This window comes from Grus americana, chromosome 28 (assembly GCF_028858705.1).
Source record: "Grus americana isolate bGruAme1 chromosome 28, bGruAme1.mat, whole genome shotgun sequence".
Taxonomy (NCBI): domain Eukaryota; kingdom Metazoa; phylum Chordata; class Aves; order Gruiformes; family Gruidae; genus Grus; species Grus americana.
Window position 1 is genome coordinate 4,326,934 of NC_072879.1, and position 137,881 is coordinate 4,464,814.

Sequence of the window (137,881 nt, forward strand, 5' to 3'; positions counted from 1 at the left end):
TTGACCATACCTAGATATTTCAAAAATTTTAAGCTTGTATTCTGTATGATACAGCACGGGCATTTGTCGCAGGCAGAAACAGGAGGTTCCTACCTTTGGGTGGGGACCCCATGCTTGCTTCTTGGTTTGGGAGGACCCAAGAAATATCCTTCTCAAAGTTTCTTTTAATCAATAGAATAGCTATTTACTGTCACACTCTCTTTAAATCAAAAGCAATGCTGGCTACTAATTATTTTCAATATTATACATGGAAGGGATTTAAAAACAATCATCTTGTTTAAAATGTCCACACCTCATATATAAAGTAGTTTTGGGGAATGGCTACTTGAATGTTTTGGCTACATTGACATGACAAGACTAGTGTCCTTCATTCAAAGCTCCATTCTCTCCCACCCCACTGGAAGACTGCGGCAAACTGGAATTTCATATTTTACACTGCTCGGACCTCTATACTCACAATATACGAGATTTTGCATGTGGGTGCAAAACCTGCACTCAGGCATCATCATTATTTTTCAATAGGAGAAGCAAATCTGCTGCCCACATCCAAATTCTGCTATGTAGATATTAGCTATACAGAGCGGAAGAAATGGTTTTGCTGGGAATGTAAAAAATATACGAAATTGTGTTGTTGTCTCTGAAGCTGCAGTTTTGATCTCATTAGACTGTCTGCATGACTCTTGTACCTCTATTTATTTCTACACCTGAATTCCCTCTTCAGGTGCAGAGTGCAGCTGATGTTGGAATGCCCTACAACAGTTCTTTCCATGGCTGAATTGAACAGCTGCAAAACTGTTTCTCTGGGATAAAGAGAAAGCATTTTGGTTTTATTTCAAATTAAACGTTTCAAGGATAGTTCACCGTTTTCTCTCATAAGGAATCAATCAATTTCAGCATGAAAATGACTTTTTGAAATGACATTTGCATGGTAAATTTTAAGTAGAAGATTCTTAGAAGCATTTTGAGTCTCCCTTAAAACAGCTTCTCTTTTTTTTTTTTTTTTTTAGTCAAAATTATTTGCCAGTGGACCTCTTAGAAAAACAGTTTTAGGGTCACTAATATGTTGTTGTTTCTTGAATGTAATCTCTTGCAAAAAAATTCACTCGGTTGTAATCTGTGAGGTCTAAAAATACCCAAGGACCAATTTTCTTTCCTGTCTTTGTAGTTCTTAATACACTGTCAAACAATATGGATGCACATTATCGTATACGTTATGTTCATTTAAATTTGCTTAAATAAAGAGTGCAACTTATGAACTGGTTACTTCCACTAGACCAATCTGCTGCCTAAAATCTGTAATGACAAAAAATACAACTTGCAAAAGCAATTGAAAAAAAATCTTACTCCCATTCTCAAAAATAACTGGTGAAATTTAGGAGCAAAATCTACAAAGACTGTAAATGGGATGTGGCATTGCAGCGGTAACAACTTCAGGTATCTACAACCTATTTTCTAAAACTATTTAGAGATGTGCGTATCTAAACCGCACTGAAAATTAATGAGCACTCTAAATTTGGTGAGATGAAAATGTGAACTGTCTTATGATGCAAGAAATTCCAGAGCCAAATGGGCATGAAGGTGAGCTGGAGTATCAGGTACAAGGGTTGGGCGGCTGGGAAGAGGAATAGACATCAAAAGGTTTGGAGGCAATAGCATGAACTAGTAAAGAAAATTAGAAAAAGTCAGAGCTGGTGCTTTTAAATCCTTTTCTAAACCTCATCGAAGTTCCCTGCTAAATGCTTAAATCCAAGGAGATTTTTCAAATTTGACTTTTAAGGAAAAAAAATGCACCTTTTCATTTCTCAACCTAGTAAGCACTGAGAAATGCTTTCTCATTGAAAGTCAGAGAATGTGAGAGTTCCTCCCACAGTCTTAACTTATTTATCTAATGATATAACTTTTCAGACAATTTCATTAAAAATCTTCAGAAAGAGTTTTTTAGCATGCATTTGATATTAGTTTACTGTAAGTACATGTCTGCTAGCAATAACAACATTCTGTAGCTGGAACTGCATTTTACGTTGCTTATCTAAATAGCCAAGTGATTATGAACAGCAGATTGAGGTTTGACAGATTTGCAACATCGAGATAGATAGGCATCTCTCTCATATGAGACTCTCTAGCTTTTTCAACCAATGTACACTGTTTCATTAACTTGCATTTTATATCTACAATCTTGACACTTATGTAGAAGAGGAAATTTGGTTAATTCCACAGAATTTATGATGGCCATTTCATTTTCTTTTGCATATCAGTTTTTCTCTCTAGAGTTTCCTCTACTGCATATTACTTGCAATGAGTATAAAGTATACAATTTAACATTAGACAAAAAGCAAAGAAAAGGCCATTGCTACCACAGCAACCTGAAAGAGTTTGAAAGTACCATGATTTTTGCACGGTAAGGGATGCACAGTGTGCCTGGGGGAGTCCATTACTCCAAGGCAGCAGGATCTCTTTCCAGGAGTAATTCTCAAGGCTTATTGACAGCACATTCCCAATTCTCCTGTATTTTAATTAATGGTAACCACATTAAAGAGAAACTCGGGGGATATTTTTGCCTGCAGAGGAGGAAATGCTGTGATTTGGAGTTCACTGAAAGCCAGTAGGAAAAGTGACTTCAAGACACAGCCTTCGGTTTTGTGCTTACAGACCATGCAGTAGTGCTCAGCCCTGGCTGCAGATTTCTGTGCCACTTTAAAGTGCTTCTAACACCAAAGACTGCCTCTGAAGTGGAGGTTAGCGAATCCTCTAAGTTCATGACAGCTGTCAGCTTTGAAATTCGAAGCAAGAACTATTTCACCACAAGCTTCAGAAATAACACAGGATAATTTTACACCTTCCTTCAGGTATAATAAATATGTATCACCTGTCTTTATGTAAATCCTGCATGCCTTCGGAACAGTTTTCTCTCTTTCTCTCTCAAACATGCTACAGAAGGGGAAGTCTGAGAGGGACAGGGGGAAATGACAACAACCCCTCCCTGTCTTTGAAATTAGATGCAAAAGTTTTTTCAAAGCAAGAGAGGAAAAGGCTTGTCCCCAGAAGCTCTGTGAACTGAAGAAACTACATTACAAGCTGAGCAATGATAGAAAGAAACAAATAGTCCTACACAGTGTTAATAATTTTTTAACAGTTTTCAATGCCTGGATTATTTGTATTTTCTATCCCGGTTCTCAGTGCTTCTGATATTGTAAGGGACATAGTGAAGGACATAAACGTCAATATCTTCCCGATACAGAGTAAGCAAAGGGAAAGTCAATTTTCAAATGTTATGTTTTTACACAGTCTTTGACATAAAGGATGTTTTCAGAAAAGGTTTGCATCTAGGGACTCCAACACTGTGCAAAACCAGCCAAAAGTGTCATAGGAGAAATTTAGACCAGGAAAAGAGAGGATGAGGAGACAGGGAGATGGAAGCAAAAGGTTTGAAGCACATACAGACCAGCTGGAACAAAAAAGGTTGTGCTTTCAGTGCAAGCTCACAAGCTTAGGAAATTCACAGCTGAGTGCCACGGTTAAAACATAAAGTTGAGCAAATGCCGATATCATACAGGGACCTTCATGACAGGAGTTGTTCTTGGCTGAGGCAATCATTCACTCCATACTAACTACTGGTATCACTAAGGCCATCTGCCTTCGCTGGCCTCATCATCTCTGCAAGCAAAGCTTTGTGCAAGACATGCAAAGGGCTCCATTGGCTGAGACATGGGTCCTTCTGCCAGGGTGGGAGCTGCCAGCAGAAAGTCCTTTCCAAGAAGCCACCTTGCTACCATGGCTCCTCCACGGAGATGGTGCTGACCCCTCTTTTCAGGGCTGCAAATCCAGCTCCTTACGTTCGCTGTTATTATCAAGCTCTACTGCCGTGCTGGCTGCCATAGAGACACCAGGTGATGCTCTAGAAACAGCAATGTACCCAATGCAGGGAGAAAATTCTTCCTTAATCACACAGCCAGGCATGTGCAAGTGCATGAATGTTGGTGTTTCTAATGTGAAGAAGAGATTGAACCAAGATTAGCACATAGCAACAAAAATGTCCAACTTTGACAACTAGGCAAACATAGTAGAATCATACAACAAAATCTACAAATATAACCACTCCATCACTCCCTCTGAGGATGGGAAGAGAAATTAGAGAGGAAGATATCAGGCATTGCAATATGGTGAGTGTGAGTGAATCCATGTGTGTGCACATACAGGTGTCAGTGTGTTGGCAGGTGTGGCAAGGAGCAGTGCTGAATGGCAGAAGTTTAAAGAAAGAGATAAATTCAGGGACAGACAGGGGGGAAGCATAGAGATAACATATAGGGGAGAGAGAGAAAGAAAGGAAGGAGAAAGAAGAAAAAAGGAAAGAGAAAAGTGAAAGAAGGGAGAAGAAAAAAGATGGGAAAAGGAAAAAGAACAAAGATAAAAAAGAAAAAAGATAAAAAAGAAAAATATTTAGAAATATTTAAAAAAAAAAAAGATGAATAAAGAAGAAAAAAAGATGAAAAAAAAGCCAACAATTTTCATGCCAAAAGTCATTCATTTTTCAGGAAAGCTAGCAGAGGTCTAGGGACAAGCATAGAAATGGTCTTCTGGTAGAGTATTGCTGCTGCCTTTGCCCACGAGACCTGGAAAAGCCCCAACGCCATGAACTCCCTCTCACCAACCTGGCAGGACTTACCTTGTGGATCGGACACGACACCTGGAGTCATCCGGCATCGGCTCCTCACCCAAGAGCCACCCAGGCAAGGCGAGAGGGGGACGATGAACTCCTCTTCTGCTGAACGCTGCCTCACTGCACACCCGCTCGTGGCAGCCCTGCACTGAGAAACATGTCAGTGGGTCAGTGAAGATTTTTTTTCACCTTTTTTTTTTTCTTTTTTTGCATAACCAGGTCCCAGGAAAGCTGGAGTCATGTAGTGATTACGTAAGAGGTGGTGAGATGTGGTGGCAGAGCAGGCAGCATCACTGGCGGGGGCGGGGGTGTGTGGGGGGGGGGTGTGTGTTAGGTGGCTCCCGCCAACAACACAGCTGCTTTCGAGCTTCCCGTTAGCATTTACACTGAAAAAGCATGTCAACCCCGGCAGTAGCAGTAAGGGGGGGTGGGCCTCCCTGCTGAGCTTGATGTTTTAAAAGCCTTTGCAGGTGTTGAGTCAATCAGAAAGCCAAGCAAGGAGCAACGTGCCCGGCCAAGCTGAGGGAGGTGGGAGCGACGGCCTGAGGCAGAGAGGGTGGTACAGGGACCCCCATGGGGCAGCAGGCACTGGTGAGATGGAGAGGAGGAGGGCTCGATGGATGCAGCCAGATAAATCTTGCTTTAAATAAGAGGCAGAGCAAGTCAGCACAGCACAAATAAACATGGAGATTCAGGGCTGTGTCCCCTCTGCCACAAGGGACCTCTGGCAGACCATCCTCCCCGCCAGGCCCCCGCACCCAGGACCTGCCCTCTCCCACCGCCTCACCCCTTCCTCCACCCTCTCCCACCTCCGAGGTTTGCCCACCCCACCTGTGGCAACAAGGAGCCCCAGAGAAGCAGCTGTCCTCACCTCAGGGACTGGGCTCCATGGAGGCCTCAGCGAGGCACCTTCCCTCAGAAGAGACATATCCTGACGCAGCCACGCTCACAGCACCAGCCGGCTCCTTGGGAACCAGGGGGACAATCACCACTGAACATGGCAACCCAGCTGCCTGGGCCCATCTTGCCAGGGCTGGGATTTGCCTTTAAATCCCCAGAGGCTGCTAACCCTGAGGGCTGCACTCAGCTGCCGCCTGCCCTGTCAGCTGGCCCAGGAGAAGAGTGGCTCCCTCGCTGAGGCAGCTGTGCCTTAACATATGTGAAAAGTTTTAATATACCATTTTTAGAGCATGTTGGAGTATTTATGGCACTCTTCCCTCTCATAAGAATGAGTTTGCACAACACCAAGGCAGGAGTGGAGGAGGCGCCAGGGTCATGGGGGGCCTGGTGGGAGGCAAAGGCGGCCCTGCTCCCTGCCTGGGCAGGCACAGCAAGGCTCAGCAGGGGACAGCTCAGGGGACAGGCTTCCATCATGAGGGGGAGCTGGAGCCGTTATTGTGACACTGATACTTCTTGTGCCTCATCTGCGATGTGGGAGAGGTTACATACTTATGTGCTGTGTAAAATCCTCCAAGTGTTGGTCTATAGGACCTAGAAGTTGTAACCCCTCCAAATGCTGGGACAACTTACAAAGTTTTGTGCAGGAACTTTAAAATCCTTGTGGAGAATACAAGGAAAAACAGTTATCTGGAGGCAGCAGTCAGTGTGACAGACCTGCGACTGCGGGCGATGCTGGAGACTTGCTCTTCCACACAGGATGGGCCTTGGTTCCTCGCCTCCCTCCATGGCTCTCCCTCACACCATTGCTTTCAGATACGCTTCATTATTAAGTGAAATATTAGCACACAGCAAAATACTGTGCTAAAGACAGTCACGGTTAATTAATTGATTCTAATCAATTAAATTCTCCCTCTGAATTCTTCAACATAGCAGATTACGGCATCCTTCATTGATGTTTCTGCTACTGTTTTAAGCAGGTGCTATATCCTGTGCTCCTCAGCTCATGGAAGGTTTGCTCATGGGTGGTAGTTTAGAATGAACCAGCTTCTTCCCTTGGAGAGGAAATCCAGCTACAAAGCAGGCAACAGTTTGCTTTGGACCAGGACTCACCCTGCAATGCGTATCACAAAGAAGATGTAGACAATGGGCGCAGGTCTGAGACTTCAGGCAAGTCAGTGGTACCTCTCTGTAGATTTAAATTCCAGATCAATAAAGTGAAGATGATCATTGTTTAGATGGCAGATTTCATGGTGCACGTATGGGACATGCTGCATCTGCCTTGGCAGCACTAGGATCTTACTTGTGCTTTTGTGTTCTGTTGTAATAGAATGATGAAACTCTGTTGATACAGGCGTGAAACTTGGCATGCGTAACCCCAAGGACAGAAAAACAAGGATCTAGCTCTGCTGAGGAGTCAGCGCAGTCCAGAAAAGCAGAAATCACCTTTGTGGTCTGCTGCCCCATTACGTGTTTGTAAACCTGCCAGGAGCCTGTGCCACCTGGTGGACACCAAAGAGGAAACACTGAGCTGCACTGGAGTGAAATAAATGTTTGGTGAAAGCACAAATACTGCCCTGGCTCCCAGGTGTCCAACCCAGCCCGCTCCCATCCTTTGAGACAGAGTGTAAGAGCAGTGAGGGCTGAACCTCCCAGCTGGAGGGATACGAATGGGATTGGAGACATGCTGGTATCAGCTTTTAAAAGCAGCAGTATGGAGAAGATGGCCCCTTATGCCATCAAGGTGAACTGTTTTGCAGTAAAAATGAACATGCCTCTTCCCAGGCAAACGTGTCTGGCCGTACGTGCAAGCCCGTGCACAGACACACGCTTGCAGTGTGCAGTGCCTTAGCTACCAAAGTCCTCCAAGTACAGGAAGGGACAGGAGTCTTACCAGAAGTCCTGTCTTGTATGATTGGGCTTGAACTATCCCAGCTGCAGTGAAAATTTTTATTCATTCCAATTTCATTCATAGCAGTGGGTGTTAGCTTTTATAGAATCTTGCTTTTCAATCAAATGAAGTTAAAATTGCCAGAGTATAGTTTGTTTGCCTTTTTAACTTATTTGAATTAAATTTTGCAAAAGCATCAAAGGAAGCAAGGAACCGAGGTCTTAGTCTTCTGGGTAACATATTTTAAAGTCTCTCTGGATGTTTAGCTTGATTTTATTTTTAAACTGACTTTCCTTTAGCCTTCAGCAGTAAAATTTCAGCCTGAGGGACACAGGCACTTGTATATCTGAAGTGTCTGTTAAGGGCCTTTCTCTCTAAGTTTGGCTTAAATCTTCTGGGATTTTTTTGGTTTTGTTTTGTTTTGTTTTTCCTGGTTGTGACAGGATTAGTGTGAGCAAAAGAGAGAGCGAATCCTTCCTCCCAGGACAGCAGGCCTGGGAAGGGGCTGAGCTGTAGAGGTCACTCTTCTCCCTCATTGCTCCTAAAAGTGGGAATTGGGATACTATTGATCTCATTTAGCTTTAGGTATCTCCAAAAGCAGTGTTTCTACATATGGACCTATCCTCTAAGATTCCTTTTATGTTGAATGGAGAGAAACAGACTTTTGTAGGGTGTGAGCGATCTGATCTATTTTAGATTATTAACTTGAGAAGAAAAAAAAAAAATCTTAGCATCTTTCTCTGCATTGGGCATAAAGGCAGTGTAAGGCGAGTAGTCTGGCTGAGAGCTACAGTGCTACCAGATGGATCTGTGCTCCTGCTGTAAGCCTAGAGCTAGGAGTGCCAGTCAGAAACAGCAAAATACCTTTTGTGAGCAGGCTGTTGTGGACGCGAAGCCCCCTCAGATTGCCCCAAATAGGAAAATAAACTCAGGACTCAGCATTTGCAAGTAAGTTGTAGGGTCTGAAGATGTATCCATTGCTATTCTGTTATCACTCACAAAACTCTTTTTTGCACAGACCCTCTAAATCGTGACCAACCTTCACAGATTTTTTTCAACACTAACATAGCACACTTCAGGAGTATGTATTCAGTGATCACCTCCAACTCATTTTTTTTAATTGCAACAACACACCAACATTGCCTCAAATCATTGGCAGTACGTATCAGCCGCACGCATTCAACCCAAGCATGAACCAGCATAGGTGCTGAACGCTCCCTTATGCACTGCTGGATATATAACATATATCATGTCACTTTTGCACATAACTATTGCAGATGAATTTTACTGTGCAGTTCCCAAGGCAACATCCCATTCACAAGCGGGTTTTCCTGAAATAGCCTGTCATGGGAATCTGGTGCCCTCATATCCCTGTTCTCTGGGGGCTGGCTTCCTCAGCAGGCTTCGTTCTTCATTGTGCAACGTGATGTAGTGTGGCTGCCAACCCGCCAGGGATCTCTGCCAAAAGGGGAACGAGGGTATGAGGCATCTGCACCAGGACTTATTAATGAGCAATGACCACTGCACATGGATGCAGTTCAAAGCAAAGTGGAACTGAAAATTAATACTTCAGTCGGGCTTGACAGATCAAACAATATTCATTTTAACCATGCTGAGAATAAAAGAGTTTGCTTCATTTTTTCCACTGGGAAATAATGCTGGGGGGGGGGGGGGGCGCTTGCCTGGCACGATAGAAATTTTCCCTCAGAAAATGCTGATTTTGCAAGAACTGTTTTTTATCTGTGAAGAAATGAGATTCTGACATAAAGATCCTTATTATCTCTAGAAGTTAGAGTCAAAATGCTACGTGTTTAAAGTGGATTGTTAGTTATGAAAAGACACAGGAATAAAAAGCATTTTTAAGGATATGCATAGCAAACAGGGATTAGCCCATCACATCAGGTTGTAAAATCAGGCAGCGTTTCTCTAGCTGATTGCCTACATTTCAGATTTTCAGAGATCAGGTAATTTTATCCCATGGCTCCCCTGTTGCAGTCTGTTGTGTGCTGTGAGCATGAAAAGAGATGTGTGAAATGTTTTGTTCAAACCATGTTTTCCACAGAAATGTGTGTTTTCATCAAGTAGAAGTTTTCCACAGCAAATATCATTTTTCAATTAAATTTGAATTTTCATAATAGAAGTTTGGAAACCTCTCTTATTTCTTCTCCCTCTCCCCAGTGGTTTTCAGCTTGGACAATCAAAACATTGCAGCCAAAAGATCCCCAAATAGTTTTTACTTTTCAGACATGTAGTTTTAAGAATGCCTCCAAAGGTTGCGAAGAAAAACATCTCAAAAAAGCCAAAACCTTTTTCTGTTTTCTGTTGTTAAAATCATTGCCAGGGAACAGAAAATTTATAAACAGCTCTAAATACATTGTTGTGGGGCCACTAGACTTTTCGCTGCAAGGACAACATCTGCCCAGCTTCCCTGGGGGCTCTTTTGTGCCTCCCAGACATGCAGTTCCCCTCTGTTTCTCTTACTAACTCAAGGTAGATCTGAGCACACTTACTGCTCTTACCAGAATAGCAGGAAACCTGCAAATGTCGAGTTAAGTCTCACCTTTCCTGGTGAGATGCTGTATCCAAACCTCATCTTCAAAACCTCACCTCACTCATGAGCAACCACAGAGTGTTCCTCCTTTGCACTCAAGACTGTGAACTTACCTCCCTTTCGGCTTCTTTGCGTTCTTCCCCTGAACCCCAGCAAATAAATCACTGCTCTGCCACCACTTTTATTCCAGCTGAGCTGTGCTTTACCTGTACAGACATTTTACTGACTTCAAGAGGAATTACTTGCACGCTGGCAGCAGAGAGGGAGAGGGAGTAGAAAGGGCCACAACAGCATTTTTAAGGGATAGATGCCTTCAGTGCTCATTCACCCCAGCTACCAAGAAGAATAGACCCTGTCTACAGCTCCTCATACCATTCTGCCAATTACTGCAGGGACTTAATAACGAGACACTACACATTTTAGCCTAAATGAAGTTAAAACCTTCATATAAGAGTAAGCTCTGGAACTCGCTGCCACATGAGATAGGAAAACTCAGCCAGAACTGGAGAAGGATGGATGGTGATTTGGATTTGGACTGCAAGGATGATAACACTTAGCTGGGTTCTCACCACTCTGGTCTTGGAGGTTTTTGGAATTGGGATGGGTTTTGCTTCTATCACTGCAGTCCTGCGCATTCAGTCAAAGATTTTGGCAGGATTCATCCCTGGGAAGTAGTTGGCCCAAGGGGCTGGAAAGCTCCTTGGTCCCTTCTGTCATGCCTGAGCCATTGTTCAAGAGTTGGCAGGAGCTTGTGGTATTAAAACACTCTGACATCTGTAGTGTCAGCGCTCTCACTCTGGGACCAGGGTGTGCCAGCATTTTACCATTTCGTTCCTAGGCTAAAGGATGATGCTATTCAAAAAATTCAAGATGAAATGGGGGCAGCACAAGAGGCATGTGGTTTTCTGACTGCAGCAGGCAGCTCTTGGAGTGAGGCAGAGCAGAAGGAAGATTTTTCACTGGATTATTCATACCCACAGGACACCCAAAGAGTCCCCTTTGCCATTTCCCAGCAGAGAGGACTTTGTGGGCTGGGTGAGACAAGAACGAAGGTGCTGCAGGAAGCTTGCAAACTACAGGGAGAGGGACTAAAGCTGCTTCACATGTGTCAGACCCAAGCAAAATCAGACTGATTGCACTCTTCCTCTTCTTATTCTCTTAGGCAACTCTTCTTCCATCCTCCCTGTACCTGTCCTCACCTTTTTGGCTTTCCGAGACACAGACTACACTTTCTGCTCAGCAGAAATGCACTCATACTCCAGTAATGACCGTAGGCTGAACTGAGAACTTACTCCTTCCATGTACTGAGAGAGAGTCACATTCGAAAGCCTACTTAAGGGTAGATGTTTAAAGGAACAGATACTTTAAGAGCCTCTTGATGTGGGAGCTGAGGCCTGAAGTTTCATTTATGGTTCTGCAATTCTCCCCTTGAAGTCAAAGCACGAAATTAGAGCATCCCATCTACATAAATCAGCATTTCTGTGCCATTACTGAAGTTTGTACATGTATGCACTCATGCTGATGTGAAGTAGGAATTTCACTGCATGTTTTATGGCCAGCAAAAATGACAACCATCAGAATGGTTGCATGGAGAATGGTCAAAGATGCTAGGCAAAAGAGTTCGATGATAAACATCCAAACATCAGTATTTGTGACACTACTTTCTAGGGGCAAATTAAAGCAGGCATTCCTTGTGGTAGTCATACATAGGTGGGATAACAGACCTTCAAAACTGCACAAATGAGAACAGAATGGGACAGGGAAAAATACTCAGACAGATGAAGCAGTTATTCAAGGTCTCATACCAGGACTAAGAAAAGTGGATAAACAAGTCTTCGACTTCCTTTCCTCTCTAATAGCAAAGGCTAGATTTTCAGAGGAAGCCAACTGCCAAAATGACATTCATAAACTTTTTGTTCATGACAAGCAAAACTTGTGAGTGTGGGTGCAGAGCTGTTCTGCAAACCTTTTCCCTATGTTTGTGGCTGAAAGTGTTGCTGTTCTGAAAACCGGCCCCATCTGTGTAGGAGGTACTGTACAAAAAGCCGGCCCTGAGTACTTCCAATAAGACAGCTATATGGGAGAAAGGATGCTGCTGTGGTTAAGGTATAAATCTGGCATGTAGTAATTTCGATGCACTACGCGATACACATCAAGGAAGTTAGCCTCTGACTTAGTTCCCATTTTACTATTGTTTGATCTACCCAATTTCCCAGAATCTCTACCTGTTGTCTTGCATATTTCGATTCATGAAATTGCAATAAAAATAAAAACAATAAGCTTATAGACAGTAAGTAGACTTGTTCTGTTCCTTGAGAAATATCTCCCATAGCCCAATGCTTGGGCATGTACACAATACAGTACTGGAGTCTATAAGAGAAGAATCTGGGTGGATAAAAGGATTTTTTAAGGTTACTTTGTGGATTTTTAAATGACAATAGTATACATCTATTTCCAGTTGGTGATATCTTCCCGTGATTCACTTAAATCTTTCCTGCACTTCTCACTTGAACAGCCTATCGAAATTCTTGGCTATCTTTCTACCTTGTTGTGACTTTAGTGCTACAACACAGAGGCCAAATTCGGCTTCCACTTGCAGCACAGAAGAATTAAGGTTTTCTAGAGATTTTGAGCTCGGTGGGAAGTGGGGACCTGAACCTGGAGCTCTGACTGTTCTCTCAGACAGAACTGTAGCATAGTGGGTGATGGCATGAATATCCCCTCTGTATGTTTGCAAGTAAGTGCCAGCATTTGTCCACTTCTGAACTGGGATTGATATCATTTAGCACTTCTTTTAAATGCTAAACAGCTGAGTTTACTCGCACATTTTACTGCTACAGTACTAATAACAGTATTTGAAATATGCTGCCTCATTCTGTGCAGTATATTGGTATAATAAAAAGGAGACACAGACTTTTTCTTACTTGCATCAGGGCAGTTTATTAATCAGTTCATGCAGCTCAATAAAGTAAACAGGGTTTTTTTAAAAAAAAAAATTTAAAAAAAAAGAATAGGTTGGGAAGGAGACAGGCATATGTGGGGAAACAAATAGGTTTTCTCATAAAAATTAAATCACAGACACCAGGGACAGCCCAGGAGCTCACATCCACTGTAGTGATGAGGTTGAAAGGATGAGGAGGTTTCCACTTTGGGTAGATAATAACTAGTGTACGAACAGTGCAAACCAAAGTACAGACTGTTATTGTGTGCATGAAAACACAGACCTGCACACATGTGTCCTCGTGTTTATGTGTATATAGGCACACACACACACAAAATGTTACCTACGCTAGCCAGGGCATGGACATGCCCGACAATTTCTGCACATGCACAAAGTGCCACAGAGATGTTATTCTATGGTTAGAAGGGTCAAAAACAAAGTGCAGAAAGGGAAAATGAAGATTAGACTCTTAGTCATACTGTCCTTTGGAGACTGTTCAAAAGGAACATTTACATCCTCCCTCCGTTGACTCGCTGGGAAGAATGACCTCCACAAATTCCTATCACTTAATTCCCTCTTCATTTGAACTCTGCCTACGAAATCTATTTTCCCTTACGTTGGTCTTCTGGAGTCCAGGACTGTGCTAAGGCATCCTGATTCCAGTGGCAGAGGGAGAACTATGGATGCCGTATCCTTCTTTGCCATCAGCGTGAGCTTCCGTTTCCATCTTGTCAAGCTGACTTACTCCATCCTCTTCTGGGCTCTGACCCCTTCGTAGAGGAGGGCAGAACATGTGGGATATGGGAAGCAAACGGGCCCCTGTTGGGAGCATGGCCTTTGCTTGCTCTCCTGCCAGTATACGAAAATCCCTACATCATAGTGAAAAAAAAAGCAGGAGTTATTGATTAGGGGAAGCCGCAGTCAGGTGGGGTAATTGATTTAGAAAACCTAATTAAGAAAACATAGAGGGCAGATTTTTTTGTTGATTTCTAAAGTCGTATTAACAGAGACAAAACAGATGATTTTACGTGAAATGGAGGATTAAAGATGGCAAAGTGGAATTTAATATCACCTTTAAAATGTGGTTCCTATAGTTTGTACTTGCCTCGGAATATAATCTGAAATTTTCACTGTGCCAATGTCTTAACTGCCCTTTGCTAAATTCTTAGCCCTCTGTGAGAGTAGATTGTTCTGAGTTTATTATATTATATCACAAAAAGGCTTCCTTACCTTTCACTTTCTGTATCTGAGACCACGTAATTATTTCTGTTCCTACATCGTAACTTCTCTGACCCTTTTCCCCCTTTGCTATACCTTTGCAGCTCCTCCCAGTGTAAGTATAGTTGTGATTTTTTTTTTTCCAAATATGCCAAAAGAGCACCGGAGGTGTTAAAACTGGCTGCTCTAAATATCAGGTCTTAGGCTTCTGTATAGTTTCTTTCCTTGCCACTTCTCTGCTGCTTTTTATTTGGGAAAACGTATGCTGTACTAGGTGAACTACTAGCATGATTCAGTATCTGTCTTCCTGTGTTTGTTTTTTAACCCATTTATGGTCCATAAAGCACTTTTTCCATCCTTGTTTCTCTTCATATCAGTCGAAGCACAAACACACAAAACATACCACTTTCCCCTTTTCCGCTGATTGTATGATATGTTTTATCTTTTATTAATCATTGTCATTTTTTTCCATATCAGTACTTTTATTTTACTTTGTCAAAATGTTTGAATATCTACTAGTTAATTTTTGTGTATTTTGTGATTCTCTTATTTATTGCCCCCAAACTCTTGAGTTCTTTTTTTAAGATATGATAGAATCACAGAATGATGTGCATAGGTGCATAGTATGGCTTGCATCGGTGAAAAGAGATCACTTTATCGCTTTCAGCATAGCATCTGTGTAATATAAGCACCTGCACAGAAGTGGGACTAAACTGTCCTGGTTTATGAAGCTGTTAAACAATGCAGTTGTATACACGTTTGGAAGCATGCTGTTCAAAACTGTAACATAAACAGTTGCACTGGTGCAAATATTACACTTAAAACTGGTGTCAGAGTTGATAAAGGACCGAGTTTGTGATCCTTGCTTTAAACCACTGGTTGAGCCAGTTTACTTATTAATCTTCCCTGTTAGAGGAGAAAGCAACAATTCTGCTTCCCAGCCTGGAAGTTAGAGCCTGCCCTTGATAGCATTTCCCACGCAGGTACTTGCTGTGCTTCTTACTTGCAAATAAAACCATCGCTTTCTGTAAGGTTCGCTACAGTAGAACATACTGGGTTACAACTGCAAAGGAGCAGGGCATTGCCACGTAACAATGAAGCAAATTCGCAAAGAATTAGGTTAACTGTACATTTCTGGAAAGCGCTGCTCTGGGAAACAAAGGCAGCATTGGGATAGCTGAGAGGCTGAGATGGATGTCCACGTACTTCTCCATGCCTAGCCAAGAATTCCTATTCATTTTAGGTCTAGGGTTCTTGACTGTTTGTCATTCCAGCCTATTTCCCAAAATTCACTGACACATGGCCGAACTCAATTTCTTAAGTTTCTCCAGGATGACACGGTACACTGATGCTGTAGGTCTGGGGAGGGACCTGGTTCTCCATCACCTGTTGCACCACATCCCTATTTACATCATGCCAAAGGATGTGGCAACTGCTACATCTCTGTCATGACCCTGCTTTACACCCACATTATACTCATTTGCCCTGGGAGTAAATGACTTGAGTTGGATGGAAATTTTCCTATAGAAGAGTTTTCCATCCGAAAATGCTGATTAGACTGAATTGAAATCTTCCGTGGAAAGGTTTTGATTCCGTCAATGCTTTCAGTGGAAACAAAGCAAGCCTTGGCCAGGCTGCCTGATGGGTGAGCCTGCCTCCACTCCTGCCAGCTCACCCATCTGCCTACTTGTCCCTGGACTTTCTGGCTCTGTGGCTACAAGTTTTCCTGCCTGCCTGGCTCATGGAGGCCAGGACACCCGTTAGGTACCATCTTTCACAGCTCTGTCCCTGCATCGAGGCAGCGCTGGGACCAGACACTCTCTGACTCTCAGAGTTGGATGTTTTATTTTTAAAAATCTCTTTTGATTCCTTTGTCATGATTTTTCATCTCACTGAAATTGTCCATGTTTTATTTTGCCATTCAGTTCAGAGTTATTGTTGTTATAGATGTTGGTAGTGCATGTTTTTTGCAAAAGAAGGTGGTGTCCATTCATCTGTGTTGGTAACGTGATTTCCAACTCCAGGAGCAAGCTCTGAAAATAAAGCATGGGGACTTTGGGGTTTTTTCCCCCCATTTTACCCTGCCTGCTCACACCTGCTCACAACTGCCACCTACAGTATGTCCACTAATGCTTTGGTCCTTTCTGTCCTGCATAGCCCTGCTCCGTACTTCTGCTCTGTTGCCAGTGGAAGTTCAGACGTGCACACAGAGGTTGGTGCTTCTCATCCTCAGTGGGAGAAATATTTGAACCTCACCACAATGCTGAGTCTTCCCAAAAGAGGGACTGAGTTTCTGTGGATTAGTCAAATTCCAGCCCCAGAGAAAATAACAAAGAACTTGCCGTTCTGTGGCCCGTACATAACCAGTGTGGAGGGCAAGGTGCTGCCTCCTGCCAGCTTCTGTGAGTGGAGGCAGCTGCCAACACTGTGTTTGAGTTGTGTTCAAGCCTGATGAGACTACGGACCTGCTGCAGGCCTGTCCAGGGGAGAAGGCAGCCCATAGGTCTTGGCTGTGAGAGGCACCAGGCTCATGGAGAAGCAGGAATCGCTGGCCACCAGCAGTGGTTACTGTCTCTGTTCATACTGCTGAGTGCCAGCCTGCCTCACTCACCCCTTGCCAGGGTCCATCTGCCACCTTCTCATGGTGGGATGCAGGTCCTGAGCAGAGCAGCAGAGAAGAGCCGCCGTACCAGGCTCTGCCTCAGCTGGGAGGGGACGGTCAGCAGCTGCTCAGCTGAGCTCCTCTCAGCTCTGACAGGTCTCTCAAGCCCCAGCCATAGCTCAGGGAGGTGCTGGTAGCTGCTTTACCGTCAGGGTGCCTTTGTGGGCCTGCACGCTGATCTAAACTGGGAACTGCCACCCAGCACTTGAGAGATGGGTTTGAGTAACATTGTCACTTGACACTCCATCCTTCTGCACGTCAGAGGGACCGCAAGTGTTGCAGCAGGCCGCCTAGCTCTCCCCTGACCAAAATGGGCTCTGCAGCCAAGCTTAGGGCTTCAACAGTGAGGGCAAGGACAACAAGCTAAGCTCAGCCTCAGGCCAGATGTGCTGCATGGTCGTAGCCTTGCCTTTCCTTCGTGCACCATGCCAAGCCCACCACCATTTCTGAATCTGCAAAGGATATATTCCATTTTTGATGCAGGGTGCAGGTGGGCTCCCAACAGCAAACATCCGCAGCCTTAGGACAGACTGCGAGACCACTGGCTGCCTTCTCTCGAGGACAGTTGGACTTAAAATCGCTTTGCAGACAAGACCACGCATGTACGAGATTTAGGAGGAGCGCAGCCAAGCTCTGAATGACAGGAGTGTTTGGGAGGACACAAAACGACCACATCGATTAGTTTATTGGAAGAATGCTGTGAGTAATAGCAGTAGTGCAGCTGCTGGGCCCGCAGCGTGTGGTTTCGTTCTGGGGAAGCAGTCGCTGCACAGCCCCGCACGAGCTGAGGTCACTTGGGGAGCGAGGTGCAGAAGGACTCTGCTGGAGAGTAGGACCTTGCAGGGGATGTGCTCAGGCTTTGATCTGCAAGGGGAAGCACAGATAAAGAGTCCTCCAGCCCATGAAGACCAGAACACAAGTTCCTTCAGCCACAGTAGGGCTCTCTGCAGCCATGCTTTGCTGGCAGAAGGAAACTGCTGTCATTTTCTCTGCCAGCTCCGTTGCCCTTCCTGGAGACTGCTGCCCTTACTGGCCTCCGCACAGCTGGAATGTGCTGAATGTACCTACAGACAGCATCCAGACAATCCTATATTTTACCCTTTTTCAACATTTCTGACAAAATTTGATTTAAAAAAAAAAAAAAGGACAAAAATGGGTCAAATGTCATTTTAGTTTTTAAAGCTTCTTTCTGGAGGTGTTTTTTCTTTTGTTGCCCAGAGAATGTAGCAGATACCCTAATACCCCAGCCAGGCTACCAAAGAAGAAAAGCAATCCTCTTACAGCAACAGCAACAAATTGGTTGGTTACTTAATAGATTAATAGTAAAATACATTTACTGTAATTGCTTATTTAACCTTTCAACACCCAGTTACTCTGGGCCGTGATTTCTTTGCTCTGTGAGAGGCTGCTTCCACCCTGCCCAGGGCTGCAAGTGGAAGCACAGGCTGGAGGTCAGAGGCAGGGAGGGCCCGTGAGTTGAGGAGATGATAGGCAGAATGGGACATAAGGGGACCTCAGATCAGGAGCCAAATTGCTGGGTACCCGCAAGTCCTCCAGGCTTTATGAGCAAGGCTCTGAAACTGCCATCTCACCAGAGCAGAAGCCTTGAAGAGGCTGGGAATGCCAGCCACCGTACCCTGATTTACCTGTGCAAATCGAACGGAGCGACGTCTTACATCGACCAAAGCTGATCGCTTAAGGCCACAAAAAAAAAGACACAGAGAATTAGCTGCTGAAACCACCTGTCATTGTTTGTGCTGTTTGCTAGCAGTTAGGGACAAAAATAGCCTCTCATCATGACCTAGTGTGTGTCTGATGCCTCTCTGCACCTCTGTGCTCGCTGCAGGGCCTGACCCTATGCCGTGGCTCCAGCTGGTCAGGCAGGGAGGGTCCCGGTGCCCGTCCACACACCATAGGTGTGTTTCTGTCCTCAGATGGGATCATGTGAAGTTGGAAGAGATGAGCAATGCTGAATTTCCTACCGCTCCCCCACAGCCCTTCAGCCAGTACCAGAATCTCTCTTATTTTCCAAGATTTCTGTTGCTGATCAAAAAAAAAAACCACTTGTGAAGACATGTTTGCAGTTTCCCTGCCAGCACAGACATATCTATCTGACAGGAAAAACCAAGGTAACATTAAAAAAAACTAGAGACGAGAGGCCTTTTGGCTCAGTCCAAGTCTCACCTGCTCTACCAGATTTCTTCATGGGAAAAATAAGTAATTTCCTCCTACTGTGAAAAGAGAGTTTCTTCTCCTCAGGACTTGGATACTTGTTAATACCTAAACCAGCCCCGTCACTTGCACTCCCTTTGTCACTGAAGAGCATCTAATTTTGCACCTAGGTTTGCATCTTCCAGTGCCTTGCACATCTTTTCTCTTCACAGGCAATGGGTTGATGGCAAAAGCCCCTACAATAAGCCTTGGCTAATTCTGGGCCACTGCTGAGTGACTATGCTGATGCATGTGATGGCATTCTTTGTGCTGGGGCATCATTTGATTTGTTCAGCTTCTCTGAACCATGAAGGCCTTTAAACATAAAAAGAAGACATCATCTGGAGATGAAAGTATAAAAACAGAAAAAGGTGGATGGGAGATTTTCTTCCAGGCCCCTGTGCAATCACTGACAAGTCATATCCTTCCCTTGTCTCCCTTCCCTCTGCTGTAATTAAAAACAAGCTGATCCCCTATCTTGGAGGGAGGGAAGGGGACAGTGTAGTATCAGTGATTCACCTGGCTTTTATGAAGAAATCTGTTGTTTTAAGGTGCATTTTATCAGGGCACGACCAAAGCATTCTGTGACCTCACAGTTGCCAGACATTTCATAACAAGAAGGGTGATGATAGTGAGTAGGTCTGTGCCCTGCCCTTGCAGTGTCTCCAAGTCGTCAACAGCTGCGGCCATCCAGCAGGACAGAGATCTCGAAAATGCAAACCTGCCCTTTCCTCAAACACAGAGCAGGTCTGAGTGCTGCGGTAGGTCATCTCAGCAAGGGCTGCATGGAGACGGCTGCCGTGGAGCCTGCCAGTGCTCTTCCCTCGGGCTGGTCCCCTCTCTCTGCCTAGTTTAGTTCTGCTTTATTGTTTATACAGAAATATCTAAGGCCCTGAAAGCAGCCAAAACTGAGCAGCTTAACTGCTGACCAGGCTCATGGGAGAGTGGACAGCCCAGCAGCAAAGCAGGATTTCCCCTGAGCCATGCCCTGAAGAATCTCATGGGCAGCACTTCTTGGGGGGGGAGAGGGGAAAATACCCAGCGCTAGCTTTGAAATATACTTTTGCATTGGTTCAGTAAATTACTTTGGGGTAGGATACAAAGGTCAGTGAGCACAGAGCTGTGTTAGTCACGTAGCTGCTGTGCTGATGAACAAAATGAAAGTACCTAGATAGCTGAAAGAGATAGAAAGGTCAGTATGTGCTTGTGATATCACAGTACAATTGATAAATAGGCGTGTACTGGTGATAAGATAGGCTTATTGGTGATAAGATAGGTTGGAATGAGATAGATCTGCATTGGTGATATGATGGAGTGTTAAATACTGTTGATCAGACATGATTACCAATACTTTATCATGTCTCATGTTATCATTGCGGTGCTTAGTTAGAAGATGAAGTTCATCTTTTCCTTTGCAAGATGGAGAGTGCAAGAATCAGAAGAACTTTAAAGATTCAGGTAAAACAGAGGGAAATGGGGCAAGTGGAGAGGAGGCAAGGAGAGGTCAGCAAGAAAAGAGAGGATTTGAGGAAGTTTATGGGAGAGCAGAAGCAGCCATAGAGCACTGAGCTCTGAGTCTGTGCTAACTACAGCCTATGCCTTTATGTTATTGGTGACGCAGCTCTTGCGTGAACACCCAGTGCCTCTGGGATCAGTCAGCGAAAGGACTGAAAGGTCCAGCAAAGTGTTTCAATACTTGGACCTGCCAGCAGTGAGAGAGGACAGAGCTGAATATATCCACTCTGTGATGGGGAAGAAGAGAGGCTGCTCTGGTCTGCAGGGCCAGGCGATGTGTCGTACTGAGGGTGCCGAGCCCCTTCTGCCATTGCGGAGTGGGGATGCCCAGGAGGGAGGCAGTGCCTGAAGTCAAAGGAGATTCCCCTCGGGGGGGGGGGTGACTGTCAGACCTTGCACATGCCAAAATCAGGAGTCACAAAGGAGGATGAGTCACGGAGCCTTCTGACTTTAGGTCCTGGTTTTCTCACTCCCTTTTTCCCCCACAGCAAGTCCTGACATTTTGCAATGCTCTTGGAACAGCCAGAGCAACATCCACAGCCTAGGTGGCTTTCTGGAGAAGGCCCTGCCCCTTACTCTTGTGGCACGATCTTGAGGTATTTACATTCTGTCTGTCGGGGTGTGTGCAGACACACTTGCTTGAAATTGTCTCCAACTAAACCAGAAGCTGTGCTGGGGATACAACTTCTCTGGTACTTCCCCTCCCCATTTGAAAAAATACCAGCAACCAGTTAGCTGAAAATGTAATATGAGAAATCATTTCAAACCGGAAAATGGATTTGTTTCGAAAGAAAAGTCTAAACAAATGTTTTGGCAGTGGTTTTCAAGCAGAAAGCACATCAAACCTTCTGTTTCACAGCAAAGTATCTGCTTTCTCTGGGACGAAAACATGCCACAGGAGATAATTTTTTTCCTGTCTCTGCCACTAACTCACTGAACAAACAGGAACAGGCCCCTTTCTCCTCTGATACCTCTGTTTTCCCTTCTGCTGGTAGGGATAATATGTCCATAGTTCTCAAGCACACAGGACAAGCTAATGGGATTGAGAGAGAAAAATGCTTTGGCGCATAAATAGTTGGTATCACCAGAGGCCATAGTCTAAGCGAGGAGGCGGTCACTCTCTTGTTTTTAATCAGACCTAGGTTCTCTGAATACTTAAAAAGGCTGTACTGAGAGAGCTCCCGAGAAACCATTGCCTTCAGATCAAATCCACCTCCCATTAAGGTTTTAGATAAGGGCTGTGCCCTGGCCTGGGCTGTAGTTGTTTATTTTACCTCCAGGACAAGGTACTCTGAGCTACTGTGTGGCTTTCGGATACCAGCGGATACCAGGAGATTGTGAGAGATAAGCTTGTCTATTCACTGTATCTCAGGGCTCAGATCTGCTTCCCCCCTGCTCGCTTCCCCAGCCTTCACAACCACTCTGCTCTCTGCAACAGTGCAGATCACAGTCCCCCAACACGGGTAATCCACTGCATCTGGGGGGGGGTGCATAGACCAGTACAAACCTTGATGGGTGGGTTTCCACGGTGGACTCAGCTGAGCAGCTGTACGTGCCATTAGCTGCAAGAAAACTGCAAGAAAGCTCCAGCTCTGCAATGAAGCCAGCCCAAGGGTTACCAGGTTGGTGACTCTGCAGAGTCAAGGAGGGAAACCCTGGCCTAACAGAGGGAAATTACAATTATTTTCTTGCAGTTGCAAACTTTTATCACAGTTCAGTAGTCTGAGCCATAGGTATGTTAAAAAATATAGAATAGTTTATTTACAGGGTGACCAATTTTCAGACTTGCAAAGCAAGATGCTTTTTTCAGTAGCACAAAGGGGCCAGATGGGATCCAGGAGGTGAGCAACGGGTCCTGGGAGTTCAGTTGTTTCAGGAGCCATAACCAGTTTGGAGGGCTATGGCAGTGCAAGGGGGATGTAGACTGTGCTCTGTGCTCAACGGGCACGTGGCAGCGCCTTGGGCTGTGAGGAGGACAAAGCAGTGGCACTGTACCTCCAGGAGTGAGCAGCGCACCAGCTGCTTCCTGCCCTAAGCCAAGGGGAAGGGGACTGGATGGCTCCCTGTCCTGTGTCCCACCCCATGTAAAGCCTCACCAGAAACGTGTACTCGGCAGTTTCCTGCAAAAGAATTGTTTTTTAAGGGAACTGAAAAAATCTGGGTCTGCTGGAGCCAATGCAGTTCATCCTTAGTGAGTCTGGTAGGCATTAAGCTCTGAGGTCCTGGGATAGTTTTGGAAGTGGGTAAGAAGGAACTATAATACTGCCTGTACTGTCCTGTGCTGGGTCAGGCTGGAGGTGTAAATCATGGCCGGCTGTTTGGAGACACAAGGCACAGCTGAGTGCCCTTGTCTGCTGTGACAGCATCGTCTCCCAGGTTCTTAGTTCTGGAACTACTTGAGAAACCAGTGTTTAAGAGGTTAAAGCAAAAATTCACAAAGAGCCTTTCCAGGTCCCATGCAGGAAGGGTGTGCGTTCAGGAGCAGAGAGGGAAACTCAGGGAAGAGTTGCTTTTGCCTTGTCCTCTGTCTCTGGCCCATTTTCTGTCTTGGTAGCAATACTGTAGTAGTAGGAGCGGATGATGTTTTCCACAGAAATAAATCCTGGACGCTCTTCCCATCTGCAAGGGCAGAAAGGAACAAATAGAGTCAACAGAAGGGACAAAAGTGGATTGATGCAATGAGAACATACCGAAGAATAGAAGAACCTGGGGGAGAACAGCAGCCTGGTTGTACCAGGGCTTACGAGGGCAGCTGAGACTTTTCTGGGATGGAGAGGGGAAAGGCGCAGAGGCTCTGATACCTTTCAGTGTTGGTACAGACAAATGGAGGAGTATGATAATAAAGAAATAGGTGCATCATTCATCATAGACTGGGGAATGAGACCAAGGCAGAAGACACCATTTGCTTTGTGTTGCCACCATCCAGACCATGTGTGCTGTTCTGATGGACCTGCCACCCAGCAAAGAGTTGAGCTAGTGAAAGCCTTACCTGTAGGTCCAGCATTTCTGCATGAGGGTGTACATTTCTGCCGGGCAGTCCGTGGGGCAGTCCATGCGCTTCCCTTGCTCTATGAAGCTGATGACCTCTGGGCCTTTCATTTTCTAGGATAGGATCAAGTGGGGAAATGCTTTAATGTTTTTGAAGCTGGAAACAGGGTTAGAAAAGACAGATTAGAGCTGAGCCTGGGGTAATTCTTTGGATCCATGCACCACACACCCCGTACGGTCACCGTTTTCAAGCCCGGCACCCAGCAGCGATGTCTTGTGTTGCACCAGCCCAGCCTGCAGACCCCATCCCAAACCTGGGCAGAGCAGTGGCTGAGCAACTGATTTTTCAGCTCTGCAAGTAAACTGAAGGATCAAAGAGAAGAACTGCTTTGATTCAAACCCAAATGAATTTGTTTTGTTTTGTTTCTTCTCCCTTAAATGAAGCCAAAGCTGCAGAATCCAATCAATCTAATTTGTGCCTTTTGTAAAGTGGAAGTAAGCCTGTCTCCTTTCCCCCTTGTTCAACAGTGGGAAGAGCACTCACTCAAGGAAACAGAAATTGTAGTTTCAGTGTGTGTCAGCCTGTCATAGAGTGGTAGACTAGACTGTGGCATCCATCTGTGATGGACCCAGCTCTGCCTCACCTTGTACGGTTTCTGCCCATAGCTGAAGGCTTCCCACATGGTCACACCGTAGCTCCACACGTCGCTCTTGCTGGAGAACTTGTGATAGAGGATGCACTCTGGGGCATACCATTTCAAGGGCCACTTTCCTGCTGTCCTGGCCTGTAGCAAAGCAGAGAGGATCATTTCCACTCTGAGACACAGACTGCTCTGAGCTGAACCAGGATTCTGCTTTGCTAAATTTTTTTGTCATATGCAATCCCACACTGCTGAAAAAAATCCCCTTGCCCTGGGCTAGGAGCTCCAGGTCCCAAGCCTTGAGCCCAAAGCCCTGAGCCCCAAAAACTGGCCGAGGCCCTGCTGTCTCACTGGCCCTGCTTAGCTGTCCCTGAGAGCAGGATGCTGTCCCACGGTGCCATCCTCCTCCTTGCACCCCAGTCCCGGCACTCAGCGCAGTCATGCACTGGCACACGCTGCTGGGAAGATCAGCCCTGGCTCACTCTTCATCACCTTCTCTTCCCTGCTCTCTGCTCTGGCTCCTCTCCTGTGTCCTCTCTCCTGTCTTCCCACCGCAGTGCATCCCCCTCCCTGCCTCTGCATCTGCCTGAATTTCCTCCTTGCTGCCTGGACCTTTGCAAAGCCCCTTTTAATGTCACAGCATTGAGGTCAGCCAGGATGTGATGTCGTCATACAGCAGGGCTCCTGGGAAGAGCCCAGAGCCTCTACACCTGGGGGTCTCAGTCCTCCAACCAGGAGGGCTCCTGCCCTATCTGGATCCTTTGCTGTACTTACAGCTACTTACCTTGTAGTAGCTGTCATCAGCGCCAAGAGCCTTGGAGAGTCCAAAGTCACTGATTTTGGCATAATGCTGGTTGACCAGCAGGACATTTCTGGCTGCCAGGTCTCTGTGGACAAAGTTTTTTTCCTCCAAGTACTTCATCCCCATGGATACTTGGTGCATCAGCTCCACAATATTGGTGACAGTAATCTCGTCTCTGGGGAAAATGAAAGGACAATGCAATAATAAAGGACCTGCCATTACTCTGTACACCACAGTCCCCTCCAAACTTTCTAGCTGCACGTGAGGATGACACCTCTGCTCCAGAAGCATCAGTCCCTCTTATCTCACATGAAAAGACATCTTTCTGCTGTTATCAGCTTCCCTGTACCTACAAAGCCAGGGTCCCCTAGCAGAAGAGAGTTTGATGAGAAGTGCAGAAAATCAACCAGCCACAATTTATTCAGTACTCACTTCTTGGAAGCCAGGAACTTGTTGAGTGGCCCTCCAGAAGCCATCTCCATCACGAGCATCAGGGACTCTGCCTCACAGACCCCAATCATGCGGACAATGTAGGGGTTGTCCAGCTGATGCATGATCTGGGCTTCCTTCATCATTTCATCCTTCACTGTTTTCTCATTGTTGTTCTTCAGCACCTTTATGGCCACGTCAATCTGCTTCCTGCACAGGGCGCAAGAGGAACACACATGGGATCAGCTAAGCAGCCGGACTCATGTATCACAGCCAGGAATGAAAACCACTTCTCATGTGGTACTGTTTGATCTCTCAATGGATATCTCAGTAGCCTGTTTTGGCAGACTCTTGCAAAACACTGGCATCTCAGGCCTGCTAGAAGGCCAAAGAGAAAAGGATCACCTCACCCTTGTAAGCGTAGACCAGTATTTGCCATCTGTAGATCTGAAGGTGCATCACCTCACACACTGAGATCTGCATCAGCATTGCTGTATTTCAAGGGGGAAATTCAGGCACAAAGTGGGCAAAGGCCATCTTTGTGGACTCATGGACAACCAGTGACAGAGCCAAGGATCACACATCTCCTCAAGTCTCACTCCTTTGCCCTGACGTGGACCAAGATGACCTCAGAAGCATGGACTTGCTCCTCTGAGCCCAGCAAATGCCTTTCGAAGTGGCAGTCTCATGCCCAGGAGTGTGCAGTGCAGATCACTGACCTTCCAGAGTATCTCTTATACCTCCACCCCATTATCACTTTAGGGTCCCTCTAGCTAGAAACAGGATAGCTGGGGACACCTCTGAGCTCAGCCTGGAGCACCTTCCTCCTGCTTGCTCAGCATCCTTCAGGGCAGCACTCACTTTCTCATTTTGTAGACTCCTTTCTTGACGCAGCCAAAGTTTCCTGCCCCCAGTTCCACTTCATCAATCATCAGGTGGTCCCTCTTCAGGAAAAGCTTCTTATCCTTCAGTTCTTCAGGGTCACTGTACGGGCTCTCGTAGACACTCGTGTCCATGGGTAGCAGGCGTGACTTTCCTGCACCTTCCCAAGAGATACAGGTTTTTATAGCTGTAACCAACATATCATTCCCCATCCCTCTGTCCCTCACCGGTTGGGAAGGTTTTCTCTAGTCTCTTGGCCAATCTTCCTTCAAGCTCCAGCATTCAAGCCTCCCTCCTGGGCATCTCCCTTCCTTTCACAACCCATGGCTTCTCCTAGTTACAGCTGCTGGCGGAGCCAGGATGGGGAGAGGTGTTTGCGCATTCCCACTCCACGCATTAGACCCTGCAGGACATGGGCACATGCATGGCTTCACCCCACTGCAGTGTAACTAAACACACTGAGTATTTGGAAGGCAGGATGGAAGATGGGGAACAGGACAGGGCTTGATTTACTGGGTGCCAGGTGTGGGCAAACAGTTTTGCAATATTGTTGTCTCAGGGCCCTGAAATGAATGGGATGCTCCTGGGTGCCTTTGTAAGAAAGAGGCTTTGTAGCACAGCTTTTTGACCAGAAGGTGATACAGATGTGTCAGGTAACCCCTGTGGTTCTTGTGGCATCCCCAGGTCCTGTTAGGGCTTTCAAAGATGCTCACCTACAGGCTCTGGTGTGTATCCGTCTGCATTGAGAGGCCCAAGGTTTCTCTGGAAAAGAAACGGGGATAAAGTGGATCCTGAGGTGGGCACAAGAGATTGGAGTGACATCAAGACGACTTTTCCCTTCCAGTCCCGGCTGGCAGGTACCTCCACTGCAGCTGCACAGCAGGGATCAGACCCTGGGGGGGATTCCCTGTGATGGAGCCTGAACGCAGCGTCGCCCCTCAGTAACCCAGCCTGTGGGCTGTGCAGGGTGAGGTGCTGAGGGCTCTGGGTTTGCCTGAGCAGTGAGGGGCATGCACACGGGGCTGCGTTTTGCTCTCTGCTCCCTCTGCTTTCCCCATCCCAAAGTCTACTGCAGCAGCAGGAGTCATCCCAGCCAAGTCTCTGCAGATTGTTTTGAGACAGGGAGCGAAGGCAAGGCTGGAGGCAGCTCAGCTTGCAGCCAGCCTACCTACCTGCCCAAAGAGCGGCCTCCACGAGCACACACGGATGCGGTATACAGTCACCATCCCAAAAGCAGGCAGCGACAAAGCAGTATGGTACATATTTTTCCAGCACAGCTTTGAACGCCAGTGCTGCTTGCAGCAGAGTCGCCACAACATGGGATCCCACCACAGCTTGTGAAAGCTCTCTGAGAAGATGGGTGAATGCTCAGGCCTTTATTTAGCCTCCGCTGGGCTCTGGGATGGGCTGCTCGTCTAGCCCAAACTAGCTGGTTTCAACACCGCTCGGCACACGGAGCAGTAACGGAGCGCAGACGTACCCCGAGGCCAGGGACTCGGAGCACAAAGACCTGGCTGGTGGCCAGTGACCAGCAGCAAGGCTGAGTGTTCCCAGAATCCGACCACGTCTTCCTCGCTCCTGCCTGGCAAGGAGGGCAGGGGGGAGAGGGCTCCCCGAGGACAGGCCCACATGTTGCGAGGAGCACAGTATGAATGGAAACCATTTTCAGCTCTAATGGTAGCTGTGCCCAGCTATTCCTTGTCGCCATCCAAGCTGGAAAGGGGACAACATTGCAGCTGGGCTTAATATATTCCATTTGAGTTATTGCCTTTTAGAGAACAGCAGAGTTTGATCAGCGAGCTTGAAATGCAATAACATTAAACCACTGAGGTACCAATAAAACAGACCCTCCCCAAAACTTACGCTCACGGAAGGGTGGGTTGGTGGAACCGGTGCTGCAGATGCTGTGAATCAGGAGAGAGAAGTTGTTATTAGGAGTCTGCCTCCGCCCCAAGCAGGATCAGAGCACCAGTCCTTGAAGGACTGTGTGGATGCCTGGGTTTGATCCCCCCCGCCACCCCCAAAGGCCAGTTTCCACAGTTTTAGCCAAAAAAAGGTGTAGAAATGTGCCTGGATGTGGGCATTATTCCCAGAGCAGCCTTCAGAGGAGGTGCAGGCCCACTGGAGAGACCTACAGTGTCCATCAGTCCCGGAGCAGGGACTAGCTGAGCTGTACCCCAGAGCCCCCTGCCCCAGAGAAGGGGGGTCCCACGGGCAGGCTCTGAAGTGACATTTGTGATACTTGGGCCAGGACAAAGTCACCCATGGACCTGAACTGACCCACCAGGAGCCAGACTTGCAGGACACGTTGTTTCCTGCTGCCTAAGACGCAGGTCACTTTTCCAGAAGCCGTCTGGCACCAGAAGTCCCTAATTCATTTGGAGCACTGATTCCCCAATCTGCTCCTGTCTATGGGCCACCCTGGGCCAGGCCTGGAGAGTGGCCACTTTCAGCAGGCAACGTGACGTGAGACTTGTCCAGTTTGCCAGAGAAGATCTCCACTCCCTCACCACCAGGGTCTGAGCAAGGTTGGAAGGCAGGGATGGCACTGAGAGACGTCGGCTCACCTGGCATGTTGGGGTTGGGGCAGGTTTCCTTCAGGTAGAAAATCAGCCCATCTGGTTTGAGTTTTAGGTACTCTACCAACTAGGAAAGGAAGCGGAGGAAAAAGAGATTATTGGAAGGAGAAGATAATCTTTTTTTGCAGCAACTTGTGTGGCTTATGGTAATGATTTCTCTTAGATCTATGGCAGACAGGGACATAACTATTTCTTTCTCTCCTCTCCTATCCTTGCACTCGGGGATCATCTAGAGCAAGCACTCGCATACCTAGATATCTGCCAGAGCTGGGAAGAACTTGGGAAGTTAGATAAGGACCAAAGAAAGACAAAAGGAAAATCTCCAGTAGGAGAGCTGGGTAGGGCATTTTCAGTGTAATGTTATTGTTGTCCCAGCCAGAAAGATTTTTAAGTTGTGTTGTGTCTGATAAAGCCTTAGAGAAATCTTTTGCTTTTCCAGGGGAACCTCAGGGTTAGCTCTGGGATCCCGGGCAGTTTTTCACTGCAGCAACCACTGGTTCGAGCACAGTGGGGACTTGACTCTGGCTGGAGACAACCAGCCCAGGCCCTGGCCATCGGACCGCAGGGGAGATGAAGCTTTCTCCTCCACTTCTGCCTGGCTCAGATTTCATCTGCAATTGGGAGCCTGGCACAGTTCTGTTTCCATAAAAATGCCCCAAAGCCTTTGTTTTCAATCAAATTCAGAGTGAAAACAGTCCTGAGAATTTGAGAAATTCAGCAAAACAGAGTTACCATCGCCCAGACAGCCCTGTCCAGGAGGAAGCGCTGGTATGCGTTCCCTGGACAGGTCCAAGGTGTGTGCCATGGGGCAGAGCCAGGCTCGGGGGGGGTCTGTGACTCCCCAGCAGTGCCAGGAGTTGCTGGACCATGTGTCACATTCCCTAAAACCTTGGTCCACCCTCGTGAGGACTGCTGGGACATTACAGCTGTCTCCGCTTCCCAAAGCCCCTGACTCTCAGGCGTGATAGGATGCGTCTCCTGGCAGCTGGATCTTCAGTCATGTAAAGATTTTGGCAGCTGGATCAAGACTTCTGGCCTCCCCCTACTCTTTGCACAGAAATCAGTCACTTGGAAAAGAAAGTGGCAATCTGCACACAACAGTTTTGCTGGTCCAGGAGCAGCGTGGGGGACGCAAGGGAGGAACAGCCTGGGATGAGCAATCTCATCGGGGCTTGCTGCAGGCAGAGGTCCGAGGCGCAGGCTGTGGCTGAATGTGTGAGGTTTGCTGATGGGGTGCAAGCGTAATTAATATAACCAACTCAAGTATCCTGGCTTAAAGCTAGAAATTAAAAGCACTAATCCTCTTGTTTCCTTGGAGAGGCACCAGACTGGTGTAAGGCATGAAGGCAGTGGTAAAGGCAGCACTATTTCAGAGCTGCTGTGATATCCCAGACTTAGATCTACTTAGCTAGGAGTGCACAGAAATGGATGCAATGAGTTGAGCTGATAGCCAGCCAGACCCAGGGAATGTAAGGGTTTTCTGGAAGGGGCTACAACCACCCACGAACAGTGTTAAAGCCTTTAAAGCTCCACATGGCCTTTCCTGTCCCTCAAGGCATTGGCAGCTATAACAAGGGAAAAGTGCCTTTGCTTTATTAGGACACCAGTCATCAGCATCCCACAGTACGGTACCTGCCATAGCGTGTCGAACTTGGTCCCCTCGGGGATGGAGTACTTGCCGGACTTGTCCTGGTCTATCCGATAGTGATACACTGTTTTGCCATAGACGAGGGAGAGGGCGTAGGCACCGTTTTCCTTCCTTTCTCTCAGCCTGGTAGGGAGGAGAACTATTAAAAGCAACTCTAGGTTTTGCCCTGCAAATTATCATGGCTGCAGTGGTGGTGGGGCACTGGGTGGGCACTTGGTAAGGTGACCCTGCACACCACTGCTGGAATTGCCACCTTCGTGACACCCCTCTGCGGAGGCTGAGGAGGGACCCTTCACCTTTGGTCTCTTGTCCCTCTCCTCCATCCTCTCCAGCCAATTCTTTCCTTCCCTAACTAATTCAGGAGATAATTAAATGAAGGGCTGTCTCATCTCAGCAGAGATACAGAGCAAATGCTTTCTCCTGTATTTTATGGGCCATACATTGTGTACATGTCCGTGTTAAATGTTTTCACCCACTGAACCCTATATCTCATATCATCCAGCCCATTAACTTCATAGAGATATCAAAACATGAGAAACAAATAAAGCTCAAGATTGGCTTTTCATGGAGGCCAGACACTGTCTGGACAATAATAGGTTTGGGGTGTCAGAGTTTGTCTTTGAAAGATCTGTAACCACAGACTGACCATATTCAGCTAAACCTCCTCTCAGGAGCTATCATGCAAAACAAATAACTACAGGGTAGCGGAGGTGGGGAACTGGTAAAAAGTACAGGGATCACAGCATCTGCCAGGGTCTTGCATACTCACAGGAATTTCCCATCAGGTTGTGCCCCAGAGTACAGCCTCCGTTCAGCTTCATCCCGGGCGATGCTGCCATGGTACCAGGGCATCCTCTCATGGGCTGTGGTGGCAATGAGCTTCTCCACCTGTGGAGCCTGGCTTATGATGGCCTGTTCCAGTGCGTCCCCCTGGAAGAGAGTGAGAAATGAGACCTCCTGCCCCTCTGCTGCATTGTTGCATGGCTTCAGCACAGTTTATTCTGTACCCTTTTGGGCAAACGACATGGGAAACTTGGAAGGTCTTTTAATTGAAGAGCTTGTGGCCTTAATCATGCCTAGTGGATTGAATTCTGTTCTGCTGCAGAGCAGAATTACTTGCTTATCTAAATTGGTCCCATCCCTCGAATCCAGCTGAAGTCCATTGATTTGCTGGTGAGGGAAGAGAGAAGTCATCATATACGTATGGAAGATCTTGACGTCAGACTTGTGGGGTGTCTTTCAGCATCGCATTCCTGGGAGAGCAGGACCTCTTTGTGGTGCCTCTGCCTTCCTGGATGCTCACTGTCCCCAGGCACTACAACTTGTCAAGAGCAGTGCAGTCTGGAAATCATGTGGGAGACCCTAAATTAATTTTACTGGCCTCACACATTTTATAAAGAACTGTAGTTTTTCTTTCGCCAGTAGGTGGCAATGTCCTTTGTGCTATCTACCAGTGTCCACAGGGCAGCTTCAAGGAGAAACCCTATAGATACCTCATTCAAGGAGAAACCCTACAGATACTCATTCTGTTCAGGACCTTTGGTCTAAAATAGGCCAAATTTAGAGATCTTTCATAGAAAGGCTCCATAAAGAGAATGCCTGAGCCATCTTTCTGCAAGGACTTGGAAGTGTCTGAGTAGCCACTCTCGAGGTGACAGCAGGTAGAAGGAAATTAATTACGTGGCTGCTAGTGTGAGCATTTACAGAGTTTTCCCTTATGCGTATATTATATATATTCCAGTCTGCAATAAAATGCAGGAACCTGTCTGTAGCTATCGTTAAATTTAAATAACAGCCAGACCTGATCCAGTACCCAGTACCTCAGTCTCATAGGCAAAACCTCCACTGATTTCAAAGAGCGGGGAAAACCTGAGCAAGAACTTAAGTCTGGTTTCATTAGGTCTTCAGCACAACGTTACGGATGCACAGGCACCCCACATGGAGAGCGATGCTCTAACTGCAGCGAGCATCCCATGTGCTGCAGAGGAACAAACAGCACATGGGGAAATGTTTGCAAAGTGGGCAGAGAGCTCCAACGCCCCGCAGAGCAGATGCAACATGAGCTGCTCAGAGGAAGAGTCTGAAGGCTTGGGAAGACGTTTAGACCTGTTTCTGAAGAAGAAACTAGAAGAGAGAGAGATTTAAGACTGCAGCCTCTGAGGACAAGGACCTTGCTTTACCATGCGGTAAGAGGGGGGTGACAGCAACAGAGGAGGTCAGGGCGGCAAGCGGCAGTAACCCCCGGGGAGCACTCTTTGCACAGTCCCACACCCCTTTGGCAATGGACAGTACCTCTAGCTTCCACGTCTGCCGGACATATTCGCGCACCATATTATCCCTCATGCTGTCGAAGACGCCGGGCTGAGGCTCCACACCACTAGGGCGGTTGCAAGGCTTGCGGAGGGTGCAGCAGAGCCCGTCGGCATCCTTGGAGTAAAACTCACAGAGCTCCTCCGGCCCACAGTGCGCTTTGCCCCCCGCGATGGCGTAGGTCCCGTTCATCTGGCGCTCGATGGCGTAATGGTAAAACTGCAGGTTGTAGACCATGGAGAGGACATATCCGCCCAGACTGCGCAGGCATTGCCGCAGCAGGAACAGGCCATCCGCCATCCCCGCCAGCTTGAGGTACTCCTCCGCTTCTGACCTGGCAATGCTGCCGTAGTAAAAGGGCAGGTGAGCAGCAGCATCGGGCATCTCTGCACGCTTACCGGGACTGCTTGGGCCAGCTCACACGGTGCTGGTGCTCGATCTGGAAGAAAGAAGCAAAATTTTTCACTGACACATAATTTTGCAAAAAGGTTTAATTGGAATTCAGACTTGTCTGCCTAGAGGTTCTTCAGCCCACAGCTAACTATCTGTAGCATCATTTCAAACATCACGCGGAGAGTTGCAGTGGGCGCATTCATATCCCCAGCTAAAGAATCCCACGGTGATTCCTCTATCCCATCCTGAATGCAGCTAGAAAGTGTAAGTAAAAAATCCACCTGATCTTGATTTAAAGATTTCAAGCAATAGAGAATGCACCAAATCCTACAGTGAATTGTTCCAATGGTTAATTGCCTTCACTATTAAAAATGTGCTGCTTACATCCATCCCAAAGTTTTTAGTTTTGACTTCCTACCATTTTCTCTCCAGCCCTGCTCACAATAAAAGGAAATTCTTTTTCCTCTCTGAATAAATTAGTTTTGCCGTGATGGTCTGTAAGGCCGAAGTCTTAAATGGAATAAGATTAAAACATGAGATGGACATTAAAAGTCTAAAAAATATTTAGATACACAATTGCACCAAACACAGCAAAAGGAGATAAACCTAAGTGCTTCTGGGCAGACATTAACCATCAGTCGAAATGAACAAAAAGAAACCTTCCTCTAATTGTATCTTGAAAAATTTTATGGATTTTTTCCCACAACACCTGACTCTGGCTGGTTTCTGAATTTGGCCGATACTCTGATCCCGTTTGGCCGCTCCTATTTCTACATCGTGCACACGCTCCAGAGAAAGCCGGAGCTCAGATGTAGTCAGCCATCACTGCAAAGTGAGTTTAATCCCGCTGTCGAGCTGCAACACGCAAGCATTACTGGAGCCCCCTGCTCAGAAAAGCCTAAAACCAGAAACGAACGTACCGCCGTGCTGCTGCAGCACCAGCTTGCGGTGAGAATCCAGCGAGAAATGGCGCTTTGTTGACTGAGTCACTGCAGAGCCCCTTCTGCCAAAGAGTTATAGGTCTTTATATAGAATCATCTAAAAATCCCACCCACAAACAGAAGCCAATTTCTGGTGATTAATGGAAACGTTATCATATTCAAAGGGTCTCATTTGTTCCCTGGAGCCCGATCTTTGATTTTGTCATTGCGCACATGCTGACCCCAAAAAGATCAGAGTGTTTGTCTCCATCTGCGTTTCCCACGAATGTGTCACTCGTGTTCAGAATAAAGAAAACACTTCGTCCAGCGCTCTGGGTATTTGCCCTGATTCTTCCCAACGTAACTCTCATTTCTGAACATGATGGGAGAAGTTGCCGCCCGATGGGTTGGGCCCACTGTCATCTTCCAGGAGTGGATGGAGCTGTGCCGGGGCTGGTGGTCAATCCTGCTCCGTCTCACCCAGCAGCATAGCGACAGGGCTGCCTCCTGCCAGCCGCTGGGACCACTGGAGCTGGGAAGGGCTTGGCTGGATATGTGCTTGGCATCGGTAGGAATGGGACAGGGGTCAGGAGGAAACTGCTCAGGGGAAACCATTCTGCTGTGTGCACCCTGCTCTGCTCAGCCTACAGCAGCAAAGAGTCATGAGGAGAGCCTACAACAGCAAAGAGCCATGAGGAGATGGATTTATGGCAACCAGATTCTTCTCTACCTGTTTGTTTGTTGTGTTCATTAAGCCCAGAAATGGCCCTGATGAGAACAGGAAGGGAGAGCAGGCTCCACTGAGGAGGCGTTTTAGCCGAGGCAGGAAACCACAACAGGAAGCCGTCAGTGGCGTTCGCAGCTTTGGGTGCGGGACTAGCGTAAACCGTATCAGACACAGCACAACTAAGCCTGACTTGTGGAGCCCCTTTCATCAAATTCATCAAATGAAGCAAAGTGGGGTCTCGGCAGACCTGCCTGTCTGGGACACAGAAGGCAAATGAAAACACCCTAAAATGAAAGCTAAAACCCTAACTGGAGTCAATGCTGGAAACCAAAGCAAATGTCCTAATCCCTTGATGCCTCCAGGGATCAAAGCAGCCCAGACACTGGACAGATGCATCCCCCAGGTTCAGCTCCTGAGATGAGATGACTGCCAGGTCTTCCCCATCTCAGCCTGGTCCCAGGGGAGGGCAGGTCCCAGGAAGGTGGGTTGCAGAAAGTGAGAAGCGAGGACTGCAACTCTTGGTTTTGACTGCAGAGTCAGGCTCATGAGTCACGTTCACGAGTCAAGGATGAGGAAGTGCTGAGTGGGCAGTGGAAGGTCGGCCTTCTTCATGTGCTACTAATTTCCACTACCTACCTGGGATAAACAGTGATTAGGTACAATAACGCTGCATCCAAAAGTGCTGATTTCCTTTTCTGGAAAGTCCAGGACCAGAACATCACAGCAAGTGGAACACGTTTGACAATTGTTCAGACAGGTGAAAATGAGATGGCAGAAGCCATTGATCACCACTGAGCTCCCACAAAGTTTCCAGCTGCCTACACAGGCAATTCTGTTATAAACAGACTGTTTTTTTCTCTCCGAGTGCAGGGCTGAGAGTCAAGAAAGCCTCACGGAGATACAAGAGTGAACCCAGGGATCAGAAGTTGGTTCAGGCCATGCCACCTATTTCATACAATCCTTGCTGCCACAAATGAACCCTATTAGCTGCTCTTGAAAAAAACTTCTAAGTCCCCAGGCATGAGGAAAAGTCACCCCCTGAAGCCTGAGAGTAGATTGGAACAGGATGATTTTTAGCCTCTCTAAAGCTCTTGCTTTAAGAAAGTTTGTCCTACCATCCTGGTTCTTTCTATAGCCCAAATGCCAGCCCAGGGTCTTCTGGGCATAGCTACGCTCCTCTTCCAAACTACAGCTCTGTTCCTTAGCACTGCCCCTGGGTGCACCTGAGCCACCCTGACATAACCTCAACAGACCTGCACCAACCTCATACAACTTTGTTTTCCCACGCTGTAAAATGCAGAGGAATATGAGAACCAATTTCACGAATTGCTTTTACAAACATAACAAACTAGCGTCTGGAAGAAGCTGTGCAAGGGACCCTCTGCCACTATTAATTTCAAGCAGCAGGACCTGATTTTTCCTTAATCTCTGTCCCTTGGGCTGCAGTGACCCAGATGCCAGATATTTGGGTGTTCCCCCCAGGTTAGAAACAGCCCTCAGGGAGAACGGCGATAAAACCAGGGCTCCTGCGATAATGGTCATGTTTGCAGGTTGGCGTTATGACATGAAGATGCATTGAAAAAAGCAACACCCACGTAAAAAGTAGTCAGATTTGTGCACCATGACACACAGGAAAGCCAGGCAGGAAGCTATTGAGATGTCAGTCAATCAGATCTATATATAGCCGGCCACTTGCTCTTACTTAGATCAGACAAAAACCATCAGGAACTGGTTTGATTTTATAATTTCTCGGAACAGCAGAACCACTTAGTGTGAACGCGGCGCCAGTCCCTGAGAGCAGCAGGAGGCACTGACAAACTTTAGCATCCTGTTAGGACCATATTCTCTGCATCGTTGTCCTGCCAGCAATAATCCCTTGTAGAACAGCCCTGGCTAGCTGAACTGTCCCTTTAAGGTGGCTGGGTCAGCCCGAGGTAGAGGAGGGACCTGCCCGGGACAGACCGGGGAGGCAGCAGGAAGGGCTGGAGGATGGGAACCATGGGGAGGGGGGGTATAAAAGGGGCTCAGCGGGGGTTTGTGTGCTTTGGAGGTGGTGGAAGGAGTTGCTGCTGAGGTTTGTGCCGGCGCTGTGGGGAGGGGTGTTTTTAACAGTTCTCTGAAAGGTGTTCACTTGGGAATGGGGGGAGGTAACGAAGTAAGACCTGCCATGGTAAATGTGCCCGTGGCATTGCTGAAAGAGGAGGTCAGCCTGTTCGATGGGGGCTGGGGTGTCTGAGCTCTTCTGGGGGGGCACTTCTGCTGCCTCCCAGGGCTGGGGGGGTGAGCTGTGGTGCAGGCAGCTGGGGGGGTGCTGGGGGGGGCAGCCTGGCCTTGGGGTCTGCCTGCCCTGCAGGCAGGAGCACTGGGGGGGTGAAGGTGGGGGGGTGTGGGGCCCTGGCTCTCTCCTGAGCTCCTCCCTGGCCTGTGCTGCCTCCTTGTCTCCTCCTGGTGTGAACTGGCCTCTTTGGCCACCTCATGGGAAGGAAAGATGCTTCTCATGGTGCTTTGCCAAAGCCCACCTGCAGCTACTGCAGGAGCAAATGTGCTTTCTGACGGTGCTGTTTACAGCCCTCCCTTCAGGGCTTTAGGAGAGCACTGAGTAAGGGTTTGTACCCAAGGTTATCTCAACCCTCCTGTTGATGGGGCTCTGCTGGTCCCCACGGAGGGGCAGCTGGCTGGAGAAGCAGGGCTGAGCAGGGGCTGTGGCACAGTGAAGGTGTAGGCAGGATTTGGAGGTGGGAGCAGGGTGTGAGGTGCAGAGGGGGATGGCAGAAAGCAGAGCAAGTCTCAATCAGCAGCTGGTTCCCTCTGTAGCTGCAGAGGTGATGGGCATGTACAGGGACCTTCTGGTTTCCCCAGGGCTGTCCCCCATCCCATCCCCTGGATTGCTTTCTGTTGTTCCTGATTTGATCTGAGAACTAAATTTACAGCGGAGAGCCTGGTTGAAGATGTGAAGGGATGAAAAATGTCCACAGTGAAAGTTCCCTTTCCAAGTCATTCTTCCCAGGGGTAGCTGGCACTGTGCAAGAGGATGAACTGAAGAGCTCATCCGTGGAGATCAGACACATGTGGTTTTGTTTAAATTTTGTAACAAAAGGCTTGAAATAAATTTGATTCAACTTGAAATGCTTCATAGTTCAAAGAAAAACCTGAAAAACTTAACTTTGGATTGGCCTGACTACATTCTTCTAATTGTTCTTGATTAATGTTTAATTTTTATTTACGTACTCCATGGTAGTTCTTCCCAAGATTTCCTCATGAGCACTTACATTCCTGGCTATAACTGCTTTCCTAATTTCCCTGCTGACTACTCATTAAAACCTCAGCTACCCAACCATTTATTAACACTTGAATTATGTGTGAGTGGGAGTTTATGAAAGTGTGAGCCCATTTATGTTTGTACTCATAAACAGTGTGCCTTCTGCTTGCATGTGAAGATAATAATCTTTTCTACTTCTCGGTGAGTATTACTGACTAAGTCCTGCCTGAAATGGTTGTGCTTACAGAAACTCCACAGAAAAACCTGCCTGATTTCACTAAGGACCTTGTCTGCTCTTGCTGTCCTTGAAGCGAGTAGGTAAGTGCAAACTGCCCCTCCACTGCCTGTGGATCCCAGGCCAGGTGCAGAAATGCTTCATACACCTTCTCCCCCTTTGAAGTGGAACATGGGAGCTGTTTGGCTCCAAGGACAGTCCACAGTCCTTTTTGAAAGGGAAAAAAATGTTAAATTCCACTTGCAAGGCCTGCAGAGGGACCTGGTGCTCCTGTGGTGCACTTGGTATGGAGACTCCGAACAGTGACAGGACTGTACCAGACACAGCCTTCGAGAAAAGCTGGTCCTGTGGAGATCAGTACCCCCTCTTCTAAGCCCTTGGCCAGAGACCTAGTGCCACCCCATCACAGTATTACTGGAGATCAAAATTAGAGGGGATGGCTCTGCTCAAATGCTTGTGGCCTTGGTCATATGGTACGTGTATCCTAGAAGTAGCCATCGTTCACCCAGTGGCAGGGCTAATGGGTAACTGGTTTTTTGTGCCTCCTTCCACCCAGGGTCTGACCTAGCCAGGCTGCCTTGTGTCCCCACAGTTCTGGTAAAACACTTGTTCGCACAAGCCGGTGCTCTTGCTTGCTGTTAGTGTTTGAGGGGTCAATGCACGAGCACGTTGCTCACAGCCCTTCCTGCAGAGGCCCAGAGGCTCAGGAGTTGCCATGTGTCACCTCTGCTCCCATCTTGCAGCTCTGATTATTCCTTCTTGCTGCTCTGCTTTGACTTGGCCACTCTGAATCTGCCCGGGCGGGTGAGGGTGCTCATCCTTCTCGAAAGGGAGAAATGGTGCAATAGAGCATGGAAAATTGATGACATGCTTGTTTGGTGCAGTCAGATGGCAATAAAGGCCTGAATTCATTCATATCCTGCTGGGGACTTGTTTTCCTTCTGTGGTTATTTGTCAAATGCTAATGAGCGGAAGCAATTTTCTCCTCTAGCTTTGAGAGCAGGAGACGGGGAGGGGGCTGGGGAGGGAGAAGGCCACCTGCGTGGGGGCCTGGTTGGTATAACTATCTGCCTTTTGTGCAAGCCGTTGTTTTAACGGCTGGGATTGCCTCGTTCCCAGAAAGTAGTTTTCTGGTGTTACCCTGCTTCCTCTGAGTTTTTCACTGATGCTTGTGAGCCTGCAATGCAGCTGCCGCAGGGGTAGTATGAGACCTTGGTCCTTGGTAGTATGAGATCTTGGTCCTTTCCTGCAAGAGACCGGGCAGATATTTCGGCAGTGCCATAGCAGGGGAGTCAAACGGGCAGGGTGCAGTCCCCTGAGGCAAAGCACAGTGAGAACTTGGCAGTAGGAAGTACAAATGGGTCTCTGAAACATGCAGATGGTGCGTTACTACTTCGGGATTAACACAGGTGAATCGCTGTATGCATGGACTTGTTTCCAATTTACATGTGGTCATGCCCATGGTGTATCACATGCTCTTTCTAGCAGAGTGCACTGTTTCTTAGTAAAACCTTGTCGTCTGGTGGTACGCTGCTTGGGGAGCATGGATGGAAAGATAAAATCAACCACGCGATCGCAGTGTGCTCCTCCGCGCCCAAGGAGCGTGGCACAGAGCAATGCGAGTGGCTGCTCTTTCTCTGCTTGGCACTGGGTGATCGCTGGCCACGGAGCTGACTCTAGTTCTGCAGGAGTTTGGGTAAATACTTGGTTCTTTCCCTAAGGAAAGGGATATTAGTTATTTATCTAGTGCTCTTCTTCCATGAAAAGATCCCTGGGCAAGTGTTTATCCTAGGTAGGAGCCTGGCAGACCCTGATAAATCAGAATGTAAAGAACCATATTTTTCCTAAAATGTTGCAATGAGTGGCACAGAGCAGCGTCCGTCTCATGGCAGCTCTGGAATAGGTGGGGTGCTGGGGTCCACGAGCAGGGTGACGCTCGCTGCTGTGTGATGGGGTAAAGCAAAGTCACTGCGCTATCCTAAGGGAGCGTGTGCTCATCTGTTGCATGTGGATTTAGTTTGGAAGGCTGTGAAAACACCCTGCTGATCCTTTGTAGAGCCACTGAAAACACTCCTGGCTCCAGACCCATTGATCCTGAACAGCTTTTAATTAGGTTTAACGTACATAGTTAAACACAGTAGGTGCTGTTTCCTCCCTGGTATCCCCGAGTGCTCTTGTGGTCTGATAACTCAGCTACGGGTCATCGGTCTGAGCAAACGATGCCGAGATGTTTGTCCTGGGGATGAGTGAGCACAGAGCTTGTCCCTGCCACCGAGGTGGAGCTGATCTTGACAACCAACCGGAGAGAAGAGTCAGTACTCCACCTGGATCCTCTGGGGTTTGGGTCTCGCAGATGGTTTTATGGAGCCAATGGCAGAAAACTGCAATAACTGATGTGTATCTTGAAGGGCTCTCTGGTTTTGCTTGCTTCTACCTGGCTTCCCTGTATTATCTTGTGAAGGGCTTTTGCTGAAATAACTTAGCACACAACATCATGGATCTAGAGACCTGCCAGTACAGCGCGTTTGGGGGGCATTGGTGGTGAGACCATGGCTCGAGTCCTTTCCTTGGCACTACTAGGAGTAGTGCAGCCCTCACAGGGCGCAGTAAAGGTGGCACGAGGGCGTTAAGCCGCATCGGTGCGAGAGCACTGGCTGTGATGAATCTTAGTGGAAATAAGTTTATCATGTCCTGCACTGGCTTGGGTTCTTGTGATGGTGCTGAGTGGGGACCTTCTCTGGAAGGACTGAAACCTGCTGAGCAGGTTCGATGCTGCTCTGAATGATGTGCCCTTCCCACCTCTGCCCCCCTCCCTGCTCTGGGTGGTGAAGTGGCTGACAACTCTATTTCCAACCACAGAATGACAGTGTTTTTGTTACGTAAACATCTGCATTTATGGTTTGCCTTTGCCATTTAAAGATAAATTTAATAGCTGAGCTTAAAGTTTAGCAGCATGTATTTTTTGTGATGCCTAGAGACTCCCTGGAAGATCACAGCCAGTGTCTGCACTGCATAGGGGTGTGCGGGCTTTGTCCTGAAAAGCCCAGGAAGAAGAAAAGAGGAGGAGGAGGAAGAGATAAAGGCAAACTGAGGAGAGGAGGACTTTCGTGTGTGCAATTGCAATCAGGTCAGGTGCAGAGCTCCAAAATCTTGTTCCTTGGCTTCCTGGTGTGCCAGGGCTCTGCAGCCACTGGGCTATGATGCCTTCCTGATGGGGCACTGACTTGTACTGTACTTGGTAGGGAGCTGGGTTATCAGGTCTACTGGGGGGGAGACAAGCTCTCTGGAAGTAACACTGGGGGGCTTGCCAACCTTCAGTTAAGAGTTCCTCTTAAAGGCCTGGTATGAGTTAAAACCTCATTCAGTAAAAATACATTGCATCGGAGGTTTCGGCTAGTGCTGAGCTGCTGGTCGGGTTTCAGTCCTTTAATCATTCTGCCTTAATTTAGCCTTGAGAGGAAACAGTTACTGTGTCTCCATCAGTAACATCTCTCTTCTCAGCATGGGCTCTCCTCTGCTTTGGTCATTGGGCTGTTTCATATAGTAGATACTGTCAAACATTGATTGGTCTGTCCAAAACTACCTGGCTTCTCCTCTGTCTATTCTACAAGATGTATTTTTAAGGTATTCTCACTCTGGACAATATCTCTAGGCAGATGTGCCACTTGATAAGCTTATTCTGGTTCGTAGTCCTACTCTGAAGCCACCCCTGGAGCTCTGCAAGACCCTCAGAGAGGAGGAGGCCAGGGAGGATGGAGACGGGGAAGCAGACAGTTGCCATTCAAGCCAGTGCTGAGCTAGGTTGTACTGGTGCCGTGTCAGTGGCATGTGTTGGTCACCTGAGCTTCAGCCCGGACAGAGGATTCCATGTACCCTGAAGCTGCTCCATAACTGTACACAGCCCCTGGATAGCGGGTTCTGCTTGGGGGCATGTTGGGTGTATGTTACAGCTCACGTGTACAGAGCTGGCACTGCTGCAGCGGCTTTCCCAACATCTCTGAAGCAGATGTTAGAGATGGTTCACCCTCATCTTTCAGGGCAGCTACCCCCAACGTGGGACGCAGCAGCTCTTGTGCCTGAAACAGTGCTGGAAAAGGTTGTCTCCTCGCTAGAGGGGATGTAGGCAGGCCGAGTAGAAATATCCAACTCGGAAGCTGGCTGAGACACCAAAGCAACTTCTCTGTGCTGGCAGTAAGTGCCGTGGGCTCTAATGGTCATGAGTCACAGGGTTTCTCAATCTCACTTTGAAAGCCCAGGCAAAGGGGGCTAGCAGCAGATCCAACCACGACAAAATGAATGCATTGGGCATCTGGCATTCACCACCAGCACTGCAGCCGTAGTGCTGGCTTTTATGGACATAATATTACTGCAAGTAGAGTGGGTGAAAGCTGCTGCCAGGTGGGGAAGAGGCTGGCAGAGCGCTGGATGCACTCTTTGCTCCTCAGACATACAAAGATGAGTTTTGTTTACATGGGACAGATTAAAACAGTTCCTGCAGTTTAAAAAAAAAAAAATAAATACCACCCACATGGTTCAGTACCAGTGGCAAACGTGACCCTAGCACCTTGGTTTACTTATTTCAGTAGGTGATTTAATACTAGAAGTGTTGGAAACTTTGCAAGTTCAGGAGAGAGCAATGAAAGTGATCAAGGGCCTGATGGGACTGATTAACGAGTACAGCTCTTAGGGATGGAGTATGCACACTAGTTGTTGATCAAGAGTGATGGGGGAAAATTTGAGAGCAAGGTAGAAGTATCTAAAGAGCATGATCATATTTGAGAGAGGAAAAGCTGTTTTGGATGTGCTAATAAGATGATATGGGGATAAAGGAGAAGATATTAATCAGTGGAAAGTAAGTCTGGTTATCAAGAAACATTTTCTAACAAGACGATCCATCAGGATGTGGAACAAGGGAAATAGTGGAAGTCACTTAACACTGGATCAGAAAATGTACTGTAGGGAACAATCCTAGAGGAAGAAATTGGGATGAGCTAATAGGACTTTCCCATATCTAATTTCTGCAATTCTGAATTCCATTAAGGAAAATAAACTTTCAATTTCTTTCTCTGGCCAATGTAATTTCCAGTTCAGTCAATGTTCCGTGAAAAACACTGAATGCAGAAGCATTTTGCTTCTGCTGCTGACATTTTTGGTGGCCTTTTGTTTGAACGTCAGTATCTGAAATGAGAATGAAGTCCTCTACTTGCTTGCAGACTAGGGTTACATGCACAGCAGTAAATATTCTCCTGCACATTTTCATAATATGGCTCAGTGATCAGCTACGTGATGACTGAGGTGAAAAAATAGCTCATTCTCCATGGTCTGCTAGGTTCTTAGCTTTTGTCCTTTCTGTGCTGTCAATGGGAGGTTGCAATTAATCAATGTCTACCTGTGCTCAGTCTGTTCTTACCATGGCCAAAATGCACCGACCAGCTTCCTGAACTTTTCCACCAAGCAAAACTAACTTTGAACTAACCTTGCAGCTGAACATCCTGTTGCAAGCACTCATCCTGGTTTTTTTTTTTTCCCTCTTGGATGCAAGACACTAAAACAAGCAGCAGAGGGTTAACTCTGTCTTACAGAAAACCTTCTGGTCACTTAGCTTCTGCTTCACCCTCTTGCAACCTCCCTCCGTCAGCTGGATGTGTGGGATGCCAATAACCCATCAAAACAAATTCTCCGAGGAAAACATCATGGCCCAAGGAACAGAGCTTTGTGCTGCAGTGCCCTCAGGACTGCTGGATTGCATCCAGCCATGGTGGGACAAGCTGGATGTTCCCTCCTGGCAGTTGTTCCGGGCACTGCCAGCAGAATTGTTGCTTCATAGCGGGTGTGTCTCGGCAGCAACAATTAGTTGCAAACAGGGTTTTCTTCTGCGCTCACAGAGACCGAGTGGAAATCCTTCCAGGTCCCAGGGAAGCCAGGGCACTGGCAGCCGTGCAGGGCATGTCCTGCCCTGCGTGAGCCCAGCTGAGTTCCCCAAAATGCCCGGTGCCGTTTAACCCTGCCCTGGTAATGTGATTTTTTTGGGGGGAGATGCAGGCGACGCTGAACACCCCTGAAAATTTTGCCTCTGGCACCTACCACCACATTTTGCTGTGGCCATAGGGCTTTTCTCTAGATTATTGTCTGTTCCTGCATCAAAATTATGTTCCTCGGGGCAGCGTCTGCTGGCTCCTTTCCCAGCTCAGACACAGAGTCTGTGCCGCCGTACCCGTCCACGCGGTTTGACTCGGCAAGACCCGTGCCGATGCCCTCCTATCTCATCACTTGATGTGATAATGGCTACAGGACCTTGAACATCTGATGTAGATCTGAGGAAGATGCTTCTTCCACTGGTTTGTAGAAATGTGCGTAATCTCACATTCCTCCCTAGGCTGCATTAACTTAATAAAAATAAGGCTCTAGTTGTCATATAATAGTTATGCTGGGTACTCTGCAGGTGAAAGATTATAATCTCCTCAAATAAGAAGTGAGGGGCAAACCATATGTGTGTGTCTTCACAAGTAATCTTCAGGATCTGCACAAACATCTTACGGGAAAAGGGTCATGATTTTCACTCAAAAAAAGAAAAAAAAAAAAAAATCTTGCTAACTTTCCACCTGCTCTGCAGGTCTCAACAACTTCTTAGATTCCGGTGTGATCTGCTCTGGAGCCGCACACTGGGAGTTTTCTAATGAGATGTAGAAGAGGCAGGTAGGAGCGGGATAGCAGAGGAGCAAGGAAAAAAACTGAGTAATTCTTCACTGTCCCAACCTATCAAACTTTATTACTTAATAGGCTTCTGCTGAGGGATTATTTAGAAGCTTTTCAGATGCACAAATGAGTTGTTTTTTTTTTTTTAAAAGACGACTTTAAGGGTTTAAAATACTCAGCTGGCTTCAGTCTCCTTTTTGGCCAAAGTGAGAGAGAACCTGGCTAAATGCGGTTCTGTTGGGTAGCTCAGATGCAGAAGGATTTCTCAGAGATTGGAGTCAATGACTGATAGATGATGGGTCCGGTATCTCTTCCAGCTTTGTCTCTGCCATCTGCTTTTCTGTCCCGTTAATTGTTGACAGGCAGCAACGACTCTAAGTGCTTGGGGAGAGTGACTTTTCTTGGTCAAATCCTCGTAAAATAAGGCTTGAGACTTCACTAATATTATGCAGGTGCTTGAGTACTCATAGTTAGTGGATAACGTAACCCCAAAAATGGCAGCTCGGTTGTTTTGCTGCTCAGCCGTTTCTGCTTTGCAGTTTTGCAGCTCATCGCAACGTTGCCCGACCTGGGACCCTTCCAGCAGCCCCGGGCAGAATCCAGCATGTCCCATCGACTCCATCCTGCTGCAGTGGTAGTGGAGCTCTGAGCATCCCTGCCAATGCTCCGGGCAGATGAATTGGAAGGCTCCATGTTCTGCTTTGGGCTTTTAACTCTTGCAACAGATGATTTTTCTCAGTATGCATCCAGGAAGGCTTTAAAATTGCTCGTCTGCTTTGTAACCTTGCTGTGCTTCAGTGCTCTCAGCTGGAAAACCTGGCAGGTAGCAAGGGATTCTCCGAAGAGCTGGGACTGTTCCCTGTCCCTCCAAAGGCTTTACACCGCGTTTTGTCCAGGGCGAGGAGAACTTTAGTCCTTGAAAATGTGCTGATGGTGAATGTGCTCTGCACCCATGTGCCACTTTTCAATTCCTCTATATTTCTAGGCAGCTGAGGGATGACATTGATGATCCCTCTCCTGCAGATGAGGAAGTTGAGGGAGGCAGAAGAGCTCATGGCACGGTAATGCCTTGGGCTGGAGTTCTCCCAAGTGACGTGCTTGCTGTTGCATTATGCTACTTATCGCAGTAAGCACATTGCATCTCTAGATGATCTAGGATGGGTCTTGAAAAAAACAGTCAGTTTGCCAGCTTTATGCATGCTTTATTATGGCCAGTGGGGCTCAGAACTGAAGCTTCTTGTGCTGTTTTAAAATACTGTGGAATTTTCCGAAAAATACAGTGTTATCTAAAGCCTCTTCCCCCATTTATTGTGCCGTACCCCTAAACCCGTTTGAGTTATTGACTTGCTGCAACAATTGTGTGTTGCCTTCTCCTCTCGGGGACACCCAGGAGATGAAGCGATTGCTTTCTGATGTACTTTAGGATCATCCTAATAAAAAGAGCTGTGTACATGTCCCAAGGTACAAGTGACAGTCTTGCCTACAGTTTCAACTTCTGTAGCATTCATACTGTGCGGCTTACGTGCATCTGTCCCTGCTAAAGTAATTCTGGCAGCTGAGAGAAGTTTATAAACCTTCCTGCCATCCCTTCAGGTCCGGATTAGCTATGCATTTGCTAATAGCTTCAGTCTTGGTGTGGTTTTTTTGCACGCTCAGGAGTAGCGTCCGAGTACTGGGTGGCCGCACAGGATCCCTGCGTTCTGCTGCATCTGCAGAAGGTCCGGGGTGAATCCGCTGCTCAGCTCATGCAGGGTCCCGCTAATGGCATGGAAAAGCGTTTAGTAGCTGTGGCTGCCTTTAACACCTATTGCCTGCAAACATGCTGCATTAATATCGCGCTGGCTGACCGCAGCCAGATGTTTCCAGTCCCTAAGCCAGCTCAGGTATCTCTGCGCAGCGAGCGTAGTGCAGAGGCAGTGCTCAGCAGCAGAATTGCAGAAAATCAGGCACCCGATCCTGTTGGAAGCCAGAGCCTGTTACACAGGCTGGTTTGGGGCTTCAGTCCTCTGTGACTTAGAAACTAGGTCTTTGGCTAAGCCGCCCTGGTGTGAACTGGGAGATGATAGCAATTAGCAGCCCTGTTCCTTTCAACAGTCAGAAGCAGTTTGAGGTCATGCTTTACTAGGGTCTTTGCTGCGTTAGGTGATGAATTTGAGGTCCTCACGCTTGCTACTCCCTAAAATAGCCACAGGGAAGTGGGAGATGGTCCTCGTATTGCCCCCAGGGCATGCTTAACATCCTGGGAAATATCTTCCCAGCTCCATGGAAAAGGGCCAGAGCACTATACTGTGCTACACTGTGTTGGATCGGAGCCAAGGGCACCGCACAGGCAGACCCGGCAGCTCCTGGCTTTACAGTTATTATCTCGGCAAATAAAGTAGAAAGGCAGCTCAGAGCCTAACAGTCACCTACAATGCGACAGCAAAGTTTCCTGAGCATCAGTTGTTCAGTCTGGAGTTTTAAAAGACAGAAGGTGAATCTGGGCTTGAAATCTAATCTGTAACAAGGAGGGGAATTCTGTAAGGTCTAGCCGAGCTTCCAGAAGCACAGGTGTAAAATAGTGTCCTGATGGTTAGTGACAGTCTCGATAGGTCTTCATCAGAGTGGGAGCGCAAACGTTGCCTCATCACTGCTGTTCAGGATTTCTTTGAACGCTATTTCAAAGCAGAGTGAGACTGTTCCTTTACCGGTGCGTGTTACCAGGATTAAACATAAACTTCAGACTGTGCGGGATTTACGGGGTGGTCGTAGGAAATTCCTGAAGAGGAAAATTAATACAGCTGAAGGCAGGGGAAGCTGAAGACTTGGACTTCAGCAGCTCTGCTCTTCTTGCAAAAGCTTATTAGCTCTGAAAGGTAAGTATGCGTTTGCATGTGACCAGCATGCGTTTGGGCACAGCGTGTGACTTGCAAGTGGTAGTGGAAGTTTGCATTCACAATCAGTCACTTCCTATGCAAAAAGGTCTGCTCTGAGTGTTGAAATGTTCCACTAACAGGCAGCTTGCTATCTCTGTTTTCCAAATATAAAACTGAGGCGGAGATAAATAATGGGCTAGATCTGCACAGGGCTTTTTGGTTTGTTTTTTTTTTTTTTTAAATAATAGCAGCAAAGGCTTTTTGTTCCAATTATTTGAATAGGATTTAGGGAAGTAGAGTTAGACCTTAGTTCATATTTATCCTTATAGCCTCCCTTACAGAGGCTATAACTTTGGCACTGTATGGAGTTTGTAGAAAGCTGCCCACATCCTTCATGGCCCCTGGTACCTGTCTTACGTTCTGGGCTCTCTCCAGCCTGGCCCCGGTCTCTGCTGTGCCCATTCAATTCCAGACCCAGCAGGGCATCTCCTGGCACCTCTGGGGATATTACGAGACTAATTAAGCACATTGAGTGATCAGCACTGTGTTTAAAAATGTATATTCCTGCAATGGTGAGGAAGGGACTAAACAGTTATTATACTGTAATTCCTAACCTTGTCTGTCTGATACGGCCCATCTAATGCTACCGTGTGAGTTAGCAGAGATTCCTGGGAAAGCAAGTGCTAAACAAAGTGTGTGGGGCTTTAATTTGGTAACACTATCTGTACTTTTGTGTATTTCCAACCCTCCAGATTAATTTTCCGCATTCCCCTGCGATGGTCCCAGTCATGTTACTCAACTCAGACCCGCACAGTTGTTAGAAGTGGGGAAAAAAAAAAAAAAATAAATAATCCCAGTGGCATCCTTTGCCACTGGCATCTCTGGTTTGGTGCTGCCGGTCCCACCTGCCCGGGGTTCGTTCAAGTCAAAGCTTGGCTTAACTGACACATCTGCCCTTTCTGACCACATTGGCCCTCTCAGGCTTTCGCTGCTCAAGCCAAGTTTTACATAGCTGGTTGAGCGGGCTCAGGTCGTGTGCAGAGCCTGGTGCTCCAAGGGTTTTCTGCTCCCTGGGAAGCCGGCTGCCTTACAGGGCACTACAGAGGCTGGGGCATTATCCTCGCTATCCGAGAGTTCTCCGGAAACCCTCTTTCTGGTTAAGGTCTTAATGGGAATCAACTTTTTAAAAAGACAGTAAACACCCACATGCATACAGGTGTGGATTCTAAGTACTGCTGTGGCATGTTCCACTGTTTCTTTAGGAAATCCCATTCCCAGGAGCATCAGCAAGCTTTTCAGAGACTTGAGCCTCTTCTCAAGAGGAAAAAGGGTGATGAAAGGTTGAAAATACAAAAATCCTAAATATATTGGGAAGCATAACCTTGTAGATCAGTTTGTTCATCCCCCTGCCAGTGAAGGAGCCTTCTGCCTGATCCCTTCTCCAGTCCCCTCTCCAGTTCTGCCCACGTGATGGGTTTCCCTTGCATCCCTGTGGCGTTTATTCCACAGTCTAATAGGTCTGCCCATTAGGAAATGTTTTCTGAGGTTTAATCTCAATTTTCCTTTGTTCTACTTTATTCCATAACACCACGGACTGTGCTTGAATTGATGGGACTTGGAGCTGTGCCTGTTTTCACAGCAAAGTGCAGAGCAATAACAGACGAGATGACAAAGAAAGTAAAGGAAGTAAATGTGAGTTTGCCAGAGGCCTCTGTTTTTTGAGTTTTCTTGCTGTTATATTTGTCAGTAGGAAATCTCTGAAGTCCTTCTTCAGTATTTGGAGCATTATTCAGCAGGTGCCAGGTATCCTACGTCTTCCCACATTGCCACTGAGGCTCGCAGGCAGTTTAAAGAGAAACTTCCAGAGGAGACAAATTTTGATGTCACGTCCAGAGGTGAAGGGAAGGGAATGGCTGGCCCTGAATATTGGACCACAGCCATCATTTCAGCATCTTCTGACCTATCTAATTCCCCCCCAACTTCAAAAATAATATGATGGCCCCTAACTTACACCATTTTTTTTTTTCCCCCCCAAAGCAACAGAGTAATTGGTAGAAAAGCCAGAGCGGTCACACAATTAATTAATCTGGGCCTATTAACACCAACATTTCACAGGATCTCCCCTGCTGCCACGAAACCCCCAATGCTACCAGGGTGTGCAGAAAGGTACGAGACAAGGAACAAAGCAGCCATGTCACGTAACAGCTACCGAAGATACCGACAGCAAAAAAAGTGCTTCTTACCTGGTTTGCAGATGGGCAAGATGTCTTGTCAGGGCTTCGTTACAGCAATTTTGAAGAATGGAGAAAAGGGGAGAAATATTTGTCAGCAAGTGAGAAATGTGTCGATTTTTGGAAGATGGGAGGGGAACGGGCAACACCATCCAGTGAGCTGTCTGGCATTCGCTAACCTCCGTTTGCTGGTTTCTTTGAAATGTGACCTATTTCCTTGTTGCACAGGAAAGGAAAGAAGAGAAAATAAAAGCTGTGTAGCTCTGAAGAGTGAAAGAGCCCTGAGACCTGAGTGCCAGGGCATGGGTCTTCTATGGAAGAAAACAAATCAGAGGAAGGTGGTGAAGAGCCATCGTTTAAAGAAAGGTGTTGGGGGAAGACACTGCTTGGAGAGCAAAGCTCTCTTCTTGCCCATTGAACAGATGGGGAAGTGAGGTTTTTGACACAAGTATCTCTGCCATGCCAGCGTATGTCCCCTGGAAGTCACAAGGGGGTAAGAAGAGCTTGGTTTCTTTGGATTTTCCACATCCAGGCCAGAGGCTGCTGAGAAGGGCCCTCTGCGTAGGGCTGCTTTGGAGTTGTGGTTTGTGATGGTCAAGACCTAGGCTCAGTAACCCAAGAAGCCTCTCCTAGCCTGTTTTTTCTGCCTAGCCTGCTTTCTGATTAGCTCTTTGTAGTGCCAAATGGCCATCAGACTAACAGCTAGGATGGGAACCACCCAACACCAGTCCCACCACAACGGTGCTTATTTTTGGCAGGATTTTCAGCTGCTCCTCAGGGTCACGTCTACCTTTCCAGAGGGCAAAAGTTTCCACGTTTCATCACCAGCCGTGGTAAACAGCTTGCCACAACCTGACAGCTCATGATCTTGGAAGAGTTGGGTAAAGGGTTAGCGTTCAGGGCCAGCTCTTGGTGACTGGGGAGAGGCTACAGCGCCATGACTTCTTTCTGCTGAATGCAAAGAGAGGTGCCCCAACAAGATGGGTGGGGAATCCTGAAACATCTTGCCGTTGCAGGCAGACTCTGCTGTGGAAGAAGTTGGGAGTAGAGCCCTGATTGTGGTAGGTTGAGCTTGCTGGTGTCCAAGACTGGAATGAGAACATGTGGTAATAAGGTTAGATATGCAAAATGCAAGCTATCCTTGAGCATTACTTGACTGTATGGCCTTTAATTGCCAAATCCACCTTGAGGAGCCCTTTGTTTACACTTTGACGTGGAGCTGTACCTGATGTTTACTCAGAAATCCATATTAAAGGTTTTTCCAAGGACAACGTGAGATCCCAAGGTAGATGGGATGAGTCACTTACAGTTTACAACAGTGAAAATGCAGCATCCCAACACACCCAACCTTGCAGTGCGAGCAGAGGGCTCTCAATCCTGAGCCCCCAGCAAGGCTCACCTGCACGTTTGTCCTTTGCCCAAAATCCCCACAAAGTTTAGGTGATGTACGACGATCTTAGTACTTGCTTTTTGATGGCTGCGCTTTCAAAGCTCGCGGTGGCTCCTTCAAGCTGGAGTTACAAGTTCAGGAGACACCAAGCCAATTTTGTCTAACACCTGGCATTAATTAAACTGAGTTTTACTGTTGGGCAATTAGTTTGCATGTCTCTAGCAGAAAAACAAAAACATTTGTTTATGGCTGGTTTCACTTGCAGGTTCTCAACCTGCAGTCTTTGGGCTACAAACAAAGCGGAGCAGTTTGTTTATTACAGCAGTAGCTAAAAGGCTGACTGGAGTGTTGTTGTGTTGGGTACTGTACAACCATAAAAAGGGTTAGTCTGTGGCCAAGTAGCTAGTCCCAACATGGACTTGGGGCCAGGCTGTGATGTAGAGCCAGAGCTGGGAACTTTGCCCAGGCCGTGCAGTTTAGACATAGCAAGAGAGAGAAATTTTTGTTTTATGTACAAAATGGTTATACAAAATTACCCCATCAGGCCTCAGCATCACTCACTATGTGTTTTAATGGCAACCAGGACAGAGTTTGCAGCCTTACAAGCCTTAAAATATGCGCTGGACTCGGTGTCGTGCAAGCTGGTGCTGCAGCTGGGCGCGCTGGATGCATTTGGGCATCGGCCAGCACCACCGAGAACTGACGGCACCAAGTTTGCCTGGAAACGTTGCTCTTTGCGCTTCCCCGGGGTTCCGTGCATCATCCCTGCGGGGTTTCTACCAGCCTGGTGCTGAGCCTGGACCTTGCAGGATCGGAGCGTGCAGCCTCTGCCACATGTAGCCACAGGAGGGTGCAGTGTCATTGGGCTGCTGAGCGTCGGGGACTGGGTCCTGGTGCTGTGCTGAGCATGGGGCTCCCCTCCGTCCCAGGAGGGAGTGAGGATGAGGGAGAGCTGGAGGGGAGAGGGTTTCAAGCATCTCCTGGAAATGCATCATCATCTCCTCATCCTAGAAAGAGAGGAAGCAACCGGTTGGCACTGTTTGGTGTTGGAAATGAGTCGTAGTGGCTGTCTGCCTGTGAAACGCCTTTTATTCAGGCGGAGTCCAATACCCTCTGCCTTTTTTCTGTGAGTATCTGGTCCCTTTACCTTTCTTCATTTTCTGGGCTTTTGTGTACGTGATGGAAGTCTTGGCTTGGGAAGGTGTGTGCAGCTCTAAGGTGGCTGCATCATCCCTTCGGAGACAGGTCCAGGCTGGATTTAAGACCTGGGTTTTGAGCTGAGGAATTTGCGTGGCCTGGTACGAGAGGGTCCTCAGAGCAGTTCTGCTTTTGGGTACAGGGCTGGGGAGGGGGTTGGCCCCAAGCACACGGATTGTCTGTCCTTGTATGTCAGGAATCTCTAACGCTGTACTTACCATGCAGGAGGGACTGCAGACCCTGCACATCAGGGAAAAGCAAGTTTCCCTGGGAAGGGAGAGGGACAGGCAGCACCGAGCCGCTCACTGCTGAGCAAGGAAGATGGGCGTCTGCAGCCTCTTCATTACGCACCGGGTGTGTTTGGAGACAAGCTTCAGCAGACAGAAAGCCCCTGGTATGGCACCGGGCCACGCTTTGAGCAATTAGTGTTTCCCTGGCCAGAAGCGGCACCATTCAATTAACCCCCAAATACTTTGTTTAGTTGCTCTTTTATGTGTGTGCTGTGGGGGCTCAGACAATGGCTCGCACGGCCTGGGGAGGAAGGAAACCATTCTTTCCACCCAGCCAGGGAACCGGCCAAAAGTCCAGCCCAGCAATTGCAGTCCCTTTGAACTTAGTTTTCGAACGGAGAGCCAGGCCGTTCCAGTCTGAATGCCCGTAAGGAAGAGCGGCCCTTGTGCTTGTGTGGGGTGTCCCAGGGCAGCGCTGGGAGTGGGGGCTGTGAACTCCCACCGTCAGACATCTTCTGGGAGCAAAGGATGTTTTCCCTTGTTTTTCAGGGCTGTTAGGACGAGCGTGCCTACCAGCCGGCACTGAATACTTGGAGACCAGCAGAGGCTCAGGGGGTCTCTCCTGGGCTTCTCCTGCTCAGGTCACGCTGCTGCACCACCCAAGGAGTGGAGTTCAGAAGGCTTCAATAAGGGTTTACACAAATTCATGGAAGAAAATGAATTATGGCTGTTAAATGCAAAGATACAGCTTCTGGCTTAGGTTCAGCCCTGCACTTAGTTTACTGAGCACAGAGGATGTAGGAGGAGATGCTGCGAAAAGTACCACAGCTTCTTGCTTTTTCTGAATCCCTTGTCTTAGGCATCCCATGGCCAGCATCCAATTAGGACGTAGGGCTGGCCAGGCCTTTGGCTCTTCCCTTCTCCATTCCCATCTAATGGCCAGAAGGTTACGGACTAGCGCTGGGTCAGCCTGGGTGGCACCCAGGACCATCACCAAGAGCCCTGACTGCTCAGCCCTGCCCCAGGGCCGGATCCTGTGTGTTGGGCAATGTATGTACCTAGAAGGGTCACGGCAGGATGCGTAGCCCGGAGGGGCTGGCAGTCCTCCACGCTACGCTTCACAGGGCTGCACACCCTCTAGCCCCCTCCCAGAGTCCCCCCCCTTGCAACCTGCACCTGGGCTCAGGGGTCTCGTGTTCAGCGAGCTTGGTCTAAGACTTAGCTTACATCTTTCCCCGGCAGCTTTTCACCCCCTTACTCTTCATTCGAATCCTTTTATACTAAAAGGCTCCTTGGGGATGATTTTGGGGTCCCTCTGTCCCCATCGATGGGCTCAGGCTGGAGGTGCTGCCGTCCTTTCCCTGTCTCCTTCCCCAGGGCCCCTCTCTGTGTCCAGAGAAAAGCAGGGCAGCGCGTGGCCATTTGGAAGGGCCCGTTTTTTACAATATTTGCAGAATTGCCAGGTAATTCTCTCTTTACCAAGGCTCACATATTCAGCTTTCTAATCTCAAAGACTACTTCAGAAGGAAGAAGGAAATGAGCTCCTGCCCTTTATTACTGCTTATTGTTTTATGTGTCCTGAGAGGGCTTTGTTTTTAAACGAGCAGTATTTTATTATTTGCAATGTTTATTCTTTATTTTAGAAATGCATTGTCCTCTGTGGGATGCTCCACGGTGGCAGCAGAACAAGAGAAATTATGGCATCACAAAAGCCAGCAGGGCGAAAATGATGTAACTCGGGAGGGAATGGACTTCTTAAAACATTAGCAAATTCTTGAGGGCTTTTTTTTTTTCAATTTAAAGCCAATACTTAACATTACTGTAGAGCACAGCTGCCTTTAAGGCCATTTCATCAGACGCACACTGGCTTTTTAAAAGCATTTTGAAAGCTACGGTTAAAATGAAGGATGAGAGTGTTGTTCGTTGTTGGGGAAAAAAAAAAAACAAAACCAAACCAAAAATCCTGGCTTGCTTTATCTGTTTTGTCTGCCGTCTGCCGCCGTCAGCATGACCTTTTTGCTTTATCGCTTTTATTGGGATGTTTTATCGGCCAGGGAGCCGCCTGCATCGCCTGTGGGGCTCCGCGCAGAACCGGGGCTGCCCGGGGAAGGTTGCTGCCTGCTCCTTCGCAGAACGGCTTAGCTGATTAGTTTTATACTGTTGCAGGCAAGACCTGCCTTCTGCACTGATGTCAGCAGTCAGGGCGGGACTTTTACAGCCTTGTGGGTTTGGGGATTTTTTTTTTTTAATTTTTTTATTTTTTTGGATAATCCTGGCAAAATTCCTGAGCAAAGGTTTTTTTGGTTTTTTCTTTTTTCTTTTTTTTTTTTTTTTTTGAGCAGTCCCTATACATGCTGCCTCTGAGCTGCTCTCTTATTACTGCTCACTTCCTGAAAGGAGACTTTTTAGCAAAGCCTCTAGCTCCAGCGCTGACTGGGTCTGACAGAAGAAGCTTATTGAGGAAGGCGACATAAACCCTCAGCCTGGAAACTTTCTGACACGCGCAGGACTGAGGGGGAGAGAGAAGCTTTTGGCTGCTGCTGGGAAAAAGGAAAAAAAAAAAAAAAGAAGCTCAAGGAATTAAAAGGGGAAAAAGAAGAAAGAAGGGAAAACACTAGAAAAGGTAAAACACTCTTTAAAATAATTTTTCCAGGGAAGACTCTTTGAGGTTGGAGTGGGGTGGTCTGGGGTGGAGGGGAACGCAAATGTTCTTTGAAATCAGAACTGTCTCCCTGGAGAAGGAATGAGCCCGAAGAGCATTGCACGCTGGAAAAACATTTATGAGAATGAAAACCATGTTCACCCTTCTCCAACATTCAGAGTTTCCATAAAAACGCAGGGTTGTGTTTCAAAGTGTCTGCAGACAGCAGGAGTCAGGCATCCGCGCTCGCGCGCTGTCTCCCTTGCCTCCCCCTATCCCCACACCAGTTCACTTTTTTTTTTTTTTATTGCATCGAGCCATCTGATCGCATGTTTGCTGGACTAAAATATAATTCTCTTATGCAGAGCTGCTGTGGGTGAAACTCTCAATTACAGAAAGCAACCGCTATAATCCCCGTTGCAGAATTATACGTTCTTTGCTGTCTCCATTCCTGAGAATAAACACATATTGTGCTCCCTCTTTTGCTGTCTCTCTCCATCTTCAGGAGCTGCCAATGCCTCTTTCTCTGCCGTACAATGCGGTCAGAGGATTGTAAACTGTCTGCCCTGAAAAAGTTGCAATGTCATTAGCTTCGTGTGCATCACCAGGCATTTGGCCCCGTTGCACTAATATATTTCTTTGCTTTGATTATGTTTTAAAGGTGGGGTTTTTTTAAAAAAAACATGTTATTTTAAACATCAAAGTAAATATTAGTGATGGTGAAATGCCAGAAGATTATCTCATTAGAGCTGAAGGAGCTGTGCTATAAATAGAAGGGGATTTATAAAATAACGGTGGCAAATATCTTCCAGAGGGGAAGAACCAAACCAAGACGGAGGCTGGCCGGAGCTGCGCTCCAGGGCAGGTACCTGCTTCAGCGCCAGCCGCGGCTGTGCGGCAAAATTTAAAATTTCAAAAACGGAGGCTCGTTTTTTGGGGACTTTTCTGGTCTAGCGTACAGGGATGTAAACCTCGGCGTGTTTGTTTTCCTGGTTTAGTCCACGCAATACCCATATTGGCTGGAGATAGCTCAGCCCCACCAGAGATCTGTTTCTTATTCTGTTCATTAATATTCTTGTTAGCAGACCTCATGTGGTGACAGCATGCGATCTAGTGCATGACGGGTGATAGCAAGAAGATTTTTTTTTTTTTTTAAGTCTTTGTTCACTTCTGATCTCCCTGGCGCTGCAGATGGTAGAAGGGGAAACGTTTTGTCGGGCACCCAGGTAATGCTTCAGCTGGCGCAGAGGTGTTCCCTCTACTCTGCTCACCATAGCCTTGCCCGGGCTAGTCTGAAATGCCTCCGTCAGCGAGGCTTCCTCCGGTTCTTGGGAGGTTGTTCCAGTGTCACAAAGTTTCTCCATATATGGAACGTGCCGAGCGCTCCGGTTGCTCCGTCCTCGGCTTCCCGTTGTTCCTGCTTCGCCCCACGGCAGCACCCTCTCCTTTCCATCTCCTCCTTAGATCCCTAAAAGCGCTCGTCAGTGCATCTCCAGTTGCATTCCCCGAGCAGCTGCTTGTTGGGTGGAATGGGAAAGGTCCTGTCATCTCCTGTAAATCATGCTTTTCCCAGATAAGACTTGGGGGCTGAACTGTTTCATTTGGCAGAGGAAGACCCTGATAAGCCTGGACTGAGCGAGCAGTCGATGGGGTGAAGCATAGCCCTAAGGGAAGGTATTGCCTGCTCAACATAAACAGTGTCTGCTCGTGATGCGAGAGGCCTTTTAAGTACCAGCACGCAAACCTGTAACATGAGAGGTTCTCTTATCACCCGTGGCTCAAGGCCACCCAGACACTGTTACGGGGAGGAGTGAGCGTGCTTATCGCACGCAGCCCTGGTCCAGAGGCAGCGTGGGCTCAGCTGCCGGGAGGAGCAGCCCCACGGAGGGCTTTTCAGCACAGGTTGCATCAGGCCCACCCAGGGGATGACTCTGTTCAAGCGCTTATCTAAAGCTTATCTGAAACCCCCAACTCCAAAAACCACTTTTCTTGCCAAGTTTCCAGCAATTAGTTCATTCTAAGCCAGAAACACTGCAGGATGTGTTTGTCACGTCCTGTCCTGCCTAGATCTCAAGTTAACACAAATGAACTTAAACAGAATTTGGACCAAATTTGTCAAGTTTTCAGAAACAATTCACTAGTGACTTGGATGACGTCAGCTCAGATGTGCTGAAGATAGGCAAGTCAAAAAGATCTTTGCTGGACCCCACCGCCATAGGAAGTGTTTGCAGGGCGAGTAGTTACAAACATTTCCTGGGAATCTGTAAGCAGGTCAGATCTCCTGCAGTGACTAGGGAGGGAGAAACATGGCAAACCACCAGCCTGGATACAGACTCATTTTTCAACACTGAAGGAGGTTTTAAAGGGACACCATCAAAGCAAATCTTCCCACCTCCCTTATTGTGAGTGCCTTAAATTAAGTCTGCAACCAATTCAAGAATCGGGAGATTGTCCACCGAGAAGCTCTGCCAAAATATTTTAGCTCCATGTGACTTCAGCAGAGCAATGTCAGTGGCACGTGTTAAGTGCAGGGTCTCTCATCCGGCTGCTCCGTTGTTGCTACTCTCTTACCTTCTGCATTCTTCTAGGATGGGAAGAGAAATGCTTGGGGTATGCCATGGCTGTCCGTTCGGTCTCTTTACACTTCTCTTTATCATCCCAACTCGCTGGGATTGTTACTGTGTTTCCTACTCTTCCATTATAGCTTCATTTTTAAAGGGAAAATGGGTTAAAATGAATCTGTTTCTGTGCAGTTCTGTAAATCGTTCTGAACTCAAACATCCATAAACCTTGGTTCCTGCTGAGCTGTACTCATGGGTGAAATCCTGGCCCCTGCTGTGGGAGCTGTGCCACGACTTCGCCCTGAAGTGGTTTCAGTCAAAACCATAGTGCAAATGATGAGTTCGGTCTTATCGGCGTTAGCATTCCCCGTTCCCTGGCCGTGAATGAAGGCAGCTCCTCTGCAGCCGGGCACAGATAAATAAATGTACTTGGTGGCCTTTGGGCTGCAGCTTCCTCGTTAGGAAGCCACACATGCCTGCGAGTCAGCGTATTTTCTGTTGCACCCTGCCATACCCCATCAAATCCAAACCATCTGGGCCATATGTTTCCCTGAACAGAGAACCTGCAGGGAGGGGGAAAAGGGCCTGTAAAGTCTCTGCACAGCAGATCTCATGGAGCTCGCTTAAGGGAGCCGGAGCCTGGAAACGATCTGCAGATCCTCCGGAACTATAAAGGCTGGAGGGAATCCACAGCTCGATGCGGTCTGCAAGACTTCATCCCGCTGCAGAGCTCCCCTAGCACATTCCTCCGTGGTAATGCGTCTTGGGGTCTGTGGGTGCTCGCTGTCGTGGTCACACTACCTTGCACGAGGGGGGCCCCCATGTTGTCGCACAGACTGCCTGCTTGCCTGTGGCCAGATCGCTTCTCCGTTTGCTTCGGTTTGGCCTGCTGTGAAGCAAAGCCAGCAGCATTCTCCTGCTCATGGGGAGGCTGCAGGGATGGCAGCAGCAGCCGTCGGTGTGGGAGAGAAGCGGGGCTGCCGGTTTGTGTTCTGGGGCTCTCGGTGCCCTGGCAGGCTGAGTGCTGCCTGCACGTCTGCAGGGGGGGGTCTTGGTCCCGAGGCGCTGGAAGCACACAGCCAAGCAGGCACTGAGGCAGCTAGATCAGATCAGGAAGAGCCACCTCTCTGGCCAACCAGGGCTCCTCTCCCTTCTTCTGTGTCACCACGATGCAGCCGCTTCTCTGAAAGGATACCTTTATGGTTCTGATTTCCTGTAAGAATGGTGCGGCCCAAACTTTGCTGCTTTAGGGTCCCGTTCCCGAGCTCACTGCGTTTCCTCCAAGCCACTTCTGTATGTGACCCTGCGAGACAGCCTGGGCTTGTGACCCAAACCTGATCTAACATGAAAGTTAACCCTGTTCTGATAGTGGGGTGGGATCACAGATCCCCTCAAATCCCTTACAGCCTCAATTATTCCTTGATTCGGTCCAGCAGGACCAAATCAGCAATGGGTGCTGGAGACAGGCCACGCGCTGGATCCCTTCCCCTGTCCAGGACTGCGCTATTGCTGGCTGCAGCGTTAGACGCTGCTGTGCCACAGCCGTGCTGTGCCATGGTGGTGGTAGAAGGCACTGCTGACCTCTGCTCACTGCACGTCCCATGCAGTGCTTCTCGCGGCCCTTCTGGGTACCAGGAGTCACCTCAGATGCTCTCCTTGGGAAGCTCGGTGGGGCTCTTGTCTCTCTAGCATCAGCGTACAAGTCTGTGCTGTACCATGGATGCGTGTGGTGGGGCGGGCGATGGGAGGGGGCTGGAGTGGGGCCCTGCCCTCTAGCACAGCGCTTCAGTCTGATACCCAGACCCATCTTTGTTGGAGGGTCCCAGGGCAGGTACAGCACTACAGATGTTTGGGGTATGGCCCTGCCCTAAGGCCAGGTTGAGGAAAAAGTGAGATTTAGGGTGTCACGCTTGGTGTGTGAGCTGTGACAGGCCTTTGTAAGGTCTAACGGCATAAAACGTGCTACCGCCTGAGCTGGGACAAACAGCACGACTCTTCCTCACGCCAGATCCCTCCTGGAGAGAGCCGGTGGCGGTTATGCAGGTGAGCAGAGCTCAGCGTTGGCACAGGAGGGTGTTTGTCTTTATGCAACCCCAGGGCTCGGTGCCTTGCGTTGCTGTGTTGTGTAAGCACAAAGACTGCCGAAGGGCTGCTGCAGGAGCCAGCTCTGCCAGAATGCAGATGGCTGCGCTGGGCTGCGTCTGCCTCTGCTTCCCTGCCTGCTCAGAGGTGTGAGTGCTTTCTGAGAGCCTGGGGCAGTTCCCTGGCGTCCCAAGTACAGCAGAGCCGTGTTGGTCCACGCTGGTGCAGGGGGAGCAGGAGGAGCACAGGGAGGGAGGTGCTTGCACGGAGGCCCAGGAGATCTGGATTCTCTCCTGGCCGCACTGAACCCCACAGAGAGAAGGGATATTTTTAGGAAGGCAGAAGGTAGTCATGCAGACGGGGAGATGCCAAATATAAAAATAGCGTTTGCGCGTGGCATATCCATGAGGTATCAGTGGGTGCATGATGGCATGCGGGCAGCGCGTGCAGAGGGGCGTGTGGGTACCAAACGTAGATATGCCATCAGGTAGCGTGGTATCCTCATATGGATAGTGTGAATCCTCGTGCACAGCAGCACGAGGATAACAGCTGTAGTTATGGTCTGCATGCGTGTGGATGGCATGTGCATACCTACATACATGTGTACAGTTGGCAGGGGCGCTGTATGGTAGGTGACATGGACCTTCTTTTAATGACTGCTCAGTCGTCTTTTTAATTCTGCTGTTTTGTGCATGGCTGAAGCCAGCAAGGAGAGTGGTGGCAGGGGGCCAGCAAGTCTGGGTCACATGGAGTGGCTCCAAACTATTGCATAAATCCCGTCTGAAAGCGGACCTGCATGAGAACTGGTGGAGTCATCTCCTTAAAGCAAAAGAAGTCCAAGGCTGGGAGCATTGGGTTGCTCGGTAGCCACCTTATAAGTCTGGCTGAAGTTGACTGGTCTAGCAGCTAGATTTGGGCTCAGCCCTGGGGCTCGCACTGCCCCATGCTGAACCACCCCTCCCTGATGATGATATGAGCTGGCATTTCTCTTGTGCTTTCCTGTTGAGGACCTCCAAGCATTTTACCACACTTGGAGAAACGCAGTGACCCCAGCTTTCCAGATAGGGCCAGATCCTTATGTAACAGAGAGATAGTATTTCCAGAAAGCAAAGCAGTCGGTGTCAGAGAGAGGTCGGTGCTCCCAGCTCTCCACTCGTATGCCCTCGCTTTGTCATGGGTTTCTTTTGCCCCTTTGCTGGTGAAATTATCCTCCTAGATTTTGGAGAGGAGCAAGGGGGGTAATTCAGTCCTTTCCTCACTAAGATTGCACTGAATAGACTTGACCGTAAAACAATTCTCGTGGTTTTTTTTTTTTTTTTAAAATACTCCCACACAGTACTGGAGTGAGCCCAAACCCCTGTGAAGCTTGCTTGTACAAAGGGATCAAGGGTGTGCCCGGCTGGAGCACAGCAGGGCCCGGCGTGGAGCGCAGCAGTGAGCCTGTAGGAGGGAGCTGGTGGTCCGGAGGCGGCAGGGGGGGGTGTTCCCCTGTTCACCCAGACCGGTACCAGGTGCTGGCAGAGGGACGGAGACCCGGGCTCAGACCCCTCGCCTCTTGGGTTCAAACTGGCAGCATCGGTCTGGATTTCCCACATTGCTGGTGAGCACCTTTGGATGGGGTTGGATCTTATTTTAACAGTGCAAAAGCAGCATCTCTCCTCTGGGCAAACTCTAAATTTGACCCCGCAGTTGCTGGGATGGGTGTCTGCAAAGAACTGCTCTTAGGGTGAGATGAAACAGCCTTTACAAGCAAAGTGGGCTGCAGGGAGTGTCGCAGGTCCCTCGCAGCCAGGTGGATGGCAGCAAGAAAGGGAAGGGCAAAGCCCTTCTCCTTACTCCAGCGTGGGCTTGATAACAGGAGCAACCGGAGGGGTGGCAACGGGATCCTAAAGGGTTGCTGCGGAGCAGTGTAGGCAGAAACTATCCCATGGCTGGAGGCTGCTGTTTTCTGGTGAGCAGTGATAACTACGTGTTTCTAATTCTTTGCTTGCCGTGCCCCCAGAGAGGCCAGGCTTGGAGCAGCAAAGCAGATTAAGGTTCAAGCTCTTGTTTTCAGTTCTGCAGACCTGTGACTTTAACCCATTTTTCACGTTCTGCAGCCAACGCTCCTAGCAGTGAGCTGCTGATTAGTTAATGCTGATTTTTCTGGTTTTAACCCATAATGCTCATAACTCTAGAGCTGAGAAATGACTTCCCAGTGGAAGTCCTGTCATGCTGGCAGGATGACTGCAAAAAGGCTTCTGCCATCTGCAACTCAGCATGTTTTCAACTTAGCAGTCCAGCCAAATATTTTGTCAGGAATATCAGGACGGTCTCTTGCTGAAAGACGGGGGAGGTCTCGGGAAGCTTTGCATCCACCCGCACACTCACCGCCCGCCCAGCCTCTCACCCCATGCCGCAGGAGGTGCAGCACAGCGTGGCGGGGGAGCAGTGCTGTTTACTCTGTCCTCAGGAACGTGCAGGAACCTGCCGGGAGCTGGGGTGTTGACTGCGCACACATGAAACGCCCGCCACCCCAGGGGAGCGCAGTGGGCCAGCAGCCCCCGGCCAGCAGCAAGCGCACAGCTGCATCGACAACCTGGCGCCCGGAGGGAGGGAGCTGCCTATTGCCGTAACCCGGGGTGCGCAGAGCCGAGGTGATGAGGAGGAGGGAGGCAGAAATGGTGAGAAGTGATTTGGGAATGGTTTCAAGGAAAGGAGGCAGGAGAGTTGTCGGTGGCTTTTTCCCCTTTCTCTGCCCTTCCCTTCCCCTCCTTATACTGCAAATGGTGAGGAGAGGCCAGAGGTGCTGGTGGAAATGGGAGAGCTGGTGGTACACAGAGCGGCTGGGTGCAATGGGGGGCGAGCAAGTAGGTGTCCCCTTTGGCCATGAACTGCAGACAGACCCTGTCCGTAAGGGCTGAGCTCCGCTTGCTTGCTATGGTAGTAACTGGTGAACGTTGCCCGCTCCTCTGATCTGGACCAAGAAGCCCGCTAAATTAGGCATGCAGATAGGCTGCATGGAAGTTGATGTTTGATGGGCTTGGTTGAAAGTGCGAGAAAACAATTAATTTTCTTTGAAGAGTCTGGTATGTGGGGTTTTTTTATATCTGGCCGGAGCCATCTGACTCTGTTTTCTTATGCCGAAAAGGCTGGCCTGGGTCATTGCGGGTGGCTTTCTGCTAGCTGCCTTCAGATGAGTGCTGGAGACCCTGGTGCCAGAGGTGGCCACTGGCATGTGCAGCTCTCTGCGAGGCTGACCACACAAAGGTGCCATTGAGTTGTCTCCGCAGACCTGGGCAGAGCTACCTTCGGCCGCTGCCTGGCACAGCTCACCAGGGCTTTTGCTTTTAAGATGTTCCAGTCCCCAATTAAATGATTTCCTCGTGCTTTTTGTGAGCCCCCTGCCCCATGTGCTCGCAGGGGGGTGGAGATGGGGCTGGTGGTCTCGGTGTCCCCTTGCTCTGACGGCACTCATCTCTGCGGGTCGGGCAGCAACAAGCACATGGTAGTTTTCTGAGTGTCTCCTGAGCAGAGCACCATAGGCTACAACCGGTACAGTCCCTGGAGACCATGCAGAGGAGCTGGCCTTCTGCCTTGCAGCAGTATTTGGGAAGCAGATTTCAGCCGAGAGTTTACAGCCAAAACTTGTAGGCCTCCATGAAGCAGTGACAGCAGGTGAGAAGGGGGCTATTTTTTTCAGAAAACATGGCGATTTTAGGATCAGCATCCATAAGCTACAAGCACTGCGAGGTTTGCTGTGTGGCCGCAGTGGGCAGCTGTGAGAACAGGCAGTAGGTAACAGCCCAATGCACGGAGCAGGGAGTCCATGCAGGTAGTGGGCGAGTGAGAAATCTGGTGATGCTACTGCCAAGTGTCCCTCCATGGCACTGGCATGGCCTGGGAGCCACACATCCCTGCACCCTGCGGTCCCCACCACATTTAGCTTGGTTTCCAAAGAAAATAAGGCCTGTGGAGCAAGCCATGTGTTTGCAACTCTTGCCCCCCAATGAGAACTTTTGAACTGGTAGGACGATTTCAAGTTGGAGTGGATGGAGGAGCAGAAATCTCTACGGCGCTGTGTTTGCAGGGGCTGTGCACAGTGGCCACGTAGCTGCCGTCCTGTGGGGTCTGAAGTCCCACTCAGCCCCTTGGTGGGGTCAGGAGGGAGTTGGGGCCAAATCTGGCTGAGCTGTGGGACGTGGTGTTGCGATAACCACGGCGTGGCTGGAAAGCGCCGGTACCCAGTTTTACAGAAGAAAGAAGTGACTGTGAGGGTCGGTGACTTTCGTTCGTTAATGCCATTGCTAATTGCACAGCCCAAAAACACAGTTCGGGGTGAAGTGGTGTGGCCGTGGGGTGCTGGTCTCGCTGCTCTCGCTGCTCGCAGGCGCTGCATGGCGGGAAGATGTCAGTGGAAGGGCCGGGGGCTGGAGGGGTACGCTGCAAGTATTTCCTCCCACCAGAGAAAGCTGGAAGCAGAAGTCTGTGTTTGTATTTATTTCTTTCTCAAAAAAGGGAAAAGGACACCTGAGCTCATAATTTGCAAAAGTTGGATGAGAAACCTGGAAGCCGCTGGGCCCTGCATCTTTAAAAGCAGTTAAATTCCTCTTCTCTGCACTAGGAGGCACCTTGAACCTTCCTCTTGGCCCCGAGCAGAGCCCATCTGCTTCCTATTACCTTCCCATAAAGCTGTCTCCCTGGCCAAAAAGCCGGGCTTTCAGGGAATTCTGTCTGCAGCCCCGATGTTGAAATTAGTAACAGTTGTCATCTGTTTTTCTTTTTTTCCTCTTCTCTTTGCTTTATTCCAGCTTGAATTTTAACCCCCCTCCCCAGCCTCTCCCCCCTGCTTCTCGCGTGTTTTTGGTGTGGGAAGAGGCGACCTCGAAGCTGCCGGCAGCATCGGCCCCCCACTCCCCTCGTCCCCGCCGCCGCCTCCTCGCGCAGGCGGCCCGGCCCACGGGTTCACGCGGCGAAAGCCACCTTGGCGCAGGGAGCGGGGAGCGTCAGCCACTCGCGGGGCGTCTGCCAAGGACAACGAATTCCTCGGGAAGGAGCAAATCAGAACCGGCCCAAGCGAGGGAGGCACGAGACTGGAGAGGTCACCTCGTGCCCCGGGTCTCCCTGCGGCCCCTCCATCCCTTCCCGCGAGACCCCGGCGTCCCGCCGCCCCCCATGCAGGCCTGGGCTCTTCGGGCTTGTCCGTGCCTGCCGGTCTCTGCCGCTCAGAAAGCAAAATCTGAAAACTGAGGTTATGGAAAACTTTATACACGCTCCTCCAGCTCTCTCCTCCTTGTTACGGATCCTTCCTTGCAGGAGACGGGCTCCTCGGGGTCTCGGAAGTGAAGCGCCGCTGGGAAGGGGCCATGTTTTCCTTGCTGAGTGTGGGGAGGAATCAAAGCCGGGCCCTTCCCCCAGCCCAGTTTACGGGAATTTTGCAGCTGTAATTCCTGACATGTGCTGCTCCAAACGTGCCTCCTTCCCCGCCGAGGTCGGGGCTGTGGGGTGTGGGCGCCTGCAGCTCCCTCCCAGCCCCTGCTCCCGGGGAGGCCGAGGAGCCAGGCCTGAGGGGAAGGGCAGAGGGGAGACGAGGGCACTGGCTGTGACTGCCGCAGCTCAGGGTCACGGGGAGGCGGAGGAAGTAATGACAACCTTGAGGAAGTGGGTTCAACAGCTGGAAAACAAGAAAAATTAGTAGTGCGAAGCTCAGGAGAAAATATACTTCAGCTGAGCGGCTTTCTGTCCGCAGACCTTGGAGCCGTGACAGGATTTAAAAGCTGGAATCTTGAGCTTTAATAGATGCTGAAAAATGCTGACTTAGGAGAGGGCCACAGCACGCCCGGCTTTCGTTTCGCCGTCTCCCTTTTCCCGTTCACTTCCCACAGGGAGCAGGCACAGAGCAGCTCACAGCTGCAGCAGTGTTTGGCCGTGCGTTGCTGCAGCCCCAGCTCTGCCCTCTCTGCACCGCAGCCGGGGGAGGTGACGCTACGAAGGATGCTGTCACCAGGTGGACATGACCTCATGGACCTGCGGTGCTGAGCTCAGCATCCTTGTGTCGTGGTGGGAGAGGGCAGAAGTAGTCCCGCCAACCCTCTCGCCTCCACTGCCTGCTTCCCTTTACCTGTTGCTGGTGAGCGGAGCAGCCTGAGATGAGATTTAGACAGTTTTTCCCCGGTCAGGCAGTTTATTCTCACGCTGATCACGTGCGTAGTTTTTGAGGCCGCTGGCATGAGTGTTGTGTCCAGGCTTTGCAGAAACCAACCTGGCAAGTGGCACCAGACGTGACTGGGAAGACCATCCCAAGGCCTCGCTGATGGTCTTTGGCCATTTTAAACTGTAAATAAACAGTTTAAAATCTTAACATTTAAAATATGAAACTCCAAATGGTGATTTAAAGATGCACGATTAATCCTCCCAGCGTTTCTGTCTGCTAGGGAAAAATCATTAACATGTTTAGATTAATTATTAGGGCAGGAATCTCTGTAGTCTCTGGTGAAGAGTGTTATTCCAAGCCCCTGCAGCACAAATAATATGAACTGCATAGTAAAGATGGGAAAACAGAAGTAGAAAGAAATTGCAGACTCCCCTGGGGACGCGACGTGAAGGGGAGCACGGACTCTCCTGCCCTGCGCTCTTGCCAGTAGTTAGTCTTTGCTATTTAAAACACATAAGAGCAGAGCAAGACAAGGGTTAAAGACGTTATTCCAAGTGTTTCCTTACCGGGATGAGGACCACACACGTGCCATGGCTATTGACACCTTTGCAAAAAGCACCATCATCTTCCCAGCAGCTCAGGAGCATCCGTCCTGCCTTTCCCTGCTCCAGCACCGTCTGGTGCTGTGCAAGTCATTGCTGTATCACCGGTCTGAAGTCAGACTTCAGGATGTATTTATCTATCACCTTTGCAGGAGCATTTGCATTTTGCTGTGGGGCTGCTCTCGAGCAGAGCATCACTGTTCAGATATTTGGGATTCTCCAGGCGGTAGTTAGGTATTCGTTGCATACGTCATCTAATCGCTGGATAGAAACAAAACCCACAGACTTTATGCAACTCTCCAGCACTATGTGAGTTTTGTATAATTGCCTCAGACTGAGTGGAAATTATCTGCAAGCCAAAAATCTTTCACTGAAGCAATTAGCAAATCATTTTAAATAACAAATACAATTGGAATCTCACAATCCATTTGTGGATAAAGCTGAGGGTAAGGGTAAGTTCACTGAATGTGTCCTTTGTTTTCAAATCACTTTTTTAGGTTTAGCCAATACGCTCTGAGAGCAAGTGCACTTCTCTCAGTGCAGTGACGGTCATTAAACTGTATTTTAAAGCCAGGGGAACTGGAGTCGAGAGGATTTCTAGGTTGCTGCTCACTACAACCCCACCAATGCTTTTATTTTGTGCTCTCCTTTAAGAGATCAGGTAACTGAGATCAGGTCACTGTTCAGTCTGCGCTTCCTCGTGGGCATTGCCGCAGGACAAAGGGTTCCCGTTCATTCTTTCCTCTGGTATAAGATATATATATATATACACACCAGACCTTTAGTGCTGCTGTCAGAGTGGTGCAGGGGCTGCGCTGGGACCAGAGTTCACTCCCGGGAGAGCAGCCGGGGGTGCAGTGTCCCTGTAGCAGGATAACGCGGCTTTCTGATGCTGTGAGCTGAAGTGGTTGATTATGTTTGTGTTCACTTCCCATCCTTTTCTCCCCCCTTCCTTCCTTCCTTCCTTCCTTCCTTCCTTCCTTCCTTCCTTCCTTCCTTCCTTCCTTCCTTTCCATCTCACTCTTCCCTTGTCTAAGATCAGGCTTACCTCATTCACCCTGCACACCGTTTTCTCCCTTGTGTCCGCCTCCATCCTTTGTTTCCCCTCTGCCCGTCTCTGCCGTTCACTCATCCCCGCTCTCTCCTCCGCAGGGGCGATGCCACCGAGAGCCTGCGGTTCAAATTAGCCCATGCTGACCCCGCTGCGCTGGCCCGGGCACAGCACGCTGCAAAGACACCGTCAGCCTTGCTGCTTTGGGGAGAGCACGGAGCGGCTGAGGATGCCTGCGGAGGGACCGAGGACTCCTGTCTCTACATAAGGGGTGGCCGAGGGAGAGACATGTTGGGACAGTGCCCTTTCAGCTGGCACAATACTCCCTGCACTGAGACAAGCATCGCTAACCATGGCAATAGCTTGGAGGCTTCTCACATGGACTGTCATCTTCACTGCGGCTGTGTGCAACTTTCCTGGTTACACATTCCAGTCACAAGGTAGGGATTGATGTGGGGATGGGAGCTGGATCCACCCACCTCTGCTGGCAGAAACCCTAATGCTGGCCCCGGGGGAGGTATTAGGGAAAGGATGTGCTAGGGAGTAGGTGGAGACATCCCAAACTCTGCTCTGCTTGCTGTACAGAGCTCCTCCTGCTGAATTTGCAGGTGTTTTCTGTTGACCTCTAAGGAAAGGATGTGTGTTGCGCTCAGATGTTGCGCTCCTTGACTTTTTGCAGGATTCAGAGCAATAGGGTCTGTGTAAGATGAGAGCCACGTACAGGCTTAGAAAGCAAAGGGGATGTGGTAGCAATAGAGGAAGAAGGTCCCCTTCCACTCGGGTGGAGTGGCGCATCCTCGGATGAATAGAGGCTTTGTTGGGAGGAGGGTGGGGTGTGTGTGCAGCCAGCCGGTGTGCTTGTGAGCAGTCCTGTGCGTGTGCGGGGAGAGAGGTCTCTGCTGGAGCATAGAAATACAGCCGAGCCTGGACAGATGTGCGCTGCTGGAGGAGCAGTTTTAGTTTCTGCACACGTGTTTCTGTAAGTGCCACCATTAGTAAATGGTCAAACCTGCTCAGGCATGAGCACTTTGTACCTGTCTTGTACGTCTGTGTGCTTCTAATGGGCTTGTGTTTAAATACAGAGCCACGCGTGCAAGTGACTGCAAGTGGAATGTGGGTCTCTTGTACATAGATTTGTGCCTCTGTACATGATTTTATTCCAGTCCAATGGACTGGAAAGTGAGGTGGACTGCCTTGTACCCAGCCTAGAGTACAAATACAGCACAGGCAGGTAACACAGGGTAGTTAAATTGCTTAATACTAATTTGCTTTTGGGACCATTTCTTGAGAGGCAACATAAACGCTCCCATCAGGCACTAGAGGTAAGAAGAAAGGCTTAGAAAGGGCTCCAAAATTAGACATTTATCTGTGCACGGTGTTAAAACCTCGGCTACGTACTTACGCAGCCATAATCCTGAAATACCACGTGTGCCCCGATTAATTGGAATAGGACCAAAGCTGGCGATGTACCCGGACTGTTGCGTGGTGCAATGCCATCAGGCTGTAGTTCCGATGGCTGTGAGTCGTCTTGCGAAGCAGAACTGAGAAGAGGAACAAAGGCAACCGAAAGCCACGCGCCGTCCTGGGTCTGAACGCCGTCTCGTTGCTAAACGTGGGGCACTGCTGTACTGCAGCTTGCGCTGGGTGAAAGGAGAGGCAGTCAGACGCGGAGCCGCGTGCTGTGCAGGCGCTGTGCAATGTGCAAGGTTACACAGGCAGATTTTCTTGAATCTGAAACAAACACGGTTTCTGGTCCTTTTCGCCAAAGCCTCTGGCAGTGCCTGGGGTGACTGTTCTGGGCCTCCCGCGTCCGTCAGTTCACACCTCTCTCCATCTGCAGCACCGCGTTCACAGCGCAGCGACGCTCTGACAAGGACTTCGCTGCCAGATCGCCTCCATCCTGACTCACAGCAGCTCAGATCCTCCCTTGCTCATGAGTCCCCGCACCGTTTGCTAACACACCTCGCTCTAAACCCGAGGGCTCACCAAAATTACGGTTAACGCATTTGCGCGCTCCCAGATACTGGCTTCCCCTGAGCAGGACTGGGGGATGAGTCTCAGGCCGTTATGCTGCTGGGAGCGTGGTGCTGTGGGAGCACCAAGCCGGGGATTGCAGCCTGTCCCCTGTCCGTTCCCAAGGGTCAGGCTGCCCCATGGGCCCCTCTTGCTGTCAGAGCACTTTTTCAGGCTCCCTGCATCCGGAACGGTTGGCGTCAGGCTATTGATGTTACTCAACACTTCACCACGCTGCGGAGATAATAAGTACATAATCCTCACAACACCCTTTCGAGAGGGTGAAACGCTGTTATCTCCTCTTAGCAGTTGGAGGTACAGAGAATAAAGGCCAGTGTTTTCAACAGGCCACTGATTTTGACCGAGTGACTTGCTCCAGTTAGCAGTGGAGCAGGATCCACATGCCCCATGTGCGCAACTCAAGATCAGTGTATTTATTTTACGCAGGAAAAAGATTAAGGTATCGTAGTCATAAGCTGTAATTATCTTTGTGGGAAATAGCAGCCCAGCATTGAAGGGCTCTTCAAGCCAGCAGAGACGTAACGAGATTCAGATGTAACGTGTACACGCGGGCTGCAGTTTTTAACAGCACAGGGAACAGCAGCTGAAACAATCGACTGAGGATTCAGCACATGCCCACCATTGCTGACTGGTTTTTAATCAAAAGGAAATTTTCTGCTAGTGCCTTAGTTTAACCATAGTTTAGATAGATTAGATGTTCTCCATTTTATAGAACATTAGATGAGGCTAATCTCACTGCTCCCAGCTCACATGTAAACCGATGGACCCTCGGAGGATGTAGTGGGACTGACACAATGACAGGGCAGCCCGAAGCTGTGGGATCCCGTAGTGTTTTCCACAGCCATCCCTTAGGAATCATGTCTGGGCTGCAGCTGGGGTTCCTCTTTGCTCTGGTGACAAGACCAGAGCAAACATCTGCTTCCTTTTCATCCTTTAAGCAGCTCTCTAATGAGAGAGGCAATGGGGAGCGTACAAGGAGGGAACAAAATCTTCCGTCCTCCATTTTCACCTTCCCTCTCTTCTTCTTTTTGTTCAGCTTAGCCCTCTACCTCCCCGTGCCCTTTCCCTTCCTCTGCTGCCCCTGCCCCTGCCCCTGCAAACATTGCTCCCTTTCCACCAAAAATGGGGCAGCGAGGAACCTCTCCCCACACCCCATCCTTCCTGGTTCCCAGCTTTCTCCCTTGCCCTGTCCTGGGAGGTCTGTGGTCCTCCAAGGGTGCCCAGTGTCCCGTACAGCCATGGACAGGTTTTCCTGGAGAAAGGCTTTTTATAGCATCTCTTCTGAAGCAGTTTGACAGCTCTCTGGAAACACCAGGCTGCTTATCACCGGTGCAAACCCTTCTGATACAGTGGGTACGGTACCACACACTTCAGGCCAAGATCTATTAATACAACGTGAAGTGGCTGAGGGGGCCGAGGGAACGTGATGGCTTTTCTGGAAGGAAGGAAGGAAGGAAGGAAGGAAGGAAGGAAGGAAGGAAGGAAGGAAGGAAGGAAGGAAGGAAGGAAGGAAGGGCCAACAGTGCCGTTCTTGATGCTGAGAGCTCCTAGTATGGTCTGTAGTATGGGGAGCATGACCAAGGCAGGGATGAGCAAATAAGGGAATGAGGGAACATCTGTGATGTCGGGTGGAATACACAGGGTTAGGGACATCCTAATCTCTTAGAGCCCAATCTAATCTTTTACATTTTTAGAGGAGAGGAAGGAGCCAGCTGTAACACTGGACTTCTTCCTTATGCTGAAAGTCTCTCTTCATTATTTTTTCCCATTTTTGTGGCATCCCCACTGTAAAGCATCACCTCCTAAAACATTCATGTGATGCAGAGCACTGCTCTTAGATCTTTCTTCCTGTGCCTCAGTTTCCAGAGTGACATCCCTGAGGATGCACGGTGACTGGCCCTACGGCAAAAGCAGATTTTCACACACACTCACACCCCCAGGCTCTGGACACATTTTCTCCTCCTGGACATACATTGCAGGTCAGGATCAGAGACCACAGCACAGGGTCCCAGGCTCTTTCTAGCCACTGCGTGCACAAACCTCCTTCCGAGTCACTATTTTGCAAGACCACGTGGGCTGCAGAGAAGGAAAAACAAGACACTTCCGATAGCAAATTTTTCTAAGCCTGAGGTCATTGCTTAAGTGCAAATAGTCACTCTTGTTTGCCTGGCTGCATCACACGCGAGGCGGTGTGGTGCAGGAGAAGCTGGAGCACAGGAAGTTAGAAAACTAATAATTATTTCTGGCTTGTCGAGGCAAGGGAGAGGTGCCAGAAGTGCTTATGGTTTGGAAGGATGGGAGCTAACCCCTAAACCCAGCTGGTGGGAAGGACTGTCCCATTACTGGTGGCCAAGGAAACCACTCTGTCAGGCTCCCACACTGGAAAACACACTAGAGGAAAAGGAAACTTTCCAGTGCTGCCATGTGGTAAGAGTGTAATTTGGAGTCCAAATTTATGATGGCTGGGAAGGCTTTGAAGATGGGTGCTGTGGAGCCAGGCGAAATGCAGCCACCGTGGAGCAGCCTGGCCTCTCCTGTTTGCTCAGGAAACAACTACAAATAGGATGCAGAAAGCACACTAAGAATATTCCAGAGTGAAAAGAGGGCAAATCCTCTCCCACTCCATGAGCAAACCTCCAGCCATGAGGGGTTCGGAAGAACACGCTGTGATGGGGGGAGCTATCTTGTCCAGTGCGTGATTTTTTACATCTACTGAAGCCTCTGGTACTGACGGCTGTCAGAGACAGCTAGACCTTCGGTCAGATCCAGTCTGGCAGTCCCTGGGACATTTTGCTTGGAAAATGAGAAATTTCTGTTGAGTTTGCAGAGTGCCAATTTCTTTGACAGCCAAAAGTGTTGCTTTACCGTGTGAGTGCAGGCAGACGTTTTGGACAGTGACCTTGTCAGAGCACATTTCCTCAGTGGTACAAGACAGACTCAAAAATTCAAGTGCCCCAAGAGAAGGTGCTTAGCCAAGCTGATGCAGTAAAAAGCACCAGGCTGGTGAGCTGGGAAAGCAGGATCGTGTCATAGATAGAGACCTCGCTGGGGAATTGGGATGTCTGCCTTTTTTTTTTTTCTTGCTGCCTTTTTAGCACAGCTGGGGAATTCTGGTTACCCTCTTTCTTATTCTGATTGCAAGATCGGCATTGCAAGGACATCATTGTCTTTGTGCCTCTTAGGAGGATGCCCAGTAGCTAATGCAGTAATGCAGCTGTGATCGGGGAGGCTGGTATGGTGCTGCTGCTTTGCAAGTTATCAAAGCAGAATTAGCAGCTCCACGCAGCAGCTGTAGATGTTCTGAAGAACCCCTCAGTTCCTTAGCAAAACTGTCATCTCCTGAGACATTGTCACCTCAAGGTTTGTTCTGGCTGGTTTTGAAGAGACATTATTTGTTAGCTTTGTTACTGAAAGGACCCAGGTTAAAATAACCCTCCAAACCATAGAGTGTGACTCTGCACAACCTGGAGTCCCGCTGTGCAGTGGAGATGGAGATATGGGGAATAGTCCAGGTATAGAGTCAGAATCTGGGTGTCCTGAATGGCTCCTTGGACCAGTCTGTTCCTCTCCATCACCTGCAGAGGAAGAAGATTGCGCTCCATAGGCTCAAGGTCCATTGATACCCCAGGGCTCCATAGGCTGAAGGTCTTTGGGAATGTCCTCTGGATCCTGCAGCCTGGACAAGAGCAGTCCCTCTGTCAGGACCCTGTCCCTCTGCCTTGCGCTGGCTGCCGCTCAGTTGTGCTCAGGCACAGCTGGGTCCATGCTGAGGTCACTGGGTGTTTTGCTCTGACTCTCTTTGCAGAATGTCATTCCTCCTGTGTTTGCTTTCCCTCCCCAGAGGAGTTCCTCTCCAGCCTCGATCACTATGAAATTGCGTTCCCAATCCAAGTGGACCAAAATGGGGATTTCCTCACCTTTGACGTGAGAAGCCAGCTGAAGCAACGCCCTCGGCGCAGTCTGGGCTCCTTGCCCTACGAGCCATCTGAGCAGCAGGTTTTCTACAAAGTCTCTGCCCACCGAACCCAGTTCCTCCTCAACCTGACACTGCACTCCAACCTGCTGGCTGAGCACTTCACTGTCGAATACTGGAAGCGAGATGGTATGGACTGGCAACACGATTTCCATGAAGATTGCCACTATGCGGGCCACTTGCAGGATCGGTACCTGAACTCAAAAGTCGCCATCAGCAACTGCAATGGACTGGTGAGTCTCTGTTTTGCCCAGCCAAGGTCAATCTTAACAACTAGAGCTGCCCATAAAGTAGAGCTGATTGCAACCTCTTCGATCTTTGCTGTAGAAGCATGGCCTGGTTTGAGTTCCAGCAGGTGGGTCCATGGTGGTGGGAAAGGCATGGGGTTGGCGTCAAGCTAGAATATTGCACCCTGGCATTGAAAGTCAGCTGAGGGTGAAGAAGGCCGCGTCTCTTCATTACATCTGTAAGGGTTCCTGATCCGTGTTTGGCTTGTAGTCCAGTTTCTACAAAAGTCAGTGAGCATTTTTCCGTTGTTTTTAATTGGAATGGGATAATCCAGGCCCTAGACCATTATTCTGGCTCTCACAGAACTCTCCCCTCCACTTCCAACAGCAACAGTGAAAGGTATGTTTTGCATGTGCTAGTGAGAAAGAAAGGCAGGAGGGCAGGAATTTCACAGCACAACTGGGAATGTCAAAAATGCATTCGGATCCTTACAATTGCTTATACATTCCTGGGGCTCCCAGTCATTTCTGTCCAAATTTCGGGAGCTAAAAATGTGACTTTCAGGGGAAGTCAGTGAAATAATCAGTGTTTTTCGATATGAAAAAGAGAATGCCAAAAGGGGACAAGATGGCATTCCTCAAAACCAGCAAGGCTGCTGCAAGGAGGGTGGGAATGATTGATTTTGCATGTCCTAACAGCTAGGATTAGACATCATGGTCTTAAATATCGGCAAGAAAGCTTAATGGTAGACATAAGTGATAGGGATAGCTGAGCTCTGGACTAGATTGCTTGGAGAGTGCGTGGCCTCTGCATCGTTGGAGATCTTTAAGAACAGGCCAGACAAATGCCTCTCAAAAACACTCCAGGTATGATTCATTAGCTCTTCCAGCATTGGGAATAGACTAAGGACTTCCATCCTTATTTTTCTGTGAGTTTCTGATGTTTCTGGCTCACAGAGCACATTTCATGACCTGCCAGATGGAGGGATGGAGCAAACATACCCTGTTAGTGAATCCCAAGGATGATGGCTCCCTTGGAGGGGTAACATTTAGAAAAAGACTCTGTAGGCCAGATTCATATTTATGATACAGCCCCACCTCTTAGCAGTATTCTGGCAGTGTGGAAGAGCTTCCAAATGGGAATGAATTCATGTTTGATTTATTGCTAAATTACACTGCCAGAACAGTGCTGTGGGTTATTAACAGAAATGAGAATCTGACTCATTATATCATAGAGTCTAATGTTTCTATCTCACAGCCAAAAATCAGAGCTGCATAAACTTTCGGTTCCCTAGTTAGCCCTTTGTTTAGATATGGGAACTCTGCTGAAGTCCTGGATGGTTTAGTGGTGTTCACAAAAGCACCAAAGGGTGAACTGGATGCTGCTGGCTCGGAAGGGATCCAGCGTTAGCCTACCTTCCCACTTCAGAGGGCAGCAAGTCCAGGGCAAGCAATGGCCCGGCAGCCCTCGCACCAGGTTAATTTAGTCCACAAGCTGTGTGTAGCTCTGGAGAGATACCAGGGACTGTCTGGAGGAAAATGCAGCCAAGCACAAAGGGCTGGAGGGTCATCCAACAACCTTTCCTTTTCCTGAACTCTGTCCTTCTGCCCTGGAGAGCTACGGACATCAGCAAGGAGGGGAGAGGAGGTCTCCTGGGTTAGTGAGCACGATAGGGTCAGGAATTTGGATGAGGAGAGTGGTGGGTTTTAGCTGGCAGAGTGGGGGCTGTACTTGCCACCGGAGAACATCTGTTGCAGAGCTCTGGCTGGTCAGTGACAGCCGATCCACTCGTGCCATCCCTCAGCCGCAGACACTTCCAGGCAGGCATTGGTCTGCTTTGGGGGGGGACAGAAAAGGGTCTCCAGTTGCTGAGGTCTCAAGGTTCAGGTTTAAGCTGACACGCGCCAAGGGGGGACTGCACACGATGACCCACATTTGCACAGACCTGACTCACTGATGATGCAAAGGGGCTTGTGTGTTGTGATGTTGAATGGGCACAAGCGGGGACCAGTTGCTAATTACGGGGTGAGCTGTGCACGAGGAGGAGGGAAAGGCACAACTGCGTCCACAGAAGCATCCAACACAAAGCTGTGAAAACAGGTAACAAGCCCCAAGCCATTCTCCTGTCCTCGAACTCCCACATCCCTGAGCAATTTCTGTGTCTGTGAGGTGTACTGCTGTAAACCCCTTTGTTTTCAAACACCCATGACATAGCTCACACCTTACAGCACCCCAGCTTTCGACTGCCAATATCAGGCCATGCTCCCATAGACTTGTCTTCCCGGCCATGCGTGCTGTCACCCCGGCCGGAGGGCAGGCAGGCAGCATGGCTCACCCCACCACCTCCCGTGGAGGGCACGCTGTGCTGCACTTCAGGCTGAGCCTGGGGGAAAGTCACAGAGGTTTAACTTGTCAGAAGCACAGAGCAGAATGGTCCATTTTCCAAAACACGCAGAGCTGTGAGCTGCCAGCAGGGCCAAGCACAAAGCAGCTGGAGCCTGCGGGGAGAAGCCCGGGCAGCTTTGCCTCAGCCTGGCCAGGAGTTGAAATCCTTGTTTTAAGCAAAGCCACGTTTCATCCCACTGGCTGCATGAGATCCCAAGGACCCGTGTCCTAACATAAAAAAAAAATCACAGCGAGGAGGAAACAACTTTAGGAGAGAAATGCCACTCTCTTACTTCTTGTGTCAGAGCTCATCAAAGGATGGTCTAAAGGCCAGATTTTCAGCCCTGTGTGTCTGTGCCGAAATCGTTCTTTCATCCGAAAAGCCCTCCTGAAGTCAGCGTGAACATTAAGTGCTTGGAGCAAGGCAGATGGCCCCACTGCTGAGGCTAATGTCGAGCTGCTCGCGTGTATGTACGAGGAGGTGGAAGAGCTGAATTGCAGTATGTGGCTGTGTTTTTCTGAAGTGTGATTATAAGCTAATAGCATAAACCGTCCTTGCTCTGCAGATGACCTGGGTGAATCATAGACAGGATATCCAGTTTAGCTCCCCCACAAACCACAGGGTTCTCTCTAAGGGCTTCTCGCCGCCCCCTTTCAACAGGCTTGTGTCATGTCCAGCGCCCAGACCTCAGAGCTCGGTCTCTGGGGTCAGCGATGGGGCAGTTTTCAGACTCCTGTGATAGCCGAGCTTCGTTGGCGAAGGGTGCCGGGCAGGCGGTGGAGCCTCCTGCCTCTTGCGCTCTGCGGAGGCTCCAGGTTTAAGTAGGAACCATCCTTTTCTAGTAGTATATGGATTTTGGGCAGGACATGCTCTGCCCTCCGCTGCTCTGCCCCAAGCCGGTGGTGACCTCCTTCTCCCCGTCCCACAAAGCCAGCAGCCAGCTGGCTTCGCAGGCCGACACGGCTTTCCGCCGAAGCCCTCGCCAGGCTAACCTTACAGTACCTCACTTGTGTTTGAAAAGGTGGAGTCAAGCCAAAAGCAACAGAGCCTGGTGCAGGAGGAAATCCCCCGGCACTCTGGAGATGGGGACTTCGCTGTGCACACACTGCCCCGATTCAGCTTTCTTGGCGGGGAGGGAGAGGGGGAGAGACCTATTTCGGAGGCAGCATCCACCCCAGAGAGGCTCTCCCCTACGAACGCCCAGCAATAACGCTGTTACGCTGGTGGTGCCTTCCATGCTCCGTGTGAGGACCTCAAGATGTTTTACAGAGACCTGATTCCCTGCTCCCCGTCCCGGCAGATCAGGGCTCCTCTCCCCGTTGCACAGAGGGGAGCTGGTACAGTGCTGTGACATCCGAAGGACAACCCCGGTGCAGAGCTGATGGCAGGACCAGGGGTGTCTCTGCACCCAGAGCTATGCTTGCGCACAGGAAGGGGGAGGACAGCCAGGTAACGTAGGTCTTAAAATTTTGCGATGCTTCTTGTCCCGTTCGAGCAATGTCAGGCATGTTTCTGTGCCTCGGTGGCTTGCTGGTAAAGTTCAGCTGATAGCACACCCATGTTAGGTGTGATTCAACGCCAGGAGAGAGTCGTTAAAGCAACAGAGCTTCTGCTTCTCTCGTGTTGGGCTGCCAGAAGCTTTTTAGGTTGCTCAGACCTTTTAGGTAGAGGGAAGGCTTTCTGTGAGGTAGGACTGGTTGCAGAGGAGAGATCTTGCAAGCACCCGGTGAGTTTGGCTGCTCATCCTGCTGGGTCTGCTGCTGCTGGGCATCGCTGTCACACGAGTGGGTCCACTGGCAGAGAGCAAAGTCTGGGCTCACAGCTGAGGTTCTTTCAGTCAAAGAATAAAATAAAAGTGAACAACAAAATTACCTGACTAGCTAAATAAACAAGTAAGGGAGCAGAAACAAGATGATCTGGCTGAGGTGTAAAAGGGGCAGCAATGTCTGCCAGGCACAACGCAGGTTTCAGGCTGCAGACAAAGGTCGTGGCTCCTGCTGGCTGCCTGACTGCCAGTCGGACTGCGGAGTTTAAAGATTCAGTGTGTTTCTCAAAAGCCTCTGACCATCTACACTTCTCCGCAGCTCTGTGCCTGGGTTTCCCAGCTGGTGGTAAGGGTCCTGAGCTGCTTTCAGAGGTTCTTAGGTGAGGCTGAAAAGCACAGGAGGCAGATCTCACTGCTGAGTTGTGCTGCTGTTTGAAGGTATGGTATTTAGGATCCCACAGACAGCTCTCAGTTAGACTGAGTGGGTGGAATAGGAAACAACTTATTCATAATTTTGCAAGGAAAGACTGATTTCCAGAGGACTTTAGTGAACACAGATGTCCCAAGGCATCCGTGACCATCTGGCTTGGTTTTCTCTGGTCTGTAGGTTCACACAGTTCAGTGTTTGCGCATAAATGAAGGATTCCTTCACATTCTCAAAAGTATTTGTCAGTCCCCAGAAATTCAGTGGTTAATCATCAGAAAGCTCATTACGAGAAGCCACCGGTATGTCACCCAGTTCTCTCCCTACCTCTTTTATTGCCTTTTGTCTCTTTCCTTCTGCAGCATGGGGTGATCGTCGCAGATGAGGAGGAATATTTCATTGAACCGCTGAGCCCAGGAGCCAATGTCAGCACAGGGAGTGAGGGCAAGGGCAGCCCCCACGTCGTGTACAAGCGATCGTCTCTCCAGTACCCACACATGGATGCAGCCTGCGGCGTGCTAGGTATGTGTACCCACCAACACATCTTCAATCCATCCTGGGGCAGGCTGGGAAAGTCCAAGTAGACTGGGCTTTGAAGGTCCACACCGCCCTGTGTGGCAAAGAACCAAATTTATCTCTGGCGTTTAAGAAAGTTTTCTGTGTTTACTTTTACCCATGTTAAGGATTTCTTGTGGCCTGGTCTCTGGAAAGCTCTTGTAGTCTCTTCTTCGCAGCAGGGCTTTTAAATTGTAAATAGAGCGTGCAATAGAAGAGAAAAAAAAATACCTCTTATTGTTCCTAAGAAAATCCTCCCAGATTTGGCCAATTTGCAAGGTATTGAGAAATTGTAGCTTACGCATGCACAGCAGAGACTTGTCTTTGGATTTTAGTCACTGAAGATGGTGTCCACGTTGAAATACATCTGCTGCTGTTAGAGACCAAGTGGAAGAATGCCTTGTAGGGTGGGATGTGGGATCTGGTTAGTCACAGTGGGCTCTGGGAGATCTTGATTCAGAATGGCAATTGCACTTCTACCTCATTTCTACACTTACAGGCCTTTGACTTCCTAAAGGATTCTCGCGGGTCTGCCCTGGCCTGTCCCCACATGCCTGTACCCTTGCTAGCAGTTGTTCTGTGTCCCAGAGACTCGCTGAAATCCCTGGCCCTTGTGAATGTGCAGTTCCTCCACCTACCAAAAATGCTGCACGCACACAGGGTGCTGCTCCCTCAGTTTACAGAGCCTTCCCCTGGCTCCGTAGGGATGAGAGGAGATGCCATCCCTGCAGAGGGGCCAGCTCACATTTTATGGATTAGAGTTTGTGGATGCAGAAGCAGAGCTGTTCCCAGATGCTCCTGGCAGGTTTGTGTGTCACTTCAGGATGTTCATCCAGTGTCCAGCTGGTGACACTTGACCAGATGAGGAGTCACTACTGGAAGGGATGGAGCCTCTGGAGATACTGGGGCACTACCTACCTGCTCTGAGCAGGCTCCGAGTGTCCCCAGACCTGCCAGCATCTCTGCAGACAACCTGTGCTTCTCTGGCCTAGCTCCTCCTGTCCCAGCTCCCAAAGTCATGGTGGCCGAAGCGCCAGCAGACTCCCCTTCTGCTGACTCTTTGCCACATTCCCCAGCTTCCAGACGAAAGTTAGCCTGTTCCCAGTTGCTTCTTGGAAAGCAAAGACCAGGCACTGGGAGCCACCGGCCAAATACAGTTCAGAACAACCACAGCCCCTCGCTGTGGGGCTGCCTGTGATCTGCCCATCTTCCCCGTCTTGCTGGATGTTTGGTGATCCAGCATCAGAGCAGAGGAGGAGGATTCAGCTGGCTCTCCTGACAGGGTAGGAGAGTGGCTGTAATCCCCCCAGTCAGCTCTCCTGCCCTGTAGTGGTCTCCAGGCCGTGGGTTTGGAGCTCATGGCTCTGCTGGGGACATCTCTAGGGTCGAGTCAGTAGCACTTGAAGCCTGGAGCAAAGTCCTACGAACCTGCTGCTGCCGCTTTGGAGGCTGCAGCCATTTCTGTGGAGGAAAAGCCAAGTCCTTAATTCAGGTCCTGGCAGGAAAAGGAAAGAGGAAATGATCTGCAATGGCTTTATTTTGAGAGTATGTCTGTGTAGTTTCTAAATCCGCACCGCTCTTCCCTGCGACAGATGAAGTGCATGGGGCTGCAGCAGCAGGATGGGTGTGTGCCTCCACCTGCGGTGTCCGGGCAGCAGGCAGGCAGCAGGCAGGAGGGCAGGCAGGAGGGCAGGCAGGATGCCAGCGGGGCTGGCAGGAGCATGGGGCCAGCCCTGGGCTGCAGCAGATCCAGCCGATGGCAGTGGGGCATTTGCTGGGTCCGTGCATGGTGCGTAAAGAGCCTCACAGTGGCCTTTTCTTTCCTGAAACCGAGCTCATGCTGCCTGCCCCTCACCCCTGTGTGCTGCTGAATTGGCGCTGGAGGGCAACAGAAAAATCTCTTTTCCTCCTCAGATGAGAAGCCCTGGAAGGGGAGGCACTGGTGGCTGCGGACACTGAAGCCCTCCCCTCTGAAGCCGTCGGGCAACCACAGCCAGCGAGGCCAGCTGCCCCTCAAGAGATCTGTCAGCACAGAGCGCTACGTGGAGACCCTGGTGGTGGCCGATAAAATGATGGTGGGGTACCATGGGCGGCGGGACATAGAGCAGTACATCCTGGCCATCATGAATATTGTAAGTGTTATAACCACATCATGAACCTTGGGGGACCCCAGGGGCTCACGCACCCAGCAGCAGAGAGCAAGTAGGACTAAATCCTGTTCTTCACCCCGAATGTCTGGGTTTGGCAGAGGGTGCCATGTGCTTTTCCTGCAAGAAGACAAGCAGGATGGAGGGAAATCAGATCTGTTCCAGGATGGCAGTGGCTTCTCCCCAGCCCCAGAGCAAGATGTTTGGGTCAAAAATCCTGACATGCTGCCTCTGCTCCTGAGCAGCGATACTCCGGAGCCTGCAGGGACTCTCTGTTGTATAGGGGAGGCACTGCAGGAGAGGTAAACTCTGGCCCGTCTGACCGTGCTAAAGGCCGGATCTGGTCTGGGGAAACAAAGCCCTTTCTTTGAACAGCATCTCTCATCTCAAATTAGCATTGCAAATAGAGCCAGCCAAGCTGAGAAACACATGGGAAAGCATAAGGACAGCGAGCTCTCACGCCTGGGGGCTGATCAGCGTGAGGGGTAGGAAGAAATACCCTCGCTCTTCCATGCCATGCTGCCTGCATCTCTGGGTTACTGCGGAGGAGCTTCCTCTGCAGCATCACATTTGGGTCATTGCTGGCGGCAGGATACCAGGCGAGATGCATTTACAGCCTGAATTGGCCGTGCTGAATCCTCCTGTGAGGTGAGATAGGCTTGGAAGTTATCCATCAAGCCGCTGAAAGCCCCTCTGTGATGGCTCTTTGTCCTGTCCTCTGCAGGATCTCTTTTCATGGCTTGCTCTGTTTGCATTTCTAAAGCAGATGCCAGATTTTAAAACAATACCATTTCTAACTGTTTCATCTGCTGTGAAACACCCATCGTGTGGCGGCAGATTTCTGAGAGATGCTGTGTCCTTCCCTGCCGATGGGCTGTCAGCAAAGCTGTGGCTGCGTAACGCCAGGACCATGGGACTTCCCCACCTGAGGTCCAGGCAAGGAGCGGGTTCTGCAGGATGTCAGCTTCACTCCTTGAATCTCCCCAGAAGGACACAGCAAGGTCTGAAGATGGTTTAGGAGGCTCTGCAATCCAAGTGGTGATGTGGAGTCCCATACCCATTTCTGCTTTCTGAAAAGATTGTGTTCAGACCCTGCAGCCCACACAGACGAAGCAGCCCTGTTTCCCTCCGCTGGGTGCCCAGCACGTGCCAACCGATTGCGTCACTCAGCCAGTGAGCTCATTTTTAAGACTCGTCTTTTCTTGTTTCTTGGAGGTCAGGTTGCCAAACTTTTCCAGGACTCGAGTCTGGGCAATATAGTCAATATCCTGGTGACCCGGCTGATTCTCCTCACTGAGGATCAGGTAAGGTGGGCTTTGCCAAGCTGCTTCCATCGTGTGTCTGCACTGCCCTTGTGGGTCTGTGTGTCCCCCGGGAGGTCCCCCCAATGCAGTCTGCTGGGTGCACCACATCCTCTCAGTGGCAGCTGGGGACTAGGTTTAGGCTGAGGAGAGCTCTGGGACTCTGAGGACTGTTTCTAGTGGCTTTAGGGAGGTTTAAGTAGCTTCAGTCCTCCTAAAATCTTGCTTCCCTATAGCCTCCGTGAAAAAGTGGGGTCATCTGGACTGGTGTCAGTGCTCTGCTGGTATGGGAATAGGCGGTACCTTCATATCAGAGCTTTTCTGGGAACACGTCATATTGCTTCCATTCCAGCCCACACTGGAGATTAACCACCACGCCGGGAAATCCCTGGACAGCTTCTGCAAGTGGCAGAAGTCCATTGTGAACAGGAATGGCAATGGGAATGCTATCCCCGAGAACGGCATAGCCAACCACGACACCGCAGTGCTGATCACCAGGTAAGGCCGATCCCGGCCCTGGCAACGCTGTCCTCATGGGGGGTTGTCCTTGGTGCAGCTGTCCTCTGTCTCTGTCCAAGTGGTTCATCCGAGGCTTCCTTCCCATGCGCTCCCCCACGAGCTGCCTGGCAGCGGCTGTCCCTCAGGCTGGCAACTTGCCAGTTGGACTTGATGATCTTAAAGGTCTTTTCCAACCTAAACGATTCTATGATTCCCTTGCAGCGATGCAGATTATTGCAGTTCAGATAGTTATCGTCCTCCAGTGTCTTCCCTAAGGCTTTGTTGTGCTGTCGAGCTTAGTTTGCAGCCACGGGTATTTGTGCACCAAAAGTCAATGGCACGGTGTGTACAGCGGTGTCAGACGTATGTGGGAACCCACCCTGGAGTCATGGACCGTCGGGCATCCTACTGACAGCCCCATCTGCCCCCACTGTGAAAGATGAAGAAGATACAAGTGGGACCTGAGTGTCATGACAGTGACAGCGTGCCTCCAGCCAGTACGTGATCTGGCTCACTGCATTTTAGGTGCCTACACATAGGGCTGAACTCTCTCCTTGGTAGCCGAGGGACACCCTTGAAGAAGTGACTTCATCCCAACTCCCTTAGGACAAGGGCAGTCCTGCCCCGGCTGGGTCTCTCTGCTCCTGTAACAATGGTCAACAGCTTAACCTGGATGCTGAATTAGACCTCCAGAGCTGGGTGAAGGGGTCTGAACCTTCACATGCAGGACAAATAACCCCCATCAGAATAAATGGAGCAGCAGAGGGTACGGGAGGGATGGCTGGAAGGACAGACGGATGGTCGGAAGGAGAGCAGATGCAGAGAGGACCACAGGGACAGTGGAAGGAACAGACGGGCGGCTGGAAGGACAGAGGATGTTGGAGGGAGAGTTGAAAGGACAGAGGGGATGGAGGGCACTGAGAGGCAGCTCAGCTGCCAGCTGTGCCAACCCTGCTTGGGCAGAGGGGCAGCATCCTGGGGAGAAGCCAAAGGCAAACCCAAGATTTGTTTGCACCTTTTTTTTCCCCCTCTTGCGGAGCAGAAGAAAGTCCTAAAATGAAAGTCCTGAAATGAAAGGGGAGTCTCCAAGTGGGAGCCGGTTTTGTTGGCACCATGTGCCACTCTCCTGCTCCAGTTCCCAGCAGTGGCAGGAGCCGCACACAGCCTGGCGCATCCCTCCCGGGATGCTCAGGAGATGAGACCCTGCAAGCACCAGGGGAGGAGAGAGTGAAAAGCCCCTTGGCCCCAGCTTCACCCTCCCGAGGCTGCAGCATCTACTTTTCCTCCTTTCCCACCACACGTACCGCCGGCTGCAAGTTCTTCAGCCTCCCACCAGATGTTTGAGTTAACCCAAAGCGTCTCGCCGGGCCGGCCACGCCAGGCTTGGACAGCACCAGCGCATCCGGCCCCATCTCTAATAAATTCCTCGTCTCCCGATAACATCTTGCTGAGCTGCGGGCTTTTTTCTCGTGCAGGGACGTGTCAAACCAGACCCTCCGAAGGCTTTAACGGTATTCACTCAAAACAAAGCAACAAATGTTTTTCACTCACTCAGTTTCCTGCCAGGGGTTTGGACACTTCCATAGAGCGCCAGGGGCCAAAAGGACAGGAGCTGTCACCAGGAACGCATTACACTTAACCCATCATGTGCTATCAGCTTGCTTCTTCCCTGCTCTCATCCCCATGGGGCCACCAGGGTGAGCGGTGTTGAATGGTCCTGCTCACCGTGCGGGCGTCCCCCAAACCCGCGCCGTGGTCAGCATCCTCTGTGCTCTGAGCCCAGCTCGCACTCAGGTTGAAATGCACCTCGGGGCTCAGGAGCAACACCCTAGCCCGGCTCTGGGGCACCCCAGCCTGGCTGCCGCCGGTCCCCCCGCCTGCCCTACATGGATTTGAATGTTAGCCTCACCCTTTTCAGCCCAGGTTTCGCAAAGACCCAGGTGTCCGGGGAGTCTCACCTTCTGGAGGAAGTATTTGAACAGAGGCAGGGAGGGCATGCAGCTCGTCTCCACAATTAATCGATAATATTCACTCTCTGACCCAAACTGGTCTCTTCTGGAGCTGCTACCGCATCCCAGTGAGAGGGTGCTGCATTTCAATTTGGAGGAGATTTTACTTTACTGTCCTCGTTTAGCTTTTCCTTGTACGCGGCTAACGATGTGCAAACAGTCGATTCCTTGATGCAATGGCTGGAAGTTGAGGCCAGGAACAGAGGGAAGAGTCATCTTGAATCAACCCATATTGAATTTGTTTGGAAAATTCTCAGTAAAGAACTAAACTGAAAAAAATATATATAAAAAAAATCACTTTAGCATTTTAATGAAACCACAGTAGGTTTTGAAATGGAACACGTTTTCAAAGTGAAGGTTTTTTTCCTTGTTTTTAAAAAAAAAGTAAATCAGAATTACATATTTGATTGATACGATATGCTGCAAGGGACCAGAGTTTGCAGACAGGAGGCTGGCCTTATCCTCTTCCCCCCTGTGCTGCTGGGGCAGATCCCTGAGCCCGCTGCCTCCTTGGAGAGAAGTGTCTGGCTCCTGGGAGTGCACCGGATGCTAGTGAGCAGAGCTGGACCACCAACCCAAACCTAAAGAGCTTCAAGGCTGGAACAGCGTTGTCCCTGCTGACTTACCACGTTTCATCAAAACCAAACCCCTGACCTTGCTCAGCGCTGCCACGTAGTTAAGGGACAGGAGCTATCATTAAAATCCACTGGGAGTCTCAGCCTGGGGAAAGTGAGTGTTGTACAAAATGGATCAAAGGCATCTTACCTGTTACAGTCAGTACTTTCCATTCTAGAAGTGTCGCATGAGCCACGTGGGTTGTTTTGAAGTCTTTTGGATGTGAACGCATCGGTAAAATGGAGATGCGCTTGTGAAAGATTTCGGAGCCGCCAAAATTGTAAGTGTTCTTAACACTGCCTTCTCTTCTTTGCAGATATGACATTTGCATCTACAAGAATAAACCCTGCGGCACCCTGGGTAGGTAGGATTTTGCTGCCCCTTCGGCTGCATTTCTCACCAACACGCGTGTCCTGGGGAGCCTGGTGAGGGAGGGCTGCACGCGGGAAAGTGCTTGCCCAACGCTACCGCAAGCACCGGCAGCAGAGCCAGGAACAGCCCCGTGGTTTCCAGCCTGCTCAACCGTGTAGCCTCCTTACTTCTGTAAATACTAAAAGCAGCAACCCAGAGGACAGATGGGCTCTGGAACACTTCTCCATTATATCCCTGGGTTGGGTCCAGCCTGATGATTAAGAACCGTTCGCATCTAGGGCTGGTCCATAGCCTAGTGGAGTACTCCTGGCTTAGCAGAGAGAAAGAAGACTTTTTTGTGATGACTATAAAGGGAGTTCTTTATTTAAACTGCTAGACGCAGACAGACCCTGCAGCCCTCTCTGGCTGTAGATCCTAATTTGTCTTGCCCTGGTCTAGACTAAGCAGTCAGGGAGGGATTACTGCTCTGAATCATTGCAGTTAAAAAGGGAAAGTTTGTGGATCTCCGACCTGATGCGGCTGCAGACGAGGTGCCTGGTTGGGAGGCTGAGGCTGGAGATGCTGTGACAGCTCAACTCGTTCCTTTAACAGAGACTGTTCCTTCCCTGGCCCAGTGCAGTGGGCACAGCCCATGGTGGTGGGACGGTGTCTGGGCAGAGGGTTGAGGGAATCCACTGCCATGATCCAAGGGGGATTTCTACATGATCCAGCCTTCCAGATGGAGTCAGGCTAGATTCCTGATCATGGTGGGTGTCAGCCAGAACCAAGTGTGGACAATGAGGTTGGATCTTGGCTCACTCGGTTTTCCTGGCTGTCCTGGCTGGGTTCGGATGCCCAAGTGCTGGTGAAGCTGATCTCAGGTTCCTCCACCAGCAGTGCCAGTGTCGTGACAAGGACTGCTCCCCTCTGCACACAGTCTGGGGTTTGGATATGAAATTCCAAGGATTTTGATGCATTCATAGCATTTCTAAGACTGTCATTGTTGAATTCATTGACAGTGCTGAGTGACCACTTGCCCACAGCCCGTAAGAGCCCTGGGTCCATCCCAAAGCCCAGCAGGCTATGCCCAGTGTTAGTGAGTGTGAAACACGTCACTTAGTCCCCAGATACCACCCATGTCCCCTGCAGATGCTTTGCGCTGACCCTCTGTGACAGGTCTATCTGGCTTCCCTAGGCCTGGCCCCCGTCGGCGGGATGTGCGAACGAGAACGAAGCTGCAGCATCAACGAGGACATTGGCTTGGCCACAGCCTTCACCATTGCCCATGAGATCGGCCACACGTGAGTACTGTGCCAGAAGAGTCCCTGGGAGTGGCCATCACAGGGAAGGGCCCCTACACGGTTGTTCCTGCCAACAGGAGCTGAAAAACCCTTCCTACGGATGATCCAGATGTGTCGAAAGTGCTGCAGCTGATCATCTCTCTATTGACTTGGCGATGCTTTCTAGGTTTGGCATGAATCATGATGGGGTCGGCAACAGCTGCGGCTCCCGTGGGCAAGAAACGGCCAAGCTCATGGCTGCTCACATCACCATGAAGACCAACCCGTTTGTATGGTCCACGTGCAGCAGGGATTACATCACCAGCTTCCTGGAGTAAGGAATCCATCTCACCTTGCCCTTCCTTCTACCTCGCAACCAGTACACACCTCCAACCTCTCACAGTCACTTGTGAGGAGTGGGTAAAGCCAAAGAAAAGCCCCCAAAGTATACAGCCCATGTACCTTCTGTCTTGTCTCTCAGCACCTCATCCTATCCCAAGAGGCACGTGCTTTCCTTCCTTCCTTTTGACTTTCCCGTGGTTTGCTTGCCTGCTGAAGATACTAACCCCATTTACCTTGCAGCTGTGAGATGTTTATTTAGGTTCCCCGCTTCCAGAAATTTCACAAATGTGTCAGTAGCTTCTGGCGGCATTTGGACATTTCTGAAGTTCAGCCAGGAATTGCAGGGAAGGGTTGGTGTGCTGGGGAAGGAGGATCTGGAGACAGGACAGGGTCTGCGTGGTCTGGGCAGCTTCTCCAGACACTAAGGGGAGTTTTCAGTTGTGAACAGGCAATGTAGGAGAAAGGTTTTTGAATTTTTCCAAAGCATCTTTAGAATCATAGAATCATAGGATCAGTTTGGTTGGAAAAGACCTTTAAGATCATCAAGTCCAACCATTAACCTCACACTGCCAGTCCAACCACTAAACCACATTCCTAAGCACCACATCTACGCATCTTTTAAATCCCTCCAGGGATGGTGACCCACCACTGCCCTGGGCAGCCTGTTGCAGTGCTTGACAACCCTTTGGGTGAAGACATTTTTCCTAATATCCAATCTAAACCTCCCCTGGCACAACTTGAGGCCGTTTCCTTTTGTCCTATCGCTTGTTGCTTGGGAGAAGAGACCGACCCCACCTGGCTACAACCTCCTTTCAGGTAGTTGTAGAGAGCCATCAGGTCTCCCCTCAGCCTCCTTTTCTCCAGGCTAATTATGATTCAGGAGAAGGGATTTAGGCTCCGAAGTCCCAGAGTTTCAATATTGTCACCTTGCCTGCGTCATGCCTCTGCAGCATGAAGGAACTTCTCGTCCAGGGTTCAGGCAGCCCTTAGGGGTTTTTATCACAAAACGAGCAGTCAGAATCAATTTAGATGAGGTTTTTGGTAGGATGCAGACACTACCTAATAGAAGGACTGGGTAGAGCTTGAGTCACAACTGGAAGAAGCAAGTGTGTGGGGTCACTGTGGTGGGAAGTCCCTGGGGAGTCTGAATACCAGACCTCTACCGGAGACGCTGCTGTTGTAACGCTGCGAGAGGGCAGCCAAGGCAAGCCTTCGCGAGGGGCCGCTGCCTGCCCCTCTGTCCTGCAACGCTTGGCCGAACCCCACAGCTGGCAGCTCACATTTGGCCGCAGCAAAACCTGTCCCCCTTGCTCTTGACCCCCGTTCGTGCACCGCAGCAAGGCACGTTGCATGGACAGCGCCGGGAGAGCGCCGAGGCAGAGGCTGCCTTGTCTGTCCTCAGGTAACCCCGAGGTTTTGGCCAGGCTGGCAGAGGACGGCGAGTTGATGTCGGCCTTCTCCACGGTTTGTGCTGGCTGCCCCCGCCTGAGCGCAACCCCGGGAATCTCTGCCGGGATGGGGCTGTGCAAGACCCAGGGACACAGGGCCAGGGGAGTGGTGACAGGGGCCGTGATTTAGGGAGAGCTTAGAGAGCAGCAAGGAAGGGGGAGGGAAAGGCGTGTTTCTTGCAAAATTTGGCTGCTCCTACAAAGCTCTGGCATGCAGAAGGACGGGCTTGGAGAGCAGGAGCTCTCCGTGCTCAGCACCTCCGGTTGCTCTCAGCTGGGGCTCTGCAGCCGTGGGCTGGGAGGGCAGCTCCTCCACCTACCGACCGCCCTGGGGGCTCTGTCTGCTGGACCCAGGACCTGTTGGGACAACGAGGGGCTGGCCATAGCCTGCAAAACCCTCAGATTGAAACTTCTAGAGCATGTGCTTCCCAGCCCCGAGAGCACAGATAGAAAGACTTCAGAGCAATTTCTCAGTACCGATTTTGCCCAGAGGCGGCTGGTAGAGTCATCCCCCCCATGCAGCCAAGCCTGTGTGGAGCTGGGAGTGCCTGCTGCTGGTCCTCCACCACAATGCTCTCCTATGAGCCTTTCTGAGCTCTGATTCTCATCTCTTGTTTCCAGCTCCGGGATGGGATTATGCCTGAACAACGCCCCTCCCAAGCAAGACTTTATCTACCCAACGGTGGCTCCAGGACAGGCCTACGATGCAGACGAGCAGTGCCGTTTCCAGTACGGAGTTAAATCTCGCCAGTGTAAATACGGGGTAGAGAGCCTTCCTGCTTTACTATCGGTTCCCAGGGGGTGGAGGACGGGGGCTACAAGGGCAAAGGGGCCATGGGGCCGTTCCTCTGCTGCCCACATCGCTTTGCTGTCCTGCTTCAAATGAAGGGCACTGGTACCTTCCCTGTGAGCTTTTTGCCTTGCTTCCCTGTGCGAGGACAGAGGAGGTGGTTTCCCATCCACAAAGGTTGACCCCAGCTCAGTTTTGATCAGATTATTCCCATGGGAAGAGATCTCTTGCCCCTGTCCGATACCTTGGCTGCTGCTGGACCCCAAGGGTTGCAGCTGAAAGCCAAGCTGCAGTCTCCTCATCCAGACTCCTCTCTCAGCAGGGGTTTATACACAGACATGTTTTTCATCATCCTTACTAGAAGTCATTACACTGCTCGCACAAACTTAGGAGGACAAACTTTCTTCCAGGTGAGCTGGGTTGATGTGCTGTAGGTCCGTATGAGGGACAGCTGCGCACCTAAGCCACTCCTGCCACCCCGCTGCCATCCCCAGATCTTTGAATGCAGGAAACCACTGAAAGGAAAGGTTGTTTCAGGAGAAGAGATCTCAGCCTGACGTTTTGTCGTTCTTAACGTACTGGACATTGCCAGCTATCTGAGCATAGCGATGAGGGGGAAGTGTCTGCGCTAAAGGGCTAATAGAACTCCTTAATGCATCCGCTTTTGCCTAGAGAAAACAGAGGAGCCAGCAGTGAGCTCCACAGGCAGCCGTGTTGTCTGATGAACACACGTGCACGTGTACTCACCCCAGTCCAAGCTGTCAAGGAGGAAACACATCAGATCAGGGTTCAATTTCTCTTGCAACCATGTAAATCCCAGCCCAATGCTGCCATTGAAGCGACCCGATGTGAACCAGTTTATCACTCTGAGTGTTCATCTATTTAGTATGGTTAAACACAAAAGCTGGTCTCACCAGCTCCTCTTGGTGAACAAAAGGGCAAAGCTTGGCTTTCCCTGGTCTTGTGCTGTCTTTCGCCATGGCCCGGGGTCCAGAGCCTGCTGGACGCGGGGCAGACGCGGTCTCATGAGAAGCCCAGAGCCTCAGCAGGAGAAGTCTGGGTCCAAATACCGTGGTCGTGATATCTGATGTCAGGTGCTACCAACTGCGGTCTGGGTCCCTCAGCTGAGCCAGAGGCAGTGGAATGGAAACTTTCCACGTTTACATGCCTGTTTCCCAGCTAATTTTTAACTTGGGCAGACGCTTCCTGTATATATAAAGTATCACAAAAGTACAAGATGTCTCTGTGATGAGCCTTCTAGCCCAGCCTGTCTCACATGGTGTTTGGGAGAAACCCAAAGTGCGTAAGGGCTCAAGTGCACGCAGATAAATCTGGGTAAACGTGCGAGTCCACCCATCCGGTGCCCCGTATAAACAGAGTCCAGAGTCATGGCACAAACACGGCAGGATTCCTTCCCGGTGCCAGAACAGAGCGGGTGGTTAATAGGTGTGATGAGGACAGAGTGAGCAGATGTCACTGGTTGAGGCTGGGAAGTCCTCTCCCTTGGTGACAAAGAGAGAAGAGACTGTACAGGAGCTCCTACTTCCCAGTAGTTATACTGACACTCCAAGACCACTGTGGAGGGGTAGATGCCTTTTGAAGATGGGAGAGAATTTCTCCTTTCACTGCTTAAAGCCAGCTGCAGCTGGACTTTGGTGAAGTAGTCGGGAACCGAAATCCCTTTGCATCTCAGAGCTGCGATGCTCGCTGCACACTCCGCAGTATTTCCCTTTGCCGGCTCGCCCTGTATCTCTCTGCTATCGCAACCCTCGGAACAGGAGGGTAGCAGAGATAATCCGGGCTCGTCTTTTCATCCCTCTTGGTACCAGCACGGAGGATTCCCAGTTGTTGAATCGGTTTGTCCTGCGGGGGTATGGGTTACTGTTTAGAGCGCAGCCCTTGGCGGGTGGAGGAATGCCTTGCTGGAAGGCTGAACCAAGCCCGGAGGTGTGATGAACAGGCTGATACCCGACCGGAGGCAGGCAGCCGCGGGACCTGTCTTGTGGGTCATGCTGCCGTAGAGGCAGGCAGGAGGCCAGGCTGTCACTGTGCCGACACCGGAGCATGCAGTGCAGAGCACGCCGGGTCCTTCACCCATGCTGCGGCATTGATGTGCACCGATGGTGGCACCGGCGTGTGCGGGGAGCGCGTTAGCAGGAGCCAGGAGCGCATTGACAGCAGCCGTGGCTGTTCGGGCTCTGCTCTCGCATCTCGAGAGAGTTTCCTTCATTGACACTGTGAACCTGGTTAATGCTTTCAAGTATGACCTAAGTCACAGCAAGCTGCTCTCTGAAAAGCAGCAAGGCCTGTTTCGGTAGGAATAGGAGCAGGATGGTGACCTGACGGGAAACTCAGCTCTGGTTTTCAGGTGTTGCTTTGCAGTTTACAGGTGTTGAAGTCCAGCCTGGTTGATTTAGTGGCAGAGCAGGTTCAAAGGGCCTGGATTTAGCAGCTGTGACAACTGCAGAGTCTCTGTCATGGGCCTAGCTTTTGGGTGGGCTCTGTAACAGCCAAGGGAAACTCTTTGTTTGCTGGTGCTCTGAGAGGTCAGGGTGGGCTGAAGCTTGGAGTCTGCAGCTCAGGAAACCTCCTGGAAAGCGGTCCAGAGTCCTCATCCCAGTATAACTTCACAGACCCAGCTGCAGCTAGCAGAGACAGAGAGCAGAAGTGGCTGCTTCTGGAGCTGCTCAGGGTCTAGCTCAGCATCTGTCGTTATTTGGATTATTCTGGAAGCAGCTCTAAATCTTCCAGAGGCGTCTTCCCTTCAGGACTGTTAGGCTGGCTGGAGACTGCCAGTACATGCAGTGGTCACCTGCAGTGAATTCCTATAGCAGGAGATGACAAATGTGCTGTGTCGATGCTCCCGGGGAATCCCGGCTTCCCGCAGAGGCCAATCCGGACCCACGTGATGTAGGGATGCTCATGGCAGGTGCTAGGAATGGGCCCTTGTGCTCAGCCTCCACTGCACAGACCAAAAAAGAGAACATCCCTCAGCCCTGGGGAGACGGGTCAGGTGGAGCGCAGCGGGATTAGCTTGGGGCTCACCGGGATGTCCGGGGATATGTGTCCTCTGCGGCACAAAGACCAGGTTTGGCCGTGCAGGCTGGCGGGGCAGCCGGCTCTGGCACCCGAGCGCAGTGGAACCTTCAAATCCAGAGAACCCCTGCTGCAGGAGAAGTGCTTAGGCTTAGTCCAGAGAAGGGGGTGAGCTGTCAGTGTCTTTGGGGTGACTGCAGCTGGTAACACCTTGCAAGATTTTATCTCATTTTCCCCCCACCATGCTGCAAACACTCCTGTCCCTGTGTCCCAGCGCAGCTGGTGCTTCTCAAGCGCACCGGTGTGCTGCTGCCCCGGCCTCGCAGCCCCTAGCAGAAGCGAATCCTAATCTTGGCTTTATTTCTTTGTCTCTTTCTTCCTCCCTCCCCCTCTCTCCCCCAAAACCTCTCTCTTTGCAGGAAGTCTGCAGTGAGTTATGGTGTCTGAGTAAAAGCAACCGCTGCATAACCAACAGCATCCCTGCTGCTGAGGGGACCATATGCCAAACCAACACCATTGAAAAAGGGGTAAGGAAGCCCGGGGCACCGTAGCGAGTTGACAGTGAGTGGTTCAACCCCTCTTCCAGCAATAACTGGGATTATTGTTTGCGTTGGTGAACACGGAGTTGATTTAAGAGCACCCACCAGCCTGTCCTCCCCTGCCTCCCGGAGCCACCCCTACCCTCCCCGCCAGCACTGAGGGAGGCTGGGATGTGCCAAGGAGCCCAGAGGCCCGTAATCACCCTGAAGTACAGAGCATCTTGCTGGAAATGGAGACTGTGAAGTCCCTGCTCCAGTGAGCTGCTTGGTCTTGCCTAGGAGGCGCAGTAAGGTGACATCGAACTGTGGCGTATGCTTTAGATGAACTTCTTGTTCTCAGGTCTGCTGAGGTCTCCCGGCTGTCCTGAGAAAAGTCATTTTTTTTGCCCCTGTTTCCCCAGGAGGGACAATGGGTTTGTAATATGCTTTCAGAGGAACTTGTGAAAAATTGCCTCACAAGGCTAGCTATGATGAAACCTTCATTTTTTAGACTCAGCTGAGAGACAAGGGTAGGATTTTTCATGACCACATATTTTGAAAGTGAATTTTGTCTTGATTGTTCATATCGCTTCGTTCCCTGCACCTCCTACACGCATTTGTGCCAATATAAAGTGAGTGTGTACCCCTGTTAAAGTGTCTTTGCAAACTGAATAATAACTGGGACAATGGAGAATCAGGGCTGGGACATTCTCCATTAAATGGACATGTGGTTTTCCACTAGAGGAAAAATAATTCCCAAGAAATTCAGAATAATTTCAAATCCTTAAGGAGCTGGAGAAGCTGATGCGCAGGAAAGAGGGTGGCTTTGACAAATGCATTATTCTTCGCCAGTCATCTTAGTTCTGCTGGAAATTAGATCGAAAAGGAGTAGGCAGCTCCTGGGGCTGAACATCCCTGCTGCTGGAGATTCACCATATACAATGGCGATTTTTTTCTACTAGTCATCTTTTTTTACCAGCTTTTCCCACTTCTAGATATCTCTTTTTTCCCCCACGCTTCCTAGTTGTTTTTAAACCAGGTTTCTTCAAAAGTCCTAAGAGAAGTGAAGTGATGAGCAGTCACAGCCCCCAGGACTCATGGGAACTATTCCCAGTGACTCGGTTTGAACCCCCAGTTACCTTCCTGTGCTTCTCTTCATCCTTCGGTACCAATTCATGCTTCAGAAGTGATTCGATACCCTTGGGTGAAAGAAGATCCACCTTTGTATTACGTTTCTACACCTTCCCTACCTGGTGGGCCCTGCGCTCGCCAGCCGGGTGAGCCCTCAGACCTCAACGCTTGGCTCGAGCAGCTCCCCGAGGTCTGCCCTGGCTTCTCCCTTTCTAACTGGGAAGGATCAGGGCGTAGGAGGTATTTAAGCTATGCGAGATTAAAGGAGAGAGAGATGGTGAGTTTTTGTGCTCTGCCACCCAGCTGGGGAAGCAGTCAGCGGGAAGAGTGAGCCAAGCTGTATTGGATGGTGGCCGTGCCCACATCCCAGACCTCTGGTTGTTTCCTCCGCCCAAATTCTCCATTATTTTTAACTGATCCCCCGTGGTTGTTACAGCTTCACCTGTGTTACCCTGAGAACCCACGGTGGGTGACTTCAGGTCCAGATCTGGTGATAGTTTCTGCTGCTCTAGGGGTGCCCCCAGCAGCCCGGCTGCTCAGACAGCAGGTTCACTGTCTTGCTGGCTCCTTCCCTGTCAAAAATGATTTGTTTTGATTTTTCTTTTATCTCGTTTGTTTGTTTGTTTGTTTTCTTTATAATTTCCATTAATTAAGCACTTTTTACGCAGGTTGTGGTCAGCGCACCCTGTGAGGATGCCTTGCATTACGCATCCTCCCTCCCCACATGCTCATGACTCGTATCTGATCTTGCAGCCGACACACATCCATGCTTGCTGCAAGAGAGCGAGCCGGGCTCTGCTCCTTGCAGCCAGGGCACAAGGGCAGAGCCCATCACCGATGCTTTCAGGAGCCCTGAGCAAACGTGGAGGGGTTTGCAGGGGCTGGGCAGGCTCCTGGGTCCTTCCTGCAAAAGCAGCAGCCCCGGTACCTCCAATCCGGAGCATCAGCAGGGACACCAGAAAGGCTGCGCCCGCAGGGCGTCTCCTCTGCATGGGATTGCACCTTTGGCAAGGCACTGGTGTGCAAAGAGGCGGCTAGCTGAGTGTCCTGGGAGGCCATGGTTCATTCTTCCCTGCCGACCGTGCTGCCCGTGGAGAGCCTGGCTCAGAAGGAGCTGGGAGAGGCCATACCAGCAGCTCCAGGGTGGGTTATCAGTCCCTGGAAGGAGCACACAGCAGTTTCTTCCTTCCTGGGATTATCTCAGCCCCCGAGGCACGGTGTCCGGCACCGTGCCCAGAGAACGGCAGCGGGTCTGGCAGTGTCCAACTCCTTGCATCACTGTTGACTCCAGGGGGTGCAGGACGCTTTCCAGGTCCAAGGGAAATATTTCATAGGCAAGTTTCCATGAGCATCTGTCACCCAACAGGATGGGGACAGGCGGATTCTGTAAGGATCCTCAGCAGAACAATGACATAACAACGTTATTACAATCAAAACTTTAATTTAACCTGGACCCTTTGCAGATCGGGTCAGCTTGACACATTAACCACAAGCTGAGCTCCCAGTAAACATACACAATTCACTCCATCCTGGGAGGAAGCAGCTGGCGGTGGAGGCCTCCACGTCCCCCAGGGATCCTGGCCCTACCACCCAGCAGCAGCAGCTCCTGTCCGAGTCTCACGTGGGACTTGCTGCTGTGTGCTTTTATAGGCGGTGAGGTGTGTGCTCTTACGTGTCCCTGTTCACAACGTGTGTCACCCTGATTGACCCAGTCATCCAAGACCCCTGTACAGGAGAAGTGGGGAAGCGACCAACTTCCCCATGGCCACCTGCCCCACAGGATGGTGCACCAGGGCTTGGGAGTGGGGGGACTGGTCCCAGCATTCCTGAGAGCCCCAAGTACGCAGCGTGCACAGGTGGTGACACCGTGACTCGGAGGAGAGGGCACCTGGGGGGAGGCAAATGCCCTCTGCAATGCAGAACTTGATTCCCAGGCCAGCGCAGCTCCGAGTTCAGGTTTCACAGGATCCAGCCAGCACAGAACTGGCTGCCGTGTCCGGAGGAGGCTGGGGAGCACTCTGAGAGGACAACACCATGTGTTCAGGGTGTTTGAAGCTCTGTCTTTCCCCAGTGGTGCTACAAGAGGGAGTGTGTGCCTTTCGGCACCCGACCAGAGGGCGTGGACGGTGCCTGGGGAGCCTGGTCATCCTGGGGCGAGTGCAGCAGGACGTGCGGCGGAGGCGTATCATCATCCATTCGCCACTGCGACAGCCCGCGGTAAGTGTACACGCACATGGCCATGTCAGCGTTGCCCTGCCTTGTCCTGGCTGCACGGCATCGCCGTTCGGGTCCGTGGGGAAGGCGGCAGCCAGGTGCCCGTGCAGCTCTGCGCTCAGTTCCTGGAAGGGTCTCGGCTCCTGCACGCAAATCCCATCTCCTGTTTTCACAACAGCTCGGTGCTCTTGCCCTTGGTGTTGGGTCTGCAGCCGTAGACCCAAAGTCACTTGGACAACTCCACTGTTGTGGAGCTGAGCACGTGAGGTCTGCTGGGGGGGCTGCGCTTCTGCAGTAGCCCCTCCAGGCAGGATCCGTCCTCGCAGCGGCGCAGGGTTGGGAAGAGCCATGATGCTCCTGCAAACTTGGGGCAGCCGCCTACCACAAATGCGGCTCACTGTCCTGAACTGGTTCTCCCATCTCGTTCCTGGTTTCGCAGGCCCACAATCGGAGGGAAGTACTGCCTCGGAGAGCGGAAGCGGTACCGGTCCTGCAACACCGACGTGAGTATCGCCGGGCCTGGGGAGACGAGCGGCGGTGGGCTAGCAGGGCTTTGCCGGTGGGGCAGACAGCGCTGTGTTGGGGATCAGCCCTCTCCCTGCAGCCAGGGGACCCACGGGAGAAGGAAGCAGGGTGGGATGGGGGCGAACCATGCCATGCCGGCTGCAATCCCGCAGCGGGGAAAGTCAAGCAGGATGCTGCACATCTGCGCCGGCTGCGAGCTGGCTCCAAGGGTGGGTGGGCGGCACATACCTGCGGGGCTTCGGCATCAAGAAGGAGCCCGAAAACATAACGAGGCAAAGGAGGAGAGATCAGAGGCTTCCAGCGCTGACATGACAGCGATTGCCTCTCGCACGCTGCAAGTGCAAGCCTGGTCAGGTGAGAGACGCTCACAAAACATGCTGCAGCTTCCCAGGGCTGAGGGTTAAACCTCAAGGGGAGCAAAGAGAAATAACTGCGCTGCAGGGAAGCTCAGTGAAGCTTTGGACCTAGGAAATGGTAACTTTAACATCCACAGGCTGGTAGTGGGGAAATAGATGGCTCCTCACTGCTTCCCCTGGGCTTTGCACCTCGCTTTTAAAGGATTGCTCACAAGAGCAAGTGTCGCATCTACGGACAGAGCAGCTGGGGCCCAATGTCTTATGCTGTATAGTCTTCAAAGTGTTTAGCTTTGCAGGAAGGATGGTCCTGCCATACTGTAACAGTGGCCAGTTGTCAGGGCTGTTGTCCATCTCCTCAAAGGGCAGGTGTCCTCCTCCCCGTAGCAGCTCCTGCCCTCCTAGCAGATAAGGCAAACTGCTCTCACCAACGCACTGATCGCTGGCTGTGTGGCTGCAGGACTGCCCACCGGGCTCCCAGGACTTCCGAGAGCTGCAGTGCGCTGAATTCGATAACGTCCCCTTCCGAGGGAAGTACTACACCTGGAAGACGTACCGTGGAGGTGAGTGCTGGGTCTGGGCTGAGCATCCCTTGGCTCAGGCAGAACAGGAGCAGGGCTATGCGGGGCTTTGGTCTCGCCTGCTCTCTGCAGGGAGAATTCTCATGGTCCAAGTGGCCTGGTGGGCACGCTCTCTGTCCCAGGGGCATGCTGCCTCCCCCCTCGCATGACTACGGATTGGCGTGCATCGCTCCAGGCGGCTGCCCGCAGCGCTGGCCCGCGACCGTCCTGCTGTGCCCTGGGCCACTTACCCCTGTGCAATTGCTCTTTAACTTCATCACTCTGCTAGAAACAATTCCAGCAGCATCGGAGCTGCTCAACTTCTTTCCTCGAGTCTTAAGTGCTGAATGAGCAAAGAGGAGGACAGACAAGAGAAGGGAGTCGTTAGTGCCTGGTACCTGATGGGGAGAAAACAGGGCAGCGCTCCCTGCGCAGGCGGGTAAAGCTTCCAGTTCCTGCACATGCAGAAGGGAGGCGAACCGGTGGATCCTTCAAAGAGCTCCCCTCTTCCCGAGGGCAGTCCTCCTGTGTCCTGCAGAAGTGTCTAGCGAGGAGAGGGGGCAGGAGGAGGCCTCTGTGGCAGAAATCTCTTAATAATGCGAAAGAACAGCACGTCTCCTTCATGTAGTTAATGAACTTGACTGGGGAAATCCTTCGCAGCTGTGTAAATAAGGACACCTCCCAGCGGGGCTCCTGCAGCTGGAGCAGATGTGCTGAGGCTGCAGGGGATGGATCAATAAAAATGTAATAAAATTGCAAAGCAGTAAGTCACACAAAGACCCCAATGGATGCCAAGGTGGTTGATAGCCCCGCAGGCTGGATCTGCCCTCACTTGGACCTCTCTCTTCCCCAGGCATGGCCCAGTGGTTTGAGTCTAGAGGACGGTTGACCAGTTGAACATCAGCCCTTGAATTGTAATCTGGCCCTGACACTGATTTTTTGCTTTGGCTTTCAAAAAACCCCCTTCTCTCTCTGCTTCAGCTTCTTCTTCCATAAAATAAGGTGATGAAACCCATCCCGTTCCCAGGAGGCTGTGAGCATTGGCACCTTTGATCATGTGAGCTCCCTGTCTCATCTCTCCAGGTTGGCCATGGGTAATGGTCATGACGAGCCGTGTTGTTTAGCAGTTATGGTTCATGTATTCGGTGTCAAAGGGATTCACTGTCTTCCTTTGCAGTGGTCCAGGTAGGGAAACTGATTCACGTTCACACGAGTAGAGAGGTGCTGGAAGCTGCAGCTCCTCAGCCCGTTCTGCCAGCCAGGAGAGCGCCCATCTCCCAGCTCTCGAGAAATCGTGTGTGCTGACACCCGCCTGCCAGGGAGCTGTCAGCCAGTGACTCCTGATGGGATTAGCAGGATTAGCTCTTTGTGGCACAGGCTGTCCACACCGGACCCTCAGGTCAGCTGGGACCGTGGAGGTAGTAAGGTGTCATCACTGTTCCCCCCTCAGCTACAAACAAATTTTCCCGAGTCTGGGCAATCTGGCAGGATTGGGGAGATGTGATTGCAGCCAGGTACATAAAGGAGACTTCTAAGAAAGATGGAGACAGACTTTTTACCAAGGCCTGTAGTGGCAGCACAAGGGACAACAGTCTCAAACTGAAAGAGGGTAGGTTTAGAGTGGACATAAGGAAGAAACGGTGTACGATGAGAGTGGTGAGGCACTGGCAGAGGTTGCCCAGAGAAGCTGTGGCCACCCCATCCCTGGCAGCGTTCAAGGCCAGGTTGGATGGGGCTTTGGGCAACCTGGGCTAGTGGAGGGGGTCCCTGCCCATGGCGGGGGGGCACGTTGGACTAGATGGTCTTTGAAGGTCCCTTCCAACTCAAACCCCTCTGTGGTTCTATGACTATGACTTCGGCAGCACAGGTACTCGCCTCTTCACTTGCTTGCAGGATTTTGTGATACTCGGTGTTGTTTGGGTGTCAGAGACACATCCTGGGGGGAGGCAGGGAGCATCCCTCGCACCTCCACCCTCTCCTCCATGTCCTAGATCAGACTCCCAGGAAACGGCCGCTCTTGTCTTCCCTGTGCCACAGCTGTTTTGCTCTCAGGACCCATGTTTTCCCCTGCAGCCCCTGTGCTAGCAGTCCTCCCCTACCCCAGCACTGGGAAGGCAATGAGGGCTGGCCGTCATCTCCCTCTCTCCCTCCTGGGCTCTTCCAGTGGTGCCCAGAGAGCTCTGGGGTGACGTGTGTCAGTCCCTCCCTCCCTCCTGGCACAAGCAGCCCCCCAGGATCCATCCTTGTTGGTGGCCTCGTCCTCAGGCAGTCTGCCCTCCGGCTGGTAGCAAATCTGCTCTTCAGGTTGCTTTTGGGTACGTGTCCCCGCTCTGGAGACATTCACCACCCTGGCCCTCTGCTGAGCCTTGGCCCCTGCTCAGCTCCGCCACTGCCTTCGGCACCGCACCCTTGAGCCACCCCCCCTTGCCGAAAGGTGCAGTGGTGCAGGGGTGCCTGTGCCATTTGCCCATCGTCAGACATTCAGGGAAATATCCCAGGCACGGAGCACCCCCACCCTGAGGACAAGGAGTACCCCGCTGGCTTGGATAGGGGAGGGCACTGATCCCACAGGGAATTCGGGAAGGGAAAGAGCCACTCGCGGAAAGCCTGATGCCAGCCGCTGGGTCAGTGGCAAGTTGAGGTTGGGTTTTGCGTGGGGCCAGTTTGGCGTGTGATTTATAACGGTCGCGGAGCCCCGACCCCAGGATCGCAAGACATAGCCCCAGCGAGAAGCGCTGAGCTCAGCCTTTCGCAGCTCAACAGTCAGCAGATACCTCGTGAAAGGCAGCTTTAATTGTTTGTTTATTTTGCTTTATTTGCTTAGTTATTCATTTAGCTCTTGGCGGATGCGAGACCCAGGGGAGAGTGGAAGCGGCTCACGGGGCTGGGAGAGGGATGGGGAGGAGCAGGGGCTTGCAGAAAACAGGAGATTGCTCATCATAAATTGTAATGCGCTTTAATTCCTCTATGGGACAGGGCAGGCAGGAGGAACAAAACATCCTCTGAGGCACCACGTAGCCAACTGAAAATATTCCATCCTATTTTAATAGCTATATTAAATATTAAAAGGAGTACCCGCAGCAGACTTGGCTGTTGCTGACCTTAGACTTCTCAGCCCAAAGCGAAGGGCGGGCGGCTCTCTGTGGGCCGATGCGTGGCTGGGGGGTTTCGCCTCTCTGGGGGTGTGGTGGGGGCTAGGAACCCGCGCCGTGTTTATGGCAGACCCTGTGCTCTTCCACGCTGTATGATCTGATCTGCTGCTCGTTTCCCAGTCAATTAGTACCATCCACCAGGCAGTGGGCAGGCTGAGGAGGTCCCACTCATTCTGTGGAAGCAGGGTCTTCTCCCGTGGTGGTGGCCCCACCGTGCGCGGGTGACAACAGGCACCGCAGAGCCTCTCCTGCCTCTCCGCTGCCAAATGTCCCACGGGGCTTGTGCCGAGGGTCCCGCTCATGCCCTGCGGATGCGGGTATCGCTGGGCAGCAGTGAGTCAGCCTGGGAGGATGCAGAGCACTGCCTTGCTCTGCCAGGCTTAAGGCTCCCACCCCAAAAAGCACAGCTCCCACCAAACCGCTCCCACACTGGGAGAGGAGAGGCTGGATCCTGGTTGCTGGTGAAAATATGGTCCTTAATTCCCATCTCCAGGAATGCCAAGTCATGTCGTGCTGTTTCAAAGGATCTTTCTGGGGTCCAAAACTCGCCCTGGCCATGTTGCTGCTGTGGGAACACGCAGTTGTCACTGGTCTAGGGCTTTAGAAAGGTGCCTTTTTAAGGAACCACCTTGCACGAGGGCTCTTGGGTAAAGCTCCAGAGACTGCGTTTGCTGTTCAGTGTCTGTGCCCTGACATTTGTGATCCAGTCCATCCCCAGCTGAACACCAGTAAGGCCCAGCTGCCTCCAGTTCACCCTTTTTCTCCTCTCAGAGACACTTGCCTTCACACCCTGCCTGGCCTGTGGCACCAAAAAGCTCCCCGGGATGCCTTGGGCAGGGCTGGAGGGATGCAGCAGAGAGCCTGGAGATGGGGCAGCCCTTCGCTCCGGGCCAGCTCTCCCACTGTAGCATCGCCCAGCACGACCCTCCATTGCTGAGATCCCAGGGTTTCGGTCAGTGGAAGCATCACCTGAGGATTTCAGCTCTTCCTGGCCTGAGTAAAACCTGTGTGTGCCATGGCCACCCACAGGGGTGGGACGAGGCGATGCCCAGACACACACACCCCCCCAGTACCTCTTGGCTGGCTGAGTACTGGGAAAAGTCCAGTTCCCAACAGACACTGGGCAGTGGTACCCGCCCCTCCTTTCCTCTGATCGCTGGGAGGGTGACCTGGCTGCCAGTGGCAAATCCTGCCTGGAAATTGTCACCGGGGAGGGTGTGTTGGGGACGTCCTGAGCTCAGGTGGCCCAGTGATGGCCTTCGCCAGTGATGGGCTGGAACGAGGGCAACGGTCCCAGCATGGAGGGCTTGCTGTCTTCTACACACTCTCCTACATCTCTGCTGATCTCACTTTGAAAGAAGGTTTCTTTCTTTGAAAGAATTGTTGAGGATTTAAGTGTATGTGCGCACACGAATCCTGCTGGGCTCCAGCAAGAGAAGGGCAATGAGAAAACCCCCATGAACCCCCCCAGGTCTGCGATGAGCTGAGTTCATGGACTCGCAGCATTTTTGCAGCCCTTTAACAAAGTCAGGGCAAAGGAAGAAATTTGGCTTCCTGCCACCAATCCCCAATCTTTTATTTTCCCTCTTTTCTTTTTTTTTTTTTTTTCTTCCTGCTCGTTATGTTTTTCATTCCAGTTTTCCCCACGGGCTCCTCTTTTGAGCCCATGACGATTACGCTCGGAACTGCTGGAGGGTGCTGGGCACCAGCCTGGGCATGGGACAGCAGTGGTGAGGAGTTATGATAGAAAGGAGGATCCTGCAGCTCATTCGGAGCTGTTAAAATGGAGCCAAGGCTGGGAGAGAGGCAGAAACAGGCTGTGGCAGGGGATGGCTGCCCACCAGGGAACTGCAGCAAGGCATTTGCAGTGGGTCTTGCTTTTCCTTGTAGCTGGAGACAAGGCAGGGAATAAGGAGCACATGTAAATAGCTTAGCAAACCCATTTGAGAGCCCTGAAATGAAAACCCCCAAGTTTCTGGCTCTTTCTCGGCTCTGCTTCATCACGTAGCCTGCCCTGCACTCCAGTGACGGCAGAGGAGAGCGCGGCCTTAGAGAGTTGCATGCAGGCAGGGACAAAGGGTCGCGTGCAGCCGACGGAGCACACCGCTGCGCTGCCAGGGGTAAGGCCACCGCCAGGAGAGATGTTCCCGAACCAGCAAGCACTGGCTAAATCACAGATATGTCTTGGGAAGACCCGCACAAACCCTTCTCCCAGGCTGGTGGGACAGTTGCATGCGTGCGGTTGCCGGTGGGGCTCGATGGCGTGGCCTCTCCAAGGTGGGAGACCCCACAGGCAGCATGGGTCCCTCGTGACTCAGGTTTTCTTGCCTTGCTGGTGACATCTTGCACCTGAGGTCTGGCTGGACAGACCTGGGGCCCAGGCATGCAGTGGCAAGATGGCTGTGAATTTTCGAAGTCGTGCTTGCGCTGTCACCCTCGGTGGCCCTGGTGCTCCGTCACGGGGCTGGGGAGAGCCCAGGGTGCTGTGGACGGGGTTGTCTGTCCAGAAGGAGGGTCGATCAAACACCTTCTCCAGGGGCTTGCCCAGACATCCTGCTTGACAGCATGCCTCCAAGGAGCTGAATTCCCCTCTCGTGTCTCCTCCTGTTCCTCCCTCTCCTGGCTTTGCTCTTTCTTCTCTCCAGCTGCATTCAGGTGCTCCCAGGCACAGCTGGGCCACCCCTCCCCTCCATCTGCACCTTTGATGTGCTGTATCGAGCTGCAAGTTTTGCGGATTTCAGTTTCTCCTGACCTAGGTGCTTCCCAGCTCTGGCATGCAGCTCATGACTGTTGCTGGTGCCCGCAGGAGCAAACTGCCACAGCTCAGGCATGCATCTCTCTGCCAGGGTCATGCGGGTTGTTGGGTCTTCTTAGGGTGCTCAGTAAAGGCAGAAAATGCCACAATCTGCACCAGCATTTGATAAAATCCAATGACAGGAGGCAGGAAACTGCTCTGCTCAGGCGTCCTCTTCCATAACCAGTCCCACAACCTGCTCCCAGTAAGCCACTATGCTGATATCCAGTCTCTGTTCCTCAGATGGTGCTTTGGCAAGGGGTGTTGGGAAAGCAGGTATTTTAGCTATAACTTGGTCATCCTTCCCTTTCATCCTTGCGCTGCCGTCATTGTCTTTGCTGTGAAGGACTCAGCATCTACCAGCCTTGAGCAGAAAGAAATGGTTGGTCTGGCCTAGTAACTGATCTAGGAGGTGAAAAACTTGGTTGCTCTGGTCTAGTAGCTGAAAAACCTTGGACAAGTCACTTAAGAGCTTCTGCCTCAGTTTGTCTGTCTGTAAAATGGGCACAAGGGTGTCAGCCCTTATAAAGTGCCAAGTGACCCAGGAGTGACCAACACCAGATAAGAACAAGTCGGTTTGTTTCCTTCCCTGTCACACACTGCCTGTGTTTCCCAGGCTGTGCAGAAGGGACAGTCGCTCACCTGCCTGGGCCCCTGGAGCTGTGCGGTGGGCCAGGCGCAGGTTGGAGGTGTGGGGAGGCCAAGGGTAAGGCAGCCGTTATCCATCTCTGGCTCTGCACATCTTTCCTCTCTCTCCTTGGTGGCATCGTTTGAACCTCCGCTTCTTTCCCAGGGGGTGTGAAAGCCTGTTCCCTCAACTGCCTGGCCGAGGGTTTCAACTTCTACACAGAGCGAGCCGCGGCCGTGGTGGACGGGACACCGTGCCGGCAGGACTCCAACGACATCTGTGTCAACGGGGAGTGCAAGGTGCTGCCGGGGGTCTGGGACGGACTCGGGCCAGGAAGGCAAGGGCAGACCCCCAGACAGAGGAGCACTGCCCTCCATGCGCCCACACGGACATGGGCATCCCTCTGCCCGGGCACCCAGTTCCCCCGTGGGAGCAGGACCACATCCACCTCTGTGCCTGTGCCCATCCGCTCTCCATGCACCGGCTGCCACGTTGGCCTGCGTTAGCGATGGGTCTCTGCATTTACAGCCCGTGTAGTTCCAGGCACTTGCTATTGCCCTTGAAACGGGACCTGGAGGGCTATAAAAGTTTAGTTCTAAGAAAGCGCCATGGGAGTGGCAAATGCCCCCCAGCCCGCAGGCAGGCAGGCTCCCTCTGTCCGTCTCCCTTCCCGTGCCTATGGGATCTCGGTCTCTGTGGGGCTGCGGAACAAAACGGGGATTGCACCACAGGTAGCCACAGCCACGCCGGTGTCCTGCGTGCTAGCCAGCATACTGCGGCAGCGGGGCAGAGCCAGAGGCTTCACGTGGGCTCACTACCACGCTGCTGGTGCTGCAGGGACACGGGTCCCCTTGGGCTGCTACGGCTCCACCAGCTCAGTGTAAGCACCCTAACCTCTGCCTTGTCCCACAGCCACAGGATTTCTGCCTGTGCTCCCCAGTCTTGGAGAGAGACCCCCCCCCAAAGGCTGTCCCTGGAGAGGGGGGGGCAGAAAAGTGGGGCTGGGCAGAGGGGATGTTACTGAGCACTGCCTGGTGTACGGTGCAACGGAGGGGAGTGGGGTGGAGCCCGGGGGAGTTCCCCGCTCCCCAAGATGCTGCAGGTCAGGTGTCGGGAGGACACAGCCCCACCAGGATGGCTAATTCCCTGCTGCTTCTTCCTCCAGCACGTGGGCTGCGACCGTGTCCTGGGCTCTGATTCAAAGGAGGACAAGTGTCGCGTGTGTGGGGGAGACGGCAGCTCCTGTGAGACCGTTGAGGGCATCTTCAACCAGTCCCTGCCGGAGGGAGGTAGGGAGCAAGCGGCCAGGCCAGCACAGCTGGTGTCAGCCACCCTCGAGTCCTCAGCTTCACCTGCTCTTGGGGATGTGCAGGACAGGCAGGGACATTTCCCAGGGAAACACCCCAAAGGGTAGGACCAGGCTGCAAGCAGAGACTCAGCCACCACTGGCACCCGAGTCCCTGGAACGGAGCACCAAGCTCCTTCCCTGCTCCCCTGCCCTGACGCCAGGCTGTGGAGATGCCCATGGAGATCCCAGCTCCACAGCACCTCCCCAGCACAGCCAGTCCCATCATGACCAGTCCCATCACAAGAGCCCACACTACCAAGTAAGCAAGCCACAGTTCTTGTGGGCCATAGTGCTTTTTCCGTTTAATTGCAGTGGGTGGCTGAACGAACACCTCTGCACTGCCAGCACCTTGTTCAGTGTTTAACCCATGGGTGACAGGGTGGCACACAGCCCCATCCAGGTCATGGCAGGGTTGGCTCTGGGCTCGGAGGCTGAGCATCACCGCTCACCAGCCCTGGGTTGTCTCACAGGTTACGAAGAGGTGATCCAGATTCCCAAGGGCTCTGTCCACATCGACATCCGGGAGCTGAACCTCTCCATCAACTACCTAGGTGAGGTGGGGCTGGAGGACACTGAAATCCCAGCCAGACACCCCTTGGTCTGCCATTTCCCTGCGGTTAAATGGGGCGTGGGAAAGGCCCAGCATGGAAAACTCCCACCGCAGCAGAGGATGGGGTTGGGGGTCACAGCATGGGGTTGGGGGCCGAGGAAGGCAGCAGGGCCTGCTGGCAGGGCAGCGTGTCCTAGGCCAGCGTGGGCCGTGTCAGGGTGGCACACGCAGCCCGTCTCGCTGCGGCGTTGCCTTCGTCCTGTGCTCACTGTTCAGCAGCGTAACCCTGAGCAAACCCCACACCCCGCTGTTCCTGGCACTGTCTGTGGCTCCTTGGCATTCCCCCCTCCGCCAGCATGTTGGGCTGGGGATTAAAAATAGACCTGCTCACATTTTCCTTGGGCTTAATTTTCCAGCCAGACTCTGGCTGGTTTTTATAACGGGCTTTTTTCTTTCCCCTTGTCTTCTCTTTCTGTCCTCCAAGCAATTGTGGAGAGGTGGGCAGGGGTGCTCACTGCTGGCTCGCTGCCCGGTGCCTCTGCAGTGGCTCTCCAGGAGCTGGAGCCTTCCCAGATGCCAGCAGTGGTGGGAGGTCACAGCCGGGCTCTCCTGGCAGCATCCCTCCAGGCCAGCTCCCTTTGCTGGGTTTGGGGATGCCGACATCCCTCTCTGGCTGGCCCAGGTATCCTGGGGACTCCTCATGTCCATCCAAACTGGATTTCTGCGCGCTGGAGGCACAGCCCAAGCTCGTATCTCTATCTACTGCTGCCATCAGTCTCTCCCACTCCAGGATCTGTCCCTGCACCTCAGTGGGAGGGGAGGGAGCATCCTCCATCCTCATCAGTACGAAGCATCCTCCCTGCTCCAGAGCATCATGGCAATGAGGTCGTTGCCAGCAGCGAGGGCAAGAGTGACGCAGAGCCGGACGCCAGCGCGGTGCTGGTGGCGGGGAACGAGCAGGGAGAGCGTGGGAATGGGAGCGGGAAGGAGCAAGCGAGCCGATCTCCCTCTAGCGACTCACTCAGGCAACCACAGCCAGGTTCCTGGGGACCAGCCTCCCCCAGTAGCCCCAGCAGCCAAGACCCAGTTTGCCCAGCTGGAGTTGAACCTGGCTGCATGGCCACAGCTCCTCATGCTGCCAGGTGTCCCCATCACCACCCTGAGCAGCAGAGCTCCCTGCAGCATCATCCTTCCACCCTGAGGTGGCAGGCAGGCTGAGACAAGATGATGGGTGCATTAGTCCTCCCTCTGCCAGTGACTTTCTGGGTGACCCTGAGCCAGGCACCTACTTCATTTGCCCCACCTATTCCCCCCCTGTAAAATGAGGCTGGTGATATTTACCCTCCACTGTGGCAGCGCTCTGAGCCTGGCGGATGAGAAGCGCCCAGCCGAAGCCAGATACGGGTACGTTCAGCCTTTCTGCTAACCCTTGCTCCCCTGTTCTTACAGCGCTGAGAGGAGAGAGCGGCGAGTATTACATCAATGGGAAGCTCTCCATCGACCCCCCGCGGCGCTTTGACATCGCAGGCACAACATTCCACTACAGGAGATCCCCAGAGGAGCCTGAGTCCCTGGAGGCCTTGGGACCCACCAATGTCACCCTCTTTGTCATGGTTGGTAACACAGTTCCTTCAAAACCCCACCTAGGCTGGGCTAAAGAGACCTTGCTGTGACTACATAGGAATTGGAGCTAATCAGCCCCTGTCCTTGCTGTCTGGAGTAAAGGGGCACAGAGATCAGAGGTAAATTGGGCTAAATTCTCAGGTCTCCCTCCCTAATCTGCCAGGCTTTGGAACAATTCAATCTTTAAGTGCACGGGAGCTTGTCCTCTGATCGTGTCACCTTCATGCCTGCACCACTGTCGTCACTGGTGGCTGCCATGTCAAAGCTGGAAGGGACTGGAAAGGGAAAGGGGGGAAGATTTCAGCTGCCCTGGATTTTAGAGAGCACGCTGAGATTGTGGGATGCCATCCGGACGGTCACAACCATGCTGGACTTCGATGGCACTGATGCCTCGATGGTGCCTTTCTCCGCAGGTCCTTGTGCGGACAGAGCTGCAGGGGATCCGGTACAAGTTCAACGCACCCATCGGCAGAGATGCCTCGAACCAATATTCCTGGCACTACACCCCGTGGACCAAATGCTCAGTGCTGTGTGCAGGGGGTGAGGTTTGGCCCCGTGTTGGCTGGGGGACACACTCGTGTCTGCACTCCTGTGACTCTCGCGCGCTGCGTCTGGGCCACAGGAGTCAGCACACGGACGTTAGCATCTGCTTTGCTCTGAAGGAGCTCTCAGATTTCTACATATTCCCACCCTGCACCCAGCCACACGCAAACTGGTGTCAGTCAGCAGGTTCTTGCGGGCAGAGTGTCAGGGCAAACAGCCTGGATGCCGTTCTTCGGCCGGACCGCAGGTCTAGGTGGTAGAGGTGTTAGAAGGTGGCATGAGATGCTTGGAAATCATTTACTGGTGTGATGCAGGACAGGTTAGCTGATTGCAGCAGCCCCTACGCCTTCAGATCTACGCATCTGTGAACTGAAACACCTCTGTCGCTTCCCCGAATCCCTTGGGCTGGTTCCCGTGGGGATTGACACAAAGGTTTGTGCCGTGTCTCGTGGCTCTGGAGAACCTGGCTGCAGGTCACTGTGCTGGTATTCAGAAGAAGAGGTGGTTTCCAAAGCAAGGCTTAATCATGTTCCCTGTTTCAAGCTAGGGGTGCTGACCTGGTCCTAGGCCTCGACAAAGCGTTGCCCCCTCTTGTTCCAGCTGCTCCCCCCCGGTGCTGCCCAGCGTCACAAGGCCAAGGTTAGAACAGGTTTATCCGAGGATGAAATCCTTGGAACACTTCAATCCTCCATCCTCTGCAAACTCTGCCGGGTCCTGCCCTGGCTGGTGAACCTTCACCCATTCCATTTTTATTCTGGAGATGTTAGAGGCAAAGGAGGCCTTGATAATGAATAGAGAAGTAGGTTCAGGTGTGACAAGGTGCAGTGGCAAGTGGTTGCCCCGTCGCATTGCCCACGCAGGAGCAGAGCAGTGGGGCTCGTCCCTGCAGCCTGGTTCAGGGCGAGCTCCAGGGTCCTCCTCTCTTCCCCCTTGCCTCTTTTTCTTGGCAGGCAGCCAGATCCAATCTGTGGTATGCAAGAAACTTGCCGATGGCTCAACTGTCTTCAACCATTTCTGTAGCCCTGAAACCAAAATGCCAGAGCGGCAGAGGCCGTGCAATACTGAACCGTGCCCCCCGGCGTGAGTACTGTGGCTTGGAGCGGATCAAAGGGAATGTGGGTGGAAAAGTCAGCGTGGAGGAGGGTGAAACTCCTCCCTCTCTGCCATTCCCAACTCAGCGTCCCCTGCCACAGTCCCCGGGGGTGACACTACCTGGCTGGAGCGGCTCTGCTGGGGAGGGGGAACACGTGCCGAGCGCACGGTGCGTTGGCCGAGGATGGCGTCCGTAGCGTGGCCTCCTCCCTGCGCCGCCGTGCTACTTGCAGAAAGGAGCCCTGCCCGTCTGGTCCTTTGGTGCAGAGCAGATACTCAGCGCAGTCCCTCAGAAATTGTCCCAGCCCCTCCCTGGCTGGCCCTTGCCCCTCTCTTGAAGGGAAAAGGGAGATGTGGAGGAACCTGTGGTTCATCCTGAGCTGCCTGGGAGGCTGCGGGCAGAGTAGGAGTAGGGCTGTGTACGGGAGCATGGGGACGAGCGTGGAGCACCGTGCCCCTCGCAAGCTTTGCTGTTTTACCTGTCTGCAGCTGGGTGATTGGGAACTGGTCTGAATGCAGCCGAAGTTGCAACGAAGGCGTCCGCACACGCAGCGTCTTCTGCAAGCGTAAGATCTCTGCCACCGAGGAGAAGACCTTGGATGATGCTTCTTGCACCCATCCACGGCCAAAGATGCTCGAGCCTTGCAATAACCAGACGTGCCCTCCAGAGTGGGTCGCCCTGGACTGGTCTGAGGTAACTGCTTAACATCAGCCTTCACCTCTCTGATGGCACTGGTCCTTAGGAGGACAGTGTCAATGATTAGGCCAGAGCATCGGTGATGGCTGCTGGCCATGGAGAGCGTTACGTGGGAAATGGCCTTGCAGCTCAGGAGACAGGCAAGGTGGGAGCACTGGTGGGGAGGGCCAGAGCTGCCTCTCTCTGCTCTGTGCCGTGCATCCTGACCGTCTGTGTCCTCTCTTGGCAGTGCACCCCAAGCTGCGGGCCAGGTTTCCGCCACCGCATTGTCCTCTGCAAGAGCGGTGACCACAGCACAACGCTGCCCACCTCCCAGTGCTACGAAGGTTCCAAGCCCCCGACCAGCATGAGGTGCAACCTGCGGCGCTGCCCACCGCCGCGCTGGGTGACTGGCGAGTGGGGAGAGGTAGGGACAATCCTTTCCTTGGGGTTATCGAAGGAGAAGACTCTGCCTCCCCAGCCCTTCCAAGCCCAGTGCACACAAGGCTTTTACCTGCTAGCGCAACCCGATGTGGCCACCACAACTATCTGGGGGCCGGCAGGACTCCATGATGGTGTTCTTTGCCCCCTCCTTGGCTCAGGAGAACATTGTGACGGTGGCCCAAGTGCACAGCTGACCCAGGGAATCTCCCAGGCTTAGCAGGGCCCCACAGAAGTTGTCAAAGGGACCCCACGGGTGTCTGGGGGGCAGCAGAGCCGTGAGGACGGGGACCAGTGCTGTGCAGTGGGAGCGATGGGCTGCAGAGATGGGCCGCGCCAGCTGCAAGCCAGGCCACTGCGGGTCCACCTGCCACAGCCCAGCCCGGCACCCGCAGCGAGGTGATGCTGACAGTCCTCCTTTCCCTCTGACACCCCTCGAGCTGCAGGGTGACGTCAGGGTGCAGGCGGCCTGGGAAAGGCCGGTGATGTAGGGCTGGATGGAGAGACCCTCGCTGAGTCCTGGAGGTTCAGAAGTGGGGCTGCAGTGCTCAGCCGTGCTGGTGAGGTCCCTGCAGCTGCTGGTGAGGGAAGGGACGGCTGCATCCAGCGCCTTTGCACCTCCTCAGACCTGGCCATGCCCTCTCCCCTCACATTATTAAAGCCATGGCGGCCGCTGCAGCTCCGTACTGTGCTGTTTCTCGGCAGTGCTCCGCACAGTGTGGCCTTGGCCAGCAAAGAAGATCCGTCCAGTGCCTGGCTCACACCGGGCAGCTGTCCAGTGACTGCGTGGAGACCCTGCAGCCGCCCGGCATGCAGCAGTGCGAGACCAAGTGTGAATCGGGACCTACGGACAACCCTGATGGTGAGGGAGACGGGGTGGGGCTGAGGAGGGAAACGCGGAGCGCTGCCGGCCTCGGGGGCCATGCGGTGCAGGGGTGCTGGAGCTCTAGGTGCTGTGCCGTGGGGTAAGGCTCTTGTGGGGAGACCTGGTGCCGTCCCCTCCGGTCCCAGGGCAAACCGGCATGCCGTGACCCTGAGAAATGGAGTAGCTGCACCTTGGCAAAGAGAGGATTTCAGTAGCGAGGTTCTCAGTAGCTGCTTCAGCACGGCTCCATCTTGCTGCTTCCCGGCAAACAGCCCCCCCAAGGAGCTGTGCCCCCCCCAAGGAGCTGTGCCCCCCCCCAAGGAGCTGTGCCCCCCCCAAGGAGCTGTGCCCCCCCAAGGAGCTGTGCCCCCCCCCAAGGAGCTGTGCCCCCCCCAGGAGCTGTGCATCAGGGTGCAAAAGGAGCTTGCAGAGGGTTGGTTAGAAGTCCGCCCTGGGGCTCCCCAGCCCTGAGGCAACTGTAACCCTGCTTCCCTCTGTCGCCCATCCAGAGTGCAAGGATGTGAACAAGGTGGCGTACTGCCCGCTCGTCCTGAAGTTCAAGTTCTGCAGCCGGACCTACTTCCGACAGATGTGCTGTAAAACATGCCAGGGGCACTAGGGACACAGCGTGACCCCCGTGGGAAAACTGGAAGGCAAAAGCTACGCCGGAGGGCCACTGAGACGTGCCCTTCCTCTCCGACCTGGGAATCTCCCCTGGGTCCAACATAGACACTGGTCGTGCTTCCGGTGGGAGCCGGCGTCACCCAAACCCGTCCCCCAAAGACATGCACCCTTCGCCCCCGAGCTTCACAATGGCAGGTTCCCAGTTAAACCACTGCCAGCCGCTGCAGACACCACCACAGCCCAGTGCGACAGGAGCCGGTCGATGAGCGGTGGGAGAGGGAGAAGCTGGGCAGAGCGCGGCAGCAGGGACATTACTTGAAATTCTGACATTGTTATTTATTAGTAGCAGACCCAGGTCCTGCAGGCGCTGAGACAGCCACCGAAGCGGCACCACTCGCCCCCGCTCTTGCCTCGTCCTGTTCCACGCCCGTGTCCCGAGGGCATCGTGGGGCATCGTGGTCCACAGTGGGGCATTCCCGGGGAGGCTGAGGGCACCGGGGGCTCCTGCCTTTCCCTCGGGGATCCCAGGGGAGACAGGGAGGAGGTTTCAGGTACCACAGGTGACAAGCGTGGCTTGTGGCTTCTGGGCGATGGATGAAGATGAGCAGCTGCTGGGAGTGGGGTTGGAGCAGGAATGTTGTTTTCTTGTTTGCATCCTGTCACCTGCAGGGACATGCAGCAGGGGACAGAGAGCAGGTCACTCAGTGAGCAGAGCGGTGACACCAGTTTAACTGGGAGAGGGGGTTATCCAAACTCTCTTAACAACCTACTTTGATTGGGGTGTCCCCCTATTTTTCCTTGAAGCCCTTGTCACTATTATGACCATTTTTATTCCAGAGACACCACGAAGCACGAGCTGAGGTCAGGTCCGAGGCGTGCTCAGGGTTGCAGTCACTTAGCGGGCATTGAGGACGTGCTGGACTGTAGGAAACAAAGCAAAGGAGGATGCAGGACGAGAACCGTCTTGGTCACAGTGTCCCCATTACCAAGGCATGACTCAGGACCACTCTGCCTGGTCCTGGCACAGCCTTCCCCAGTGAACGCCACGGCCTCCGCGGCTGCTTTGCCTCCAGAGGTGCTTTACTTCCAAAGGTGCTTTGCCTCCAAAAGGTGCTTTGCCTCCAAAGGCAGCCTCACCACCTGCCGCTGTGGCCTCGGGGTGCCGGTCGCAGTGCCACCCACTCCTCTGCCCTCAGGGGACCTTCAGCGATGGGAAAAGAGCAAGCTTGAAATTCCTCCGAGTCACCTCCTGGCCAAATCTGGGCCGACACGTCTTCTCCATGGGCCACCACAGCCTGTGGAGGAGACCTGAATTTCCAATCTACAAAGCATGTGCTTTTTCTTATCGTCGTCGTCGTCGTTATTTTCAGGCCTTTCTGCATCACCAAGGTGGGAAATCTTGTCCAAAGCCATGTTCTGTTCCCCTTGGGGGTCATCCGTAGGGTGCAGGGAGGCGGAGAGCCCTCTTTCCCCAGAGCAGACCCCTCCGCCCTGCCAGCCCTCACGTCTCACTCTGCCATCTGTATCTTTACCTGCTCGTCAGCCGAGCGCAGCTTCTCTGGTGCTCAGCAAATCCCGTTTGGCTGTCGAGCGGGCGTTCATTTGTCTTCCTTCCTGGTGCAATGCTCCGTTCTGACATTTTGGGGAGAGGAGGGGGTGTTTTCACCTTTTTATATAGAGATATATATAATGAAAAATGTTTAACGTACTAACTCTGAGGAGGAGCGACGTAACAGCATGATTCATAATAAAGGAGTAGCTACGATCCCGGGCGCAGCTTCTGGTCCCAGTCTTGTTTCTCGAGCAGCAAGCCTGGGCTCTGGGCAGCCCCACACCATGATGCTCCTTGTGCTTGTGCTGGAGGAGGGGTTTGGGCGGCAGGGGAGTGTTTTTTCCTGCAGCCCAGGTGAACCGGAGCGGGTCAGAGAGGTGGAGGTTTGCCCAGAGCTGCTGCGTGGCACATGGGACCAGGCTTGCCCTTGGCAGACCCCTTGTAGGTTGACTCTGCACCCCGGGGGCACCCAGATCCCGTATTGGTAAATGCAGGGTTGGGATTTTAGGGGGGGGTGGTTGGTTGAAGACCGACATGTCTGTGAACTGAAACACCTCTGTCACATCCCTGAATCCCTTGGGCTGGTTCCCGTGGGGATTGACACAAAGGGTTGCGCCGTGTCGGTGGCTCTGGAGAACCAGAGGACAGACTCTTGAGCAGGGCCTGTAGCGATAGGACAAGGGGTCATGTTTTAAACTAAAAGAAGGGAGATTCAGACTAGATATAAGGAAGAAATTTTTTACGCTGAGGGTGGTGAAACACAGGTTGCCCAGAGAGGTGGGAGATGCTCCATCCCTGGAAACATTCAAGGTCGGGTTGGACGGGGCTCTGAGCAACCTGCTCCAGCTGGAGATGTCGCTGCTCGTGGCAGAGGTTGCGGTACCATCGCAATGAGCCAGGGCTTGCGCAGGTATGTTTGCACACCAGGGCTTCTGCATGAAGACGGGTCCGTGTGTGCGCAGCGTTTGCAGGAGAACCGGCTTTACAGTCACGGTCGGGACACCACCACATCCGTCCCGCTCGCAGCTCCAGCGATGGTCTTTCTGAAATGGCTTCAGTCCATTTGTAGCCAAAATGTTTCCTCAAATGTGGCCTTTTATATTCAAAAGACCTGAAAAAAAAAAGTGGCAACCACAAGAATCTTGCTCCTAAAAGCACCTTAAAGCAGAGCATCCCCCAGCACTGACTGGCTGCCCCTGGAAGGGGCCACATCAAACTGTCACCTTGGGGTGGGGGGAAAGGCTTTGTGGAGGCTCTGAGCATCCCTGCTGGACTCTACCCAGCGTCCACCCACTTACCCAGGTTGGTGGCCCCCCACACCAGTAGCACCCATCTGCAGCAGGGGTGGGGTCACCCTGGGCAGGGCCATCCCAAGCCCCCCCCCGCAGCCGCTGAGAGCCACCCTCGTCCTCCCCACCCGCTGCAAACGGAGAGAAAATGAGGAAGTGGGAGGAGGAAAAAAAAAAAATCAGTTGCAATTTGTAGCCGCAGCAGAAACACAAAACCAAAGTGCTTCAGGATGGCCCTGGGGCCTCGGTGACAGGAGCCCCCAGCGCCCCGTCCTTGGGGGCAAGACGCAGGGACACCATGGTGAGTGCAAGCGGGGCGCTCGCTGGGCTCCCCCCACCCTGTCTCCCTCGGGCACCCTGGGGATGTCACCCTCTCTTCCTGCCCCCTCAGGGCTCTCTCAGCCCTGTCCTCTCCTGCACCCGTCGTGGGCCCTTGCTGCTTTCCGGGAGGTGCCCTTGCTGCTTTCCGGGAGGTGCCAGGAACCCACCCGATGTCCCCGCCGGAGAGGGGACGGCTCTGCCCAGGCTTGGGGATGGGGAGCGGAGCTGGGGCTGGGTGAGGCACGGGTGCAGGGCACAGCGGTGGGGAGCAGCCGGGGATGGGTGCCGGGTGCTCGGTGCAGGATCGGTGCCCCCGGGAGCGCTGACCCGAGCAGGATGGAACGCAGCGGGCAGGGATGCCAGGCTGACACACAGTGCGTTTGATTTTGCCATCGCTGGCACGGTACCCACAGGAGAACCCTTGTGTTCCTCTTGGCCCAACTTCCCACCAACGCTTCTGGTTTCAGCGCTCGTGGTGCCGGCAGGGTGTGGGCAGAGCGTGGTACAGGCAGAGTGCAGCGGGGTGGCAGGGCTGCGGGGGCAGCCGTACCCCCAGGCTAGCTCAAGCCAGGAAGGACCCTCTGGATGTCGGTGTCCAGGGTCGGACCTTGCACCCAGGCACAAACAGGGACCAGGGCCTGCTGAAAGGACAGTGGCCAGAGCTGGAAGTTGAGCTGGAGGCAGAAGAGGAAGATGAAAGCTCTCAAAATGAAGGAGATGCTCAGGCATGGAGTAAGGGTCTGCACGGTGTGGCCGCAGCCCATGGCTCTGCTCCCTCCGTGCCTCGGAGCGATGCTGTCCCCAGATATTTCCGCGAAGTCAGGAAGGAGGTGGTGGCCAGCCTGAACCAGAGCCTTCTCCCACCCACAGTCGCGGTTGCCACCTCTGAGAGGGTGCTGAGATGCTGTCCCCCCACAAGATGCAAAGGCCGTCCCCTCCTCCGCCACTCAAGACCCAAAGACGTTGTGGCTTCACGAAGGGTCACGGGGCCGCGCAGCCACAACCCCGACCCCTGCCAGGGCCCGGCCCCCACCCCCAAAACACCGGGGCAAATGCCCCGGCCCCAAACCCTGCTTGTGCCTGGGAGCTGGCAGGGCTGTGAGAGCGATGCAACACCCCGCGCTGCTCTCCTCAGCTTCCAGTGGTTTTAAGGTGTTGGCTGCATCTGGCCTTGCCGTATCTCCAGAGAGAAGGTACCACCTTGGGCTACATCCACTCCCCGCTCGGGGCGCGCAGGATGTTTTTGGCAGCTCAGACTAGAGCTTTGAAGAAAAACAGATGATGTTTTGCAATCCGCAGGGCCGGTCCCCTCCCTGCCTCAGCGATCCTATCGTGACACCGGGTACACGTGCAGCCCTGGGCACAGGCGGTGGCTGTGGCGGTGACGGTCCCCGTCCCACAGCCCTCAGCTGGGGCGCTCCTGTGGGGGGGGGGTCCTGATGGGGCTCCCCACGCACGCACCCGTCGTGCATGGGACCACGGGCAGAGCGAAGTCACTTGTGCGAAGTGGCTGCAAACTGCACCTGGCTGCTGGGCCAAGGGCTGCTGAAAGTTGCTCCCCGCTCGGCTTGAGGATGAAATGGTCTCACGGAGGCATTTGGTCCAGGCCACCCATCAGTCCCCTTCCTGGGGGACCCCCACGGAGGCGGCTGTCGAGCTGCTGCTCTCTGGCTTATCCCTCTCTTTGGCCTGGAACAGAGGAGGGGACTGAGGAACCGCTGCCCCAAACCTCTGAAAGCAAATTCAGTTTGTGCCCCCAGTCCCAGCAGGGGTGCTGCCTGCAGCCCCCATCCCGCGAGGGTTTGCCAGGCGCTGAGCTCAGGCAATGCCGTGGTTTCGAGGAGGGTCATTCCTCCTCATCCTCCCTGCAAGGCTTTTACCCAGCTTAGTGAGCTGGGGCCCCGTGAACCCCCCGTGCCACCCCTTGGGATGTGCTGAGGAAAGCCAGGCAGACTTTGTGCTCCCAGAAACAGGGCAGATACAACCACGGCCCTGCAGATATCCGGCCAAAACCTTCATTTCGAGTAAGCCGGTGTTTTCCCTGCAGCTGTGCTGCATCAGGTGCCCCCGCTGAGCCAGGAAAGCACCTAACCTGTGCCCAGAGGAAGAAGAGGTGTCACGAAGGCACACGCTGTTGACAGCTCTGAGCAGTCGTTTGACTGAAGAAGAAACTCCGGGTGTCAGCTCAGTAGCGATGAGCTTGCAATACAGGAAATGCTCGTATTTGCCTTAATTTGGTGCCATAACCAGCTTTGCAAGCCCGGGATGCCTGCGCTGGAGCGCTCGGGGCGATGGAGGCAGGGGATGGGGAACTGAGCGGGGGGGGGTCCCCGCAGGCTCCTCCCAGCCCACTCCTCTCCACCTGAAGCACGAGGTTTTGGCCAGGTCGGGTCGAAGCTGGGAAGCTCCCAGAGTCACCGACAGCTCCCTGGGTGACAGCACGGTGACCGGGAGTGACTGACTGAGCCGCCTGCGTTTTTCCAGGTGGCCTTTCTAGGGGTTTGTTAGGATGGAGGGGAGAAAGAGAAGGGGAAGGCAAGAAAAAGGCCCATAAGCAACAAACGAGAGGAAGAGGAGAAGCTCCCTGTGTGGTTGCAGGCTGCGTGAGCAGCCCCGATACCCCCTGGGCCCCCTGAGCTGACCCAGGTCCGTGCGTCCCGAGGGAAGGTGGTGGGACAACAAAGCCAAAAGCCCCTCCGCCGGCTGTGGGGGCTTGAGTTGCACTTGGGGTTCAGAGGAGCATGGATGGTATTTTGATTTCGAAGGCCAGCAGCCCAGTGGGGAGGGAGGCAGCCGGAGGGGAGCAGCACGATGCTGCCGAGCTCCTCGGCACTCCATGGCGATCCCTCCGTCCCCCACTGCGATGGTGCTGGGTTGTGCCGAGCATCTGAGGGTGGGTGCAGGGGGCTGCGGGCAGCCTGCAAAAATCAGGGGCAGACGTGAGGGTGCGAAGACATCAAGGTCCGGAGGCCTGAAATCTTGAAAGCCAGCAGGAAAATGAAGCAAAAGGGGAAGACAAGAAAAGGGAAATGGAAAGAGTAAGAGGCCAGGGGCGATGGGGGGGAGGAGAAGTGAAATCGGTGTCGGGGGCACCGGGGTGAAAGCGGAACCACAGGGGCGGCGGGATGGGTGCGGAGGAGCTATGGACAGGTCTGGATGGGGCGTCCCCTCCTGGGCACTGTGCAGGGGCTGCGGGGGCACCACGGCTCTGTTCAGCAAGTTTCCTCTGCAGCATGGAGGGCAGGGTCCTTCGAGTAGTTTTCCTTTTGCACAGTGAAATCTTACGCTCCCCTCCCAGCCCGGGGCTGGGTTTAGCCCCACAAGGGCTTAAAGCACAGCCCACAGTTTTTCTGCTGCCCCACAGCCCCCGGAGGACCGAGTCGAGTGAGTGGGGGGGCGGCTGGAAAGCGGGTGCTGACACCTCCCTGGGCAGGAAGGAAAGGGTGATGGGGGCACAGCCGCACCTCTGCCCTGGTGCAAAGAGGATGTGAGGGCACAGAGGATGCACAGTGCCAGAGATGCCCCCACCAGCTGCAGTTTTTGCCCTTTCCCTGAGTTATTTTTGCTGCCCCTTTGACTCATAAGCAGAGTCTGTGCAGCAATTGCTTCGTTAGTTCTTCGTTACCTCCGCAACAAGCAGGGGTGACATTACAAACGTGCACGCAGGCTGTCAGCACCCCGTCTGCTCCTCTCCGGGGTTCCAGACCTGCGGTGATGCAGGATTCGGCCAGAAGGATGGGGCAAGCCCAGGTGCAGCGGTGCTGGGATCAGCTCTCCGCACCACTGAAGGTGCCTGGTTTGGAGGCACAGCTTGCGGCGGGGGGGGGCAGTCAGAGCCACCAGCAGCTCGGGGGTGGGGGGAACTGGGGCCAGATCCAGGCCCGGACCCACTGGCACCAGTGGTGGCCCCGGTGCAGTCGCTGTGGCCCTCTCTCCGCAGGGCAGCAAGGAGCGCTTCCACTGGCAGAGCCACAATGTCAAGCAGAGCGGCGTGGACGACATGGTCCTGCTCTCCAAGATCGCCGAGGAGGCCATCGTGGAGAACCTCAAGAAGCGTTTTATGGATGATTACATCTTTGTATCCTTGCTGGGGCAGCGGGACAGGGCCGGGGAGCGGCCGGGCTGTGCTCCAAGGCTTGGCCGGGGTGTAGGCCGAACCGGGGCTGCCCCAATGTTTGCACAGTGTCCCATCTCCACACTGTGGTGAGACAAGATTGGGATCCCAAGCTGAGGCGCGCTCAGCAGAGACACTGCAGCCGTGCCCTCCGTCCTGCCGTGCCCAGCACCCGCTTTTGGTCCTTCACGGCCACAAAGCCTTAAGCAAAGAGCACGGAGCAAAGCTCCTCATCTGCTGTCTCCCACTGCTCCGGCACGCTGGAGACCCGCCTGCCTGTGCCAAGGGGGCCGCACCCCAGCGGCAGCAGTGGCCATCGGCCCCTGTTGCTGTCACCCAACCCCTCCGATGCCCACAGAGCACCCCGGCTCCTCTGCACCCGCTGCAAATCCAAGCAAAGCCCGGAGGGAGTGGGAGCAGCCCTGCAGACACAGGGAGGAGGTGCCACCCCTCACTCTCCACCGGCGTCAGGCCACACGGGACACCATGAAGCCAGCGCAGGGTGCAAAGCTCCCACCCTGCCCAGCTTTGCCCCCGCTGCGTCATCCCCCAGCCCAGAGGCTTTTGCAGTTGCTGGCTCCCGTCGCAGAGCTGACGCTGCCGAGCACCACGCATGAAGGCGGGCGGCTCTCGGGCTCCGCGGTGCAGATGGGGAGGTGTCCCCACGCCCACGATTCGAGGTGCTGAGCCTTGCTCACCCCACACCTGCTCGGGGACGTGGCCAACTCAGTGCCCCGGCACCATCGCACACGCTTCGCCTGCACCCTGGCTCCGGTGGGCGGCCAGGTCTGGCAGGGAGAGAACAAAATCCCTCGAGCAGGGCACGGCGCGGGCTCGGGCGGCAGCGGGGCTGAGCAGGGGGCTGAGCCGCTCGCTCACACTGCTGTGAGAGGCTGTGGTTTCCCTGAAGATGCAGCTCTGTCCTTACAAGGTGATGCTCTGTCCCGAGCCGGCGGTGACGCAGCCATCCTCCCCGCTCTTTCGGCAGCCCTGGGGCTTTAAATGTGTTTAGGTGTTAGGCTTGGGGGTTAGCTTTTTTTTTTTTTTTTTTGAGGAAAAAAATACCCCACGCAGACTCTTTCTTCCTTTTTTTTGTGCTGCTGCGTGCAGGGCCCCCCTCTAGCCATGACTCAACACCCTGCGCTTCTGCATTTCCCAGAAAAGCCCCTCTCTTCCTGCCCTTCAGCTGCTCTTCCCCCACCCCTGCTGTCAGTGGGCTGAAAATAGGACATCGAGGGCTTGGGGTAACCCCGCTGGCACCGCTCCGTCCCCCACCTCCATCTCCCCAGCACCTGGGGTGCCGGGGGCTTGTCCCCATCCCGCTGCTGCATTTCCAGGCGCAGAGCCCCGCTTTTCCATTCCCCTGCCCACACCCGGGGTACTCGTGAATGCTGCAGGCAGGGGCCGAGGGAGATGAAGTGGCCGGGTGGACGAGGAAAGGCAGGAGCCAGTGATTTCTCCCGTCTCCGTGCCTCAGTTTCCCTGGCTGTAACATGGAGATGGTCTCCTGCTGCAAAAGCCGTGGATGGAGCATGACCAGCTGAGCAGAAGGCGAATGCCGGGAGGCTGCGAGATGCTAGAAATGCAGTTTTTGGAGCCGATCCTCAGGCAGAGGTCAGGGAGCTGAGGGGATGCTCCTGCTGTACCCTGTGCCAGCCACACTGCGGGGGACACCCCGGGGCTGAGGGAGCAAAGCACCGGGATGCATGGCCAGGAGAGCACCAAGTCATGGCAGCAGCTCTGCCTGCACCCAAGCTGGTGCAAGCTGCACCAGAGAGGCAGGGACCCCCCACAACCACCTTCCTGCCACGGCTCCTGACGCAGTGAGCGGCGCAAGGAAGGAGCAGGGTGGGGGGGGCATGGGAAAGGCCACGTGGACCTTAACCTGCTGCTCAGACCTACATCGGGCCGGTGCTCATCTCCGTCAACCCCTTCAAGCAGATGCCATACTTCACCGACCGGGAGATCGAGCTGTACCAGGGGGCGGTGAGGCTGCTGTGCCGACCGGAGGGGTTGGCCAGGGGTTCATTTGGTTTAATTTGACGTGCAACACCTGTGGGGGGGGGGGGTGTCCCATGAGTGTCCCCATCCTCCCTAGCGCTTTGGGTGCTGCAGGGTTCAGCGCTCCCAAACACATTGATGGAGAGTCAGTAACGAGACTCAGGAGCAGATCCACATTCCTGGGAAATTCAGCTCATAAATACACCCCAAAGCCACCCAAACATGGTAAAATCCAGCCCGAGCGATTCGCTCTGCCACAACGAGCTTCCCCAAGGAGGAGGGGAGAGTCGAAAAAACATCTGACGTGCTGCTGATTGTGGCAAGAGATTAATTCCCCATCCCTGCTGTGTGCTGCTGCCTTGTGCAACGCGTGGGCAGAGTTAAGGGGGGCTTCGGGGAGGGGGCTCGGAGCGGGGGGCTGATGGCTGCTCTGTGCTCAGTGCTGCTGTCCTCGTCCCCCGTTTAGGCTCAGTATGAAAATCCCCCCCACATCTACGCCCTGACCGATAACATGTACCGCAACATGATGATCGATGGGGAGAACCAGTGCGTCATCATCAGGTAGGGGTACGCGGGGCGCAGACAGGGGACACCGTGCCACCGGTCTGGGACCAGCTGCCCCCATCACCCCTTGCCCCCACACCCCGGGGCGTCCCAGCTAAACACAGTGGCCGGGCAGTGGAGGGAGGTGGCTGAAGCCCGATGGTGGGTCCTGGGGGACCCGGCGGGCTGTGACCGCGTTATCCCAGGCAGGGACCGAGCCTTGTGCAATGCATTTTTCCGGCTGAGTGTTGCAAGGGAAATGGTCAGGATGTGGGGCAAGGCCAGAGACTTCCCCTTGAGGCTCCCACGTCTCCCTCCTCCCCTCCAAAATCCAGCAACAAGAAATCCAACGTCTCCTCCCAGAGCAGCTCCTCACCCAGCTTTGGTCTGGCCCCCGGTTACATCTGAGATCACCCCCAGAGCACGCGGGCAGCCCCGTCCCCTGCCATCGCCCCCCAGCCCTGTGTCAGCATCCCACCCCAAAGCACCTCGGGATGGGTGTCTCTCCAGCAGGGCCGTTTCATGTCTCCTCTGCTCTCACATTTGCACAGCGGAGAAAGCGGGGCCGGGAAAACGGTGGCAGCAAAATACATCATGGGCTACATCTCCAAAGTGTCCGGGGGTGGCGAGAAAGTACAGGTATGGCTGCCCCCCCTCCACCACCACGCACCGCTTCACCTCCCAACCGCTCCCCACACCCCCGGCCCCCCGCTCCCCTCATCTGATCGTGGCACACGGAGCAGCCCCGGCTCCAGGGCTGGGGACACGCCAAGTCCCCGGTCTGTCCTCAGCCCTGAGGCAGGTCTGCTGCAGCAGGACGTAGGCGTGTGACCCCCCCGCGTGCTCAGCCACCTCCCCTCCTCTGCCCCCAGCACGTGAAGGACATCATCCTGCAGTCCAACCCGCTGCTGGAAGCCTTCGGGAATGCCAAAACTGTCCGGAACAACAACTCTAGCCGCTTTGTAAGTCACTGGGGCAGGCGCAGAGCGTCAGTGCCGTGGCCAGGATCCATCCCAGAAATGCTTCTAGCGTGGTGGGACAAGAGGGAGAGAAGCCAGGGCCAGGGAGAGCGAGGAGTCCTGCCGCCACGGCCACGGCTCTGAGCTGGAGATGTGCTGGTGCAGGGGAAGTACTTTGAGATCCAGTTCAGCCGGGGCGGTGAACCCGACGGAGGGAAGATTTCCAACTTTCTGCTGGAGAAGTCACGGGTGGTGAGCCAGAACGAGTGTGAGAGGAATTTCCACATCTACTACCAGGTACGGGGAGGGGTGTGGAACCAACCAGGCTCCCGAGGGGCCCAGGGGCCGCGTAACCACGTAACAGCCTCCATTTCTCTCCCAGCTCATCGAAGGGGCGTCCCAAGAGCAGCGGCAGAACCTGGGGATCATGAGCCCGGATTATTACTATTACCTGAACCAGTCGGACACGTTCCAGGTGGAGGGCACAGATGACCGCAGTGACTTCCATGAAACCATGGTGAGTGCCTGGGAGGGGGAGTCCCCGAAGGCGGCTGTGGCCGGGCAGGGGCTGACGGGCTTCCCGCACCCCCAGAACGCCATGCAGGTCATCGGCATCCGGGGCGAGGACCAGCAGCTGGTGCTGCAGATCGTGGCGGGGATCCTCCACCTGGGAAACATCAGCTTTCGGGAGGAAGGCAATTACGCCCGCGTGGAAAATGCTGACTGTGAGTAGCTGACCATCCCCTGCTCCAGGGGGACGAGTGGGGATGTTCGCAGAGACTCTTGGAAACGAATTGCAAACTCTCTGTAGCGCAAATTCCTTGGCAGAGGAGACAGGCGGCATCAGCATCTTCCCCACGTCAGACATGGGGAAACTGAGGCAATGAGCAAATGACACAGCCAGAGCTAAATTCACAAGGGGACAGATGGCAGGAGTCACTTGCTGTGATTTAGCAGAGGGAGGACCACGTCCCACATCCCCGGTCACTGCCCTGCTGCTATCCTTTTGCACTTGGCTGGGGTTAGGGGGTCTGGCAGTGGCTGCGGGCAGCGTGCTGGGGGCATACGGGGAGCAGGCAGCCCTGACTGTCCCCCCCCGCCCTCTGCCCAGCCCTGGCCTTCCCTGCCTACCTGCTGGGGATCGACCAGGACCGCCTCAACGAGAAGGTCACCAGCAGGAAAATGGACAGCAAGTGGGGCGGCCGCTCTGAGTCCATCACTGTCACCCTCAACGTGGAGCAGGCAGCTTACACCCGGGACGCCCTGGCTAAGGGGCTCTACGCTCGCATCTTCGATTTCCTCGTGGAGGTGCGTGGTCCTGGCGGGCTGGGCTGAGCGCGGCCACAGCGCGGAGGGGATGCTTGCCATCCGCTTCCTGCGTGCAGCCGGCTGCACCGCCGTACGCCCCGATGAAGGTGGTGAGCCCCATCTCTCCCTGCAGTCTATCAACCGGGCTATGCAGAAGCCATATGAGGAGTACAGCATCGGGGTGCTGGACATCTACGGCTTTGAAATATTCCAGGTATGTTTGGCTTCGGTGCAGGAGCCCAGCTGGAGCAGGGGGCTGTGGGCAGTCAATGGCCCCAGGAAGGGTCCCAGGCAGAAGGCTCTGCTCTTTGGGGTCCCCTCCCCGACGCAATGAGAGGAGCAGAAGCCAACTCAGCCCCATCTTCTCTTTCATGTTTTGTCCTTTTGCAGAAAAACGGCTTCGAGCAGTTCTGCATTAACTTTGTGAACGAGAAGCTGCAGCAGATCTTCATAGAGCTGACCCTGAAGGCAGAGCAGGTACGAGGGGGCTGGGGGGGGCTGCGCCAGTTCCCCAATTCCCGCACCCTGTATGCCCACCGCCAGCCAGTCCTGGCACCACAGACGGAGCCGGGGGGCGGGGGGGGGCTGCGGCATATCCCACAGGTCATGGACCCACCTGGCTCTCCCTGCGCTTCCCCAGGAGGAATACGTGCAGGAGGGGATCAAGTGGACCCAGATCCAGTACTTCAACAACAAGGTGGTATGCGACCTGATAGAGAACAAGCTGGTGAGTGGGGTCCCCTCCTCTGGGGGAGGCTTTTCTGGGGAGCCGAGGCAGCCAGGGATGTGGGTGTTGGATGGGCTGGGTGCTGTCAGGGAAGCGGGGCAGAAGCCGGTCCTGCCGGGGAGCATCCTTGGGAGAGCAGCAGCTCCACATCCTTAACTTAAGCTGTGGTTCAGCATGAAGAAGCTTTGACCAGTGAAGGGAACTTGAGCGCAGCCAGATGCAGGATTGGACCTTTGGACACCCATGGCTTCACTCTCCCTCTCCCAGAACCCCCCTGGGATCATGAGCGTTCTGGACGACGTCTGTGCCACCATGCACGCCACCGGCGAGGGAGCGGACCAGACCCTGCTGCAGAAACTGCAGGCGGCTGTGGGCACCCACGAGCACTTCAACAGCTGGAACTCGGGTTTCATCATCCACCACTACGCAGGCAAGGTACGGCACCCCACACCCTGCACCCCACGGCCCTGGCCAGTGCCGCACGGGGCTGAGCTCCCCCCGTGCCCCCCCCAGGTCTCCTACGACGTGAACGGCTTCTGCGAGCGCAACCGGGACGTGCTCTTCACCGACCTGATTGAGCTCATGCAGAGCAGCGAATAGTGAGTCCTGGCAGCGCTGCGGTCCTGGGAGCCACCCCAAAAAGGCTGGGGCAGAGGGCAGCGTCCTCAACACCCAGACTGTAACGCTTTGCTGGTCCTGCCTCTGCTGCAGCCACAGCTCGGGGTGCTCAGCATCCTGCGTTGCCCCGCCAGCACTGGCAGCATCCCCCCGCCGAGCGCAGCAGCACCCGGGGCTGCAAGTGTGGGCAGAGGGGTGCTCACCCACCAGCACCGATCCTGCTCAACCTGGGGCAGTTGGGGGCGGAGGGACGGGCTGAGCCGTGGTGCAGGATTTCCCAGCAGCAGAAAGCAGAGCTGGAGCTGGTTCCAGCTCAACACGTGCTGGGCTTGGGGAGCCCGGCGGTTCTCACCCGGGGACTGTCTCCTGCCTTTCAGTGGTTTCATCAGGATGCTTTTCCCAGAAAAGCTTGATTCTGACAAAAAAGGACGACCAACCACTGCAGGCTCCAAAATCAAGGTACGTCCCGGAGGCTGCAGGACAGTAGCTGCCTGTGAGGCAGCAGCAGGGTGATGGGCTCCCACCGATGCTCTTAACACTACAGAGGTCAATCCTTGAAACAGAAACAGGCTAACGACCTGGTGAACACGCTAATGAAGTGCACGCCACACTACATCCGCTGCATCAAGCCCAATGAGACCAAGAAACCCCGGGACTGGGAGGAGAGCAGGTAGCAGAGTCCCCTCGGGATGTATCAGGGAGCCCACAGAGCCTGGGGAACAAGACCCAGCTGTCCTCCAAAAACCGCACCCCTGGGCTGGTCCCTCTGTGCTGCCCACAGACCCAGGGGAGCACGAGGCCGGTGCTGAGGAGTGTGTGGACGCACACCCCACCACCACCTGCATCACCCAGAGGCTCCACCTGAGCCCCAACGAGCTCTCACGTGCGCACAAACGAGAGCATCCTCGTGCAAAGCGGCGGCTGAGGGGCCGGGGCAGGTCCCCCACTGACCTGCCATCCCCCGCCAAGCGTGTCTCTCCCGGCTCCGCAGGGTGAAGCACCAAGTCGAGTACCTGGGGCTGAAGGAGAACATTCGGGTGCGCCGGGCAGGTTTTGCCTACCGCCGCGTCTTCCACAAATTCCTGCAACGGTGAGCGACCACCGGGACAGGGCGGGGAGGGGGTGGTGGGTCCCCGCAGCCCGGCCACAACTCACCTTCCCTGCCCCGGCAGCTACGCCATCCTCACCCCCGAGACGTGGCCGTCCTGGCGTGGGGATGAGCGGCAAGGGGTGCAGCACTTGCTGCGCTCCGTCAACATGGACCCGGACCAGTACCAGATGGGTCGGAGCAAGGTGTTTGTCAAGAACCCCGAATCGGTAGGTGGCCCAGCCCTGCCCCTCGCCCCGCAGCCCAGCGTGTCCCCCCCCACCCCGGGGGTGGTGCACACAGCCGAGCATCACTTTGGGCAACGGCAGGGAGGATTTGGGGTGCCAACGTCTGGGACAAGTGATGCAGCGCAGGGGCTGGGTGGCCCCTGGCCGGCTGGGCTCAGCACCCCATGTTTCCCCCCTCAGCTTTTCCTCCTCGAAGAGATGCGGGAGCGGAAATTCGACGGCTTCGCCCGGGTGATCCAGAAGGCCTGGCGTCGGCACATCGCCATCCGGAAGTATGAGCAGATGCGAGAGGAGGGTAAGGACGGGGACACCGGCACCCCCGCCCCCCCTTGTAGGGTGCCCTTTGTTGGGGACAGCCCAGCTGCCAGAGTGGCAGTGGAGTGGCAGCCCAGCTCCTAATTGTGGCAGTAACGAGGAGAGGGGTGAGGAGGGACCAGAGCGTGAGATGCCTGGGGTCTTTTCCTACATCTTAAAGGAGGGCACCGCTTTCTCTGCCTCACTCTGCATTTCACTGCCTGCAAGGGGATGGAGAGGAGTAGCTGAGAGGCAGCATTTGCAGAGGGATGGGAAAGGCCAGTGGTCACTGCCTGACCCCATCGCGCGTGTTTTCCCACCCTCCCAAGGGTGCAGTGAAAAATCAAGGGGGGAAAACCAGAAAGCAGCCAGGTCTCTCCCTCCCTCCCAGAGCACATGGTTTTTTGAAGGCAATTAATGGGTTTCGAAGCCAGCCGAGCTTAAGCAGCTTGGATTCCTCCCATGACATAAAATGAGCCCCACTTCTTGCTGCCGCGATGCGTGCGACGGTTCCCACGGCTCCCCCAACCAGTTTGGGAGGGCAGGCGCCGTCTGGCGAGGCTGAAGGCTGAGCCCCGGCCAACCGGCATCACTTCGGGGTCCCACGCAGCCTCCAACATCCTCTACAACTTCAAAGAGCGGAGGAGGAACAGCATTAACAGGAATTTCGTGGGCGATTACCTGGGCATGGAGGAGCGGCCAGAGCTGCGCCAGTTCCTGGCCAAGCGGGAGCGGATAGACTTCGCGGACTCCATCACTAAGTACGACCGGAGGTTCAAGGTACGTGGACCCACCCGGGGCTTGGGACAGGCCAAGCCGTGATTTGTGGTGGCTGCCCTTGGGTGGGATGTGTGTGCGGGGCTTGTGCCCCCTAAAAACACCCCCTCACCCCCTGCTCCTGCCCTTTCCCAGCCCATCAAGCGGGACTTCATCCTCACCCCCAAGTACTTCTACGTGATCGGGCGGGAGAAGGTGAAGAAAGGTCCTGAGAAGGGGCAGATCAAGGAGGTGCTCAAGAAGAAGGTGGAGCTCCAGGCGGTGAGCGGCGTCTCGCTGAGGTGCGTCCCTTAGCACGGGTTCCACGGCGCCGGGCTTCACCCATCAGCTCCAGCAGCCGCAGGGCATTGGGCCGTGGGCAGGAGGCTCCCTGCAGCACCGCCGTGCAGACGGGGCTTTGGAGGCTTCCAGCTAAATCACCCTCCAAATTTACTCGGGGTGGACCCAGGCCCAGTGGGGTCTCCCGGTTCCCCCCACCCCGCGCCGGCTGGCAACAGCCCTGCCCCCGCTGACGCCCCCGTACCGGGGTTGCTCCCCCAGCACCAGGCAGGATGATTTCTTCATCCTCCACGAGAACGATGCCGACAATTTTCTTGAATCCATCTTCAAGACGGAGCTGATCAGCCTGCTGTGCAAACGCTACGAGGAGCTCACCCGCACCAAGCTGCGCCTCTCCTTCAAGGACACGTAAGGATGGAGGCCGGGAGAGGCGACAAAGCAGGACAGGCTCCCGTCCCTGTGGCCTCACGGCCTCTCTCTCCCCCCAGACTACAGTTTCGGGTGAAGAAGGAGGGCTGGGGCGGCGGCGGCACCCGCAACGTCACCTTCGTCAGAGGACAGGGCGACGCGGCCACCCTCAAAGCCGGAGGCAAAACCCTTACGGTCAGCATCGGGGATGGGCTCCCCAGGAACGCCAGTGAGTGCCGGGGCACTGGGGGCGGGGGGGGCACGGACACAGGAGCGCCAGGACCGCAGGGCACAGCTGGAGGCCTGGGGACATCGGGGTGAGGCAGCGTGTGCCCTGGCCCCACGGGGTTCGCGTTTCACCCAGGAGGGACCAGCTTCTGTTCGGGCGATGGGGCGGCACTGGGCATTTTGGGGAAAAGGGCGGCGGGGTGCAGACTCCGGGGGCCAGCTCCAAGGACCATCACCTAACGGGGGGCTTGTGTCCCCCCAGAGCCCACGAGGAAGGGGATGACGCAGAGCAGAGGTGGCAGCAGGTGTCCGGCACCCTCCCGAAGCGCCCCGCCGGCACCCAGAGGTGAGGAGGGCAGTGCCGAGGGGGTGCTGGGGAGGGGGAACCCCCAGCCTGGGTCCAGCCAGCGCTGCGCTCCCGGGGGGTGCAGGCTGAGCGTAGGCCCCCTGTAATGCGGGGGGGGGCTCTTCCAGGCGCCTGCAGGAACGGGGCACCCCAGTTCCCGCACGGTGACAACCGGACTCAGCGGGACACTTACACGACACCCCAGAAGCGGGCGCGGGGGCCGCCGGCCGCAGCGCTGCCCCTCCGAAATGCCAGCCGCCAGCAGAAGACGCGGCCCCCATCCGAGCAGAACATGGATTTCCTCAACGTGCCTGATCAGGGGGTGGCTGGGTAAGTCCCGGACCGGTGCCCGTGTGTCCCCTCCCACCCCATCCTCCCCCCCACTGCCACCAGCCCCAGGAGATGCTCTTTCCCCTCTGAGCCGCCCAGCTGCCCGACCGAGCGACAGCCCGTCCAGGTCCGGGCAGCCCAGCCTTGCTGGCAGGACAGCACCTCCCAGGCTCCTCACATCCCAGTTTTCCCAGTCCCTGCGCTGGGAGGACCCACGTGGGCTTGCAGGCACAGAGCATGCCATTGATGGGGCAGAGCAGGATGGGAAGGAGGGTGCAGCGCATCCCACGCCCTCCCGCTCGCCCCACTGCGAACACCATTTCTCCCCCCCCCCCCCACCGTAGCATGCAACGCCGGCGAAGCCTGAGCCAGCGGCCGCCCCCGGCCAGGCATCCCAAGCCGCAGCCCAAGGCAGCGGTGCCGCGCTGCCAGGCACTCTACCAGTACGTTGGGCAGGACGTGGACGAGCTCAGCTTCAACGTGGGGGACATCATCGACGTCCTGCTGGAAGGTACTGCCGGGCTCCCGCCCTGCCCCCCTTCTCGCTGCTGTGCCCTGTGGCAGCACCGCGATGACCCAGCTCTTTTTTTCCCCCCTTCCCAGATACCTCTGGCTGGTGGAAAGGCCGGCTGCACGGCAAAGAGGGGCTTTTCCCTGGGAATTACGTGCAGAAGATCTGAGCTGGGCGTAGCAGCCGCGCGGCCAGACGCAAGGAGGGGGTTGCCATCCTCCCACCCCCACCTCTGCCGAGGCCGTGCCAAAGGGGCCGGCGGCAGCTCCGCGGCAGTTATCCACGACGCTGGCGTTGACCGAGCGCTTCCTCGCGAGCCCCCCTGGCCTGTGCTGGCTACCGGGCTGCGCCAGTGCCAGCCGCTGAACCCTGCAGCTGCTTTAGACGGTGGTCTGCCTGCAGCAAGGACCGGCTCTTTGCTGCTTGTTTGTACCCTGGGAATGGAACTGCTCCGGTGATTCTGCGTTATAAAGAGGATTATTGTTAATAATCGGACTCGGCAAATCTGATTCTGACTCAAAAATTGAACCCAGAGTTTGTATGTCACCCTGGTGCTGGCCCGTGGCTCCCGCTGGCCCCGTGACAAGAGCCCTGCAGCCACATGTCCCCAGGTGGGGACATGGGCAGACGCACGTTGGAGGCAGCCCCGTTCCCCCCCCACGTCGAACCCGTCCAGAAGATGCTGAATCCAGAAAGCCAACACCCCCAGGAACTCGGCTCAGCAGTCTGCACAGCCCGGCACAGCTCTGGACCGCTCGGCACAGCCGGGAGCTGCCGGAGCAGCAGCGAGGCACAGCAGGGCAGCGGGGTGCAGCAGGACCGGGACGCCATCGCCGTTCCCGGATTTCCCGCAGGAAAAGCTGTGAGGATCACTTAGCCAAAGCCCACCGAGCCGTAGCACCTTTTTCTGAGGGTGGTCGGAGGGCTGCTGGGGGTCCTCTGGTTTGCAGGGCTGGGGGGGGGGGGGTCTCACCCGTGGGGTGACAGGGATGGGGTGGAAATCGCCATCCTCGGCTGCGCCAGCTCTGGGGTTCGGAGACCCTCTCTGCCCTGACCCCGGGACAAGGGTGCAGCCAGGGCGGGGTGGGGGGCTTGGGTGGGGGCTGAGTTCATCCTGGGTTTGTTCCGGGAGGTTTGCAGCAGAGAGAGGGATGGGATGAACGATGCCGACATGTCGGGGCTCATCCTGCCTGCCCCCCGCCGCTCGCTCCCCCCCGCCGGGCCCTGTGCCAGGCAGCCGGAGGAAGTGACGACAGCCCGCTCCTGCCTCAGCCTCGCATCCCAGCCCTCCTCTTCCTCCCTCCCCCAGCCCCCAGCGGGGCTGCCCTCCCAGGCAGGCAGCCCCCCCTGCTCCAGGGGCAGGGGGCTGGAGAGGGGCTCAGGGGACCCCGTTTCCTCCAGGGTGGGGGCAGCACAGGGCAGGAGGCTGCTGGGATGTGAAGCCCTCCACAGCCCCACGCTGCAAACCGTGACTGGGCCTCCCCAGCACGGGTTTTTACAACCCCTGCGGTCCTTGGGGTGATTTTTCCTGTAAATCACTGGGTTTTAAGAGTCTTTGCATGGCAGAGCTTTTGGGGAGGGGGGGAATGACCGATAGAGCCGCTGGTTTTATTTTAATGACAAAAATTGGCTTTGGAAACTCTGGGGATTAGGGAAACTCCTTTCGGTGCCTTCCAGCCTTTCCTTGGAGCTTGGGGGCGTGGGGGGGGCGGTGGGGGGCAGCACCCCGGCAGTGGGTGCTGTGCAGGTGGGATGCTGCCACTCAGCCCTGCCGGCAAGTGGGACCTGCACCAGCTCAGGCACTCACTGGGGTGCTCCGAGGGGCTCCGGGTGCTCCGAGGGGCTCCAGGGTCTCTGAGGGGCTTGGGGTTCTTCTGAGAGGCTTCAGTTGCTCCAAGGGTCCTGGGAGGCTCCAAGGGGCTTGGTCTGCTCTGAGGGGCCACGCGTGATCTGATGGGCTTGGGATGTTCCCAGGAGTCCAGCGCGCTCCAAGGAACTTGGGGTGTTCAGAGCGCCCTGGGATGCTCTAAGGGGTCCAAGGCTTCCCAAGGGGCTCAGGCTGCTCTGAGGACCACAGGACGCTCGGAGAGCCCCAGGATGCTCTGAAGGCTCCCAGATGCTTCAAAGCCCCTGGGATGCTCTGAAAACCCCCAGGATGCTCCGAGGGGCCAGGATGCTCCGAGGACCCCGGGATGCTCCGAGGGGCCAGGATGCTCCGAGGGGCCAGGATGCTCCGAGGACCCCGGGATGCTCCGAGGGGCCAGGATGCTCCGAGGGGCCAGGATGCTCCGAGGACCCCGGGATGCTCCGAGGGGCCAGGATGCTCCAAGGGGCCAGGATGCTCCGAGGACCCCGGGATGCTCCGAGGGGCCAGGATGCTCCAAGGGGCCAGGATGCTCCGAGGACCCCGGGATGCTCCGAGGGGCCAGGATGCTCCGAGGGGCCAGGATGCTCCGAGGACCCCGGGATGCTCCGAGGGGCCAGGATGCTCCGAGGGGCCAGGATGCTCCGAGGACCCCGGGATGCTCCGAGGGGCCAGGATGCTCCAAGGGGCCAGGATGCTCCGAGGACCCCGGGATGCTCCGAGGGGCCCGGATGCTCCGAGGGGCCAGGATGCTCCGAGGACCCCGGGATGCTCCGAGGGGCCAGGATGCTCCGAGGGGCCAGGATGCTCCGAGGACCCCGGGATGCTCCGAGGACCCCAGGCTGCTCCAGCCGCCCGCAGGCGCTGGGGTGCCGAGCGCTGCCAGCAGCTCCGGGGGGCGAAGGGGGGGGGGGGGGGGGCTGTGAAAACACCCGGGAAAACCCGCCGGTGGCACCGGGGCGGGGCCGGGCTGGGCCACCACCACCCCCCCCCGCGGCCCCCGCCCCCTCTTCCGCACCGCTCCTTCCTCCCCCCCCCCCTCCTCCTCCTCCCGCCGCTCTCGCGACAGCTCGCGCAGAAAATGGCCCCGCGGCCCCGCCGCCGCTGATGTGCGCTCCGGGCGGCGCCGGCCCCGCTGCAGCCCCGGTACGTGCGGGGACGGGACCGGACGGGACCGGGGGCAGCAGCACCGGGCACCGGGGGGCGGGGGGGAAGGGGACGGGGACCGGGGCCGACGGGGGACCCGGGGAGGGGGGGGTTGTACCGGCACCGGGGGGGGGGGTTGTACCGGCACCGGGGGCGGCGGGGCAGCGGCCGTACCGGAGGGGGTACCGGGGCTTTGCAGGGACCTGGGGCGTGCGGGGCTGGGGGCGGGGGGGGGGGGAAGCTCCGGGCAAAGCCACCCTGCCCGTGGGGGGGCACCAGGCGTGGGACTGCTGCCCACGGGGGGCTCCAGGTTATGGGGGCCGCTACCCGTAGGGCGACTAGCCAGGGAGGGTGTTAGCCATGGCTGGTTACTGCCCACAGGGGCTGGTAGCCGTGGGTGTGTTACCTATGGGGGTCTACCAGCCACGGAAAACCTTAGCCGTGGGGGTGGTCCCTATGGGGGGGCTGCTAGCCATGGGGGTTACTACCTGTGGGGCTAGTAGCACAGGGACAGCTAGCCACGGGAGCTGTTAGCCCGTGGTCTTTGCAGGCGTGCGTGGCCTGTGAGAGGGCCGGGACCCGCTTCAGCACCCCGAGCATCCCGGGGCTGCGCCCACCGGGGTCTCCCCACAGTCGCTCCATCTTCCCACACACGTGGGAGCCGCTTTGTTGCTGTCAGGGGCTGGGGGATGTGGCTGCTTGTCCGCCGCTGGAGCGAGGGGGCTCCCACGCCTCGGCCACGGTGTCAGCTTGACAGGGCCGCACGGTCAGGGGCAGCTTTGTCCGGGCTCAGGGAGGAAGGTCCGTCCGCCCCAGATGGCTCCCTAAAGGAAAAAAGGGTTTTTTCCAGCTGAAGAGCTGATGTAGCTCGGTGGATCATGGCGTTATCTGACCATCTAACCCACTACCAGCTGTGGGCAGCCAGGTAAAGGCGGGCGCCAGGACGGTGCGGGGATGTGGGGAAACGGCAGCACGGCTCTCGCCGATTCGCCTGCCACCCTTGGAGCAAGCTGGGCGATGGCAGGGACCCCCGGCCTGCCGAGGGTGGCTCTGCGGGGAAGGCCAAAAGAAGAGATGTTTCCCAAGGAACCGCCAAAGGGCCTCGGTTGAGCTGCCCCGAGTCCACCCTGGGGACGTGGCACAGTGGCTGTGCGGGAGTCTACGTGCTTGCCCCCTCGGATGCCCGTGCTGCCACCGGCAGCAGCTGCGGCAAAGTTCTGGGTGGGCTCCGCGGGGCTCTCCGGGCAGGTTTTCTGAGCTGGAAAGCAAGGAGCCTGCCCTCGGAGTGAGGCGGGGGCGCGAAAACATTGAGGCAGCAGCTTTGCTGCACCCCAAGTTGGGATTAGGGCACCCACGGCGCAGTGGGCATTGCAAATCCCGGGGCTGCTGGGCGGCAGAGACACCCGTAGCATCTTCCTCCCTTCCCCAGCTCCTGCAGGGCTCCCTGCGACGTCTGAAGGCACCGGGAGAATTTGCAACGTGTGTTTTAATTTACGCCATGCATTTTAACCCCACGACCGGTGGCCGAAGCGCGTGTCAGGACGGAACCAGGGCGGGGGGGGGCTCGCCGCACCGGCAGGAGCCGTGCTGCTGTCACAGCCTGCGCTTCCTCCCTCCGCGCCGCTCGCGCTCACCGGCTGAGCGATCACATGAGCCCCTTGTTCAGAGCCTTTGTCTCTCATCTCCTACGCCGAGGAGCTGCGTTTCAGGAAGCCTTTGCAACCTCTGGCCATAGACCGCGCGGAAATGCTCCGATAGGATTATTTGTCCCGTTTATCCTCCCGGGGGTGGGTTTGTAAAAAGTCTTCTGTGCTTGGCGATATGAATAAACCCTCTGGTTCATTTGAGGGAGATGAGCTGTATTAATTATTAATTGAATCAGCACCAGAGGCTGCTCCGGGCGACCGGTAGCTGCAAACCCTCCTGCTCACCCCTGTCGCTGTCGACCCCCCAAAAGGATTTTTCTGGGGTCCCCGTTGACTGCAGGGGCCGGAGCGAGGGAGTTTGGTGCCAGCAGGTTTTCAGGGAGACTGAACGTGCGGCAGGAAAACCCTGCGGAACGCGACACCAAATTTGCGATGTCCGGGATTGGAGTTTCCAGGACAGGGTTTGCTCCGGTGCTGGGGGAGTCACATCTCCGGTGGCCACGTGAGGTCACCGGCGTTGGCGACAGCGGCAGGTCAGTGGCACCTGGGTCAGAGCATCGTGCTCAGGGTTGCAGAACGGAGGGTCCTAGAGAATGAAAAGCGTCGAGCACCGTCCCAGAGGAGGTGACAAATGACAGCGAAGTGATGTGGGTGCCACTGGCTCCCCAAAACCCGGGGCATACGGTGATGCTGCGGTGCTGCCATCGTGTCCGCTGCCGAAAACGTACCCACGTTGAACAGCTTTGCTCCGGCGGGACGTTGGCAGGACGTTGGCGAGGCGGGTGCAGGCGTGCGTGGGCGTGCTGGCTGCAGTGAGGTGCACCCGCGTCCATCCCTCCTGTACCCACCAGACCTGCCCCTTAGCGTCTGCTCAAGAGGCATTTTCCCAGCTTTTCCGGAGAAAAATCAGGTTAAAACGCATCTCTGGGGGTACAGCCTACAACTGGGAAAGGGAGAACAGCATCGGACGGCGCATCCAAGAGGGAGAGGAGGGAGGTTTCAGCACGAGCTGTAACATCTGAAGGTGCTGCTGGGTTTGACCCTGAAGCACCGGAGGTCCCTGCCCCAGGAGCTGCGATGCTGCCGAGGAAGAATTACCCAGGTTTTTGAAAAATGGACTTGAAAACAATTGCCTGTGCTCCTGCTGAGCAGCTTGGCCTCATCCGGATGCCGTTGGAGACCATCGGTCCCCTGGGGCCTCTCAGCAGCCCCCCAGGGACCGGTGGTGGCATCGAGGATTGATCCAGAGTCGGTGTTTCCAGCGGGGAAGCGGGGACCTGGGGAGGTTCGCTACAACCTCGAGGACTCACGCTACCGGGAAATGCTCCGGCAGCACCGAAGCTCCGCGGCATTGGGGACAGCCACCGAAACGTGGCGGTGCCGCACGAGGGGCTGAGCAGGAAGACGCAGCCCTGCCTCGACCCTTTTAGTGCCTTCTCCCTCAAGAGAAGATTCCTGAGACTTTTTTTGCCAGCAAAACTGCATTTCCCCCCTCCTGATAAAACAAAGTGCCATCAAAGCCGCCGTGAACTTTCTGCGCGGTGTTTACCCCTGTTCCCCGCACCGTGCCGCTTCGGGCGGGGTGAGTGAACCGACCCCTCCAGCCAGGGCTGAATTTCCCCTCCTGGGACACGATCGGCCCCTGGTCCTGCCCCAAACCGCCCCCCACTCTGGAGCCACCCCCCCCTCCTCCAGCCAGTCCCAGGCTGCATCCTGCAGCGCCGGCAGAAGCTGCCAGGCTGAGAAACCAACAAACACCACCCCCACCCCCCCAAAATGCAACCCCCAAACCAAACCGTAAGCCTGGGGGCAGCTGGAGAAATAATCCTGCACGGATTTTCCCCCCCACCTCATCTGAGCTGCTGCCTGCGGGGTTGCAGTCCCAGTGCCGCAGTAAGAACCACTGAGCTAAAGACCCGCTGCGCACGGCCGGCCGGGAGCCGAGCTGGAGCAGAAAAGCTGGGAAAACGCTTCCTGAGCGGATGCTAACGGGCAGGTCCGGTAAGGCCGGGCGGGCCAGGTGTGGCCGATCCCCAGGGACGTTTGTGTTGGGAGCCATGGAGCTCCTGGGGAAACGTTAACCCTCTAACCAACCGCAGACGTGCGTGTTGCAGCCACTCCGCAGCCCCAGCACTGATGGTGGTAGTATTATTATTATTATTATTATTATTATTATTATTATTATTATTTGTTTTCTTTTTAACTTTGACATTAGGACACTATGGAGAAATCTCCCAAAGTGAGGGACTTTTGGGGATGCTTTTTACTGGGAGTCAGTGTTTGGCGTTTGCACGTCAAAGCCTCGCGCCGAGTCTCCGTGAGGCCGAGCCATTTTAATTTTGGGGAACGGCTGATGTAGTTCGTGTGAAGGAACCATCCCCACGTGCCCATCAGCTGGGCGTCAGGCCCTGCTGCTGATGCTCCTGGTCGTGCAATGCTCC

The 137,881-nt window shown here is 53.0% G+C and overlaps 4 protein-coding genes across 14 annotated transcripts in view; 3 read left to right on the forward strand and 1 right to left on the reverse strand.

Annotated features, from left to right (window-relative positions):
* Window positions 1–22,316: 22,316 nt before the first annotated feature.
* Window positions 22,317–50,313, reverse strand: LOC129197175 (tyrosine-protein kinase ZAP-70). 3 transcript variants are annotated; one of them, XM_054805286.1, is made up of 13 exons: window positions 50,151–50,313; window positions 32,805–33,261; window positions 31,282–31,442; window positions 30,497–30,635; window positions 28,853–28,931; window positions 28,149–28,189; window positions 26,999–27,047; window positions 26,265–26,445; window positions 25,407–25,613; window positions 24,957–25,149; window positions 24,176–24,316; window positions 23,533–23,645; window positions 22,317–23,162 (listed from the first exon to the last, which is right to left on the reverse strand). In XM_054805286.1, exons 2-13 carry the CDS (start codon window positions 33,204–33,206, stop codon window positions 23,039–23,041), a joined length of 1,830 nt encoding a protein of 609 aa, XP_054661261.1. In that variant the 5' UTR covers window positions 33,207–33,261; window positions 50,151–50,313; the 3' UTR covers window positions 22,317–23,038. The 3 variants fall into 3 exon arrangements, with proteins under 3 accessions (XP_054661261.1, XP_054661263.1, XP_054661262.1); XM_054805288.1 differs by having other exon boundaries at window positions 22,323–23,162; window positions 26,265–26,439; window positions 50,151–50,307; XM_054805287.1 differs by lacking the exon at window positions 50,151–50,313 and adding an exon at window positions 34,136–34,155 and having other exon boundaries at window positions 22,323–23,162.
* Window positions 38,369–114,620, forward strand: ADAMTS10 (ADAM metallopeptidase with thrombospondin type 1 motif 10). Of its 5 annotated transcripts, none has more exons than XM_054805281.1 (25): window positions 38,369–38,439; window positions 68,127–68,465; window positions 73,901–74,265; window positions 79,198–79,357; window positions 81,305–81,522; window positions 82,758–82,841; window positions 83,191–83,336; window positions 86,277–86,320; window positions 87,507–87,612; window positions 87,779–87,925; window positions 90,003–90,144; window positions 93,627–93,734; window positions 96,928–97,073; window positions 97,510–97,573; window positions 98,409–98,511; window positions 105,248–105,381; window positions 106,248–106,371; window positions 106,901–106,981; window positions 108,430–108,593; window positions 109,017–109,143; window positions 110,097–110,226; window positions 110,728–110,932; window positions 111,165–111,341; window positions 112,061–112,217; window positions 112,730–114,620. In XM_054805281.1, the coding sequence occupies exons 2-25, from the start codon at window positions 68,378–68,380 to the stop codon at window positions 112,837–112,839; spliced, it is 3,330 nt and encodes a 1,109-aa protein (XP_054661256.1). In that variant the 5' UTR covers window positions 38,369–38,439; window positions 68,127–68,377; the 3' UTR covers window positions 112,840–114,620. The 5 variants fall into 5 exon arrangements, with proteins under 5 accessions (XP_054661256.1, XP_054661259.1, XP_054661255.1 ...); XM_054805280.1 differs by lacking the exon at window positions 38,369–38,439 and adding an exon at window positions 54,970–55,578; XM_054805283.1 differs by lacking the exon at window positions 38,369–38,439 and adding an exon at window positions 61,818–61,839.
* Window positions 114,621–115,883: 1,263 nt separating this feature from the next.
* On the forward strand, window positions 115,884–131,267 carry MYO1F (myosin IF). Of its 2 annotated transcripts, XM_054805285.1 has the most exons (28): window positions 115,884–115,986; window positions 119,947–120,084; window positions 122,017–122,106; window positions 122,588–122,682; window positions 123,216–123,303; window positions 123,537–123,626; window positions 123,789–123,920; window positions 124,006–124,140; window positions 124,216–124,348; window positions 124,735–124,931; window positions 125,065–125,145; window positions 125,322–125,408; window positions 125,572–125,658; window positions 125,926–126,093; window positions 126,172–126,257; window positions 126,654–126,735; window positions 126,840–126,946; window positions 127,268–127,366; window positions 127,449–127,593; window positions 127,792–127,906; window positions 128,516–128,685; window positions 128,818–128,963; window positions 129,223–129,369; window positions 129,450–129,598; window positions 129,860–129,943; window positions 130,072–130,273; window positions 130,618–130,784; window positions 130,877–131,267. In XM_054805285.1, the coding sequence occupies exons 1-28, from the start codon at window positions 115,984–115,986 to the stop codon at window positions 130,951–130,953; spliced, it is 3,300 nt and encodes a 1,099-aa protein (XP_054661260.1). In that variant the 5' UTR covers window positions 115,884–115,983; the 3' UTR covers window positions 130,954–131,267. The 2 variants fall into 2 exon arrangements, 1 of the variants encoding a protein (XP_054661260.1); XR_008574278.1 differs by lacking the exons at window positions 130,618–130,784; window positions 130,877–131,267 and having other exon boundaries at window positions 129,450–129,564; window positions 130,072–130,209.
* A 2,212-nt stretch (window positions 131,268–133,479) lies between these two features.
* The window catches only part of ZNF414 (zinc finger protein 414), an 8,571-nt gene continuing 4,169 nt past the window's right edge, over window positions 133,480–137,881 (forward strand). The window contains exons 1-2 of one of the 4 annotated variants that reach the window (XM_054805827.1): window positions 133,480–133,794; window positions 134,645–134,719. In XM_054805827.1, coding sequence (XP_054661802.1) covers window positions 134,673–134,719 — 47 coding nt within the window. In that variant the 5' untranslated portion in view covers window positions 133,480–133,794; window positions 134,645–134,672. Of the gene's footprint in view, window positions 133,795–134,004; window positions 134,720–137,881 lie in introns of those variants that run through there. The other 3 variants (XM_054805829.1, XR_008574312.1, XM_054805828.1) reach the window with 3 other exon arrangements.

What these genes read in the sequence shown, in the direction of transcription:
- MYO1F (XM_054805285.1), top strand. An exon ending in AGTACGACCGGAGGTTCAAG is followed by an intron (nt 128,686 to 128,817) that starts GTACGTGGACCC and finishes GCCCTTTCCCAG; the next exon opens with CCCATCAAGCGGGACTTCAT. An exon ending in CGCCCCGCCGGCACCCAGAG is followed by an intron (nt 129,944 to 130,071) that starts GTGAGGAGGGCA and finishes GGGCTCTTCCAG; the next exon opens with GCGCCTGCAGGAACGGGGCA.
- LOC129197175 (XM_054805286.1), bottom strand. Translation starts at nt 33,206, where the DNA reads ATGCCCGATGCTGCTGCTCACCTGCCCTTTTACTACGGCAGCATTGCC. An exon ending in CAACCCACCCTTCCGTGAGC is followed by an intron (nt 27,048 to 28,148) that starts GTAAGTTTTGGG and finishes TTTCTTTTCCAG; the next exon opens with AGAAACCTTGGGCCTCTCAA. An exon ending in ATACACACCAGAGCCTGTAG is followed by an intron (nt 26,446 to 26,998) that starts GTGAGCATCTTT and finishes TCTCTTGGGAAG; the next exon opens with GTGCAGGAAAGTCACGCCTG.
- ADAMTS10 (XM_054805281.1), top strand. Translation starts at nt 68,378, where the DNA reads ATGGCAATAGCTTGGAGGCTTCTCACATGGACTGTCATCTTCACTGCG. An exon ending in CGCCACTGCGACAGCCCGCG is followed by an intron (nt 97,074 to 97,509) that starts GTAAGTGTACAC and finishes CTGGTTTCGCAG; the next exon opens with GCCCACAATCGGAGGGAAGT. An exon ending in GTGTCAACGGGGAGTGCAAG is followed by an intron (nt 105,382 to 106,247) that starts GTGCTGCCGGGG and finishes TTCTTCCTCCAG; the next exon opens with CACGTGGGCTGCGACCGTGT.